The following is a 144179-nucleotide window of genomic DNA, read 5'->3' on the forward strand; positions in this document are numbered from 1 at the left end:
TTCTTTGTAATGCGGCAAATGTCCAAGTGAAATCCTTGTCCATTTTATAGATGAATTCTGGAGATTAGACCGTTTGAATTTGGTGTGTCCGTTGATTCCAAAACGGCTCTTTTAGTAGACAGCTTCTGGTCAGCTTCAGTTTTGCAGGCCAATCCTGTCATCTGTTTTCTTCAGGTGTCAGCCTTGTCTTCTTCCTACAGACTTGTCTTTTTGTGGCAGTTGTCTTTTACCAATAATCCATTGACCCATGTTTCTTGGAATTAGTCTTCTGTGTATTTTCGAGGCTTCAATTATTGGTGCAGAAGATTGGCAGACTTTGTCCTTTAGTGAACGGATCCTTCATGCTATCCTGACTGTCACTCAGCTTCATTCGTTATTTTCGAATGTTCAACTTCCATGATGAGTTCCTTCTTAGTCAGCTCCGTTTTGTTTATACAATTCTGAAGGAGTCTTCTGATTTAGTTAGCTTCATTCTGGCAACTCTGAAGGAGACTTCTGATACTGAGTTCTACTCAACTCAGCTTCTATTCTTTCATGCTGAGTTCCATTCCACTCAGCTTGGCTTATGCTGACTTTTGTCCTGTCTAACTTTATATATATATTTTTGCACTCAATATTGAACAAACACATTAGTACAATTAAATAAAGCATTTAAATTTAATTGCCTCTTAATCATGGATGATTTTGTCAAATCAAAATCTTGTGGAAAGGTGTTTCAACAACACATTCCAAGGCTCTGCAACTTCCAATGGATCCTCATTTCAAGCTTACACAGGACAAGGGTGAACCTTTACATGATCCAGCTGTCTATCAACACCTTATTGGTAAATTGATTTACCTTACTATTACAAAGCCTGACATAGCTTTCCCTGTCCAGTTGCTCACTCAATTTCTACACCAACCTACTTATGTACACTTGCAACCTGTTAAACGCATTCTCAGATACTTGGTTGGAACTTCATCTCAGGGAATTTTGCTTGCTTCTTCTTCTGCTGCAAAACTGACTGCCTATTGTGATAGTGATTGGGCCAGTTGCTCTCTCACACGCAGGTCTACTACTGGTTTTTGCATTTTTCTGGGTCATTCCCCAGAAGGCTAAAAAGCAATCTATAGTTGCTCGATCCTCTGCTGAAGCAGAGTACAGGGCAATGGCTCTTACCACATGTGAGGTTACCTGGCTGGCAGCTCTTCTACAAGATCTTGGTCTCACAGACTTGCCTCCTACAATTCTTTATTGTGACAATCAAACTGCTCTCTCCATTGCTGCGAATCCAGTGCTCCATGAACGCACAAAACATATTGAAATTGACTGTCACTATGTTCGTGATCAAGTCAAGGCTGGCACCATCATCCCTGCTCATGTTTCCTCTGCTGATCAAATTGCAGATGTCTTCACAAAGGTGCTTCCGGTCAAGAATCACCAACGCCATGTTCACAAGCTTGGAGCTTCTCCTTCCACTCGACCTCCAGCTTGAGGGGGAGTATTGAGGAGCTCTCTAGCTGATTATGCTTTTATGTGTAGTTAATAGCATTTTGTCCAAATAACCTCTCCTTTATATTTTGTACCGTTAGTTTCTTTTGGCTGGTTGTGAGGTTGTTATCTTTGTTTGTCTTTTTGCTCTTTATAAGCTGTAAGGATTCATTTACTCTTACAATGATGAAACAACCTTTTTCACAGGTTTTCTCTCTCTTATTTCTCTGCCATTTTCTCTGAAAGTATTCTTTGATATTCCTTAGTATTGTGATCTGATTTGGGAATTATTTGTCATCAATAAAGAGTACTAGTAACACAAACAAATTTTTTTTTTTTTTTGCTTGTAAAGCCATCTTCATAGATAATCTCCATATTAACTGATATATTTTGATACAAATCTACAACTAACAAAGACTTATGGTACCGAAACGAACTTTTCTCTAACTTTTATATTCCAAAACTATAAGTGCATCATTTACATTTCACAAGATAGAAACATCATGAAGAATTAATATAAGAACATTGAAGAAGGAATACATATCTCTTAATGAGATTATACAAACATATGATGAATTAGAATGGTTCTAGAATCCAGGGACAATGCCATATCCAGTTTCAGCGAACATATGATCCACTTCAACATCAACATCAGCATCAGTATCTGTTGATCTCTTAGCAAAGCGGCCTTTGATTCTAGGTCTAGTCTCTGCATAGGCCTTTCGTGAAGCATACCTAATTGTTTTCTCAAACTTCCTGGTCTTCTTCTTCTCTCTGTATCTTAGTACCCTTGCTTCCCTGTCCCTTGGACTCAGTAGGGTTGACATCTCAATTGAAGGGTTTGAGAAAAGATCAATTGTCCCTTTTGGAGGTCTTGAATATTGTGACATGTTTGATACCTCTTCCAATTCCATTGTTGAATCAGATACCATTCCCACATCCATTGATGATACCGGAACCTATTTAACAATGCCAAAATTAATAACTTATTATTCTATAAACCTCATGTCAAGTTTCATGAACTATTACAATATTAAGACTATACAATCAGGTAGAAATCCAATATCCTGACTACTGATGGCTTGAAGAAAAGGTAAAACAAAAAACTAAAGTGCTTGAAAGTTTGGCCATTAGATTCCCCAATTGAGAGGAGCAATCCGAGAATCAAAAGAGCACAGGAAAGGTATTTCTAGGGAATAAAATCTTTGCATTCCTAAAACTTTAACCTGTATGCATCTCAAAAAGTTCGTTTTTTTCCCACTTTAAACCCTAGAATAAAGGTATTAAAATTCGTTTGGAAGGAAAATCAGTTAATTGTACCCGTAAAAGTAAACAATATACATTAATTGAATAGCTACAATCAGTGGCGGAACCAGAATCCTAGATGAGTAGAGTAGGGATTCAACTTAATGCAACAACATTGTTTCATTAGCATTTCATATAATAAGAATAATAATAAAACTCCATCTTTAAACTCTAATTCTACCTATCAATATTTCACTATATTTTACTAATAGAAGCCTAAGGATCATAGATTTGCAGACAACCAATTACATGAAATTAACAAGTAATTATAGTGTTGAGGTTTAGCTTAGTTAGATGATGAGTTGTTTTTTAGTTAGACACACAATTGATCGACTGGATTAGAGTTAATTAATATATTAACTCGAAAATGACACAAATATTTAAAATTACTATAATATTCCCACATATGTTTATATGTCGTCTAAATTAATTACAAAAACGAACCAAACATTTCATATTTTTGCATGCGACTTTTAAACACATTACATGAAACAAACATGATATATTAGTACTTTTGGATGGCAATGGTTAACCTCCTAATCCAAAAGCGGTATAAAGTATTTAGAAGTATTACAATATCCTACTATAGTTTTAAATGTCACCGTTAATATGTGACCCGAAACACTATATAAAATCCCTAACCCGATATATAACCACAACACAATTTTTTTAAGTTATAGTTGACTCATTTGACACTAACTTCGTAATTGATACGACACGAACACGATCCTAACCCGTACAACAGCTCATCTTCCTCTCTTTCAATCTCTCACAAGTGGACTCAAAAATTATTTTGAACAAAATTCTAGAAACAAGTCGGGACTTCAGTCTCAGCAAGCACCTTGATTCCGCCCATGAGTAGCAGGGACAACAAAGATAACTAACATGAACATGAACAGTTGAATAAAAAATCCCCAAATTGTGAAAGCAGAAAATAAAATAGAATAAAGCATACCCCGTGATTGGTGGAGCTATAACAAGATTTTGAAGTTTCAAAGTCGAATCCCAGTTGGAAATTATAGTACTCATGATCTTTTCCACCTTCTTCTTCACATTGAACAGGAACCACACTCTCATCTCCGTAATTCTTATAACCAAAATCATACTCCTGATTATATTCATTCTCCCCACAAGAATTCGAATTATACTCCACTAGATCCAAATACTCATCCGTATCTCCACCAAACAACATTTCATTTATATTGTCCTTCTTCACTTGATTATTTAGCACTAACCAAGAAGCTGTTTCATCCTCTTCTCCATCCTCCATATTTACAAACAATTCTTCATTACTTCTCTCCCCGTAAAAATTGCCGGCAATTGGAAGAATCGGAACACGCTGGTGGCGGCGGGCGAGTGGATTCGCTGAATGGATGCTGGCGTCACAGGCGCTGCAGAGAGATGCTGCATCCGCCTTACATAGGAAGTTCGCCGGCGCACGTTCACACGCCTCGCACACCCATACACGCTCGTGCTGCGATGCCAGGCGGTTCGCGGCGTGTATCCGGGCGTCGCAGCTCGAGCATAGGTAGGCTGAGTCTGCCTTGCAATACACTGTGCAAGCCGCAGCACGACATGCGTCGCACACACGTGCCCAGTTGTTATTTCCGGTGCCGGTGTCGCCGTCTCCGGTGTTCTCCTTCTTCATCATAATTGAATTCGCTAATGGGATTTAATGTAATGTAACTGAAAGTGAAGAGTGAAGAGTGAGGAGGGCTAAAGAAAGATAGTGTGACTGACAAAAGAGGCAAAGGATAGAATCCGTGGATGTCCACGTGGCACAAATTGAATGGATGTGAAGAATTAGGGATTATCTTGTGGTTAGCTGCAGTTAGGGGTGGGTCCCTCTTTGAGTCTGAGTTGGCAGCTTCGGCTTTTAGGATTAGTTGATGTTAGCGACGTAAAGTTTCTCGTGTATGAAATGCCAATCGTACTCGCTTTCTAGGGAAGAGACTTTTCGCTGTCTAACTTATTGTGGGCCCATATGCTACAAAGGAAAATATTCTTGTAAACGTGTCATCACCACATGCGAGGATTCATTTTACATAATTTGTCTTTTATATTAAACCCAAAAAAATAATGTTATTATATATACTTACTTACTTTATTAGCTTTGGGTTAACTTTATAAGACATTCTATAATCTTCTTTTAAATATCTCAGTTCATTATGGATGTATCTCATGTAGATTTTATTTCATGCATTCAAAAGGTAACAGGTTAATTTCATGTTAACCTTAAAAAAATATATGATCTTAATTTCAAAATTTATAGTTTTAGCACTTTTTTTTAATCTACGAACTTTTATTTAAAAATATAAAAACTTGGACAATGGATCATTTCAGATGAAGCTACGAAAATTAAAAGTTGAAACTAACCATGAACGAGTATTCATTCAAATTCATTAGCGGACAAATTTATGAGCCTTGGCATCAACCAAAGAAAGTTGAAATGGTGGTTAATAGTTGAGTCAGGCGAGAGCGATGAACAAATGAAAAAAGTGTTTAACAAGTTTGCGAGTATGGATTTTGGCAAACTAGGGGCATATCCAACCAAATAGGTGCGTGTCACTAGGGAACCGAAGTTGGCGGCAACAAAGAGTCCCAATCAGAATATGTGAAGGCAAGGTCGGCGAAATAAAAGCCTTAACTAGTTCGGGCGAGGCAAATTTTCGGAAGAAGGGTAGGGGTCAACTTCAACTTCAAACTCACCTTGAACAAGAAGAAAGAAGCAACCCAACAAATAGAATCGAAGCAAAAGTCGGAGACAAATGAGGCAAGAAAGGAAGCAATGTGAACCTTCGATGGAAATAGACAAAGCTTATCGTGGAGTTCTTCCTCAACATTTGAGACAGAAAGTTGAAGAGATTCAGTACGATAGAGTGGACGAGGAAAATAAATTGTGTCGGGCAACAACAAAATGTTGATCAAATGGCTGGTGTAGCGGTTGTATTTAGCGAAATGTCACCAATCACGAAATTTCGGTAAACCAAAATATTTATTTGACCACCCTTGTAAGAGTTCTTACCGTTGTTTTATGTTATTGTCATCAAGGTTGTAAAAAAATAATAAGCGATAGTCGGACGGACAGGCTCTCGAGGATTAATCGGGAATTAGTCTCAGACTAATCGGGGATTAATAAGATTTGTATTTTTTTATTTTTTATTTATTAATCGACAAATTATTATATAAATTCAATTAAAATATGTATTATACTATCTAAAAATAATAATATAAAATTCTTTAATATAGAAAAACACGTATATTTTTAACATATATCTTTAAAATTTGGCAAATATCAACATTTCAACAACAATATCATTGAAACAATTTAAAAGTAAATTATAATAAAGCAAAAAAATAAATTCACAATTAAAAATGTTTTTGTTCATTGTCGCATAGGCAGTACCTAGACGGTCTAGGTTGTGTCGAGGCAGGCTAAGCGGAACCCAAGCGGTTGAAAATCGCCTAGGAGTCAAGAAAACACCTAGAGGGACTAATCATAAAAAAATCGGGGCAGATTCTCGATTTCGAGCGCCTAGGTGGGGCCTGGACGGTCCAGACGGCCTTCGTTTCGAACAGTGATGATCATTATATTATTTTATTGATGATTTGTATTTTATTGTGAATGTTGGTATAAGTATACTTAGGCCATGTTTGGTACGCCGTAATGAATGTTGTAATGGAATGTCCATTATAATGGAGGCTCATTACCATGCATGTTTGGATTATCATATTATTTTTGTTGTAATAGAATCACAAATACATCATTTAATTTTTCTTTACAAATTGATGTAATGACTATTACATGAAGAATATGCATGAATCCTCATTACTACCAATTCTTATATTTTTAATATTAATATTTATTATGTACAATTCTTATTATTAAATGATAAAACAAAAAACTAGAAAAAACATGAAAAATGAAAAAAAAATATGAAAATTTAAAAACACGAAAAAATAAAAATTTCGAAAAACGTAAAAACACGAATAACGAGAAAAAAAACAGAGCTTGCAATTCATATTTATCATGTTATTCTCATTTTTCATGTTTTTTTTTGTTGATTTTAATTGTATAAATAAAATTTTATGATTACATTTAACTAAACAAAAATATAAGTATTGTAATGGTAATTACATTTCATCAATTTTTTTTAATTTATCAACCAAACATGGTAATGGAATCATTATTCCATTTCATTCCATTACAACTTTGATTACATTACATTGCATTATGTCACACCAAACGCACCCTTAATATTCAGATACCAAAATTGAATGTAACTAAATGAAAACAATTTGAATCAGTTCTAAAACAATTTCAACCAATTTCACATCATTTTAGATCATTTCACCTAATTTCATCCGATTTCATCTCTCCAAAAACACATTGACATTAATAAAACACAACAAAAAAAACAAAATATATATCATAAAATACATTAAAAAAAACCAATTTCAATTAAGTTTAACAACAAAGTTAAAGATTGTATATATAACCTCCAAAATTCAACCAGATCCATAACTTTTGAAATTGATTGAAATTAGGTGAATCCAAACAAAAAAAATACTCTAACTTATGAGCATGCGGAATTCCTTCCTAACACGTTTAATAAAACACTTATTCATACATTTCTTCGATAATTTGTCCCGATGACTTCTTTACCAACTTTCTCTTTTAAACAATTCAAGTATACTTGCTTTGTTTGTTCGCAGAGCCCTCAACATTCTAATCAACAACATTTTTAATGACAACCTTCTTTTTCTGTTCTTTTTTATAGATCTGCCACTGTTAACAATTTTTTCCTCTTCCCTACGCGTGTAAGAGGTCTAGTAATATTAAGTTGGTCCATCATATCAAGAAACAAAAACAATTCAAAATTGTCCAAGCCAGAAGGCTTCGATGCTTCGTCTTTATTAATAGCGAGATTACAATCAACATTTTCCCTTCGATCAACCGTATAAGAAAAATTTCAGAAAGGAAAAAAAACAAACACAAAAACAAAAACACGAAAGAGAAGAAAATACCTAAAACTTGGATAAATTGAATACAATAGAAAAACAAAGAAATCTGTAAAAGCAATAACAAAAAAAAAAGAAGAAAAACATCGAACACCATATCAACCAAAGAACAGAGGCCAAAAAACATGCAAAAGAAGGAAATGAAAAAAAAACGATATAGAGAAAAACGGTAAAAATGAATAAAACTTTAAAATAACAATACAACATGTTACACGTCGAAATCCAATCTTTAAAAGTGGTACGTAAATTTTCTTTTATTATAATATGTGAAACATCTCTCATACATCTTTTTTATTATAATTTCTAACACATTCTTATACGTAAATTCTCCTTTTTATTAATATAAAAAGCTTTTTTATTTGCAATTACTTTGATAGTAGACAGTTTTCATTGTAAATCTAATGAAAATGATATTCTTGACAATTTTAATTCTTAAATTTTATTTGAAGTTTTTTAAATGTGGTTTGGTTACAACATAAAAAAAAACACTCTCAAAAATAAGAATTTCCGGAAAAGTAAGGAAAATAAAACTTAAGTTGAAAGAACATATGTATAATTTTTTCTAGAGGGGAATGTGATAAAACTTACAAAAATCAATGGTGATTTCTTCTACCATGAAAAATTGCATAAAAATAAATAAAGAAGTTATTATATGTATCATATTTTTTGTTGTGCTAAATCAAAAACTTAATTTAATATACTATAGCATAATATTAGTTACTACTCTTTAAAAAAAAAAATATGTATATATATATATATATATATATTAGAATCCGTTTATTTTACTTATTGTTTGTTGTTATTGTTGTTGTTTACTGTTTATAGTGTATTGTTTATCATTGGAAGAAATTGTTTTTCTAAAAAGTAGAAATGAACATGGTTTACTGATCGCGATTGGAAAAAGTGGGAAAAAAACAGCAGAAAGAAATATAAAAATGAGCTACTAATAGCATTGTTAATATTTTATTAGGTACAATATTTAATGACAATTGAATTATTAATGTATACGTGATAATAAAATTATAGAAGTCGTGGAGCCGATGAATACAGTTTGTATAAGATTAGGATGAAGTTCCACCACAAGTTTGTAGTATTGATATCATCCCCAAATGTAAAGTGATTTGGTGGCTTCTTGTCTTTTTGTTATGGCTAACCCTGTTGCCACCTCATCCTTTTCCCTGCCCACACTTTCTTTAATTTCAATTGGTTTAATAAATCCCCAATTTGTCACAAAAAAAAAAAAAAACTAGAAAAATATTAACTTCAAGAGAAAGATAATCTAACTATTACATTTAAACTCTAATGTAGGTTTGCTATTCAAGTAAATTTAATGAGCAAGGAAATAGAACAAGTGGCTTAATCATAACCATTCATCATGATCATTGTGATGAATAGTAAGGGAGAACTTGAGTGTGGTTGATCCTATGATAGAACAGGTGGTGCTCTTCTAGAATCCTCTATTGTTGTGTTAAGATTATATTGCATTTAGGTCATTGTGCAAAGACTAAAATAACCCTTGGGCAATTATTAAAACTTGGGAACTGTTGTACTTTGATTGATCTCTTACTTATCGAGAAACTCTCCCAAGGAAAGCCAAAAGTCTCCTCTTCTTCTTCTCCATTTGTCTTCCATCAACATGCAAATACTGAAACTTCATCTTCCCTTCTTCATTAAGAACTTTCTTTGTTTCTTGTTACTGTAATAAAAAAATAAGTTAAATATGGAAGATATATTACACGAGTCTTAAAAAAAGTAAAACAACCAAGATTGGATATGTGATTCTAATATTAGAGAAAACAAATTTTATAGTTAAGCAAGTAAAAACTTCAATTTTCATATATTCTGTAAATTATGTAATAACATTCTAAAACGCGTGCAATACATCTTTTACATTTAACTTATATTTTGTAATTGAATGATCAATTGATTGCATTTTAATGAGCTAATTGAATATTATATGTAAGTTGAAAGGATTTTTGGAATATTTTAAAGGTTAAGAGTTTTTTTTTTTGGTACAAGTTCTGGGCAAATACATGATTGTATTAAGCCATTTCAATTTCATTTCTCCTTTGTTTTGAACCAAGTATAAAGACATTCTAACGCATGTATAATTGATTTCTCACATTAGATAAAAAACGCATGGGATGTTTGCTGTTACTAAATATTTTCATGACCTATTTTACACTTTGGTGTACAACCTTCATTTTGTCTCAGTAATATGTACGACCTTATAGGTGACCTCCCACTATGGTGTATAGCCGGTAAAAATGACCGGTCAACGCCTGGTCAACACGCCACCTCATCTTTTCTCTATTTCTTTGTCTCTCTAACTCATCTTTCTATCTTCTCTCTTTAAATTTCTTTCTCTCTCTAACTCACTTCTCTCAAACCTTCTCTATTTCTAGCATTACAAAAAGAACTCTTCTAATGGTTGAAACAAAGTTTAGAGAGGTTTAAAAGGATTAACAAACTGTAAAGGAAATGGTGGCCCATTTTTTGTACTAAAATATTCAACACAAAATCAGAGTTATATTACAAAAATGAGCTGCTAATATACCCACTAAATTTATGAATTCATAAATTCCTAATTAATCAATAATATATTAATTAATGTGTATATATATTTTTTTTGTTGAACATTAATTAATGTATATATGCTTCAAACGAAAACACTCCTGTAGAAATCTAGTAATCACAATTGCATCCATACATCCACACAAAATAAATAAAACATAAAACATAAAAGATGGATCATCTTTAGATGGATCATCTTTTTTCTTCCTTCTTTTCTTTTCAACGGCGTGGTTCTGGATCCATTGTAGCAGACTTGGACTGAAATGTCTAACAACTCTCGAATTTAAAAGTTCCATGATCAGTGTAAAGCTAACACATCTCGGAAATTTGTACTGATTAATCAAAGCTCCTCTCGAAATTGCATAATCCATGAGTTCTTCAAATGTCTCGTTTTTTAACTACTCTGATCTCCAAAGGTCCAACTGAGTTATCAGTAACTCTAACCTTTAATAGAGAAGGTTAGAGAGGGATGGTGAATTAGAGAGAGAAGGAAATTTAAAGAGAGAGATTAGAGAGAAAGAAATTTGAAAAGAGAGAAAGTAACAGAGGGAAGAAGAGGAAGAGATGAAGGGATAAGGGTAAAATAGATAAAAGATAAAAAATTAATTTTTTATTTAATTTGTGTGGTCCCACTTTTTACTAATTATTTGAATGAAAAATGATGAGGTGGCGCGTTGACTATGCGTTGACCGGTCATTTTTATCTGCTGCACACCATAGTGGGAGGTCACCTATAAGGTTGTACATATTATTGAGACAAAATGAAGGTTGTACACCAAAGTGTGAAATAGGTCAAAGGTTGTACACCATTGATGAAATTTACCCCTAAATATCACGAGCCCAAGCCTTTCATACCATGTGGCGTTTCCTTTTTTCTCTTGGGTCGGTTTCAAATTTTAATTTTTTTATAAAATTTAAAATTAATTAAAATTATAATACAATAATTATTGAACTTTCAATTATTCGAAAAGAAATAAATAATTTTATATATATATACATATTTATAATTATATATCATATCTGAATTTAATAGTTATAATATATAGAAATACAAGAATACATTACACTAAATGTAATAAAAAATCGACAACAATGACATAATTTGTGTTCTTCTTTGGTAGCAATCGTCTTTTAATAACAACATGATGAGGATATCTCTATCAAAACGCGGCGAAAAGAGTTGAAACGATGATTAAGGCAGAACATGTGTAAAACGTCGTGTCACTTCCCACACGGCGTGTCACTACTGTTCGACGTGCGGCGCTCGTTCAAAGAAATGACGAAGTACCTGCGAGAGACCAGAATTGGACTCACACGCAGGGGCGGAGCTATGGGGGTAGGGGAGGGTCTCCCGACCCTCCGACCCTCCGGAACACCATTGACGAATAGTGGTTCAGTCCCGAGCAGCCCCCCAAAATAGTTAAAATTAGAACTTATAATGTAGAATGTGATTATATGACATAAAACTAAGTTTGCATAGTTGGTTGTAGTGATAATTAAAAGAATTTCTACATCCAATTGGTCATATGTTTGAATCTCTCTCTCTTCACTTTTTATCTCATTTTAATTTTTTCCCTTAAACCTCATTCTCCTTTAAAAATATCAATATTAAATATCATTTTTAATCATTATTAACCTCATTCTCTTTTATTATTTTTAATTGTATTTTTTTAATTACAAAATTCATGATCGAGAAGACAATTTGATGAATAATTTATCCAATTGACCAAACTTGTCAACGTTAGGGATAAAATTGCTCTTGGCTGCCAACGTTAAGGGTAAAATTGCACCATTTTAGACGTTAGGGGTAAAATTGATCTTAGGTGTAAACATTAGAGTATTTTTGCACCTTATCCTTACTTTATATTGAATCTCACTTGTTTTGTACCTTAATGTTTCCAATTATGATCAAATTTACCCTTATATTATCAAAAATTTAAAATTTTTGATTTGACTACTATGAATCAAAGCCTTAAGTCGTTATTAAGAAAAAAAATCTTCATGCAATGGAGCCCCTCTGGACTTTGAGCTCTGGCTCCGCCACTGCTCACACGCCATGTGGGTTATATGGCATGGCATGTGAGGTCCATTAAGATTACTTCTTCGTCAAGTTGAATTAAGGGGACAAGAGTTGAAACCTCCGTAATTATTGTTTTCCCACTAAACTAATTATTGTTCTGCCACCAGTCTTATTTTCCTTTCTATTCTTTTATTTACTTATCTATATTATATCCCTAAGATCCTTTAATTGTTTGTAGTCTAGTGGGGGCATCTTAGTATATTTACTTAACCTAGAAGAGAGTATATAAACTTTTTTATCCGTAATAGAACACAACTTGATGAATATGAATATTTCTAGCCTCCATTGTTGAGAGCTTTATCAAACATTTGGGATTAACTCCTTCAAGCATAGGTTTGAGAAGAAATTTTTTGTGGATTTAAGATTAAAATACTCACTTTGAGACCGATCCGTATCACAACAACACAACAAAGGAATTCAAATTTTATTTCACAACTTTTCTCTTAACAATAACAATGATGAGTTATAAATTTAGTCATATGATTTATTGAGGGAAAGCAAATTTAGCATCTAAATACAAAATAGTACAATTCTAAGTCTAAGATTCACCAAACGATAATGTTTCAACGTCGTTGACAGATGATGGGCTTTTTCCGTAATAGAAAAACCTTATTGAGTTGTGAGAATGCTAGAGATTGAAGGATAGCTAGAACATAAAATTGCACATGAAACAAAAACTCATCTTTCATTTATGAGACTTGAAATTTGATTTTTTTTTTTTTTTGTACATAAGGATTAAATCAATTTTCAATCAATAACCATAGGGATAAATTTGTACATATATTAATTTATTGTTTCGTTCTCTATAATTTTTCAAAAAGTTTGATCTTCAATTAGTTCTTCTTGTTGAATAAAAAATTAATTATATTTCATATATATTAAATTTAAATTTGTAAAAAAATGGAGTATTGGAACTTCTTAGGACCTCTAGAGTCGCCTCTGTTTCCTTCTAGAAGTAAGTCAGCCAAGGATTATAATTCAAAATATTTGCAATATATCAAACTAAATAAAAGGCAAATATTCACATTAATACCGTAAAAACAGTCCACAACAATCACACATAGCAATACAAAAGGACATAAGAATATGCACAGATGATCTTATTAATATATGGACACCATCAATGCTCCATCAGTAGTAGTAGTTGGGCCACTACTAGAGATGGGAAGAATCTAGATTATAGTGACAAGTTCCGAGTGACTAGTCACTCCTATGGTGTTTCTTACGTCATACGCGACGGAATATTTAAACATTTTAAACTATTTTCTTAACTTCGAGGAACGAATACGTTTGTTATTCGACAATAATCTTAAAATGGTTCAAAAAAAAGTATAAACAATTTACCTTTTGAAGCTATCTACTTTTGACGTAACGTACCATGAAATTTTGAATGAATTAGGTCAACTCGTTATCATCCAAAATAGAGTACTTCTAATTGTAATCCACACAGACTTGGAAGAAAAATAAACCTGAAATCAAACTAAGTTTTTCGGCTAGGTGTATTTGAGAGAGAAAATCAGGGCTAACACAAGAGTGTATTTTGGCTAGCTTGTTAATATTGTTGGCTGAAATTTACACATAGTAAGGATATACTGGGTACTTCATTTTTATAGCTTATTAATCTCCTAATCACATTAGGTAAAGATAAACCAAATAGAAATTAACAGAATAATAGATTTGATATCTTCTCTAAGTAAGAATAACTAGATCTATTTGATAGAAGGAGAAGGAAACTTGTCTTCCTTCTTTCTCCTACTATCTATTTTCTATCCTTCCATGTTTTTTCTTTATCAGTGGTTCCATTTTGATTGAAATTCATATATCTCGTCGGATTTCTTTTTCATATCTAGCAAGAACGGAAACATTGTATCTTATAGATCATTAGATATGCGTGGATGTAAAAAAAATGATTCAAATCTGATTGTTTAAATTGACTAAATGATAAGATCAGATTACAACCGTTAGAAGATTAAATTTTATCACATTAAAATTTTATTTCACTTTGACTAATTAAAATTAGTTTGAATGGTTAATGATTTAAAACGTTTAAATTAGATTGAGAGTTCGAATCCTAACGTATCCAACCATAGAAGCGAGAACCAAATTTATTATGAAAAAATTCAATTTCAATTTATAAAAGACCGACTCGAGCACAAGAATAGAAAAGGTGAAGGCGGAAACGACTAAGCGCAAAATATATTAATATTGGTGCGGGTGAGCCGCCGATGAATGAATTTGAACGCGTCTTTGTAATATATAGTAACTTAGTTCACGGGCCCCAAACTGCTCCGACATTCTTCTCAATGTCACCTTTCCTTTTTTTGCCTTTCATTTTACTCTTTAAAATGGTCTCCTCATTTTCTCTCCCTTGACTCTTTCCCTTCTTCCATGCTTCAACTTCAAGCCCACCACCAGTCTACAGGGATGCTGATCGCTTGTATTTGAGGTACTTCAATGTTTTATCTCATCAATTTCGATTACTTGTCTTTCTTTCTGTTTGACGTTCTGATCAGAATCCATTTTGTATTTTTTTGACTATGTCTATGGTGGTTTTCGGGATTCGCTTATGGGTAATTGACGGCCGAATTGAGTTCACACAATTTGACAGCCATATTGTAGATGAATAAAAATCCTTTTAGTCAGCAACCACATTCTAATGGCGCCTAGAAGTAACGGGTCAACTAGCTTGATTGTTTTGAGCTTTGAACACTGTGATTATTGATTAGGCACTTCTAGGACATTTCTATAACCAATAAAGCCTAGAGTTCATATTACGGGGCTGCATTTCTCGAGGTGGAACTTATGGCATATCTGAGCTCTAGATTTACTGTTTGAAATTGTTATACAGAAGCATCTTTTTTCATTACAAGTTTATAATGATTTCCTGTTTGATACCTTCTCTGTGAAAATTGAAAAATTAGAAGTATTGTTGTGAACTCTTCATTGGACTGTCTTTTTTCCCCATATTATTAAGTTTTCCTTAATTAAGGTGCCCTATAATCTATTATGTTGTGTTTCTGAGTTTCTTAATTAACGCATTTGGTAAAAGACTAGAATTTATATTACTAACAAACACATGATATCATATCACTATTTTATTCATCAGCCTAAATTGTCCAAGATGCTGCAAAATTTAAAAGGAATTTGTTGTCATATGCTTTAGAGTTACTTGTCAGGTGAGCATTCTTTGCAGTAACTATGCTGTTTGACATACTTTTGTTCATTCATGACAGTGACCCTGCAGAATTTTTCAACCACAAAATGCTTACATTGTCCAAGTTCTTAAAGAAACCAAAGAATGATTCATGAAACTGAATTGATCATTATTGGAGTCTCTGCGGGTTTGGCACTTGGTATCTTGATAGCTTCTCTGTTATTTTTTGGTATAAGGTGGTACAGGAATCGTGCTCATCTCCGACAGTGTGCAAATGAACGTAGTCTTACAACTCTCCCAATACGTGTGAATGGCTTAGAGACCAGCACTGACTTCAGTGCATCTCTTACAAATTCTGTAACTATCGAAGAAACAGATCAACCTCGGAAAAGTTCTCAGTTTTTCTTGTGGAATCATCATCGTAAAGATCATTTTACATCTCCATCGGGCGTACTTAGATATTCCTACAAGTATGTAAATCTAAATTGTTTTCTGCATTTTGTTCCTCGTACATGTCAGGTTCAGTTAATGCTATGAATTATGATGCACACAATTCTGTTTGCTAGATTCTTACATGCCAAAACCATTAGAGGCCAATTTTTGTGTAACAGTTCTTGTTGAAACACCAACCTTGAATGAGAAAGTTTAGTATATTTTACAAAGAAAAGGGCATGAACTGTTTTACTAGTCCCAGTATTCACTTTATCTCAAACGAGAATTTAAGGAAACAACATGTTTGAGTGTTAGAATGTGATGAGAATCAAGAGCTATGTGATTTATGTATATTGTTAACCATGGAGGAGAAGAAAATAGAGCGAACTGTTAAAGTGCTTTTGGCATATAAGTAATGCTTGGAGGATTTCTTTCATGATCAAGGAGTTTGCTTCCAGCGTTGAGTGAAGTCTATATTGAGACCTTCCAGTTGACTATAACAATCACTCTTGTCGTTGAAAAATGATCTTTGGTGTAAAAGGAAGTTCGGATACCTTGACGTTGGCATTATTTTGACTATATGGAAGCGTTGTATTTTAGCTTTTGCTCTCTCACCCTCAATTCTAAAATCATTTTACTTGAAATATTCCTGTATGTTTCTGTTTTCGTCTTTATTTAATAGTCGAGGTGATGCAAAGAAGGTAACCAACCTCTGAATTCTTGAATATTTACTGACCAAATTTTATTTAGTAAATATTTATATACGTGATTATATATACATAATATTTTGAAGTCCTTTATCCAATTTGTTAAGTGCTAAGTTGATGGTCTAAGGAGTTTTTGTTTTTACATTTTCAGGGATATTCAGAAAGCTACACAAAACTTCACCACTATACTGGGACAAGGTTCATTTGGTCCAGTTTATAGAGCTGTGATGCCTGGGGGAGTAGTTGCTGTAAAGGTGCTTGCTTCTAATTCAAAGCAGGGGGAGAGAGAGTTTCAAACAGAGGTGAGAGATAGACCAACAAAACTTGAATTGGAAACTAGACAAATATCAATGTAAATAGCACACACAATAAATAGACTATTTGATTAAGAAACTCTCTAATATTGAAAAAAAGAACAAGATAGCATCTTAGCTGAGCATAAACTCAACCTCCATAGGAAGATATTCTTCCATCTCTACTCAATGAGCAGAGCCTAACTCTCTAAAGAGCCAAACAAACATAATTTCCAATTCCCTTTCCTTCTCTCCGTACAGCTATATATATACCAACTAAAGCCCAAACCATGTGTCCCCTAATTCCAAATTATCCTTTCCCATTAGCATATTCTCTATCATATATGCTTTAGTTTGTAGAATATAGAATAAGAATTGAATGCGTATTGGAATACTCTACTCTTGATGACCTTTCTACTTAGGCATATTAGAGGGGATTGTGCATGAATTGTTTCCTGAGTAGCATAAGGACATTATTGGATAGACTGCAACTCTTTGATTAGATACTAATATACTATAGAGCACTGTGACATTCAGGATTGTTGAAAGTAACTCTAGGAGTAGAAATTCATGTTCAAATTTGGGACAATACAGTGTACAAATAAAGAATGGTTCAATGTGCCATTCATTACTACCCACATTTATTAATCCATTTTTTCCCAGTAGTGGATTGCTTTCCAAGTGCCCTAAATTATAGGAAGAGATGGTCAATTGATTTTTGTAAGACTATTTCAATAGTTATTTCTCATGACAATTGGATTAGTGCCACGGGGCCTTATAAAATATTTATGCAGTAGTAAAATGAGTAACTAATAACTATATATATATATTAGAAGTTAAACAAAGAATTGTTGCTGTCTGCGTTTCTTTTTTCCAAGTTACACAATTGTAGATGTGTTTCAAACAGATTCAACATTAGCTATATTTCCACTTATCCTGGAGCCATTTGAGTTGTAGTTTTCCAATTCATTATACAGGTATCTCTTCTTGGAAGGCTGCATCACCGGAATCTTGTAAATTTGTTAGGATATTGTGTTGACAAAGGACAACACATGTTAATCTATGAGTTCATGAGTAACGGGAGCCTTGCAAACCTTCTATATAGTAAGCTTTTATTCTCCTATTTATTGTAACACTTATAGCTTCTTTTTTTAACAATAGGTAGATATCCAACTTATATGGTAGGAAACTTTATTGATACAGTTGCATTGTACTTCCCTTTTCAGTTATTTGATTTCAAAGACAAAATTTCATGATGGTGATTCACATGTCATCTTTTGATACTGTGGAATTGTGAATTTAGTTTTTTTCCCTCTAATTATGGGTTTTGGTGGTTGGTTAATTGCACTGGATGAGCTCAATAATGAATGCTATAGTTTGTTGTGGGTGCTGAGATTTATATCTTTGTTTATTGTTTAATACTATGCATTTGTGGTTCTGGTATTTCCCGCATATTTTTAACCTCTACTAATGCTTACAGTTCTTTCTCCCTATACTTCCATCACTTAACTATTAACATCTTCTATACATGCATCCAGATGAGGAAGAAATTGTTTTGGGTTGGAAAGAAAGGGTTCAAATTGCTTTAGATATATCACATGGAATTGAGTATCTTCATGAAGGGGTAGGCAGAATTACTTAATATCACTATTCTTTTGCAGAATACATGCATAATGCATTACATTTATTCATTGATATGATATGACTTTTGTTTGGAACAGGCTGTCCCACCTGTCATACATCGTGACTTAAAGTCAGCGAATATTTTGTTGGATCAGTCAATGAGAGCCAAGGTGAGCTACCATGTGAAGTTGGTTTTCCAAATTGTTATCTAGAATGTTCAAATCTAGCGCGCTGTTTCAGGTGTTGGTTTCCAAGTATAAATGACTCACATTAGTAGTTAAAAAGACTAGATTGACTATGTGCTTTACGTCATTACGTGATAAATAAACATCTAATGCTACCCTAATATTAGGTTGCTGACTTTGGACTTTCAAAGGAAGAGGTGTTTGACGGTCACAACTCCGGTCTGAAAGGAACTTATGGCTACATAGACCCTGTGTACATATCTACTAGCAAGTTCACCACAAAGAGTGACATATACAGTTTCGGTATTATCATCTTCGAACTCATCACAGCCATTCACCCTCAACAAAATCTAATGGAATACATTAATCTTGTAAGTGGCAAATAGTTATTTTACCTCCGAATAAGTTTGTTGCATCAATCTGATCTGTTTCTAAATCTTTTCACGCTATAATTTCATCCTAGGCTGCAATGAGTCCAGATGGTATTGATGAAATACTTGATACGAAACTGGCAGGAGAGTGCAGCATAGAAGAAGTGAGGGAACTCGCTGCGATTGCTCACAGATGCTTGCTGAAATTGCAGAGGAAGCGACCTTCAATAGGAGAGGTGTCGCAGGCAATACTGAAGATAAAGCAAAAACACTTAGTTAGGGAAGAGACAATGTCTTTTGGGAGTCAGGATTTTTCAAGAGCTGTAAGCAGGATTGAAGGTCAACAAGTTGAGTTGAGTAAGATGGCCAGCATAAAAGAAATCAGTTGAATCACAGGATACTTGCTCTCTTATCATTTGGTTTTTGGTTTCTATTTCTCTGTTCATCTGCCCAACTCCAAATCTGCTATTAACTAATAGCAACTTTTCGAAAAGTGATCCACAAAATAGGAAAAAGAGTGAATGAGCTTTTTGTTATGGAAAAAGTAGTTTTGAGATTAAATGTTTATATTATAGCAGTTAGAGGTTCAGAAATACAAATACTTATACTTAATGTGATACATGATCATCTTGTAGCAGTTGAAGATCAAAATGCCCAAAGTTGGGATGTAGCTGGATTAACAATACAAACTCTCATTAAGATTTTGGATGTCTGCGAGAGAAGGATTAGCATTATACATATGCTGTTTATTTAGGCTTTTTTTTTTCAGGATTAAAAATCATCCTGAGACCATAGTTTTTGTTATTTTACATATTCTTTTGGGTACTCATTGAATTCCTAATCTTTTATTTTGATACGAGATCATTGAGTTATTGGTCTTATATTTACACTAAGCAAAAAAGACAGAATGAAATTTGATTCGCAAAGCATCATGAATGTGTCGTACACGAAGAATAGTGCAAATTGATAGGCATTTGGTCATGAACCTGTTCATGGGTTAGGGTTGGGTCGGGTCCAATAGGTTTACCAGGTTCATGGGTTAGGGTCAGGTCGGGTCCAACAGGTTTACCAACAAACACTTAGTTTAGGTTCAGTTTAGTCCGTTGTTATTTTAGGCGGGTAGGACTGGTTTCGGATTTGAATCAAATCCTAAGTAATAAATCCACTTTTAGTTGAAATAAATACTTAATATATAAATATATCAATTAAATAATTAATATTAATAGGTCGGATCGAGGTGGGGGTTTGGACCGGGCTGAGGGTTAAGTCATTTTTTTTGTCCGAGCTCAGACCGTTGGATGCGGGCTTGGATGTAACGGACAGATACAGGGACCTGTGAACAGTACAGTTCTAATCATGAATAATTAAACAATAAAATAGACAATATTCACGTAAATATATTTTTATTTGAAAATTACATAGTGAAAGGTAGCCGGATAATTTACTGAACTACCAAGATTAGGGTGGCAATGGGGAGGGGATTATCCGAAAACCGCGGGTATTCGAACCGACGGGGATGAGGAATAACCGAAAAAAGTGGGGATGGGGATAGGGATGGGGATGGGGAATTTTTTTTCCCCGAAACCTAAACGGGGATGGGGATGGGGATTGCTATATCCGTCCCGTGGGGATCCCCGCCCCGTTACCGTATAAATTCCCGTGGAGATATATAATACTATATTTGATTTAATATACCTAAAACCTAATATATGTTTATTAATGTTCAGCGAAAAATTTAGGCTTAATTTTAAAATAAAATAAATTGGGTGCAACAGTGTAGACTACATAAACATAATATTGAAATAGTGCTTATATGTTTTTCAATTATTATAAAATAAGTTGTTGAAATATTTACAAATTACATGCTGGAAGTTGTTGAAATAAAATAAAATTACATACTACGTAATATATATCCAGAAACTTATTATACTAAGTTGAATAGGTAAACTATATAATATATGTTCATAAACTTGTTATAAATCTTTTATAACCAGTAAAATTGATTACCGATTTCTAATATTGTACTACATAATAATTAATTGATACTTATATATAAATTAAGTGTAATTTTTTAATTAACATTGATATTTTTTTTTTTGGGTATGGGACTCCCCGTTACCCGTAGGGATTGAGATGGGGAGGGGATGGGGATGAAAAATCCCCGAAACATTAAATGGGGATTCCCCGAAACCGTCCCCGTAAATATTGGGGACGGAATGGTAAATGCAATCCCGTCCCCGTTCCGCACCGTTGCCACCGCCTAACCAAGATGACTAGTTTGCTTAACTCTGCTTACATGTGGCCAAACGTGCATACATCCCTATGAACATGCACATGTTTTGACACAGACGTTAAAAATGGAGGAAGGGACACGCCTTCTTCTAGGTATTTGAGGAATATGGAGAGTTTCCATCAAATGAAAATAATATAATAATAATAATGTATAATAAGTACAGGTCATATTTACAAAATACAAGCAAATACTAGCAAAGATGGACTCATGTCCTCTTACATACATAATAGCTTCAACCTTAACTTATAATACCTCAAAGCATCCGAAATTAGAATAATCCCAAAATTATGGCCCTAAAGTTTTATAATTTCCATTTTTCACATTAAGGATATGCATAACTAGCTCTCAGAATTGGCATGACGTTCCAAATCTCTGCCTATGACTAAGCTTACTTGATTTCCGATTACCAAAAGCCGGGGAAAGTAACTTGTGGAAATTCTCTATGTATCGTGCCCACTCCTTTTCAGTTAAATCTGCCAGAGTCACAAAACTTGTGCTTGCAGGAAGCTGCTCATTCACACACCTATTTCCAGATGATGTACCTGCCAAATACCCATTTTTCTGCAATGCACTCTCATGTCGCCAACTCTTCTCGCCGACGTTTATCCTTTTCAATAACATCGACACCTTTGAAACCTTCCGAACTGTCTCCTGTGTGAAATCAGTATATTCATCTGTGGTATAGTTAGTTACTTCATTCCCTTCACTATCTTCAACTCCTTCCTCCACCTTGAAAAGGTGAGTTTGGCCGCTTCCAACTCTGCATACAGGACTGACAACAGGGCTGACAGACTTCATTTCTGGCTGACCTTCTACATCTAAGGTCCAATCTAATTCCTCGCCATCGATGTCAAACTGGATGTCTTCATTGTCTCCTTTCACTACGAATTCTGTCTCCCCTATCAGACTCCTTGCGTGCATGCATATAAGCTCAAGCTCACTTGGCTCCTCATCGTGGCCTCGAAACTCCCTACTCATCATCTCCCCAATCTCAGCAAGACAGAGGCCAAAGCCAGCTGCTTCCTTGAGAAAAATAGTGCAAACAACTAAAACCCTGAGGCACGCCTCTCGAATCATTGGCAACTCCCTACGAAGCATATCAGCATCTTGAAAAGGGTCAAGATGATGAATGTACTCAAGCTCATCCTCAGAAAAAGGGATTGATGCTTGTGGCCAGTGGATCCACTCAAAATACGGATCCTCCAAGCTCTCTGGAAGACAAAGGCCATGATCAATTGGAACAAGCTCCACCTGATCAAACCTTTCAATCCTATCAAGCTTCCTTACCAAAAGGTTTCCAGCATGTCTGTCGGTGTTCAGTATTCGTATATCTAATATTCCTATCCTATGCACAGCATTAACAGGAAAACTTGAAGTCCCATGATCACTGGCATCAAAATCATGAGATACAAACTGCTGCAGTGATGCAATCTTGCTAACCTGCTTCGATGGTTGATGTTTATTTCCCTTCACCTCGTCATTAACATTGAAAATTGAGTGTGTGACTTTCACAAGAACAGTTGAGGGCACATTAGCAAAGTGATCATAGTCAAGAAGATATGCTGCTACTTCTCTAAAACCTGTCTCCCCTACCCTCACTGAGCGTTTCAGGCCTGGTTGTCCTAGAGCTTTGCCAACAAAACCTTTCGGATTATTAGGAGCATATGGCTCCTCATCTGTGGGCTTTACAATGGCAACATTTTCACCATGGCAATTTTTGAAATAGTATGCCCCTCCAAGGCCACCGTGAACAGGAATAGGCTCCACACCAATCCTTATGGCCTTAACAATTTCGTTTATTAAATCTTGTACTCTGGCAAAAGGGTCTGAAAATCCTAATACCTCAATTGGACGATCTACATCACTCTGCTGAAGATCTTTCACCGTAGGTGAAAGACATGGAGTAGATGAGCTTCTATGCATAAAATTCTTCGCAAGAAGAAGTGGAGAATCATTTCTAACTGCACTCAAATCATTTTTTAACACCATATCCCCAAACACCAATGACCTTTCCTCTGTTGGAACATGAAGGGCAACCTGTAGTTTCCTCTTAACAGTGCGAGCATTATCACTCCTATCTAATTCTATAGCCAAAACAAAGCCAGTTTCAGTCTGAACAAATACACGCCTCCTTCCAGAAGGATTTCTTTCCAATCTCTTATTCCCATAATACTCACCATTATGAGGCCATCTTTTTACAACTGTCATATCTCGATGTACTGAGAGGTCCAGACCAGGATGCATGGAAGGAGAAGCTGCACTTCAGGGGGACAATAGCAGAGAGCTTCTCTCTCAAGCAGGCCCCGATCTCAAATGCCAGCAACGAACATAGGATAAATGTTTTATGGAAGGAAACCATAATCGAGAAAAGTGAAATTGAATTGCCCTCCTACTTGTTACATTATATTGGTCACAGCAGAAGCAAAGACTGAATGCAACAGCAACATTGAAGAGGACTTCTGCCAATGACGGCTGATTACAAGAGAAATATTCATCAGAAAGCTTAAGAAATATAATAAAAAGTCGCAATAAAAGGTGCAAATGTTAATGATCTGAATAACTTGCATATCCTCTGTTCATAGGTGACCTAGAACGCAAAAAAAAATGTAGACATTTCAAAATTCAAGACGTGGAATATCTGATTAAAAATACAAAATCTGGTTCATGGTGGCATAAGTACTGCCATAATGATGACTACTAGACTAATGAAATGAACAAAACCGTCTCAATTTGAAATGAGAGTTACGAACTGAAAAAAAAATCTAAAAGCAAACATCAATGGCTGAAAGGATTCAGGGATTTCTCAAATGTCGATCCTCCTAAATCAATGACCATTTATGTGATGTTCTACGTTTTAATTTTCTGAAAATTATCTAGTGAAAATATAAAATTAAGAAAAAAAAAAGTAAAGCAAACGCAGAGAGAAAAGTCATTTCTATCAAAATGCCTCAATCTAAACTTAGAAACTTAACCTGATTTGAACAACACACTCGGAAAAGAACGTAGAAAAAAACAGGTATATCAGAAAAGTATGGCGCCATGCAAAATTAATACATGAAATGATGCCTTCATCAGAAATATTTAAACTAAACTCTCAACCTAATTTACACAAACTGCAATAGAAAACATTAGATCGTCGATAAGATTCCTTGATTAATCAAGGGTTTTGCACTTCCAGACAAACAGATAGGCAAATGCCACCAGTTTAGATGATATATATATATATATATATATATATATATATATATATAACACTGGATAAACCAAAATCTACTGATGATGTATTAAGAAATCCACTTCTGATTTCAGATACTCCAATTGAGTCTCTTCCACACAAACTAATAACCGGTAATAATCTTCAAAATTCTGGGATTTAGTTTGTCCAGAATGAAAACAGACACCGATTCTTTAAAAATAAAATAAAATTGTCAAAACAAATCCAACAAAGAAGCAAGCAATTGAGTAGTAATTTCCTCTTTAAGAAAAGAACCTCACCAGAGATCGGGAATAGGACGGTGGAGACACCATAAACCACCGCCTAGATGAGATGAGCGGCTGAGATGCGATGAAGAAAAAGGGCTGGGATTGGATGAGATGTACAAGTTTGGCGACGTTTGTGTGTATAAGTCCCGCTTTGTGAGAGATATTGTTAATTAACTGCCTTTCCATAGAAGCGGGAGGAAGTATAAATGTTAGTATATATATCACATATACATAACTAACTCGTCAAACTATGCTAAATAATTTACTTCTTTTTTTATTCAGGTCAAATTAGACAGTTATTTTTCTTTTAAAAAATAATTTAGACAGTTATTTTTAGAATTCTAAAGTAAATCTTGTTTTACTATAGTAAATATTAAAAATAACTTCCATATACACCAATTATTTATTAATACGTGTCTACACGAATATGATAGCCACTACAACTTATTACATAAATGTAACCAATAAACATATTTACCATATCTACGTTATTTCCATCATTTTTCTCAGTTTATCATATTGTTATTGTCACTTTTAAGGGTGAAAGGCGCGAAATATGTAAATATCTACTTTTTTCTCTGCGTTTTCCAGAAAATCACTTCGCGTAGTCGATGATTTCGCGAATATCTGCGATGAGAAAGAGCTTGAAACGTGACGATCTATTTAGCGAATCGATTATTTCGCGAAGTCTGCGAGTAGAAAAGTTCATAATTTCACTCTCAGACTTCGCGAAAACATCGATATGCAACGTAGATCGTCACGTTTCAGACCTCACAGACTTCGCGAAAGCATCGATTCGCTAAGTAAAATCATCATCTTCCCCGCACATTACATTCGCATGCTTCGCTAATCCTCATTTCGCGAAGCCAAATCGTCATTTTTTCTGACTAACACGATTAATTTTTTCTGAAGGTGGTTGGATACATAACATCTCTTTCTGGAAGGCGACGTATTGGGCTGCAGAGGAGGCGACTTTCCTTCCTGTATAGGGATTAACTTCCCTCAAGATTGACACATTCACTGTAAAATGATTTGTTAGGAGAGATTGTGCCAATTTTGGTGTGCACCATGGGAAACATTCATCCCAAAAAGTCTGAACTTCCATTTATCATCCCAAAAAGTCTAGACTTCCTGTAGAGAGAGAAATTTCCATCCAGATTCGTTACGTTCACTTTGAAGTAATTTGTTAGGAGTTTATTGTGGCAATCTTGTTGTAAATTTTGATAATGTTATGATTTTAATGTTGTTATTGTGGCAATCTTATTGTAAATTTTGATAATGTTATGATTTTAATGTTAGAATCCGTTGTTGTTTGGCATTTTTTTTTTTATATACCACTTAGTGAATTTTGTTAAAAACACATTCAGGCTTCGCATATGCTAGTTAAAATCATCAACTAAACCAAACATTAGCTTCGCATATGCTAGAATCTGCGAAGTCAGACGGGAGTGAGACAGTCGCGCTGTAAAATTACAAACATATTGAAAGTATTTTGAAAAAGTCACATAAAAACAGTCTAAATAGATAATAAATTGAGTAAATGAGCTAAATATGTAAATGAATCTCCTATTTTACCCAATTTTACAATTTTCCCTTTTTTAATTCTCGTCTCGTCTAGTTTACCACTAGGAAAAAAACAGTTTCAAATGCAACGGGTTGGACACTTTGAAAGCCATTTGAAATTGTTGAAGAAAAAACCTTATAATATATTTTTTTTATTAACTTTTTAATTATGTTGTAGAAATAGGATGGCATTTTATGTTTATCCAGAGTCTTTATGTTTTTTAAGAGTTGTTTTGTAATATTAAAGAGTCATTATTATAAGGAACTATGATATGATAATTGGTTCATGAGAATTAAATTGTTAATCTTTTAATTAGATATATTAAATTTTTAATTATTTATTTTTAGTTGTCCTAGAATCTTTAATAAACATAAGCAACAATAAGTGAATTATACCTTCTGTCAAAGCGTGTGACTCGTGAGGCTATTAAAATTTTAACATATAAAACCAATTAAAAAAAGTGACATGTCGTGATGAGAGGGACTATTAGATTATTTAATCCTTTTTTATCTTTCTTTTTAAGTAAAAGTTGGGTTACTGGCTAAGATCGAAATGCAAAGATCCCAACTAGGTTGGCAACTTCATAAAACCAATCAAAAACCCTGACCCGAATTTTATTAAAATGAGAAAAAAATACTAGAGAAAAATGTAGATTTAATTCTCTTACTGGAACATGGCTTGAACTCTATGATTATGGAAGTTATCATATATCCAACTTTACACCTTCAACATAGCATTTAAAATGGCACATGTTGTACTATTCTCGACAAGTGAAAAAACCTACTATTTTCGGTTATCATTTTTTTTAGATTCTCTAGCAAAAAAAAAAAAAAAAAATCAAATTCAGCAGGTTATACACTTTTGAAAAGCCATATCCATATTTTGGAATTGTTGAAAAAATAAACTTATAATATATTCTATAATTAATTGTTATAATTATATTATAGAAATCTAAGAGTATTTTATATTTACTATGAGTTGTTTAGTCATATTTGTATAATACCTAGGAATGAAAGATGTAGGCAAGAGTTTTCTAGCCAAAAATCACTCTTCCTCTGTCTACAAACTCCATTTTTTCTTCAACAATCTCATATTAGAGCTTCGAGTCCATAATTATGATGAATGGAGTAATCCCTCCAAATATCCACGACTCACTATAGAGAACTGTGATAATTGGTTCATAAGGATGAAAGCTTTGCTGGGTAAATTGCATCAATAGTTTACAATCTTTGTCTCATTTCACATTTTGATGTACAACTTTCAATTTGTTTCATTAATATATACGAATTTATAGATGACCTCCGACTTTGATGTATATCCAGTAAAAGTGACTGGTCAACGCGAAGTTTGACCGCTCAAAAAGTCAAAATTTTACCATCTAATATAAAATTATTTTTATATACTCTTCTTTCTTTTTCCTCCTTCCTCCTTTCCCTTTCTCTCTCTACCTCATTTCTCGTTATTTAATCTTTCCCTTTAAATCCACAATGATATTGTTAATAATTTAATTTTTCATTTAATTTTTTTCTTACATTAGTCCATAATCTTTCTCTTCATTTAATTTTCAACATGCAGCCAAGGAGTCGACCTTTCGGAAAGCCTGTTCTTGAAGCTCGATCTCTTCCCCGGACGAACCATATAGCCAAGAGAAAGCATGAACCAGAATAGAAGAGGTTGAGCATGATCACTTTCAGTTAGATGCACATCAATGATTCTGGTTGATGTCACGTCAGCTTTTTCTTTGAGAATTTTATTTTCGATCAAGGAGTGAACCTCCCCGCGGAGTGCCTCAAGCTCACCTTGGTTAGGAGCCGGCAGTCCAACCGAACTATCAGAACTTATCGAACTTAGCGCCAAGCTCGAGTATGGTAGGGGCAGAGGGAATTTCCGGTATAATAGGAAGCGAAAATATATAAGGGAGAATATATGATATATATAGAGAGAAGATAGGATTGGAAGATAATTATATGATTAATTTGAACAGGAATTTCGTAGTGACCATACCAGCTGCAGGAAGGAAAGTGAAAAATATTAGATGAAGAATTGAAAACACAGGAACAGAATACACCAAAATAGCTAATTAATATGTTACGGGTTTCTTAAGCCTTTTTTCTTAATTTAATTATTTTTATGTTTAAAGTAATCACAGAAAGCAAATTAGAGATCTTGTTGATCTTCAGAAAGAACAAAATGTAATATGCAGGTCTGCTCTTTTTAGTTGATTAACTAAAACAAAGAAAGGAAAGTACAGAGTAATTACTAAGAGCATAAAATTGACTCTTAGTGATTTAAGAGTTACTAATACATATCATCTCCAACAATACTCCTTATATTCACTCTCTATTTATTATTTTATTATTAAAGTTATTACCTTTTGTTATATTCACCAATAGTAAAAGGAAAGAGACAAATCAATAATTAATTATTGTTCTATCTACCAATAGTGAAAGGAGAGAGAATCCTCAATAATAAATTATTAATAAAAAATGAGTTAGTCACTAAGAGGTGGAGAGAGACTCTTTATTAATAGAGAGGATGAGGAGGCTCTTAGTTATTTGAGGAGCCACTAAGAGGCTGTTGGAGTTGATTTTTAACCCTCCCTCCTCAAATTTTAACTTAAGAGCCAATTTAAGAGGCTGTTAGAGATGCTCTAATGCTAATAAATCTAATTTTATACATAATAAAGGTTTTAGACAATGGTTATTAATAAATCTAATTTTATACATAATAAATGTTTTACACTGAATTGGTGAAGGGATTTTTCCTTAAAAAAATGTTTATTTTGATAATAATTTTATAAAGAAAACTCAGTTAAAATAAAATCCCACTGTAATGCTACTATTAACTACAGTAGTTAACTGACACCGGTATATTAATTACCGGTGTCATTGTTGTAAAGAACCCGGTGTTGGTTCATGATGCTATGGCTGCTACTACAGCAGCAAAAATATATTGTTTTATATAAGTCCTAACTTTAAAAAATAAATTATACATGTACACTATCTAATATAAAATAATAAATTATTCTTCACATTTACTGTTATATACATCCACTCAACCATAAAAAAAAATTATTCTTTCATATTTACTGTTAGGGTAAATTACACTCATGGCCACTAAACTCTACCCATTTAACATTATGGTCATTGAACTTCAATTCTTAACAGTATGGTCATTGAACTTTACATTTTTTAACACCGGTGGCCACTCAATGCCTCAAAACGACCGTTGACGGCCTAAAAATAAAAAATCTAAAGCGTTAATGATATTCTAAGGGACTTTAATTCTTGAAAATTTTCGTTTTGAGGTCATTTAGGTGTTGTTTTGTTAGGAGAGAAAATGAATTTTTAAAGAGAGAAAACTCCAAAAAAATGTGATTTTGGAAAATAAAAAATGTGGTTTCATGGTAAATGTCGTTCTGAATAATTTTAATTCTTGAATATTTTCATTTTGAGGTCATTAACGGTCACTTTGAGGAGTTAGTTAAAATTGAATGGCCACCAATATTAAAAAGTGTAAAATGCAGTGGTCATACCGTTAAGAATTGAAGTTCAGTAACTACAAGTTAGGTCAATCTGAATTCTGACGAAATATTTGAATTCTTAAATTCGGACGAATATTTGATTTTTTTTTTGTTCATCTTGTACAAAATACAGTATATTTATTTTAATTTTTTTTTCTCATTTTAATTATATGTTATCGTATGACTGAGAGGTCACGGGTTCGATTCGTGGGAGCGGCCTCTTGCTAAAAAAATTGGCAGGGGAAGGCTTGTCCCTTATACATCCTTGTGGTGGGACCCCTCCCCGGACTCTCGCTTAGCGGGGACGCGTAATGCATCAGCCGCCCTTCAATCATATGTTTGTGACTTGTTACTACTTAATGATAAAATGGTGCACATGTAAACTGTAGATGACAAAATTCATGACCGAGAAAGACAATTTGATGAATTATTTCCAAATTGGCCTAACTTGTCCACTTTAAGGGTAAAAATTGTTCTTAGATGTCAGCGTTAGTGGTAAAATTGCACTATTTTAGATATTAAAGATAAAATTACTTATCGCTATAAATATTAGAAATATTTTTACTCTTATCCCAAAAATCTATATAAACAATTAATAATTATTAATGGTTAGGGTAAAAAAATATTTATTTACAAAATATCTTTATAACAGTAAATATGAAAGAATAATTTTTTTTTATGATTGAGTGGATGTGTTTGACCGTAAATGTGAAGAATAATTTATTATTTTATATTAGATAGTGTATGTATATAATTTATTTTTTTAAGATAGAACTTATATAAACTGTTTTTATTGTTAATATATATAAAATAATACATTTTTGTTGCTGCAGCAGCCATATCATCATGAACCTGGTGTTTGAAACACCGGGTTTCTCACAACAATGACACCGGTAATTAATATACCGGTGTTAGTTAACTGTTATAGTTAATAGTAGCATTACAGTGGGATTTTATTTTAACTCAGCTTTCCTTTTAAAATTATTATCAAAATAAACATTTTTAAGGAAAAATCCATTGGTGAAGAAGTAGTGGTTTACTTAGTTCGAAGAAACTAGTGTTATGGAGGAATTAGTGTTTTTTGTTTTCTCATTCCTATCAACACATTGTTGGATCTAATGTAAGGAAAAAATTAAATGAAAGAGAAATAAGATAGAGAGTGAGGAGTTAGAGAGAGAAAATGAAATGGAGAAGAGAAAAAGAGGATATAAAGGTAATTTTTATATTAGGTGGTCAAATTTTGACTTTTTGACCGGTCAAACTGCTGACGTGGCACGTTGATTTCGCATTGACCGGTCACTTTTACCTGCTGTACACTAAAGTGAGAGGTCACCTATAAATTCGTATATATTAGTGAGACAAATTGAAGATTGTACAGCAAAATGTGAAATGAGACAAATATTGTATATCATTGATGAAATTTATCCAAGCTTTGCTGGAATCTCAAGATGTGTGAGATATGATAGAAAAGGGATATGTTTGCCTAGAGAAAACAATTGACGACTGCACAAAAGGATAATTTGAAGAAGGCAAAGGAGAAAATCCAACAAGCACTTTCTCTTATCTGTGATGTGTGTTTGGATGAGAATATGTTCATGAAAATATCTACAACAACCAGTGCGAAGGAAATATGGGAAAGTCTTGAAAATTCATTTAAGGGGAAAGATAAAGTGATCAAAGCGTGTATACAAACCTTAAAAGTGAGTATGAAAATCTCAAGATGAAGGATTCATAATCAATTGATGAATTCTTTAATAAGAACCTTGGCAATTGTTAAGAAGAAACGGTTGAGAGGATGTTCATGAGATAGAACAAAAAAAAACTTTTGTTCCTTGACTCTAAAATTTTACTATAGTGATTTCTATTGAAGAATCAAATTATTTGGAGGCTATTGCTATAAATCAACTTGTGGGTTTATTACAAGACCATGAGGAGAGATTAAAGGGAAGAAAAAAACACATCACTCAAGTGTTGTAGGTAAAACTGAATTTAAGTGATAAATAAGAAAAACATTAATTTGTAAGAGGATGCAAAAGAGGATGAGTAAGAGCAAATTCATACATAGTTGGGAACAGCTCTTAATAATGTTCTACACCAAATTCATAATATTTGTTACCTACATTTCAATATTGCAATCAAAGTTATTATCTCCAATACTTAGTTTGTATCCTTTAGAGGAAGCTTGGTCCTGAGAAATCATAAAGACTTGAACCAACTAATGGAGAGGGAAAATCAGTTCATAGAGCTGAATAGGGTAAAGAAATTGGGTGAAGGAGAAATACACGACCCATAACTAAAGGTAGAGAAACAAATAGACACACTGAGAAAGATAAAGAGCCTCGAACAAGCTTCACAACCTTTAATTCTCATAGAGAGAATATGCTTATGTGGATATAGAAAATCAGAAGAAGAAATAACCTTCAAATAATAAGGCCAAATAAGAGAAAAAAAAAGACAATGTCTAAAAATGTGCGCACTAAATATCTGTATTATTTGTAACATAAAGTTTCCAGATAGAGTTCAAAGGAATCACCTAAGATCCTCAATATTCATAATCCAGAGTTACCAGATAGAGTTCTTCGGAACCACCAAGGGTTCTTAAGTGAACAACTCTTAAGACTAGACCTCTAATTTTAGTCTGAAGCAAGTCTATTTCATAAGTACAAGTTTGCAAAAGGCGAAAACCAATATCAAACTTGTACTATGAAACCATCATTATCTTGTATGCTTAGATTTAGTTAACAATAGAAAGTTGTTTATAGTCAAAATTCTCAAATCTTAAACAATAAGACCTTAACTTTATATCGAAATTTAATTAAAAAGAGATCAAGAAAAATCTCATAAAAAAACCCAGATGACCTTCGAGCGCCTCTGTTATCACTTGTCCGGGAGAAGGAACCCTAACCTCAAGATGGGTAAATTCAGGAAAAACGAAAACTAGCATAGCCAGAGAAAACTCATCGAAAGTGGAGGGTTGTTCGAAGTTTTTTAAATGAAGGGCCTTAGGTTTTTAAGGTTCTTCAGGTTCTACAACCCTAACATTTGGAGGCTTACTTTTCTTATTTGATCCTTTACCCTTACCACAAAAAGACCCCGCTCTAACCATTGCTAAAAAGGAAAGATAGAAAATGAAAGTTGAAAAGGAAAATGAGCTTAATTAAAGAAAAACAGGCACAGAATCGAAATGACAAGAGCAAAAGGAATGTCAAGAAGAAATGGTGAGAGAATTCAGTGACCAAAGAGAAGAAGATAAATGGGAAGAAGGAAATTGAAAATAATTCAAGGCATCGAAATAGATGTTATCATTAAGGAGCCACAAACACAGGATTCTAGACCCATCCCTAAAAAGACATGTCGGCAAAGCAAAAGGTTGCCTCCTGATTGATCTCGAAAGGTAACAGTCTAAAAAAAGGGCTAATAACAAAATGGTCCTCTTTCAAAGTAGAATCCTGGAAGAATGTCTTAAAACTAAGAGGTAGGGGACATCTGATATCATGCTAAATAATGTAACGTGCATGACGTCCAAGTCATCCTCATACGGTCCAGGCCGAGCAATAACAACCCAAGAGCAATAGTGAAGGACCAATCGCGTCTATGATGGCTCACGACCCACAAAGGCAGCTCAAGCCCAGTAGCAAAAGGCTTAGCCGCATCCAGTCCCAGCCCGTAGCCAATACGCATGGCTTTGGGTCCAACACAATGAGAATCTTCTGGTATCTTATGAGACAAATGGTTCATCCCAGGATTTGAATCCTTAAGGGAGTAAAAATCCTAAACTCATAATGATTCTTAATAAGGTGACAATCTTAACCTAATCGAACATTATAAATAGACAGGTATAAGCATAAGGTTCGGTATGTTAACATTTATCCCTAAAACTTATTTTTACTCTCTAATTCGGTTCTAAATCACAAACTGACTTAAGTATCGGAGTGAGTTTGTCGGACTCTAATCATGTCTGACCTACATACTATTTTGCAGGTTCACTATGACGTCAGATCATAATCGCAGCTTTAACAGATAAGCCAGATCAGGTAACAAATTATCGTTATTAATTACAAATGAATTTCATATTTTAATTTATTTTTTATAGGTTTAATACATATCAATTTTTTATTGTTTATTTGATAGAGATCAATCATTTAACGGTTATTTTAGAAAACATACAATTGATTTGAGATTTGACAAGTCAACCACTTTACCTACCCGAAGTTTAACATGTGACACGCTGAATTAGCCTAACAAAAATCATGTCCAATTTTGATTTTTGAATTTAAAAAACATACAATTTTTTCAAGTACACTTGTCCAAAATACTATATAATATATTCTCGTTTGGCCACATTTTCGTGATTCCAAAGCTTGATAAGGAATATATAATATTTGATTTATCTTCACACTCCATCTTAAATAAATCATTCTCATTTTAAACTTTGCATATTTGCTAGGATTTCTTTAAAAAAAAAGAAAAAAAAAAAAGAGTAGAAGTGTAAGTATAGGATGTATAATCTCCATATTTATCACATCACATATCAGGTTTTAGACCCTATTGCACAGATATGGCAGCTAAATTACAGACAATTTATTATTATTATTTAGGCAAAGGAACTTTGATACTTGGGTTTTATATAAGAAGCACGTCTCTCTTTAGGCAAGCCTATTTATTTTTGGGTTAAAGTGTAAAAATACCCCTAACATTTTGTCATGAGTAATTTTACTTCTAACGTCTAAATGTGTGTAATTTTACTTTTTTAATGTCTAAAATTGCACAATTTTACGTCCAATGTTTGTAGTCAAAAGCAATTTTACTCCTAACTTTAATAATTTGAATTAATTTCAGACACTATTATAAAACATAGATATTTTTATTACTTATTTTGCACCAATTGCATATCAATTCGTTCTAAAAAAAGGTTTTCATATTTTCATAATTTAATAATAGAATTGGAGATTAATATTTATAAATTCGATGGATTTTTTTAATTTTTTAGTCTAATTCGTACCAAAGACAATATATTTTATTATTATTATTTTTTCACATCCCAACATATGTTTGTGATTTGTTACTGATAAAATGACGCACATGTGAAGTATGGACGACAAGATGACCGAGCAGACAGTTTGATAAATTATTTCTCAAATTGACATAAATTATCAACGTTAGAAGTACAATTGTCCTTGGCTATAAATTTGGAGCCCAATTTAAAGGAGCCCAATTTTTTTTTATTATACAAACCTAAATGAATTATTGTTATTAATTATTATGTGAAAAATTAAGTGAATATTAACTTATCCAGAATATTAATGCCCTGCGAGTCTTAAGGGCTCAATTATTATTATTATTATTATATAATATCTAATTTAGTTTTTTTATTATATTTACTATATTAGAAATCAAATCAAGTTAAAAGTATTTTGATGTTTCATTTTGTAGAAACATTATTATTATTATATGAAAATATTAATTGTTTTTAATAAATAGGGTTCAATTTTTCTTTTCATTTAACACAGAGCCTAAAAAATGTTTAAAACGACCCTATTGAAATATAATTGAGTCACGTAATTAGAATAGGATATGAATTATTTTCCTAATAACATTACTATCATTTAGTTGTGTTCTGTTGCTAATTATGCTAAAATATGTTAGCAGCAACACTTTTATTTATATAAAAGATAATGATGTAGAATGGAAAATAATAAATTATATTGTTGAGAAATGTGATGTTTTTTTTTTTTTTTTTTTGGTAAATAGAAATGTGATCCTTTGATCATGTGACTTGTTGGGATAAAAAGGGATATATAGTATGGCCTTTATGTATAACTTCATATTTCATTTGGGGAAAAAGAAAAAGCAATGATGATTCATTGATATTGATAGATGCATGGGTTGGGTTCCATTATGTAAAGTCATACATGTGTTTAAGGTATATACAATATAACAATATTGCAACTTAGTACCACAATCATGCACAATTTTCTGTTTGGAATCAATTCATATAACCTTTCAATAATAACAAATTATAATTATTTTGCAATATTAACAAAAAAAAAAATTGAAATTTTAGGACCCGTTTTATTATATATAAAAAAAAATTAGGACCCGTTTTGTTTACTGTTTGGAAAAAAATTAATTTTCATAAAATATAAACAGTAATTCTCTAACTAAACAACTAAAACTTTTTTTTTTAATATAAAAAGATAAACATAGAGTAAACAAACACCTCGATATCTAATGAGATTCTAATTTAATATAAATAAGTGGCCTGAGAGTAGTTGCATATTTGAAGTCTCATTCCAAGCAATGTATATATATATAATACTCCTACTTCTTTTAACCGTACGAGCGTCAACAAGGCTTAAATGGTATTTTGAAAGTGTAGCCAGGAATATTAAGTGAACTAATTGAGCTAGCTAATTTCATTAGATTTTTTTTTTTGTTAAAATGGCAATCTGTTTGATAATTCTACAATAAGTTGTTTTTCTAGATACATATTAACCATATTACATGTGGTGTAATGAGATACTCTCTCCTGAAAAATAATCGCCAACATTACGTGGACTAGTCAAAGAAGATACCAGGGGCCATGGATATATCTCTTATCTATCAGGAGTGACGAATGCTCAATCTAACATGAACTATCCTACAATTACTTTATGTGATACCAAACGCCTGGCTCACACACCCCAGAGTCCCCTCTGTAGTGGATCGTGCTTGAACAGAGTCTAAGCACAACATTCCATAATCCAGAATCACTAATTAATGTTTAATTGAGTCTGAAGATTACTCATACCTACTAATACCATTTGAGATGAACATGTGACATTTAGATAAATCCATCCATCCTGTTATCTCAGATCAGATCCCCAATCCTAATGAACCCCTTCACCGGATCCATGTAACTGTCTAAATATCTCCATATCTAAAACTTGTGAGATCAACTTTCTGTTCACAACAGAAGACACTGTTATGTGCAAGTCTTAACAGCAATACGTTAATCCCATAAACCTATTACTTGACTTAGGATTGTTTTAAGTTTATTAGTTTATTATAAAGTTTAGTCTCACTTCATGCTTCTATGAACACTTAAATAAACTTGAGATTTCTTTTATTTAACTTAATTAGTTCTGATAAAAGATTAATGTCTTCATAAAATTTAGTCTCACTTCATGCTTGTATGAAGCTCTTAGCCTGTTGGTTGAGAGTTTACCTATGATTGTAGAGGTCATGAGTTTGAATCACATGGGTGGGGGTGAGTTTGAGGGTTTTCCTTGTCTTTAATATAATTTACCTTTGTTTAATGTAAATGCATTATGCACAACTTTTAAATGAACAATTCATTTACTATATCTTATAAGACACTTTATTTTTTCATCTTTAAATGCAAATATTAATTCAGTTTAGTTTTCATGTTTATGAGTTTTTAATGTTTGTATACATCGGTTCAATATTTAAGTATGTTTAGGCCATATTGAATTTCTTGTGATCATAAATCGAATATTGTTGAATATTTATTTTATCGTACCTTTATCATTTTCACTTTTGGGAATTTATAAATAGCCTTGGATTACATTAGGAGTAGATTAACTTAAAAAACAAAACCCAATTTAATTTTCCATTGCCTAAATAACATTAGAAACCGAGTATTTTGGTAGTTGCGGTATAAATCCTGTGGATTCGATACCTGAACTTTCTAGATTTATTACTTGATGAGGAAATCTGAAGATTATTATAGGTTTGATGAGGAAAAGACATATTAAGCAACAATGAAACCTTTATACATCAAGGAATATAGTAAATATGGCTTACCATTTCCATGTTTCAATCTCAGAAACAAAGATTTTCATGTAGAAAGCTACCATGGAGATAGCCAAAGAGAGGGATGAGAGAGTTGAAGCCTGAATCATCGAGCTGAAGGAGAAACCTAATTTACTCTCTAGGTTTTGGTTTATATATAAGCTGAAATATTGGTCAAACGTTTTGAACGTCTTAAATTTGAGATGCGTTTTGGTTGACCCCGTAACTTAATTTCATTTGTTTTTTTTGTTTTTAGACAACCATGACAATCATATATAACAAGTGTTGTTATGATGGTTAAGTAACTTTTCAATTAAAAGCACGTTTTCTTTAGATGACAGACGTGTGTCATCGTAAGGTCATATGTGCTTTGAGGTTCTTTTCACATAAGCATTCAAGTGACATAACTTTAATATAGTGTTGCGAAAAACATTCAGACGACACAAAAACAAATGTCTATCATATATCTTGTGTCATGTGAAAACGAAAATGACGTCGTGGCTATTTATGAATAATATGATCCATGTTCATCATCCCCTAACATATGACTTATTATTAAATGTCGAGATATTCAAGATAGATTGTGAGATATTTGGTTTGTTTACACATACAAAGAAAGGAATTAGATGGCTGATTGGATAATAAACTTCGCAGATTTTCTCACTTTAAATCATCATGAGTGTTGTGTGCCTTTTATAAACCTTAGTAGTTAGCAGTGTTTCTTTATTTTCTTTTTCTGTTATCTATGGTTTACGACTTCTTTTATTACACACACACAAAAAAATTCGAAAACCAAATTTTGTTGGTTTGGTGAATTATTTCAATTTGGTTGGGTTATTTGGCCACCCTTTCTATAGATTGTGACACACATTAACACAGTCTATTTTAAGAAGAGAACAGGAAAAAAAAAAAAAAAAACAGGATAGCGCTGGAACCCATTAAGTCTTCAAATTTCAAAAAAGGAAAAAGAAATTGTAATTCTTCTCTCTTGTAATTGACATATACATAACATAAAAGCTGGAAAATGAGAGTGGACCGAGTGATTAGATTAGATTGGATCTAACACTAGTTTACTGTCCAATTTATCCAACTCAAAACACTTCTCCACTCTAGTACTCTCTCTGACTTTGTTGACTTCAACCACTCCACTACTCTTCTCTGCCTCCGCTTCTGTTTTTGCAGCCGCCCGTCCAGCTTCCATGGGTGGGGGGCGGAGGCTGTGGAGAGAGAAAGTTTAGTGCTTCTTTTAGTTTATATATAGATGTGCTATAGGGAGGAGAGAAAGGGGTGATTTGATTTCAATGAAGGGTGAAGGGAAGACGGTGATGAAGTCTAAGATTAAATGGGTTGGTTTAGTTGGCTTAGTTTTGTCTGCTTTTTCCCTTTTTGTACACTTGTTTCTAGCCAGATTTACTGAGGATGGCATTGCGGAATACCAGTCTTCCATTACGATCTTCTCTTGGAGACCTGTCTTCGAGAATGCTGAATTTCCTAGAACTGTACTTCTTTCTTTCATTCCCTTTTGTTTTCTTGTGATAAAGACTTCTTTTTTGGGGTTTTGCATGGATCTAATGACACCCAGATCATCATTTCTTTTTGTTATTCCCTTGGACTAATTAAAGTTTTGATTTTTCTGTCTTCTTTTTTCTTTTTTGCTTATTTGTCTGTATTGGGTCACTATAATCTCCATTGAAGTGTTTAGCTTTTGATTCTACGAGTAGAAACTAGTTCATCTTTTAGTAGTTAATAATTTTGCCATTAATCTGTGGTACAGAGTCCATTGTACAGAAGACTTTGGAGTCCAGTTAGGCGACTTGAATCTCTACATCCAGATGCAAATCCCAGAGTTCATTATGCTGGTAACTTCTTATGTAAATCTTGCTGTTATTAATCTATACTTTTTAGGTACTTGAGTTTCCAAGATTTAAATTTGCGGTGTTGTTTTTGCCCTTTGTTGAGTGTTTGTTTGCCTCGTTTTTACTAATTAACCATTGGTTAAACTTGACTGATAGGGTATGGTTTTGCTTTTTCTGCACATTCTCTTAAACTCTGCACTGCTCAAGATACTGGACAGTTTTCACTTTTTTGGGAACTCGAGATGCTCCAATCTCTAGGAAAATTAGTTTGAATTTTGGGGATTCTTTCATATGGATTCAATTCAGTGCCATATTTAACCTGAAAACTTCTGGCCTTAAAGTTTCTACATTTTATGTTTCTGCCTTTACCAAGAAAGTATAGAGATTTATTCTTGCAACCAAGAGAATGAACTTTTGCACTCATGGTTGACTAGTGTTTTCCGTTTGCTGCATTCAAAATCTTAACTCTGACATGATGCATTTGACAGATCCAAAACCACAATCGAATGGATTTGTTTTTGTCAGGATACAAGGGGGTTTCCATGAGATCAGGAATTCGGTGAGGACAGCAGTCACTGTTTGTTAATTTTGATTTGATTCTGAAATTTATGCATTATAGTTAGATGTTATTAACTTTGATCTGTTAGATAGGCGATGTGGTTGCGGTTGCTCGGCTTCTTAATGCTACTCTAGTTATTCCTGAGATCCAATCAACTACAAGCAGCAAAGGGATCAGGTGAATTTAGTTGTATTCCAAGGATGCAATATCAAGTTCTTTAGTACTTTGATCAGTGCAAAATTAAATTCTCGTTTGTCGTCAATGTTAGTGAATTCGTGATACTTCTATTGCAGCTCTCAGTTCAAAAGCTTTGCATATCTGTACAATGAGGATCAATTCATGGCAGCTTTAGCTAAAGATGTAAAAGTTGTGAAAACCCTTCCAAAAGATCTTAAAGGGGCAAGGAGAAAAAAGAAGATCCCGTCATTCAAGGTGTCTCGTTCAGCTTCACCGTACTTTTATTTGCATCAAGTTCTTCCAGTACTTAATAAGCATTCGGTGGTTGAACTGGTGGTTTCTGATGGAGGATGCTTGCAGGTACAGATAATCTATACTTGATCATGTGCCTTTTTCTTTTACCTTAGCATAGTTAAACTTGATCCGATGGTCAATCTCTGGTGGATACTGTGATTGGTTCTCTTCCGGTAATCATTGAAGAGATTTGTATTTTCTCGGTCTTAGTTCCTTGCTACCAATCCATATACAATATGGTTGCAATTTTTTACCATATCTTTTTTTTTTTTTGGCCTGCAGGCCATTCTTCCAGCCCACCTTGAAGAGTATCAAAGGCTAAGATGTAGAGTTGCCTTTCATGCCTTACAGTTTCGACAAGATGTCCGGGAACTTGCAACTAAAATTTTACACAGGTCAAATGACTATTCATAATAGTATGTTCCAGATTTGTATCATTATTCTTTTTTCCTGTTATAATTGGATATTGTTGTTATTTTAGGTTACGAGCTCCTGGCCGACCATTTATAGCATATGATCCTGGGATGACTAGAGATGCCTTAGCATATTATGGCTGTGCTGAACTCTTCCAGGTACCTATTCCGGACCCAGATGCCATGATTGTTGATTTACTTACTCAAAACATTTTAACATCATAGCTTACCCGGTGATTTATTGTGTATTGTAAATTGGAGCTCTTCCCAAGGATGTGCACACTGAACTCATTCAGCACAAACGAGCTCCGATGATAAAGCGTGGAATTGTCAAAGGAAAACTTTCTGTAGATTCTTTTGAACAACGCCTTAATGGTTCATGTCCATTAATGGCAGAGGAGGTAAGAGCATATTTCCGTACTAGCTTTTGTTCAGCTCAGCTACTGCTTTAGAAATTAGTGATACCTTTTAAAGAAATGATAAACTGGGATTTGATATATCATTTGATATTTTGCAGGTCGGTATTCTCCTTCGTGCATATGGATACTCGTGGGATACAATTATATATGTTTCTGGTGGAGAAGTATTTGGAGGTCAAAGGACATTAATTCCTCTACACGCAATGTTCGAAAATGTTGTCGATAGGACTTCCCTCAGCGCAGCATGGGAACTGGCTAGAATTTATGGTCGTGAGGTTAACCTTGTCGATAAATATCCAACGACTCCACCTTCCTTTGTGGAAGATAAGAAGCTCAAGGCATGGAAAGATGCAGGTCCACGCCCTCGTCCGCTTCCACCTCCTCCAGCTCGTCCTAAATATCCACATAATATCGAAGGTTGGTGGGGTTGGGTTGCCGAGAGCGATAATGAGCCCGAAAGTACAGTCATGGAGTTGAGAACCAATGCCCATAAGTTGCTGTGGGATGCAATTGACTACACGATTTGTGTTGAAGCTGATGTGTTTTTTCCTGGATTTGATCATGATGGTAAAGGAAAGCCGAGTTTCTCTAGCTTGGTTATGGGACATAGGCTCTATCAATCGGCTTCATCTAAAACATTCCGTCCAGACAGGTAATCATCAAACACATTGCTTACACACTTATGAAGTTGTAGATGTCAATCCTTGTCCACTGTTATAATTGTTAATTTGCGTGTTGTTTGCCGGGATTTTAGGAAGCAAGTTGTGAAGCTGCTGGAAGAAAACAGGGAACACATGTACCAAGCAAACCGTACCTGGCTGACGTCTGTAAGACGGCATCTAAGGAGAAGTTTAATTGATGGATTAAAAGAAGCATCTGCAAAATCAAAGCCATTATCTTTTCTCTCTCACCCGGTTCCTGAATGCTCTTGCATGAGATATGATAATCAAACAGAAACATCCTTACATGCTTCAAGCCCTTCAACTCAGACACAAATTGAGGGTGCTCTTGGAGTGAAGCACCGTTGCCCTAAATGGATGGATGGCGAACAAATGTCGGGTTCAAAGGACAGAGAAATAGAGGAGGATCCTGATGAAGATGTTTCGTCTTCTTTGGGATTGTTCTTCAAGCATAGTGGCGGAAATAGTGAAAATGCTGGTGGAGAAGTAAATAAAGAAGAAGCTCAGTTGGAGGATCAGGAAGAACTCGAGTCTGCCGAAAAATAAGGGCTGTGTATTAGCTGCAGGCAGTTATTCCCGACCAATCAGCGGGTTTTGAAAGCTGTTGTCATAAAGAAAGCAAGTTCCACAGGAAGAATCTGATGGAGAAATGGAAGTTGCCAAATTCATTACAATTAAACAACTCAGAAACACAAGCTCTCAATTTGCATACTGGTATGAAGCTCTCAATCCATTGCAATGGACAGGTAATTTAGATGAAGGTTTTGTTTTTATTTGGGAAAATGAATTTTATATATGATAGTCCCATTCAATTTTGATGTAGACTAGAATGATCCTAATGGAGACTCTTTTAAGTAGACAGTTTTTGTAGGAATATTAATTGATTTAACATAGTGAAGTATGATAACATAGCTATTGCTGTTAGATCCCTGATTGAAATATACATTATACTTATTTTTCTTGCTGTTGTATATGTGGCCCTTTTTACCTTATATTGGCAAAAAGCATCTCGAGATCTCTGATCATTCTGATTTTGGTACATTCAGCACTTGGTCATATTGAACTGTAAAAATATAATTTCAGACACAGATGAAATGAAATGAGTAATGCTCTGGTAACTGAATTAGATGTTCACAAAAGATCGGTTCAGTGCACAAAATTTCAGACACAGATGAAATGAAATGAGTAATGCTCTGGTAATTGAATGAGATGTTCACAAATAACTAATATGAAAGATCGGTTCAGTGCACAAAAATCGGAATGATGATGTGCTTAAGATGTCTTTTGTGCACAAAAATCGGAATGATGATGTGCTTAAGATGTCTTTTGATTTCAATGTTCATGCTTGATTATTTATTGTTCTTTATAATAAAAATTGCAAGTTGCTTTATGGAGTCCACATGATCTCCTTTGGTAAAGTCATAGATTTACATTAAAATAAGATAAAGTTATGCACATTTAAAAGGACTTAAGTTAATTGGGAGCTGAGCTACTTATCTTAAAAAAGTGTCTGAACCAATTAATTAAATTACTTATTACAAAAACAACTTAATGAAAGGTAGCTGTCAGCCCTAACCCAATAATCAGATTATAATTTATTACAAAGAAAATTTAATGAAAAGCAGCTTTCAGTCCTAGGAGGGTAGGGTTCATTCATGTATGCATGTATACTTTATTTTGAAAAGATGTTCCACTTTTAATTTTTATGAAAATATGGTTAAGATGGTTAATTTATAGATTATTGCGATCAGTTGAAGGAAGTTGATTGGTAGGATCTCCTTTGAGGCTTGCATTGTCAACCGACCTTAATCTTCTGAAAAGGGTTCGAGTGAGAGCATACCTGTCAGAACTCGATAGATAGTGAACTTTGGTGGAGGCCCACATCGATACTCACCTGTAAATTATTCGTCTTACTTTAGTATAGGGCAAAAGACTAATCAAGCCATCTAGTAGTTGATTTCCTCCTAAGTGTTCCTTAAGACAGCTGGAGCTTGGAATGAGATTTATTGGGTACACCAATGATGGCATCGAGGGCACAGTGCCTTCAACCTATACTCGCATTTTAAATATGTATGACGACATGACTGTTTTATTGAGCCACCGTGGAAGCAAGAGCTCTAATTAAGTGAGCATTGTTTGGTAAGCAAAACTGGTGACGCGAGCTGAAATTAGGTTACGTTGCTTAACTGTGACCATAAAGGATGTTGGTAAGACAACAAGATGGTACTCATGAAAGTCGAAATTCGTTAAGGAATGAGTAACGACTCATTTGCGACATCAACTAGCTCTGAAAATGGTTGGCGCTTAATTGCTCGACCTATACCCGATATTTGGGGCAACAGTCAAGATCCAATGAGTAGAAGGGAGCAACAGTCGCTACAAAACTCAAGGCGCGAGTGACCGTCAATGCGAATTTTGGTGATAGGAGCAGATATTTAAATGGGAATTTTGAAGGCCGAAGAGAAAATTGTGGTGGATACAGATCTTGGTGGTAAAATTGCACATGGAATATCTAAACGTGATTATAATGATTTTTTTATCCTTTAAACTTATTTAAAGTTGCCTATAATTGCTTTCCTGACGTGATTACAATGATTTGTTAGTTTTCTAAACTTACTTAAAGTGATGCATGTTTTAATTTGTCCAAATTTCATTGTTCTCTTACATGTACTTAAATGGCTAATGATATTTTAAATAAGTTTGAAAGATCAATAAGATATCTCGAAAATTCAGAATATCAATGGAATAATACGGACCACAATATATTAAGGCTTAAAAACATTATATTTTTAGATGGATGGAGAAATATTATATATGATTGTATGAGAGCGTGATAGTGTGGGTGCAGAAAGGATGTTTCCAAACAACATCATATGTAAGATCAGAAACAGTAACAGTGGGAGAACATAATGACTTGAATTGAAAGACGCCAACTTGTTCAACAAGAAATCAATAATGTTTTTTGGATTATTATGAACTTGACTGCCAAGATATCTTTTTTATATATAACTAGCTAATATTCTCTATTATATATATTGCACACACCACTTTCAACTTCCATTATTCAACAAATTCAAATGGCCACAAAAGATGAGAAGACCAATTGTCTTTCACCCTTTATAGGGTGGATTTTTTTGGTTCTTTTGTGAACCTTCAAGATCCATCTGGAGTAGCGGTTCGAGAAGCCCGGAAGCCTTGAGGCCGGATCCGGAGGAAGCTATGGTAGCGGCAGCTAAGCATTTCTCTGCTGTTCATAAGATCAAATCTGGTTAATTAGTAGTGATTAGAAGTTGGTAAAGTTGCTTTGCTAGCTTCTGCTAAAAGAAATATCATCCAATTACAATGATCATGTTAGAAACCGTCTTAATCAGTTGGTGATTAATTGGCAATGGATAGCCTTATCTTAATTATGATTAAGCAAAGGTTGCTTCAACTTTCAGGTTTACTGTAATCTAATCTGGTTTCTAATTAATTTGTTTTTCTGAAAGTATCCAAGTTCCATTATCCATGATATTATTAATTATGCATTACATAACTAGTTAAATTCTATTGTAATTAGGTTCGTTTGGTTTACGCGTTGTTTGGTGTTGCTGTTACGATTTGTTGTTTGCTATTGAAAAAGAAATTAATTTTAAAAAAACAATGATTCCAGCTAATTTTTTTTAACTCTCTCTCTCACAATTATATATATATATGATTTGTTGAATATTTTAATGTAAGAACCCAGGAACTCAATAGTTAAAATCCAATTCTAGCTTATATATGGACATTTAATAATATGTTGGAATAAAGATTGACCCGAATAGTACGGAGTCTCATATCTCTTCTTGCCAAATTTTCCACCCGTGTCAAAATTCAAATCTAATTAGCAGGCAATTATAAAGGGTAAATTACAAAAATGGGTGTAATGGGAGGCCCATTTACATTTTTAGACCTATTATCAATCAACTTACATATATAGACTGATTTAATTAGAAATACCCACAATACCCTTCATATATATAAGTTACTTAATCAGAATTTCACCCCCTCTCTCTTATTTCGAAAATTAGTCTCACAACTCTCTCTCTCTTATTTTTCCTTAAGATTCTTCATTGGAACACATCAATCCAAGCCCAAGCCTTGTCATGTAAGTATGATGTTAGTTTCATATGTTTAAATCGCTTTTAACTTGTTGATGTTGTTTTTGAGGTTAGAAATTTGTAAATCTGAACTTGATTCGCGGAAGATCGCGTGCTTCGCAGATTATGATTTCGATTCGCGAAATCTTAATATGCGAAGCCGATTGAATGTTGTGTATGCGTTTGTGATTCGCATACTTCACGGAATTCCCATATGGAATATACACGAAGTATGCGAAGATATAGTGTTCCATTATTGGATTCGCACACTTCGCATATTTTACGTATTTGTGTGTGATCATGTGGAATGGCCGGTGGAAAACAGTTGGTAAGAACATGACATACGAGGGGGGTGAGAAGAAATTGATGAAGATGTCTCCGGGAATGAGCTTGGAATGGCTTTAAGAGATAGTATACACTACTGCTCATGTTGATCCAATGTCATTTGATCTGCGTATGACTATCCAGTTAACTTACGGTCGAAAGCAACTACCTGGGGCAGTAGTTCCGATTGTTGATTCAAGTGATGTTGAGTGTTTTTTAGATTATTGTCGGATGAAAACTAACGATGTTACCCCACTATATGCTAATTTTGAGTCACGAACAATCCACCCGCGAGTCATGAAGGTAGAGAATGTTATTCATTCAAGTTGTCATGCCAATGCCACAATTGTATTTGAAACAACTCCTGAAGTAGATAACACAACTGTTGAACGCCCACCTCATAGGCCAGGAAAAGAACCAATCACTGAGTGCAATATTGCATCTCACACTCCTGGTTTAGATGATATTAGCTCGAATCCGGTTTATCATCCGGAGGACCAGATGTACGACGATGACATTTGGGGTCATGATGACACAGAGGAAACAGTAAATGATGGACAACCTACCCCTCCGAGACAATCACATTGCGAAGCTGTTCCCCAAAGCAGGGTATTGGCAGAGAATGTAGAAACAATAAGGAAGAGGAGTGATCCATTTCGATGGCTACCTGAGATCCATGATGCACCTAAGTTTACTATTGAAGATAGTTCATCGAAAGGGGTTGTCGGTTTAAAGGTACACGACATGTTCTCCAACAAACGAGAATTGCAGGATGCACTAGGTAAATACGCAGTGAATAACAGGTTCGAATGGAAAGTGTACAAGTCTAACAAGTTCATGTTTGAGGTTAGATGTAGACATTCAGATGTATGTAAATGGCGTGCTAGAGGAATTGCGATATCCAATTCAAGTTTGTTTAGGCTCCGAAGAATGGATACAATGGACATCCACACATGTTCTAGAGATCAAATGTTACCACATCACATGCAAACGGGGAAACGAGTGGCTGGCATACTACTTTCGGATAAGTTTGATATCCAGGGTAGAGTGTTTAGACCAAAGGACACTGTGAAAGATTTTGAGACCCACTATAAAATAAACTTGTCGTATATGCAGGCTTGGAGAGCAAGGAATTGGGCGATAGAAGATGTGATGGGTTCACCGGAAGAGTCATACATGTTGTTGTCGGACTACTGTGAGACGTTGAAAGCATGCAACCCAGGTATGGTAACACATATTCAAACTGACGATGCTGATCATTTTCAGTACTTCTTTATGGCGTTTGGTCCTTCACTTAGAGCTTTTAAAGAACACATTCGCCCTATCATTTGCGTTGATGGAGCCTTCCTAAAAGGTAAGTATCCAGGAAAATTGTACATTGCAGTTGGGAAAGATGGTAATAACCAGATTTATCCTATCGCTTTTGGGGTTGGGCCAAACGAGAGCAACGAGGCTTGGAGTTGGTTCATGACCAAGCTCAAAGAATGTATTGGGGACATAGAGAATTTTGTCGTCATCTCTGATAGGCACAAAGGAATTGACTATGCCACATTTGGTGTTTCCAAATGCAATACATGGATATTGTTGTCACCATTTGAAAATGAACCTGCAGGCCAAATTCAGGCCAGCTAGAAAGATAGGCGATGTATACTGGGGAGCTGTTAAAGCTTACAGGGTTTCAGATTTTATCAAAGCATTCGCTCGACTACGTGAGCTACATGGCCCAACAGCAGTATATCTAGAGCAAGCTGGTATCCAGAGATGGTCGCGTGAATATTTTCATACCCGTCGTTATAACATAATGACAACAAACATTGCTGAATCATGGAATGTGGTAATGGTTGAAGGAAGACGTTTGCCCATCACAATGTTGATAGAGTACATTAGAACTACTGTCCAACGATGGTTCTACGAAAGACAAACAACGGCTGGTAAATATTTTATACGTTGTCATTTCTAGTAATTTAGATGATACATAAATACATTACCTTCATGTTTCCATTTCCAGGAGCACGAGAACATTATCTGTCATTGTACGGTGAACGGAAGATGAAGAAACATGTTTCGAAAGCTATACCATGTACATTCAATGGAATAAACCAACACACATTTTAGATTGGGGACCGAGGGAAAGGGGGTATTTTTTACTTAAATGCAGGTGCTTGCACGTGTAGGCAATGCCAACTTTCTCAATTTCCTTGTAAACATGTATGTAAAGTTGCATGTGAGAATCGACTAAGTAACGCATACCAATGGGTTGATAAATACTACACCAACAACGCATTTAGATTAGCTTACGCAAAGTGTGTCTACCCACTCGGACCCCAGACGGATTGGACAAATTGTGACCCTCCAAGGAATGTGCTTCCCCCTGTAAGAGGTTCTGCCCCAGTTAGACGACCAAGAAGTCAGAACAGAAGACCGTCACAAGGTGAAAACCCATTGCCAATGGTGTGTAGCCGATGTGGGAATAACGGGCATAATAGCTTGAATTGTCACCGACCGTTGCCAAATACAATTCAAACTCCAAGTACAATAGCAAGTTCACGAAGTTCTAGGACTTCGAACAATTGATGCGGTTTGAGCAAAATTTATCCTTATGTTTTTGTAAGAACATGTATCCTTATGTCTTGTGAGATTAATTATTCTAATGAATTTGTACGATGAAGATTTATTATGTTTTGTAAGATTATGTTTACTAATTCAGTAGATAGCATATGAGATAGTGGGTTCTGTAATGATTCAGTAGATATCACATGGGATAGTGGGTTCTGTATAATGATTCAGTAGATAGCATATGGGATAGTGGGGTCTGTAATGATTCAATAGATAGCACATGGGATAGTGGGTTCTGTATAATGATTCAGTAGATAGCATATGGGATAGTGGATTCTGTAATGATTCAGTAGATAGCACATGGGATAGTTCATTTTATGCTTTCTATAAGACCCACACATCTCAGTCTCCATTATCACCCACTTGTGAAAATGGATCCATCCAACTTCCCCATGGAATATAGCATCATCACAACCCTCAACCAGTCTGAGTGACACCATCTACTGCATTTTATGAGCTTCATGATGCTTATCCAACTTCTTTATGTGAAAATTTGCAATCTTTTCTTGATGCATTTATTTCTCTCCAACGAGCAAGTGCGCAGAAAAACAATTGCAGTGAAGTCTAGAGACGTGCCGAAACACCATGGTCAAGTCTTCCATCTGATTATATCGACACAATCCATGAAGCTGTAGATATTTTTGAGATCGAGCAGTCTATTGGGATTGATATGAGGGATTAATGTATGTAAATGGCGTGTTGTTGTACTAGTCAAATAATGTGTGTTTTTAGATTGTTTGCTTGTATCGAAATAATGTGTGTTTTAGTTTGTGTAAAACAACTTCGCGAATAGATGGACAACTTCGCGAATTCAGTGATATGCGAATTTGCGAATATATGTGTTTGCGGATCAGGAGGTATGTTCGCGAATACACTAGTTTGCGGATCAGGAGGTATGTTCGCGAAGCTGATGTGCTTCGCATATGCATGGTTACCTTCGCGAATATGAATACTGCGAACTAATGGCTACGCGAATAAATGTTCAACTTCGCAAATATCTGTAAACACAAAAATGGGCACAATATATAACAAAATATATAACAAGTATAAAAAACACAAATAGTACAACTCAAAATTTATATAGTTTGCCATGGAAAATTTCAAGGACAACACGTAATCTAAGGAAATCTCCACCATCTGGGTCTAATTCATGCACCTGCCGACCAGCTGTTAAAAGTTGAGAAAAAATGCACACCAGCATCCCACAATCGTTCGATGCTGTTATCTGTTGTGGAGTGTCCGGTAGCCTAGTCCACCTTATTCGGTTGTCCTGATTTTGACCATTCCACCCTATGGTTTTGCCAATAGCGTATGCAAGTACGGTCATGGGCCTCTGGAGTACTTGACCAAGCTTCTCCTCACTGTCATTAGAAAGACAACTATCATATATGAACATGTGCATATTCGTTGTATTTAGCACTCCTAATATCCAGTGGTTTCCTTTTATGTTGAATGGTATGAATATTCGCTTCAAACCCTTCCATAGTCTCATAAACATGTCATCTCTACCATTGATCGTATTACACACGTGGCCCATATCCAGATTGTGTGAATACTGTATATATCCGGTGAATTGGCTATCACATGTAGTCCAGTCCGTATCTAAACCATTCTCGAACGACTGGCGCCGCAACAGATACAGGAATGCATCGATGTGCTAGTTAAAAAAGAAATATAGACATAAGTCAAACACATGCTTCACAAACATATGCATCACAAAAAAACAAACCATAATATTTAAAAGCAATACCTCCCCGTCCCAATATTTTCCCGGTGTCTCAACTTGTATAAACCACGGGATTTCCGGCTGTAGTGGTTCTGTCCCTTTAACGAGCCTTGACGACTTTTTGTTGCAAAAATTCCTCCATACCTCATACGTAGACACATCGTCCTTATCAATCCAGACTGACCATGACATAGGTACATGAGGTGCTCTAGGAAAGGCGGGACTCTGTGATACGACAATATCCATGCACTGATCTACCTTCTTAGTTCCCTTCTTGGCTACCTTCTTAGTTCCCTTCATATCCACCTGCTTACACCTTTTTCTTTTCTTTTCCTCGGTGTATGGTGTTGTCACGTGATGTGATCGCTTCCTTTGTCGCACCGCCCTTAACGGTTGAGGCTTATGCACATCATCTATCACGGCTTGTGTGTTCTCGCTTAAAGTGATAATTGCTTCCTGTCAAAACATAACGACCGAACACACTGTAAGGAACATATTTAAAAATAAATATAAAACTACATGTATATAAACTATCATATACCTTTTCAGGGAGCATCTCTTGTGGTTCCATGTCATCGCCGATTTCAATCAGCTCCCCACACTGCTCCTCCTTCCTCTCACCCTATTCTTTCTTATCCTCTCCACACCGCTCTTCCTTCCTCTCACCCTCTTCCTTCTTATCTACTCCACTCTGATCTTCTTTCCTATCCCGGTCTTCATTCTTCTTTTCTTCTTCACTATGTTCCGCACCATGCTCTTCTACAACGTTCGCCACCCCCACATCCCCACCTATTTCCCCCACAAAGTCGAAATTCGTATACATATCACATCCAAGACGCTCTCCCATCCGATCTGCCTTACTCACAGCCCGTAGCTCCGCCATCAACTCCTTCTTCAACTCCACCCTCAACTCGTCCTTCAACTCTGCCCTCAACTCCTCCTTCAACTCCACCTTCAACTCTGCCCTCAACTCCTCCTTCAACTCCACCCTCTCCTGCCTATTAGACTCACTGAACTCCGATCTCATCTTCTGAACCAATTCATCCACCAATGAATCTTTAAGTTCTACCTTCAACATTTCAAATCTCTCCCGCATCCTTGCATTCCTTTCTTCTTCCTCATTTGCCTGTACATTCACTTCATTCTTCTTCTTACACCTCTTCTCATTTCTAATTCTGTCCTCCTCATCTATATAAACATACTCTTCCTCCTCATTTTCCACATCCTCCTCGCCCTGATTACCTACAGCATTCTCTTCCTCACTCTCTACCTCATGCTCTTCCTCATTATGTACCTCATTGTTCTCCTCTTCTTGACTTAGCTCAGACCCCTTATCAGGTTCGAATAACACATCAAGGTCAAGGTCTACGGCTTTCCCATCAAAATAATCCTTCATTGGCTCATACCAATCGCACTTTGCCTCGTCTTCCTCGATAACAAGTTCAGATGTTTGCACATCAGCTGACTGAAAACATGAAAAATCAAACCCAACTCCATAAGCACATGTTACTTACATCCAAAGCACACATTAATTCTGTACACAAGACATATGTACTTACCTTAAATATTTCTTCAGCTTCTAAGAAAGTTATATTCTTTACACTTATCCACTGACATATGCGAGGGTACACGATCTTTGGTCTCCTCAAATAGTATTTAGGGGGTGCACGCAATATCTCCAGTATCCAAGCCTACAAAGTATTAAATAAAAATCATTACAGTTGAAATCTAACATGAAGTAAATCACATGAATATAGGAAACATACATGGAACACTTGTGCTAATCCATGAAGCTGATATGGGACGGCCTTCTTCTTTCCTTCTTCTGCGTTGTACGCGTCAAATGCCTTCTTCCTTCCTGGGATCCCACGTTCCATCGTCTTGTACAGCTCATCCCAAGCAGGCACACCCCATGGAAACGAGTTAAATACAGTGGGGAAATCAGTTAGGTTGATGATATTGTCATCAACCTTTTTCAATGCATCAGTTGTGAGTATGAACCTATGTATAACGAACAACATAGCCATTGCCACCGCATCATCGTTATTTTTTTCCCAATTAGTCTCTAAGAAGGTATCGAATATATTTTTGTGATTTATGCTCTCTCTACCTCCACAATAGAGATTCCTCAATCTATTTTCCCTTTTATAATTGCTCATCCGTTTAAAAATTGGTAACGGATCACCTAGTCTCAATCCGGTTATGAGTGCGAATTCACGCTGACTGAATTTCACTTCAACACCATTGATTTTGAAGCACATTTCTCCGGATTTACCCTCTTTCAGATTGATCTCCATTGTAAGAATCCCATGGCATAGAGGAGAGGACAACGAATACACTTCGAAGTCCACCAAATTCCCAAAACATGTTTTCCTGAACATGGCCAACTGCACTGTGGATAATCTTTCTTTCACTTTCTTCATCACCTCAGCATCAGAACGAACTGTGATAGTAGCTCTCGTATCATAGGCGTAGGGGTACCTAAAGGTGTCTTTGATACTCTTCTTAAGTGTCTTTGATGTCCGCTTCCTCTTTTTGGAATTAGACTTAGAATGATCACCCTTCCAAATCATAAAGTAGATCAAATTAGTCAAGTAATTACTCACTTCGCGAATATGACATTCGCGAACTGACAAGCGCATTCGCGACTTTGCATATGCGGAACAATAGCATATGCATCGACTGCTTCGTGGACATGAGTTTACTTCGCAAATTGCGATGTTCGCGAAGTAAACTCATATTCGCGAACTGGTCAATTCTGTAAAATTTGGTCGCCACAACTGATTTTAACTATTTCTAAGTATCATTCTAACAAAACGAAGCTATGAATCAACGAAAAAACACAATAAATTTGCAAACCCTACTTCTAAATCGCATGAGAAGTAAAATCACCATAGTATATGAATAGAGGATTTTGCCCCAAAATGTGGTTCAAAATGAAAATTTATCCCTATTGGGAGCCTGGTTAAACATTTTGCCCACTGTGGGGCTTGTTTAACCGGGCTCGAAACCGGATGACAAACTTCCGGTTTCAAATTGTAAAGAAACCGGAAATTTATCTTCCGGTTTCTAATTTTAATTTTATTTTTTTTAATAATAAAAATTAGAAACCGGAAGTTGTTCTTCCGGTTTCAGTTTAATATTATATATTTTAAAAACTTTGAATTCTCCAGCTCTGCTTTTCAAAAATATTTAATGGAAAATTTCAAAAAAATCCCTCTATCTTTTTTAAAATTTTAATTTAACTTCAATCTTTAATTATTTATTTTTAAATTCATTAATTAAACATTTTTTTACCAAATTAGTTAGTAGTAAATATCTAATTCGGTAAAAAATGTTTATTCTTTTAAATGTAAGTTTGAAATTATATTTTTTACAGTTTAAATTGCGGTTTTTACAGTTTTTTTATAATTTCAAACGTCACTGAAAAGTTACGGTTCAAAGTGACCGTTAAACCATTTCAAACTGTAATTTAAACTGTTCGAAGTGACATTTAAATTTGGCCAACACTTAACTGTCACTTCGAACAGTTTGAAATGGTTTAACTGTCACTTCGAACCGTAACTTTTCGGTGATGTTTGAAATTATAAACTTAACCGTAACGTTACGGTTCGAAGTGACAGTTTAAATTACAGTTTTTACAGTTTCTTGATAATTACAGTTTGAAATATGTTTTTTGCACTTCGAACATTTAACTGTCACTTCGAACAGTTTAAATTACAGTTTGAAATGGTTTAACTGTTATTTAACTGTCACTCCGAATCGTAACTTTTCGATGACGTTTGAAATTATAAAGAAACTGTAAAAACCGTAATTTAAACTGTCAAAAATATAATTTCAAACTCACATTTTAAAGAATAAACATTTTTTACCGAATTAGATATTTACTACTAACTAATTTGACAAGAAAATATTTAATTAATGAATTTAAAAATAAATAGTTAAAGATTGAAGTTAAATTAAAAGTTTAAAAAAGATAGAGGGACTTTTTTGAAATTTTCTATTAAATATTTTTGAAAAGCAGAGGTGGAGAATTCAAAGTTTTTAAAATATAAATATAAAAATTGAAACCCGAAGAACAACTTCCGGTTTCTATATTTTATTATTAAAAAAATAAAATAAAATTAGAAACCGGAAGACAAACTTTCGGTTTCTTTACAATTTGAAATAGGAAGTTTGTCTTCCGGTTTCGAGCCCGGTTAAACAAGCCCTACAGTGAGCAAAATGTTTAACCGGGCTCCCAATAGGGATAAATTTTCATTTTGAACCCCATTTTGGGGCAAAAAGCGTTAAAACCTAATCAAAAATCACAAAATAACATACCTTCTTGCCGGTTCTTGCCATTGGAATCGGTTGGAAGTCGCTGGAAGAAGAAATGTAAAGATTGGAGGTGTTGAAGATGTTCGTCGTTCTAGTTTTCGCGAATGGTTAGGGGTGAAATGCATAAGTTCTTATATATATATAAAGGGCATTTCGGGAAAGTATCAGGGCATAGTCTATATATGTAAGTTGGTTGATAATGGGTCTGAAAATGTAAATGGGCCTCCTATTTGACCTAGTTTTGTAATTTTCCCATTTATAAATTGTAATATAAATTTTCGTTATTGCTACCCTTATCTAAATTTCATGTAATAATAATAATAATAATTGTTCCAATTATATTGTGTATCTAGTTGTTGAATTACTTTTACTTGTGTATCTAGTTATTGAATTATATATTTTATATCCAATGTAATAGTATGCAAAGCGATTTTCAATGGTCGGACATATTACTCCCGAAATACATACTAGTTATTTGATAAAAATTTATAATTTTTTAATATACTCATCCAATAGAAGGCCAAATACAATTTAAGTTTATAAATGTATAAATTTTAAATGAATTTGCATAAACACCGAAAAACTAACATTTTTATTTCTAAAATATCAAATACGAATAGCAAAAAAAACTGAGAGAACGTTCTTAAAATACTATTTTTCCAACATCCATAAAATATCAAACACTATATAAATGCGTATTAACACAAATAATCTCAAAAAAATTCGATATCAAAATTCAACCTATGAACAAAATCTAGATAAAAGACGGACAACAACAACATTTTCAATTATGATATCTCCATAGAAGTTCAAATCTATCCAATTCGTATGTTTCGATTTGAAAAAATAGAGATTCAATATAAATTCAAAACGAATAAGGGATAGATAGCATGGCCGAAATTCTCAGCAGCAGGAGGTATATATAGCCTCTCGTATCTAGACCCTAGTTAGATAGAATTAGGTTATTGAATAAGAGTTATATTCGAAATAATACTCTTATTATTATTATTATCTATAATTATATCTAAATATAAAGATAATAATAACTTATTAATAGGATAATAATTAGAAGCAATTTAATCTCAATAAACCTTCTAACTTATTTATCCTATAATTAATTTAATTCATAATATAATTATAATTGTCCGAAATTAAATTAATTCCTTATCTGTCCCTACATATGAAAATCTCCCCCTCTATAATTGGACCTTAGTGGACTCAGTTGGGCTTCCGTCAATTAATTAACATCTGTTTCTCTTTTGGGCCAAGTCTTATATGTGACCGATTAAGTTCTTATTGCTTCTAGCCGTATACAACCATTAAATTAATTTCTCAAAATTACATTCAATCATTGTATAATGGAATGAGTACGCGAACTGTGATTGGCAGATCCGAAACATTCCCCCAGAGCTATTAGAAGACAGGTTGATTCCGTCGTTGACCTTTCCGTATTAGTTACAGTATAATTCGATCCTTTATCAACTACATCCTTGAACAAAATCTTATGACTATGGATTATGTCAAATCACATATAGCGAGACGTTCATTTTACTTGTACAGGCCGAGTTAACTCCAATTAGATAGGTTAAGTGAAATCTCCATTTCAAGTCTTAAGCTATCACCTTGCAAGGATTTAGAGTCAAGTCTTCCACAAGCGATCCTTGGACGTATCTCCCATGTATCAGGAGTGACAAATGCTCAATCCAATGTTAACTACCTTGCAATTACTTCCTGTGATACCCAACGTCTGCCGAACACACCCCAGAGTCATCCCTGTTATGGATCGTATTAGAACAGGATCAAAGCATCACATTCCATAATCCAGAATCACTAATTAACATTTCTTTGAGTCTGAGGATTACTTATACCTACTAATACCAATGAGATGAACATGTGACAAGGATAAATCTATCCATGCTGTTATCTCAAGTTGGGTCCCCAATCCTAATGAACTCTTTCACTGGATTCATGTAACTGTCCAGATATCTGCATATCTGAAGCTTGTGAGATCAGCTCTCTGTCTCGACAGAAAACATTGTTACATGCAAGTCTCAACAGTATTACGTCAATCCCTATTCAAAACATATTACATGACTTGGGGTGGTTTTAAGTTTATTAGTTTATTATAATGTTTTGTCTCACTTCATGCATGTATGAACACTTTATAATCACTTTAAATAAACTTAGAGATTTCCTTTTATTTAGGCTTATTTAGTTCTTAAAAGTAATTGTCTTTATACAGTTATGGAACCATATTTTATTAAAACAAATGATATAAAGAACAATTCATTTACAGCTGGTTTACATCCTAGAATAATTGTCTATAGAACACTAAACCCCACAATGATGCCTTCAAGTTAAAGGTGGACCTGTCGTCATTCGGGGGAGAACCGAATACAACAAATAAGAATGAATGCCATTTATTTAAATATAAATGCATGTTGATAATTATAAGTAATACAAAATGCAACATTTTTTTATGCAAATGCAACACATTTTATGCAACATTTTTAAAAAAAAGACATTTTTAATATAAACATTAGGTTTATATGCATTAAATTGAACTAACAAATTTTAGCAACCTGCAAATCACAACATCACGATTCCATCTTCCTGCGCAAATCAACATCATCTCCTTCCTGCGCAATCAACATCCTTCAACAATTCCTTCTCTCCTGGGTTCTTACATGCGCGATTCTTCTCGTGTTCTTCTCTGATTTTCCTTTTTCTTTAAACCTAAAACAGAAACCATTCCCTTCCGTTCCCTTTGGGGTTCGAATTTCATAGTTCCGATTCTTCTTATTATGGATGTTTTTTTTTATGGATTAGAGAATGATTTATTTGTGATTTAGCAAGGTTTTTTTATATATTTTTATATCTTATATATATATATATATATATAATTAATTATATAAAATTTTTCGTGTCCCCGCCGCACCCGTGTCTCATATTTTCTAAAAATACCGTTTGCCTTGTCCGCACCCGTGTCCGCACCCGAGTCCGCACCCGAGTCGGTGCTTCATAGTTATTTTCGAACAAACTAGAAAACATTACTCTAGTGGAAAGGTAGAGATTTTAGGAGCTACTGAGAAGGTATCAGAGGATAGGCATATCGCATCTCACTCCCCCCTTTAGTCTAACAACGGTGCCCTTTGTGGTCAATCCCTTTCCTGATGCCAGATGGGAGGAAGTGACATTGGGAGATTGCTTTTTCATTCACGGATGAGAAGCTAGTAAGGTAAGGAAGCCTAATTCTAAGCTCTGACATTAGAGCTGTTATTGACTCAGCTGCAGGCCAACTCAGAATCAAACTTAGCGATCCTATCTTGGGAATGGATCAGAAGCTAGTTAGTTATTCCTGCTTGCCAAGCTGCTTAGCTACAACATTTGCTTTTCCTCTATCAAACTTCGTGGAAACCAGAATTGGCATTTCCAACTCAAAGATGAACGAATACCATTGCTCAACAATTGCTTTCCTTTGTACAATCATTCCCCTGGGATTAACACCTTTAGATCATATTCTTGGGCTGACTCTTCTCCTTAAGCTTACTATTACCTAGTAACTTTGGCGTTTCTTCCAACGGTTACATGCTCCCCTCCTTTGGGTTTGGGATATGTAATGACCCGCTTATATTGATTCTTTTCTTTTATATTGTGGCAAGTTGGAAGCTTTAATCATTTTTTCCGCCTCGTACCCCATGATTCGCGCTGTGAATGGCGAATTCCTGTTAACTGGATGGCGTATCTTTCTGCATTGTTCTCTTGTCTATCCAGAGCGGCATGCACTCGCCTTTCAATCTCATCATTAGTGTGTTCAATGTTGAATCATGATGGTGAAGCCGGCTCTTGATCTTGATCTCGATCATATTGAGGTTATGCTTGGAGCTATGGTTTAACGCGGATGGATGTTGTCACAATCGTGGGAGCCATTTTATCTAGCTTCGAATATCTTGTCCCCGCATCCTTCAACATTTTGCTAACATAATAGATGGAGAACTGCTGGCCTTCTTCTTCTTGAATAACCACGGTGCACATAGCTTTATCCATGACAGATTGATACAAATGCAGGTCTCCCCTTCAGATTGGTCTGCTCATCAAGGGTGGTTCTGCTAGGAATTGTTTTATACCTTGATATATGCTTGTTGACAATCTTTCTAGTACGATGATCCGCCCGTTCAACCTCTGGATCTTTCTCACCCATAGTGGGGCTTTCATTTAGGCGCTCTTTTCACCTTTTTCCTCGCATGGCTTTTATTTAGGCGCTCTTTTCACCTTTTTCCTCGCAGGGCTTTTTACTTTATCTGGATTTGCTCTAACTCCTTTTTGGCTAATGATGTAGTCAAGGATTTTTTCTGAAGTGACTTTGAATATACACTTCTCTGGATTGAGCTTTATTTTTCATGCCAGTGTTTGGCACCGGTTGCAGTATTAGCAATTCCCTTGTACTTGTGGGTTAGTACTGAAAGAACTCCAGAAGTGGGGCATATCCTGTCCATTATTAAAAGATTGTGGTAAGGCATAAAAGCTATATTCACTTACCTTGAGGATTAATGGCTTGATCCATGGAACTGACTTCATAGTGAAAGACTATTTGCATTGACCTTTGTTGGCAAATATCATGTACGATGCAATGTCTCTTTATGGAATGCTTAGTTCATCTTGGAATCAATTTAATAATTCCTTTACGTTGGTCCCTGACTCTAGAATGAACTTAGTCAAAGGATAAAACCGAGTAAATATTATATGTCAAACAAATTCATAATAGAATTTTATTCATGATTGTGTTAATAATACCACATATAACGGTCATAACCATAAAGATTACTACTGCACATAAATATCATAATGAATTCTTAATAAATAACCATAATGAAAATGGTTTAAGAACAATGTCCTTTTGTATTTCAATGTACATTAATATCCAAGATAGCATATTTATTTTAAACATCATAAAAGTTATGACATTCTATATTGGGAAAGATATCTTACATAGTTGCTATTTACTTGCAATCAATATTGTGCATCTATGCATTAATGACATTCAGAGATCATTAATGCCTCGTTTGGATGAAATATAATTAAAGTAAGGTAAGTGATGGTTTAATAATGTAGTTATATATGAAATTACTCATATATCATTTCATTTGTATAAATAAAATAAATACAAAGGGTAATTTTGAAAGAAAAAATACATGTACCGTGATTCTCCTCCAATTCGGGGTGTATGGAAAATTACCCAAAATTCATCCTCACATACCTTCATATACCATCATCCAAACAATCTCTAAGGAATTATCATGTATATCCTAAGAATTTTACATAAATTAATGTTCTGATCCAAAACTGACACTTGCACTATTTTGTAGTTAGCTCAGGGTATGAAAGTTTCGTTTATCCAATTTGGTAATTCATCAGTCCATAATGGCCTTAATAATTAGAGACAATTACATGATAATCACAAATAGATCCAATATGTTCAAGTCTCTTACGTTGGTAAAATAAATTCTAACAATGTCAGATAAACAGTTTTTATTATGAATAAACACATCATTGTAAAAAAGGGAATGAAATAACTGTTTGACAAAACAATATTCAAAAATATGAATTTCTGATATTAAAAGTGCTATATATGAGAAAAGCCATACATAGATGGTGAATTGTACAAGAAAAACCAAATATGATTTTTTGTAATTTCTTCTAATAGTTGTATGCATATTCATCCAAAAGACTGGTCAGACCTAAATTATCTGTAATTACACGAGCCTTTTATGATATCTTAATATTAAGTGATAAAATCACCTTGAATGGATGAATTTTTTATAAAATTCCAAGATTACGGATCTTATACATGCATCTTGTACTAATTCAATGATCATGACATATTATACTCGTCATGCATAAAAATATAAGGCATATTGAGCATGCAAGATTTAATGAAAGATTTGTGTCTATTATTTTATCTTTCACAATTTATTAGATTTATCATAATAATTTGTAATGATATTCATAGCACTTTATAAGAGTGAGGGATCTCGATTTTCTTTAATTAAAAATGGAATAAGAAAGGGGAGGAAACTTATCTTTTTCATCATAAAGGTCCAGATTTAGTGTAGAAAACTCTTTCCCACCAATATATGGAGAACTGTATCTTTGGATAGATTTGTTGTACTGATTGAGCCAAGGTTTGAGATTGTGATTTCTATTCCGTTGACTCCATTGTTTTGTTCTTTGTGAAACTCTATACAATCAAGATTTTGCGATCTTCTGTTTGTTAGAGATCCACCTTCACCGCACCAATTAATAACTTGTCGAAAAATCCTTGATCGGAGCACTTCCCTGTGAGGCGCCGTTGGGATCGGCTGGGGACACTCCGATGCCAAAGTCAGTAATATTTCTGAGAATAAACTGTAAGCACAAAAGTAGAGAATCAGTAAGTGTCACGACCCATCCCACGGACCGTGACCGGCACTAGGGAACGGGTAAGCTTAAGCTACCGGAACCCGTAGCAAGCCTAAATTAACTTAGCTAATCAATTACATATATTCATTTTAAATAAAATATTTAAAAGTATTAAACATTAAGTCATTGCCCAATATAATTTAATAATTACTCGTATATCTGGTACCGCGGTCTAGAATTAGAATTATATATTAGCTAGAAGGATTAACCAAATAAAGATAAGTGTGCCGCCCGGAAGAAAGATCATGGGCTGCAACAGACTTCTAGTCACCTGAAAAATTAAAGGAGTCAAACCTCCTATAGTGAATTAATTATATGCAATGCATGAGTAATTTAACATTTATGTCACCCACAATAATAATAATAATATATAATATAAGTGATCACACAATATGCTTTTCATAAAATTGTCTTATAAATAAATAGATAGGTGGTTTAATACGTGTGTTGGACCCTAAACCTCAATACCCAATCTAATAATCCACCAATAATCACTATTTCACTCATATCCAATAACTGGGGGACCGAGAATAACTCAATCGACCACACACCCAGTTAGCTGGAGGACCGAGAATAACTCAACTGATTCCGTACCCAGCCTCACTTAAATCCAAAATCCACATATCATATAGCCCGAGAATATCTCAACCGAGCTTATCCATATATCACAACATTCACAATACTAGTATCATCAATATCCAATAACCCGATAGTACCTGTGCGCACAAGGTCCTGATGCCGCTCACTAGGAAGCATGTCCATAACACGTATTTATCCACAAATAATTACGTATAAATTATTATAAACAATAAGACACTTTTATAAGTAAAAATAATACTTTACTTGAAATATCATGAAATCATTTATTATGAATGCAAATGCTAAATTAAAAATGCAAAACATATAATTAACTCACAAATTGGTCCTATCTGACTGTCCTATTTTTCGGGTACTGCTCCTCCTTCTACTGGTTGAGTATCTAAGAGAAAGAGTATTTATTTTTAGAATTTATATAAGTTTAGAGAAATATCAAAGTTTGTTTCGTCACGTTTTACATAATTTCTACCGAAAATTCGGCAGAGTCTCCTCTGTAAAATGGACATCCTCCTAATAGTAACTAGGGTCAATACTGCATAAAAATACACTTCTATATTAAATAAAATCGACAGTCCAAGTCGGGACTCCACAAACTGCAATGTAATAACTAAACTCGACTTTATCAAAAAAAAAAAAACTAAACTCGACAACAATCCTTAAATCAATTCCATATTAGTAATTTAATTTCTTTCATCCAAATTCAATCATCTCCAATAACTATATGTAAAATATATATAAGTATCATTTATATTCGAACTTATACCGAGATCAAAATAAATACCTCAATCCTAAGAGTTCAATTAATTAATTAATTAAACTCATTCTTATTTCTCCTTGACCAAAATTTCTAACTTTATATATTCTGAAATTTTAATATCAAACCTCTAAAAATAAAAGTTACTCACTTAGCATAATTTCATTAATTTTTACTCGACTATTTGACTTCCTTAACTTTTATGAGGATTAAACCGTAAAGAATTTGGTCAAAACTCTAGAATTAAAATTTCCCCAAATAATGTTTATAATATTATAAATTTAGTAGGAGAAATTTCTGCATACTTCTATTTTTGTTACCTGTCAGAAAACTACGTCAATCACCGGAATTCTTCCATCGGAAAATCTGAAATTGATTGTATGGAAACAAAAATTATACCACCTTGCTCCTTACAATTTCAGTGGTCTAGAAACACCGTCAGACACTTAATTTAGATCGGAAAACTCCATGATTTGAGATGATTAACGATTTTCCGGCGAGACTCCGTTCACCGGTGGAAAACCCTTGCATGCTTCGATTATTAACCTACCCAAGGGTTTTCCGGCCTCCTGAGTCCATTTTCAGTGTCAGATTCGCGAAAAAGTGAGCGAAAGATAGAGAAACGAAAGGGACAGCCCAAATGATAAATCTTCTCTCTCCAAAAACTTAATAAAAACTTAAAATCACACTCTAAAACTTACATGTACTTGTAGATGGGTTCAAGAGCTTCGATTTGGTATAAAGAACGTGAAAAACGGTTGTCGAACGAGGGAGAACGGAAAGCCGTCGCGGTTGAATGTGGGAGTAGATTTAAACTGCTGGAAAATGGAAAAATGAAGAAGAAGGGAAGTAGTTGCCCTTCACTCATTCGGTTCACACATATATGTAAATAGGTAAAATTCCAATTTAACTCTTGTACTTTTTAATTTCATTTTAGTCTCCCTTTTCATTTGTTGGTTTGATTTATATTTTCTTAAAAACAATTCTATATACTAAATTGATATTTAACATTTAAATCTTTTATTATATATCATTATTATTATTATTATTATGGGTATTACAATTCTTCCCCCCTTAAAGAAATTCGTCCTCGAATTTAAAATTGAAGGACAACCTCATGTTTGAAATAGATAAGGATAATTTCTCTGGATCTCCAGTTCAGATTCCCAAGTACACTATTTCATGGAATGAGTACTCCATAACACCTTACCATTGGGATGACTTTTGATTAAAGTTGGCAAACTTGATGATCCACAATTGCCACTAGTTGATCCTCATAAGATAATTCTTCACTAACTTTTATCGCTTGAGGTTATAGAACATGAGAAGGATTAGGAACATATTTCCTTAGCATTGGTATATGGAACACATGATGAACTTGTGATAAGTTAGAAGGCAATGCTAGTTACCTATTCTCTTTAAAATCTCAAATGGTCCAATATATCTTGGTGTCAATTATCCTTTCTTTCCAAATCTCATGATTCCTTTCATTCATGACATTTTGATAAAAACATAGTCCCCTTCCGCGAATACCACATCCTTCCTCCTTGGATCCACGTAGCTTTTCTGCCTACTAAAAGCAATTTGTAACCTTTGATGATTGATGAGAACTTTTTCAAAAGTTATTTAAATTATCTCTGGACCAGTAAGCTTCCTTTCACCAACTTCTTCCCAACATATAGGAGATCTGCACTTCCTACCATTTAATGCTTCATAAGGAGCCATTTAAATGCTTGAGTGGTAGCTATTATTATATGCAAATTCAATAAGAGGTAAATATGTCTTCCAGCGTTTGGATTGCTCTTTCGGATTGACCATCGGTTTGTGGATGAAAAGCTGTACTAAAATTTAACCTAGTGCCCAAAGCACTTTAAAGTTTTTCCCAAAATTTTGAAGTAAACACCGATCCTCTGTCTGACACAATAGACACTGATACTCCATATAGGCAAACAATTTTATCCACGTACAATTGTGCCAATTTTGCCACTGAATATGTTGTCTTTACTGGAATAAAATGCGTTGACTTGGTTAATCTATCAATTATAACCCATATAGAATTATATCCGGTTAAAGCACGGGGCAATCCAACTACAAAATCCATGGTTACTCGCTCCCATTTCCATTCTGGAATAGGCAATTGTTGTAATAATCCTGAAGGCTTCTGATGTTCGAGTTTCACTTGTTGACAAGTCAAACATCGAGATACAAATTCTGCTACATCTCGCTTTATAACATTCCACCAATACAACTTCTTAAGATCTTGATACATCTTTGTAGAGCCTGGATGCACATTATAAGCTGCAAAATGCGTCTCTTCCATGATCTCTTTTCTCAAATTATCTACATTCGAAACACATAATCAGTCTCCATACCACAGACATCCATCAACATCAATTCTAAAATCTCGAGCCTCACCGTCATTCAATTCATATGCAATCTTACACAATTGAGGATCTCTTGTTTGAGCTGCCTTGATTCTATCAAGTAACACCGATCTAACCTTAAAGTGAGCTATGAATGTGCCATGATGATTTAACTCTAGTTGCACTCCAGAATCATATAGATCATGCATTTCTTTAATCAAATGCATTCTTTCTGAGCTAATATGAGCTAGACTTCCTGAAGATTTCCTGCTTAGAGCATCTGCCACGATATTAGCTTTAACAGGATGATATAAAATGGCACAATCATAGTCTTTCAAAAGTTTCATCCAACGTCTCTACCTTAAATTCAAATCCCTTTGTTGGAATATGTATTTTAAGACTCTTGTGATCAGTGTAAATTTCACAAGCTTCTCTATACAGATAGTGTCTCCAGACCTTTAGTGCAAGTACTATTGCTGCCATCTCTAAGTCGCGAGTTGGATAATTCTATTCATGTTTCTTTAATTGTCTCGAAGCATAGGCTACAACTCTGCCATTTTGCATCAAAACACAGCCTAAGCCAACTCTAGAAGCATCACAATACACAGTGAATCCTCTTGATCCAGATGGTAAAGTGAGTACCGGTGCTGAAGTCAAACATTCCTTTAGCTTTTGAAAACTATTCTCACATGCTTCTGACCATACAAAAGGAATATTTTCTGAGTTAGCCGAGTTAAAGGTGCAGCTATCTTGGAAAAATCTTGAACAAATCTCCTATAATAGCCGGCTAAACCCAGAAAACTATGAATTTCTGTCATTGTAGTAGGTCTCTTCAAATTAGTGATTGCTTCTACCTTTTTAGGATCTACCTGAGTTCCACTTTTGGACACTACATGTTCTAAAAAAACCACACTTTCCATCCAAAACTCACATTTAGAGAACTTAGCACAAGGTTGATGTTCTCTCAGAGCCTACAATACCATTCTCAAATGGTTGGCATGTCCCTCCTCGCTCCGTGAATATATCAAGATATCATCAATGAACACAATCACAAAACGGTCTAAGAATGGTTTGAACACCCTATTCATTAGATCCATAAAGGTCGTTGGTGCATTGGTTAAGCCAAACGACATTACCAAAAATTCATAATGGCCATATCGTGTTTTAGATGATGTCTTAGGTATAACTTTCCTCCGGATTCTCAACTGTTGATACCTAGACTGCAAATCAATTTTAGAGAAGTGACACACACCTTGCAACTGATCAAATAAATCATCAATTCGAGATATAGGGTATTTGTTACGGATTGTCACCTGATTCATCTGTCTATAATCAATGCAAAGCCGAAGCGATCCATCTTTCTTCTTAACGAACAACACCGGAGCACCCCAAGGAGACACGCTAGGTCTAATAAAGCCTTTATCAATTAAATCTTGAAATTGTTCCTTCAACTCTTTAAATTCTGCTGGCGCCATTTTGTAAGGTGATATGAATAATGGGGTAGTTCCAGGAACTAAGTTAATACAAAACTCAATTTCTCTTTCAGGAGGTAATGCTGGTGATTCATCGAGAAAACATCTGGAAATTCATTAACAATAGGACCATTCTCTACTTTACTCTTGTCTACCATTGTATCCTTGACTAAGGCCAAATATTTTTGACACCCTTTATGCAACAACTTTCTAGCTTCTATGGCTGATATCAAAATCGAAGATGAAGTACCCTTATTGCCTTTGAATTCGAATTCAACATCTCCCGGTATGTTAAATCTCACCACCTTCGCACGACAATCTAAAGTGGCAAAATATTGAGATAACCAATCCATTCCCAAAATGACATCAAAAACAATCACATCTAACAGAATCAAATCTGCTAGTAGATCTCTTCCTTCTACTGTAACAGGACAAGAAGAAAATACAAGATCTGTTTCCACCAGGTTGCTTAGTGGAGTAGCAATAGATAATGAGAACTCTAACCTTTCTAGAGTCATATTTATTATTATAGAAAAGCAAAGAGCAATAAAAGAATGAGTAGTACTAGGATCCAAAATATTATAGGATCCCATGAAACATTTCAAGTATCATTATCTTGTGGAGTAAGAGTGAATTACACTCTAGCTTGTCCCTGTTCAGACTACAAATTTCTACCAACTGTCTCGTCTCTATAAACAAAGCAACTCAGTTGATCCTGATGCATCCCACATACATTTTGGAATTGAGATGATGTAGAAAGATTCCCAATTTGAATAAAAAGATTGGCTTACTGCACTAGATGAAGACCGTTGAAAAGGAGGTTAAAATTCTTATTGCAAACATGATTTGGTATATTCTCGCATTGCTTACGGAATATCTACTAGTTGCAACATAATCATGACCATGACAATGTATGCCATAGATATTATTGTCTTTCATCGATGGTTGCCAATTTTTTTTTTACGATGACGACTTCATTAAATAATTTCTTAAATTTAGCTTATGTCATACTTTTCATTCAAGATTAAAGATAATCTTTGAACCATACTCATATATCACTCTTTAAATATTATTCTACCATATGGATAGTAAGGTAGTCGTTGCATTTTTTTTCCTAATTAATTTATTTAGTCCATGGGGTCCTCTGCGACACCGTCATACATAGTATGCATCATTATGTAAAACCTTTCAACTGACATAAACCGCTATAACTTCCACTAATCTGTTCATCTTATCAAAATTTGTACAAGTTGAGTTGAGGTGAACAGTTGTGTGGGGATACCAATGTTAGTAGATGTTTGATATGGTTAATAAGTTTTAGGTCCATTTGAGACATGTAAGAAAACAAACTGAATTATGGATATATATGTCGCACTTAGAAATTGAGGGCAAAATGAGATACACTTTGATGCAAATGACTATCACTGAATTCACAATTCATAAGAAAATATGATAGCAGTTTGGTAAGCCGAAGGTTGAGGAGAAATGTAAATACCAATGGAACGAATGAAGGACAATGGAAAGAATTGATTGAATTTTAAACCGCCTACATTTCTAGAGAAAATTATTTCTTCCTGTCGAACTCGTTGGTTCAAATGAGGGTCCACTTATTTAGTCTTCTAGTTCATTTACCTTCTAAACCCGCATCTTCATCTTTGAGGAGGTAGTTGGTGTAATAGATCATTCCCCTTTTTGCGAACAAAATCTCATCATCAAAATCACTGTAATTGCTTGATTTACTAATTCGGTTTAAACTATTTTAGATATTGATAATCTCATTATATGAATTTATAAAGAAGGTTTAGAAAATAACAGACTCTTACGGTACGCTAAACTCTAGTTATAAGAAGACTGACAAAGACGAATTTTAAACCTATTTCCGCAGTATCCAAATTTTCAATCATCCTAGATCAAATAATTTCTAACCTAGGCTCTGATACCAATTTTGTCACGACCCATCCCACGGACCGTGACCGGCGCTAGGGAACGGGTAAGCTTAAGCTACCGGAACCCGTAGCAAGCCTAAATTAACTTAGCTAATCAATTACATATATTCATTTTTAAATAAAATATTTAAAAGTATTAAACATTAAGTCATTGCCCAATTATAATTTAATAATTACTCGTATATCTGGTACCGCGGTCTAGAATTAGAATTATATATTAGCTAGAAGGATTAACCAAATAAAGATAAGTGTGCCGCCCGGAAGAAAGATCATGGGTTGCAACAGACTTCTAGTCACCTGAAAAATTAAAGGAGTCAAACCTCCTATAGTGAATTAATTATATGCAATGCATGAGTAATTTAACATTTATGTCACCCACAATAATAATAATAATATATAATATATAATATAAGTGATCACACAATATGCTTTTCATAAAATTTTCTTATAAATAAATAGATATGTGGTTTAATACGTGTGTTGGACCTTAAACTTCAATACCCAATCTAATAATCCACCAATAATCACTATTTCAGTCATATCCAATAACTGGGGGACCGAGAATAACTCAACCGACCACACACCCAGTTAGCTGGAGGACCGAGAATAACTCAACCGATTTCGTACCCAGCCTCACTTAAATCCAAAATCCACATATCATATAACCCGAGAATATCTCAACCGAGCTTATCCATATATCACAACATTCACAATTAGAGAATGATTTATTTGTGATTTAGCAAGTTTTTTTTATATCTAATATATATATATATATATATATATATAATTATATAAAATTTGCCGTGTCCCCGCCGCACCCGTGTCTCATATTTTCTAAAAATACCGTTTGCCGTGTCCGCACCCGAGTCGGTGCTTCATAGTTATCTTCGAACAAACTAGAAAACATTACTCTAGAGGAAAGGCAGAGATTTTAGGAGCTACTAAGAAGGTATCAGAGGATAGGCGTATCGCATCTCACTCCCCCCTTTAGTCTAACGACGGTGCCCTTTGTGGTCAATGTTGGTCCCTTATAACGTTACAAGTATAGTTCCAAGGGGGGTTAGGAACTATTTAAACATTTTTAATTTAGGGCAGACTTCTTTTCTTAAGAGAAAAGGTTTTAACAGCGGCGCTGAGTAAACAGCAAGATACTGGCTTAGTCAACTGGTGACTAGGTCAGTTTCTTAGCTTGAGTCAGGAGATAGCACTTAAAGTCTATTCCTGAGCTCAGATGTTCAACGCGCACAACTCAGCTTGATCTCTTTACTTGGTCAGTTTTTGGTTATTTAAGCAAGCAATAAATATAAGGAGTTAAAGGTAAGAAATACGTTACTCAGCAGATTTATCCAGGTTCGGCCTCTAAGCCTACGTCCTGTCCCCGGAACATGTTCCGAGCTTTCGAATCCTCTACTGAGCTCTTTAAAGGTAGAGCCTCAAACCTTTTACAATCTTAGCAACTGAGTATAATAAGAGTACCTTCCTCTATACCTCTACTCAATCCTAATCTCTCGCTGAGTACTATAACCGAGTACTCAGCCTCTCATTTCTAATCTCTAGAAATGATAAGTGTTTGTCCTGAACAATGATTGCTAAGACACCTTAGATGATTGAATAATCACTCTAGACTTTTACACAAAAGATATGAAATTTAGTGTAAGATTGCTTTACTTTTTGCTTGCAGAACTTGCGTAGAAATTTGGTCAGCGTAATGGCTTGATCAAGTTCTGTGTTGAATGAAGCTTCTGATGGCACTATTTATAGAGACGTCTTGAGGCATCGGTCATTTCGAATTTCGAAATAACCATTGGAGGGAAACGACTTCCTGTCGTTGTCATCCTGACTTGCTCAGAGCTCTCGGCCAATCAGATTTGAGTATCTTCTGTCCTCGGTCAGCTTTTGGTCAGCTCGACAGAATGTCTCTCCTTTTATGGTAAAGTCAACTGGACAGCATACTGTGTCGTCTGAACTTTACCCAAAGTGGAAACACTTTGTCTGGAAGTTTTCCTTAGCCAGCTGCTGTCTTGTACGCTTTGTCGAATCAACTCAGCAGCTTCGTTCCGAAGTTGTTCCCTGAAGGTCTTCTAGATCCTTCTTCCGCTGAGCTGCGTTTTGTCCATAACGACAACGTTTTGACAAACGCGGGCCGAGTTGTCTTGAACCGTTTGACTTGGACTTTGACTCTTGTATTGGGCTTGGGCCTTTTAATCCTTATGTCTTATAAGCAATTTAACTCAACATTGAACAAACACATTAGTAGAATAAATCAAAGCATTTAAACTTAGTGTGTTTAGAATATGTTTTTAATTATACTTAAACAATTTTGTCAAATCAAAATTATGTGGAAAGGTGTTTCAACAGTCAATCCCTTTCCTGATGCCAGATGGGAGGAAGTGACATCGGGAGATTGCTTTTTCATTCACGGATGAGAAGCTAGTAAGGTAAGGAAGCCTAATTCTAAGCTCTGACATTAGAGCTGTTATTGACTCAGCTGCAGGCCAACTCGGAATCGAACTTAGCGATCCTATCCTGGGAATGGATCAGAAGCTAGTTAGTTATTCCTGCTTGCCAAGCTGCTTAGCTACAACATTTGCTTTTCCTCTATCAAACTTCGTGGAAACCAGAATTGGCATTTCTAACTCAAAGATGAACGAATACCACTGCTCAACAATTGCTTTCCTTTGTACGGTCATTCCCCTGGGATTAACACCTTTAGATCATATTCTTGGGCTGACTCTTCTCCTTAAGCTTACCATTACCTAGTAACTACTATAAAAGGATGAAATTCTCTATGCTCCTTACTTTGATCTATAAAGAGGCTTATAGGCTGAAAACCCTAGTTTTCGTATATAAAAGAATATCTTGAAATTATGGACTATACTTGGTATCTATAGTTTCCAAAATCGAAAATTAGAATACCTTGTTCATTTAAGCATAGAAACGTCATGGGCCAGCGTTTCAACATTTCCACAAGATGTGAGAAACGGAAACGCCCGGAAACGTTCGTTTCTGTAATTATAGAAAAATTGAAAATTGAAACGCAATTCCAGAAATTTGAAACAATTCAGCGTCAAATTAAACCATTTGTACCTATTGCCTTTCTTAATTGACACTCTGGTTTCTTCTTCTTCAGCTCTAGCGATTTCTTCTTCTTCTTCTTCTTCTTCTTCTTCTTCTTCTTCTTCGAGTTTGGTCTGTTTACATGCAAACTTCTACTTTGAATCCAGCGATTTCTGCGATTTCTTCTTCTCCTTCAAATTTGTTGTTTTTGTTTTCTCGTTTACTGCGATTTCTTCGTCTCCTTCAAGTCTTGAGAAATCAGAAGACCAAGAAGGCTCAAATGGATGCTTCTAGAATGTTGTTGGGCTCTTATTTTGTTGACGAAAATCAGAAGACCAATTTTTTTGTTTCTTTTTCTTGTTGCGCTCTTTTTTGTTGTTGGACTCTATTTTTTTCATGAACCTAAAGTTTTGTACTCTTTATTTATTTTTATTCTTTTAATATAAATAATTTAATTTTAAAGACCATCATTATTTTATGTATTTATAATTTATTATAATTTTTATTATTATTTTATTTTTAAATATTTATAAATATGTCCCTATATTTTTAATATTTCCACGTTTTCCCCACATTTCCGTTTCCTATGTTTTTTAAAAATTTTGTTTCCCCGTAAGGGAGAAGAAGAAGAAAATGAGAGCAAAGATTGAGAAAAAGAAACTATATTGACTTTATTGATAAAAAAATAGAAAAGCAAGTTACAGGGAATATAAGTCTGTTGCACCAACAATGACGTGCTACAAGATTTAGGGAAAACAAGACAAGTGCAATTTCATCTAACAAACTAGTTTAACGTTTTATGAACTAGCAATTGCATCCAAAACGACACTGCAATTTTAATTCATATAACATTTGAGTGGTAGAGCAACGAAAACTAACCTAATTAAATAAGAAATACTGAACATAAATTAATAAATACTAAATAATAAAAGACTCTTAAATAATAAAAAAAACCTAAATAATATAACCTAAATAAGACAACCGTAACATGCCTTCCCTCTTCGACTAGAACTTGTCCGCAAGCTCGAATTTAGGAACGAATTCATATTTGTCATCCTCAATTTCGTCCATCAAAAGGCAGAAGAGTTTCTTACACTTATGTCTTGGTGAGTAAAGTTCATCACAATTAAAATATATACCTCGAGCCCTACAGTTTGCCATTTCAGTTTGGGACTGCCTTTTGATTGGAGGCGGAGTGTTGCTACTTATGTTTGATGCTTCTGAGGTGTTAGTCAGTGGTTTGAATTGAGGGTGATGACTTGAGCCCCTTTGGGACTATCCATGAAGAAATGGTTTGCCCCATGCTTAATCCTTGGTTGATTAACAACTTCCTCTCAGAACAAAGACGCAGCACAAGGAAAGGAGGAAACATTTAAAATTTAATTTTTTTTTTATGAAATTGTTTAAATCTATTTATATTTAATGTAATTAAAGTAACACAACGAAGTTACTACTTTTGCATTTCCTTACTTAAAATATTAAAATTTAAAATCTAATATATTTAATGTAATTAAAGTTACTAATTTTGCAATTCCTTACTTAAAATACTTGCGAATTTTTTATTTATTTTCGATCCGATTCATGATGATTCCAAATCGTATCTATAGTATGACCAAAAACCATCAAGAATCGTACATGAATCGGTCGAATCGGTGGTGACTGGGACGAATCGATCGATTCTATCGATTCATGACACCATTAAAAAAAATTGTTTTCAAATTTTAAAAATTAAAGAACTAAAATGTTTTTAATAAGCAGTTATGTTATGGATTAGAAACATATGACTCTTGACTTTCTAAATTCCAAACCTTCCTTCTACTCTTTTATTTATGTCCTAATTTGCCTTAATTTTGATAGTTTTCTCAATCTATCACCTTGAGAGGCTGCCTCAATTAAGTAAGATCAAGCTTGTCCTTGTCGAGTTTCAGAAACCAACCACAACTGTGCAGTGCATCGAAGTGAGCCGCTAATTGTTTTTTATTTTCTGTACTCTCCTCTATAATATTTTATTTTTTATAATATTTTGAATTTGATCCGAATCTTACGATTCGGTTCGATTCACGAGCCCCGATTCACAAAAATGAGATTTCGAGTCAGAGTCGAATCTCAATTAAACAACTATGCTAGCAAGAGAGCAAAATAACATAAACAAAAAGACCAGCAACTTCAATTTAACTCTTACCTGCCTTGAGGAGTTAATCAGTTCTGGAACTAATCGATTTTAACCATGGTTATAAAAACCAGACCGGTCAAAGAACTGGAAAGGATAAAGGGTCAAGGGTTAGAGGTTCAATCGGGGTTTAACCGAGGTTCAACCGGTATTAATAAAAAATATTTTATCCATATTTTAACTTATAAAAATTATATAAATAAAATTAAAAATATTGAATTTATAAATCCAATTATAAATTAAAAAATATAATAAAAATTTAATTTATAAAAAGACTAAAAAATATAAATTACATATTTTTTAAAACTAAATAATTAGTATTATTATTAACATAACATATAAGTATAATAAATTTTTTAGAGTTTTAAATTTTATTTTATGAAATATTTAAATATTAATAAAATATTATGAGTATTGATATGATGAAATAATGTTTGTACAATATTTATAGAAATATAAAAAATTTGATAAATAAAAAGAAATATAAAAAATAATAATAAATAAATAATATTTTAAATATTTACTTTTTATAATGATTATATATATCCATATTGTTAAGATTAAACACAAATTAATAAGTGGTCTAGTGGTTAAGCGGTCATTTCTTATTTAGATGTCCTATGTTCGAATTCTTGAAAAAGCAAATTTTTCTTATTGACTCAATAATATTGAGTATAAAATGTAACCCGACCAGCCCGGTTAACCGCGACCGGTTCAGATGGGTCACAGTTTAACCGACCGGGTTAGACGGTTCTGACCGATTTTCAAGCATTTAAAAACCGAACCACCTCCGGCCCAGAATGATGACCGGTTCCGATCGAACCGGGTTGAACCGGCCGGTCCGGTTCTCAAAACCATGATTTTAACTAATTTAAAAGATTCAGAAGGTGATATCAAGTCCCATAACTAAAAGAGATCAAGATATTCTGAAATCAAGCAGGAATGCACAGAGTGGAAAGGTGAAAAAACCCTAGATGTACACAAGCAGAAAGAAAACTATAAATTGCTATAGCACGATAAATAAAATCTTGGGAGGTAAAAATGCTTCTTCAATTTGTTAAAAATGCAGCAAAGTCCATACCTAAACCTTTAGGTCCTGGCAGAGGTGGTTCTCTACTTCTTTCCTCTTCCTCCTCCTGTATAAAATGAAAAAGTTACCCCCGCCGATGAGCACCATTAGCTCCCAATACAATTCCTACTATAAGTCCCGCCAGAGCTCCTGGAGGAAGTTTATTTGGCGGCTGAAGGCGGAGAAGCAGTCGAGTTAGTCACTGGTAGCGTCAAAGCAGTTGAGTTGGACTACAGCAGCGGAGGCGGGGAATCAGTCGAGATAGTCACAAACTGCACAGGCGGAGAAGCAGTTGACATAGTTAGCGGTAGGGCTGTAAATGAGCCGAGCCGATCCGAGCCGAGCCTTGGCCTGCTCGAGCTTGGCTCGGCAGTTTCTTACCGAGCTCGGTTCGAGCTCAAATTTCTGTTCGAGCTCGGCTCGTTTAGCAGCTCGCGAGCTCACGAGCCGCTCACGAGCCGAGCGCGTTTATCAAGCTCACGAGCTTGGTCACGAGCTTGCTCACGAACGAGCTGCTCGCGAACAGCTCGTTTGTTTTGCTCACGAACAAGCTCGTTTATGGTGTTCACGAACAAAATAATATCAAATTCAGTACAATAAATAGATAATTCAGTATAAAATAATATCAAATTTAGTACAAATTCAATAGAAAATAAATACTTAAAATAACTAAATTAGCAAACAATGTTTTAAAACAATAAATAGATGAAAAATTCTTTAGGCTTCATAAATCTTCTCTCTTTCCATCCCATTTTTCTTCTAGATCCCGTCAATTGCAACTTGCAAGATCAAAATAACCCACCTAAAATAGTTAAAGAAAAATTAATATCAGGAAAAGAGATGGATAAATCATCCAACAAACCCATTTTACCCATCACAAAATAAGCATCTATCCTAACGAAGCAGAAATCAAGCAACGAAGAAATGAAGCAAACCACAAACAATAGCAGAAATAACTCACCGAAAATAGTTAAAGAAAAATTAATATCAGGAAAAGAGATGGATAAATCATCCAACAAACAAACTAGAAAATTAATATCAGGAAAAGAGATGGATAAATCAAACAAACCAGAAAACAAAAGCAGAAATGAAGCAAACCACAAACAAGAGCAGAAATAACTCACCGAAAATGGAGGAGATGATGAAAGAGGAGGAAGACGGCGACGGCGTGGAGGAGATGATGAAAGAAGACGTAGGCGGCCGCGGAGGAGGAGAGGCGATAAGGAAGAGAAGAGGAAGAAAAGAGAAAGAAGACTCTGAGGCGGCGTCGAGGTGGAGAGGAGATGAAGAAAGAATAAAATTAAAACCCTACCTATCCCTTCTAATTATCATTTTTATTTAATTTAATTGTTCTTTTTATTTAAAGTTTAATTGTTTCTTTTCATTTGTGGACTCAGGGGCGGTACCGTATGATGTTTTTATTTAATTGTTTCTAATGAGATGATGATGGGCTTAACTCAACATTATCATTTTTATTAAATTTAAATTATTATTTTTATTTATATGTAAATTATATTTTATTTAAATATAATTTGTATTATTCACGAGCTTTTATCGAGCTTCATCACGAGCTTGTTCATGAACTTGTTCACGAACCTCTAATCGAGTTTGCTCGCGAGCTTTCGAGCCGAGCTTTGGTCTGCTCAAACTCTGCTCGTTTACAAACCGAGCTTGAAAATCGTGCTCACGAACGACTCATTTACAAATCGAGCCGAGCCGAACCGAACCGAGCTTTTATCGAGCCGAACACCGAACTGCTCATGAGCGGCTCTGTTCGCTTATAGCCCTAGTTAGCGGTGGGAAAAAATGGAACCAGCTTACCCCAATTATGATACACGATAATTTAGGCTTTTGAAAAACAATCTCTAATATATTTTACGGTAAAGTTCAAATAAAACCCCTATGGTTTCACTAATTTTTAGATAAAGGACTGTGGTTTACTTTTTGTCAAAACGAGGACCGAAGTTTTCAACTTTAGCAAAATAAGGACTTTTTCGATTGATACTATTAAAATCACCCTTAACAACTTCAAAAATGACATATTTTAAGAACTACTAATATTCTAAGCAACTTTAATTCTTCAACTTTTTTATTTCGAGATTATTTAGATGATGTTTGGTAAAGAGAGAGAAAGTTAATGTTTAGAGAGAGAAAGTTCCAAAAAAGATGATTTTCTAAAATCGAAAATGTAGTTCCATAGAAAATATGACATTGAACAACTTTAATTCTTGAAATTTTTCATTTTCAGGTCGTTAAAGATAGTTTTAATAGCATTATTAAAAGTGCGAAACCTCAGTCCTCATTTTGACAAAAAGTAAACCACAGTCCTTTATCTGAAAATTAGTGAAACCACATGGGTTTTATTTGAACTTTTCCCTATATTTTAAGAATTAGAGTTTTATTTTAAATATATTTTAAGAATTAGAATTTATAAAGTAGTGATTAAAAGATATATTGTTTAGATTTAGAATTTATGAATTGGAGTTTAAATTTTTTAAACTATGATGTAAAAGCGTATTTTATTTATTATATATAGAAAATAATGACATATTTAAAATTAAATTTGACAATCTCATTTAATTATAATTTTAATCTTAATTATGATATTCATGAAGGAAGCCCGATAAAATAGACATGTTCATAGGTTGGACTCTACCCAAGCCTATCGGGTTTTTAGATAAAAATGCTCAGTCCAAGCCAGCTCAGCTCGCTATTAATTTAAGTGGGCATGGGCCGGGCTTGACTCGGTCTTAAATATCAAATCTCAAACTCAAGCTCATATAAACCCACTTAATATATATATAAAAAAATTAATTATAAAAAATTAAAATTACACTTAAAAAATAAATATTTCATTAATAAATAATTATATTTATTAATTAATATTAATAGCGGAGCCGGACTGGGCCGCTCGTGCTATTTTTATTAATCTAAAGCTCGCCCAAAAAATAGGCAAGCTGCTTGGGTCGGCCTGAGTCAATGATCAATTTTCATTATCCAAGTCCCGCCCAAGAGACACAGGTTTGGATGGGTCGTCGGATATCCGAGCCCATGGATAAGTCTAATATAAAAGGACCAATTTGTAATTTATTAAAGTGCGAGAGTGATGGTCAATGCGAATTTTGGTGATAGTAGCAGATATTCAAATGAGATTTTTGAAGGCCGAAGAGAGGAAATTGTTGTGGATACAAATCTTGATACTAGTGGTAAATATTCAAATGAGAATTTTAAAGGCGGGAAAAATTGCACATGAGTTAATCGACCCTAAGAGATAAACATATCCTAAGAGATGCCACTTGCACATGGATATTGAAACGTGATTATAATGATTTTTTTGACCCTTTAAACTTATTTAAAGTTGCCTATAATTGCTTTCCTGACGTGATTATAATGATTCGTTAGTCTTCTGAACTTACTTAAAGTGATGCATGTTTTAAGTTGTCCAAATTTCATTGTTCTCTCACGCGTACTTAAATGGTTAATGATATTTTAAATAAGTTTGAAAGATGAATAAGATATGTCCAAAATTCAGAATATTAGTCGAATAATACGGACCACAATATATTAAGGCTTAAAAATATTATATTTTTAGATGGATGGAGAAATATTATAGTGTATAATGATTGTATGAGAGCGTGATAGTGGCTGCAGAAAGGATGTTTCCAAACAACATCATACGTTGATCAGAAACAGCATAATGACTTGAATTGAAACACACCAACTTGTTCAACAAGAAACCAATCATGTTTTTTTTTTTTTTTTTGGATTATGAACTTGACTGCCAAGATATCTTTTTTTATATATAAGTAATGCTCTCTATTCTATTGCACAACAAACATAAATAAGCAATCAATCCTACCACTTTACTTCTAAATTTCCATTCTTTAAGATTATTGAACAAATTCAAATGGGCACAATAGATGAGAAGACCAATTGTCTTTCACCCTTTATAGGGTGGATTTTTTCGTTCTTTCGTGAACCTTCAACATCCATCCCGAGTAGCGGTTCGAGAAACCCGGAAGAGGATGCTATGGTAGCGGCAACTAAGCATTTCTCTGCTGCTCATAAGATCAAATTTGGTTAATTAGTAGTGATTGGAAGTTGATATAGTTGCTATAGCTTGTGCTGAAAGAAATATCATCCAATTTCAATGATCATGTTACAAACAGTCTTAATCAGTTGGTTTCAATGATCATGTTACAAACAGTCTTAATCAGTTGGTGATTAATTGGTAATAGATAGCCTTATCTTAATTATCATTAACCAAAAGTTGCTTCAACTTTCAGGTTTACTGTAATCTATTTCTCCTAGTTATTTGATAAAATTTTTAATGTACTCATCCAATAGAAGGCCAAAATATAATTTAAGTTTATAGATTTAATCGTGAGAGTATCTACATAAATTCACATAAACACCGAAAACAATACTTTTATTTCTAAAATATCAAATACTCCGAATTATTTGAAGAATAGCAAAAAAACTCAAAATAATACCATTTTATTTCTAAAGTTCTATTTAGATGAATTCACATAAACACCGACAGATAATACTTTTATTTCTAAACTGAAAGAACATTCTTAAAATACCATTTTTCCAACATCCATAAAATATCAAACACTATATAAACGTGTACTAATACGAATAATCTCAAAAAATAAAACGATATCAAAATTTAACCTATGCACAAAATCTAGATAAAAAAAATGGACAACAACAACATTTTCAAATAATGATATCTCCATAAAAAGTTCAAATCTATCCAATTTGCATGTTTCGATTTGGAAAAAAAATGCAACATATATTCAAAGTGAACAATCTAGTTCAAAAAGGTCACAAACAGAAACACACAAACAATAGAACAACATTATCAAAATTTTCATACATGTAAAAAATAAAAAATCCTCTAAAACATTAAAAAAAACCTACAAATCATGAAATAAATAAAAAAACAACAAAAACATACAGTTTCATACATTTTAATTCAATTTCGACATTACATAAATTCAATGAAAGTCTACGGAAAATAATGAAAGTTAATTAAATGAGCTCAAACTCAATTTCAAACCATAAAACATAAAAGCGATGCCTAATACATTTTTTTTTCAAAACAGTTCCAAATGAACATAAAAAAAAACTCACAAAAATTTGTTAGATGTGATTAACCAAAAAACAAAATGAACATAGAAAAAAATATGAACAATAAAACTGAAAATTAAAAGAAAAAAGTTAACAGATGTGAAGCATGTATTAATAGTCTTCTTAAGACAGATTTCATCGCTTGACGATTGTCTCCCATGATACAACAAATTATACAAGCAAACTCTTACCGTGTGTAGATTTATGGTGCATTTGTCAAGATGACCAATATGTGGATCTCGTTACATTAATTGTATCAATTAGGAATTCAAATAGTTCTAATTTAACGTGTTATATTTATAAGCACCGTAACTTTTAGTATATGAAATTTTATTTTACGTGTTTATTTTTGGTTTTTAAAAAAAGTGTTACACTGCTAAGTATGGTACAGTAAAACCTCTATAAATGCATATCGTTGGGACCGGAAAAAAAATATTCATTAAGCGAGATTATTTATTTATCGATAAATGAATAAATTATTCATTTATCGATAAATTAATAAATTATTCATTTATCAATAAATATTCATTAGATATGTAATTATTTTGTTTAGAAAATATATTATTTGATTGATTTGTAATTATCACATTAGCATAATTACAAATCAATCAAATAATTATAGACATAATTATAGGCACAATTATAGGTCTTGTTTTTTTGTAAACTCTTGGGCATTTATATTGATCAATATATATATTTTGTATGTAATTTAATAATTATTACTTTACATTTTCATTGGGCCCTTAAGGATTTAAATATTTTTTATTACTTAATGCATTTAGCGAGGTTATTACTTTAGTCCATTGGCCCAAGTCGGGACCGGAAGAATTTATTATATAATCGAGGTTATTACTTTATCGCATATTCATTTATCGAGGTTTAACTGTACCAAGTAAACTATGCAAATATAGATGTATGGAAAAAAAAAAGCAAAAAAAAAAAAAATCCCTAATATTAATTAGTAGTTTTATATTTGGCTTAATACATTATTTGTCTCTTAACTTGTCCAAAAAGTTTGATTCTGAACTTTCAAAGTGTTTCGATAGCTCCATTAACTTATATAAAATATCCAAATAGTCCCTTCAACTTGCGTAAAATGTAATCAATATTTACTCGGTTGCAAAAAAAAGTAAGTTACATATAAACGGTGTGTTGCACGCATCTTCGAAAAGTAAAATGGTCAAGTTTGGGATATGCGATTCTAATATTAGAGAAGATAAGTTTTACCGTTGAGCAAGTAAGATTTTCCTTTTTAATATGTTTTAATCTATTATGTGAATATGTAATAACATTATAAGGTGCGTGTAACACACATTCCACATGCAGCTTACGTTTTTATAACCAACTGATTAATTAATTACATTTTAAGCAAATTGAGGGGTTATCTAGATATTTTATGCAAATTGATGGAGCTATCGATACACTTTGAAAGTTCAGAGAGCCAATCAAGCTCTTTGAATAAGTTGAGGGAGTAATGATTATGCCTGTACCTTTATATTTACAATTACTTAACCAGACACAAAAAGTTGTCGATAGTTACTTGAAAGAGAAGCTTATTAGGCAATCTCCAATCAATTTCATCATTTTTTATGCATCAAATCATATTTTTTCCATTTTCTCTCTCTGTTTTGATATTGCTACAATGTTTATTTCCTCTTTCCAAACACAAAATTTCTTTCAAATAATAATATTATATAACGAAATATATAATAAGAAAAACCACATTCATCAAAATGAGAATATAGTTTGATGCCATCATCATCAAATCTCCTTCTCAACATCAATTTGATGTTGAGTTGAAGATGGTCTTAGGTACTCCATATATCAAAGCTCTAAATTTATTTTAGATATGGTTAGGTTTCCTTAGGAGGACTGATGGCAAAGGGATGTAGTGGTGAGAGGTAGAGGTAGACCTAAGCAAACTTGGAGGAGGGTGATCGAGAGTGATATGAGTTTATTAGGGATTGAGGAGAATATGTTAGTGGATATGACAGAGTGGAGGAAGAGAATTTGTGTCTCTGACACGACTTGATTGCACGGTTTCATATGATGGTTCATGTTAGCCGACGCCAAATCATTTCGGGACTAAGACTTTGTTGTTGTATGATTATGTTTCCTTAATAGATAAGGTATTGACAATTAAAATATTTTTAGATTAAAATAATGTAATTTTATTCTTAACATACAAATATTTTTTTTTTACACAAATAGGTCCCCGATATTTATAAAATGGTGGAATTTTACCCCCAACAACACCCTACCATTTCATAAGATGATACAAAAAGTGGTGTAATTTGAACAAATTTCCGAGAGCATTTTATGAAATCATGAATGTTGTTATATTCACTCCATTTGTGCGTCATATCATCATTTATTAATAATAGATTAAAGACATATGTGCGTACGTGAATACAAATTTAAAATTCAAATTTTTTTTATCTCATGTTCCGCATCATATCAAAAACACGTGTACACAAGATATGCTTTTTTTGATATTTTTTTAACTTTTTTACGTGTGTATAGTGTATTTGAGAGTGACAACATAATACATAAATGGAGTAAAAATAACGGGATTCATGATTGAATAAAGTAGAATTATAGTTAGGGTAAAATTGATTCAACTTGCATATGCTAAGAATATAATTACACCATTTATGATATTAGAGGTATAATTGCTCTTAACCGCTAACATTTGATGATATTTTTACACCTTATCTATTTTTTCAAATAAGTGTCGCATCTTCTTTTATTATATATAATTTATCTGATAACTTGTTTCGAGACTCGTCAAGCATACTTTAAATGTAGGCATAAAGCCCATTTGGATCCCTAAACTAATGGTTCAAAATCAATTACCACCTCAAACTATACAAATTAGCAATTAGCTCCCCAAATTTTCCTAAACTCTCCAATGAGCACCTTTTAACACATGCTCTCTCAATCTATGAATTCCTAGCTCCCATGGATTGAAGCTCCAGGAATGCAAGAGTTTCATTGATATCAACCATTTAACCGATAAAAAAGAGACCCATAAAAAAATGTTTTTTTATCAATTAATAATTTCATATTTAAGCATAATAGACAACTAAGTTAATCACGAGACTGCAGGTCAATTTGTATATGTTGGCAAATGCAATAGAGGTAAATCATACAACTTAGTCAGAACATGGACTCATTTTTTTAATTTCAAAATCCAGATAGAGATTTTGCTTCCTCTACTCTTTTTGTTTTCTCGTATAGGATTTTGGGTAATGAAAATGAAATTATTACCATAGGTTTTTTTAACCTTTTTTTTCTTCTAGAGATCGTAATAAGAATAATAACAAAGAGGAATTAGTTTTAGTTTCATCTTCTTCCATTGTTTCATCTGTAATTGTGGTTGAGATAAAGTATTTTGCTTGGGCTATTAGTGAATCTAAATTTTGCTTATGATTTCCTCGTATACCTCTCTCTTTTATGATTTAATCACTCTCCATTTGGAAGAACCCCAATCGGATCGAATCACTCTCTCTGTTGGGTGCATTTTCGATTTTTGAGAGAGAGAGAGAGAGAGCCGGCTCTAGAAGGGATTTTATTGGAGAGTGTAGGAAAAGATAGAAACTTTATTGTTGATTTGTGTAGTTTAAGGTGTTAATTGATTTTGGATCATTAGTTTAGGGTGACCAATGACCTTTATGCCTTAAATGTATTTTCTTATAATTAAAGTTGGTAAAAAGCATCTTGAGGCCCCTGATCTTTCATTGTTTGGTGCATTAAGCCCTCAATCTTTCATTTAGACACATTGAGACCCTGATCTTTCATTGTTTGGTGCATTAAGCCCTCGATATTTCCTTTAGATAAATTGAGCCCTTGATCTTTCATATATGGGTGCATTAGGTCCTTTTGTAAATCAATTCATATATGGGTGTATTAAGGGCCTGTTTGGTTCAACAGTTAGCTAGTAAATGTTGTTGTTGATGTTAGCTGTTGTAGTAAGCAGTTGGTTGTTTGTTATTAATTGTTTAATTATTAGTGTTTGGTAAAAATACTGTTAGTTTATATTTATTTCTAATATGGACATGTTTTAAATTAATCTAATAATAAGTTATATTATAAATTATAAAATAAGTTATATTAGTTTATATTTATTTCTAATAAATTATAAAATAAAAAATATATTATACAAATTAATAAAAATAAGTTATATAAAAAATAAAAAATAAAAAAATTATTGAACGCAACAAAACTTTATTTTTTGATAATTTTGTTCTAGAAATAAAAATAATGTAAAAAAGGAAACACAATTTGTGGAAATAAGAAGGATAATTTTGTCAATAACAAGTAACTACAAACAACTATCCATGAAAAGCTCTAAAAAAGAGCTTCGTGAAAAGCTCCAAAATGCTGCAGTGTCCAGATAAAATACTAAACGTTGCGGTTATATAAACCTAACCAAACACTATGTTTCCTGCGGTTTGGAGTAAAACGCTAATAATTAAACAACTAATAACAAACTGCTACTAGGGTTTTCGCAGACCAGGAAGCAGAGCCTCTCAACCAAAACAACTAATAACAAATAGCTTACTACAGCCGCAAACAACTAACAGCAACAACAACATCTATTAGCTAACAGTTGAACCAAACATGTCCTTAATACACCCATATATGAATTGATTTACAAAAGTGATGTAGATTGAAGTCAGGTTGAGAGTTTTAATCGTAAACTCACAAAGATTCGCATATATTAACTTGAACTCAAACACAATCTTAATTGATATTTTTTTGGAAAAATTACAAAACTAGGTCAAATTGGAGACCCATTTACATATTTAACCCATTTACTCAACCTACTACATATCTAGACTAGTTTTGTGTGACTTTCCCATAATACCCTCAATATTTACGCGCGTCTCGCCCCCTCCCGTCTGACTTCGCAGATTCCATATTATGCGAAGCCTGCGAAGCTAAAGTATGGTTTACTTGATGAATTTAGTTCGCATATGCGAAGCCTGCGAAGCTAAAGTTTGGTTTACTTGATGAATTTAGTTCGCATATGCGAAGTCTGCGAAGCTAAAGTTTGGTTTACTTGATGAATTTAGTTCGCATATGCGAAGTCTGGATATGTTTTGAACCTAATTCGCGAAGTGGTATATAACAAAAAATGGCAAGCAACAACAGATTCTAACATTAAAATCATAACATTATCAAAATTTACAACAAGATTGCCACAATAACAACATTAAAATCATAACATTATCAAAATTTACAACAAGATTGCCACAATAAACTCCTAACAAATCACTTCAAAGTGAACCTGACTAATCCGGTACCAATTTTGAAGCGGATGAGTAATCTTGGTGTGCATCGTGGGACACATCCATCCCAAAAGGTCTGGACTTCCATTTCTAGAAATGGCAGTCCAGACCTTTTGGGATGGACGTGTCTCACGGTGCACACCAAGATTACTCATCCGATTCAAAATTGGTACCGGATTAGTTAGGTTCACTTTGAAGATTGGCATCATAGGATGGACGTGTCCCATGGTGTACCCAAGATTGGCACAATCTCTCCTAACGAACCATTTCAGGAGTGAATGTGTCAATCTTGAGAGAAGTTCATCCCTATACAGGAAGGAAAATCATCTCCCCTGAAGCCCAGTACGCCGCCTTCCAGAAAGGGATGTTACGTATTCAACCACCTTCAGAAAAAATTAATCGTGTTAGGCAGAAAAAAGACGATTTTGGCTTCGCGAAATGAAGATTAGCGAAGCATGCGAATGTAAATGTGCAGGAAAAGAGGGGATTTTACTTCGCTAATCGATTTTTTCGCGAGGTATGCGAGGTCTGAAACGTGACGATCTACTTCATGAATCGATGCTTTAAGTCTGCGAGGATTGAAACGTCAGGATCTATTCGCAGACTTCGCGAGGTAGATCCAAACATTTCAGACTCTTTCTCTTCGCAGATCTTCGCGAAATCATCGATTCACGAAGTAGATCGTCACTTTCCATACTATTTCTCTTCGCAAAGCTTCACAAAACCATCGATTGCGAAGTGAATTCATGAAAAAATGTAGAAAAAACAACAGATACTTACATTTTTCGCCCCTTTCACCCCCAAAAGCGACAATAACAATATGATAACATGGGGAAAACGAAGGAAATAACGTAGAATAATCATTTCTAACATGGTAACAAGAAGAAAGAAACCAAGTAACGAACAGGAAGATGAAGAACCATGACTTCGTTTTCTAGGGTTAGGAAGTTGCAGAATCAAGAGATGAAGAGAGGAAAAAGAGAAATTCATTGTGATTTTGGTGAAATGGTGCAGATTTCGTGCAATTTTAAGGAAGAAAAAAAGATCAAAAGTCTTCAAATCATTAATGCAGGAGCAACTTTTCGCGTAACCAATGAGATAGGGGGAGCGGCCGTTCGCGAGTGGTGGGAAGTGGAAAGGTTAGGGGTATTATGGAAAAGTCACATAAAATCAGTCTAGATATGTAGCATGTTGAGTAAATGGATTAAATATGTAGACGAGCCTCCAATTTGACCTAGTTTTATAATTTTCTCTATTTTTTTTGGAAATAATCTTAATTGATATTAGTATAAAAAATAAATAATCAATCTACTTTTTTTTTTCTTTTTTTGAAGTAAAGTAATCAATCTACTAAATCCAAAAATTATAAATCTCATTTGGCATCTTTCCCCATATTATATACTAGTAGATAATAGGAAGAATATTGACAATGGAAGCGGCAGAAGCGCCTAGTGCCTACTATTGCCTAACTAATTTCTGCATATGTCTGTTTAAATGTCACCAACTATGCGCATATTAGCATATATCCACTGCCCAAAAGACAATTTCTTTAAACAGAAAAGAAAACCCCCCAAATTTTGTACAATATTAACTTTAATCAATTATACCTTTCAAGTCAGTCAAAACAATATACCTTTTAGGGCTTCTTCACTGCAAAAGTGCATAAAAAATAATTCCTTTCTTCTCTCCTTCTGGTTTTGAAGACCCATCGGACCTCGTTGGATCCTCGCGGAGCTCCATTTCCCCCTATGCCTTGTACTCCTTCAAGTATGTCCTTTCACTTTTCCTATCTACAATTTTTTTGCTTCTGAATTTAGTTTCTTTTCCGTTGTAGTTATTGCAATTCTGCTTCTGGGTTCTTGTTCTTTTCATTTTTAATTTGAACAGGGAGAATTTTGGTGTTAATAACAGATTTCTGTTAAATTATGGTGAAATCTGTCAAGTCTCACCTCGAGGAAGAGGATGAGCCTGACGATTATGACTCTTCCTCCTACAGAGGTACAATTGAACATTGTTTAGTTTGTAAAATGGGGTTTCTCTCGAGTAATCGTCGTTTTTGCTTTGTTTGTTTCTAATTACAGGGGAAGTTACCAAGATGGATGGTAAAAGCAGTGAACAGAAGACGAATACGCACAGGTCCAAGCATTCTGAGACAGAGCAGCGTAGAAGGAGCAAGATCAATGAGAGGCAAGTAAAATTTTAGTTATTATTATTTTTTTTAATGTTGTACAGTAATGTTTAGAGTTTGTCACTTTGAATTATGTGTTGGTCCCTGGGTTCTAAATTTGGTGAGTTTACGGCAGTCACCTACAGAGATTCATTATAGCCAGGGGCGGCTCCAGGGGAGGCGGCCGCCTAGGGCCTCCCATTTAGGGGGCCTCGGATCCTTTTTTTTTTTAAATCCAAAACTAATTTCAATTATAATACAATGCTTATTGAGATCTCAATTTGTTACAAATTATCCCCATAAGTAATTATTATACCGTATCTAAATTTAATAGTAATCATATATAGACAACAAGAACACACTGTGCTAAATGCAATAGAAAATCGGCAAGAATAATACACATTGTCTCTTTTTTTGTTAATCACGGTCTCTTGACAACAATAGCACGACAAGGGGCTCCAAAATTTATTTCACAACTTCTCTCTTAACAATAATAGTGATAAATTGCAAATTTAGCCATATGGTTATTGGAGAGATCAGATTTAGCCTTTACCTACAAAACATTACAATTTTAAGCCTAGCATTTACCAAATGATACAATTTCAACCTTATTCACGGAAGATGAGTTTTCCTATTAACAGGTATTGCATTTTCAAAGCTTATTGAGTGGTCAGAATGCTAGAGGTTTGGAGGATAGCCAAACATAAAATTGCACATCGAAAAAAACTCATATTTCATTAATGAAGTTTGAAATGGCATTGTTTTGTACCTGAGTTTAAATATGTTTTTCCTCAATACTGCAAATTGTCAAAAAATTTGATCTTCAATTGGTTCTTCTTGGTTGAGTCAAGAATTAATTATATTATATATATAAAGTTTAAATTTGTAGAAAAATGGAGTATGAAAGTGCCTAGGGCCTCTAAAATACTGGAGCCGTCCCTGATTGTAGCAATTATGGTTGAGAAGGCAAGGGTAAGAAATGGGGGGAGAAGACAAAAGAAGATGTTGCTCTAAAGCATGTACTGGGTTTGGGGATGCATTATATATAATTTTTATGATGTTTTAGAGGGTCTGCAGTCCTCGTCTGATTTTTGGGTTGGATAGTATGCAATGAAAATTAGTAAATGCGAGAAATGAGTGGATTGGAATTGGAGTGAAGAAGATGAAAAGAAGTATATGAAACACTAATTGGGAGTAAATTGGCCAGGCACTCTTAGTAGTGGTGCAGTAAAGTTTGCACTAGATGGAATTTCGTATTAATTGGATCCATGCAGTCAACTTTTTATCGTTTTTTGTTTTTCTTAAGTGAAGGAACATGTTTTAATATAAATCATATATTGGCAATCCATCTTGTTTCAGAATATCATTTGGTTCTCGGTGGTATGAGAATTTCTTGTTTTACTATCATGGTGGTTCCTTGATGCTCTTTTTGTCAGTTATTTAGATTTCTCTGGAGAGTAAATACCATGGGATTAGTTTCTTGTTCATCAATAAACAACTGTGTCCGTGGAACAGGTTCCAGATTTTGAGAAATCTAATACCACAAAATGATCAGAAAAGGGATAAGGCTTCATTCTTATTAGAGGTGGGCACTATTATGCTCTTGAATTTTCTAATTCCTAGTTGCAGGTGACTCAAGACTTTTCCTTTTGATGAATAAAAAGAGTTCTCATGATCATATGCAGGTTATAGAGTACATTCAGTTTTTACAGGAAAAGTTACAGTTGTATGAGGGGCCATGCCAAGGTTGGAGCCAGGAACCAACAAAATTGGTACCATGGGTAAGATTTGATTTGTTATATGTGTTAGAATAACCGAATGGTTATTATTTAATGAATTTAAAATTTCGTGATCAAGTTAACACTATGGGGAAGTCTATGATATGAATATTTTTGCATTATTCCCATAAATAAAACTAATCTATTAGCATGTTTGGAAGTCCTGAACTGTTACATGTTTAAAGTAAAAATGTGAACTGTGAAAGCATACAGTAAATAGAACTAAAAAACTAATTAACTTATGCATCAATTAATCCATTGCATGAAATCTTCCTTATATAAGCTATATGCAGTTCTTTCAAACCAAAAGAACAAATCCATCTGCTACTCCATAATGTGCTGAGGAAAAGCAATCCAAAACACATGCATATTGTTAGAATAACCGAATGGTTATTATTCTGTTTTAGGAAATATTAAAACAGAATAATAACTATCTGCGAAAGTGAATAGTCACTGCTGTCGGCGGTGGATACACTTACGAACCAAAAAAAAAAAAAAACAGAATAATAACCATTCGGTTATTCTAACAATATGCATAATCTAGGAAACAAATCAACCTACTAATTACAAATAACTCTACAACAATATTTCCTAAAACAGAATAATAACCATTCGGTTATTCTAACAATATGCATGTGTTTTGGATTGCTTTTCCTCAGCACATTATGATTGCTTTTCCTAAAACAGAATAATAACCATTTGGTTATTCTAGCAGATGGATTTGTTCTTTTGGTTTGAAAGAACTGCATATAGCTTATATAAGGAAGATTTCATGCAATGGATTAATTGATGCATAAGTTAATTAGTTTTTGAGTTCTATTTACTGTATGCTTTCACAGTTCACATTTTTACCTTAAACATGTAACAGTTCAGGACTTCCAAACGTGCTAATAGATTAGTTTATTTATGGGAATAATGCAAAAATATTCATATCATAGACTTCCCCATAGTGTTAACTTGATCACGAAATTTTAAATTCATTAATTCAATACGAAAAACCTTTTTAAATTTGTATGGATCTACCACAGGACTATTATGCTTAATATACTAGAGAAAACTTCCAATATTTGTAACAATAATCAAATTGTTGAAATTTCTACACCCCTGAGTTGAAATAAGCCATAATGCTGGGAAACAATTAATTTTGAGGACTTAAAAATCTCTTTAAAGGGGGGACAAGGTACTAATGTATCCCTAAGGATTTTTGTGAAAAGAAATTTATCCACTATCATAGAAAGTGGTGCAATGTTGACCTGTGGTAGAAACCTTAACTCATTTTTACCATTTTCAAGTAAATACCGATGAAAACTATAGTTTTTGTGATGAAATATCTTGAAAAAGGATAAAAATTAAGCTAGTCCCTTTACCATGGGGTCAAAATTTGAATGCCATTTTGAATTATAGGTGTTAATTGCTCTGCCCCAAAACATTATGAGCAAATTTAGACCTTTTTCCATGAATATTAAAAAGGACATTTCAATAATAGAAGTGTACATTATCTTTGACTTTTCTTCTCATTTAAATGTCATCGAAGTATGACTTTTACTAGTTTCATGACTATTGATTTCCAATGACTTAATAAACATCTGGCAAAAGTTCGTTTCCAATAATAATATAAAATTACCACAGATATCTAAACTCTTGTACCAAATTGGTTGAATTAAAATTTCTTGATTTGTTTTGTTATTCCGATGGATGCAGTTTACTTGTCAATTTCTTGGTTTCCTGATAATTGATTTGATCAATTTATGGTTCTGAGTTTTCGAGGAGTTTAAAGGCTTCAACTATTGGCTTCATTTAGCTTTGCCATTTAACCTTGGCTTTATCTTTTGGAATCTGTTTTAGCATCTGATCTGAATGGAAGGAATTAAGGAACTTGGCTTGATATGGGGATTATTACCATCTTTGTTATTTACTATGAAGACGGGTGCGGACGCGGGTGCGGACACGGCAAACGGCATTTTTAGAAAATATGAGACATGGGTGCGGCGGGGACACGACAAATTTTATATAATTAATTATATATATATTAGATATAAAATATATAAAAAACATGCTAAATCACAAATCGGAATCGTGATATTAGGAGAAGAACCCAGGAGAAGAATCGCAGCGCATGAGAAGGAAGAACCCAGGAGAGAAGAAATTGTTTCTGATTATTCCCAAACAAAAACGAAATCGTGATGTTAGGAGAACTGCGATGTACGCAGCACAAGGGTTGAAATCGCGATTTGCGCAGGAAGGAGAGAAGACCTAATTCTAATTCGTGCGATAGAGATTATAATTTAGGATTTTTGACAAATTGCATAATTGATCCTTAAATTTTATAAAAAAATTTAAAAAAACCCCTAATTTTTAACTTTTTTTTTTTTACCCCAGCCGTGTCCCGCCGTGTCCCCATCCGTGTCCCATTTTCCAGCCGTGTCCCCGCCGTGTCACGGCCGTGTCCGGCCGTGTCCCCGAGTCCGACTCGGCCACGGCGACCCCGGGAAAGAGTCCGTGCTTCATAGGTTATTTACATACTTCTATGAATTCAGGTGGTTGCTTTTGTCATGATTATTAGAGTAATTAAGGGGACTAATTTAGGTATTATTTGGGTGGTTACTTAGCTTTTTAGTGTTTGATTGCTTAAATAGTTATTATTTTAGTAATATTTTACAGCTGTAATATTCACAGCTGTAGGAAATTGTAACTGCCGCCACATCAGCAGTACTTTCCTATTTAGAGTCTCTCTTTTGTAAGGTTACGGATCAGAAAAATATTATCAATGAAGTTTACCTTCTTCCTTCCTTTTTCCTCTCTTCTTCCCTACTTCTTTGTTTCTCTCTTCTGTCTCTTATTCTTCCCTTCCCCTTCTATTTCTGCCCTAATCTTCTACTGTCAGAATTCCTAATCCTGACAGCTTTTTCATAGCCTTGAAATATCATTATCATGTGAATGTGGCATGTTCTTATGAGCGGTGCTTCGTCACTAGTTTTTGAAAGGAACTTTTGATTTATTTTTAAAGAGGATTTGCATTTATGCCATAGATAATCTAATTTAGGCCGTGTTTGTTTGGGGGAAAATATTCCCAGTGTTTGTTTGGAAAGAAAAATAAGTCAAAGGAAAATAAGTGGCGGTCAATGGAAAAGGAAGGAATAAATAAGGGAAAAGGGTAAAACATTTTCCCCAAAACATACGCTTTTAGAAAAAAATTGGGAAAACGTTAAAAAATGTAAAACACGAAAAACGTGAATAACGTGAAAACATTACAAAACACGAGAATATGAAAAAAAAACCCGCAAAAAAACATGAAAAAGGTGAACAAACGCGAAAAACACAAAAACGCAAAAAAAGAAGAAGCAAACACTTAAAGCACAAAACATGAACAACGTGAAAAAGTGACAAAACACGAAATATACAAAAATGTGAAAAATACAAAAAAAACACGAAAACGTGAAAAAATACGAAAAATGCTAAAACACAAAAACGTGACAATACGTGAAAAACGTGATACATATGAAAAGACGAAAAATGCAAACAAAACACGAAAACGCGAAAAATGCTAAAACACAAAAACGTGACTATACGTGAAAAACGCGATACACATGAAAAGAGTAAAATGCAAACAAAACACGAAAACGTGAAAAATACGAAAAACATGAAAAAACGTGAATAACACAAAAAAGTAACAAAATGAGAAAAATAAAAAAAAAAGCGAAAAAAGGAAAAGCCGAAAAACTAAACGTGGAAACACGAAAAAATGCAAAAAAACACAATAACGTTAATAACACGAGAAAATGTACAATTTATAGTAATAGATTTGAGGGTAATGTTGTCTTTTGAATGAAAAATTATATATTCTATGATATTTTATTCCATCAACCAAACATATGAATAGTTATTCTTAAGGAATTTCTATTCCATTATTTGCTATTCTATTCCTTTGGGATAATTTTATTCCATTCCATTCCGCGAACCAAACGACACCTTACCGTTTATGTGTGTTTTTTGTGCTTAATTTGTACTTAATACATGTGAATCTCTTTTTTGTGTTTTATATATACGATTGAAAATAAAAAAAATACAGAAAATCTATATTTAGTGGTTGGAAAATATTTTTCAGTGTTCACCGGAAAATATTTTCCTGTGTTGTTGCCAAACATAGGAAAATAATTTATTTTCCTGCATAAAATTTTCCAGAACACAATATTTTCCCCCAAACAAACATGGCCTTAAGTTATAGATTCTGTAGAATTTCAACTGATTTATGAACATGAGAGACTATTCACTAGGTATATAAAACAATGTACTACTGCTATCTCAAAGTTAATTTGCAATATTTTGGGGTAAACTTCTTTGAGGTTTGTCTCTGATTGAAACAGAAAAATCAGCATTCGCCCATTGAAGGTCTGATGGATCATTCTCCTGTGCTGAAGAATGATTCTGCTGAAACTGCGGCCATGCTTAACAATGCACATAATTCTGTTGAACCTGATCTAGGAACAGCTACTGTTCCCTTTAACGTTCAAGTACAGTCGAATATATATGCAGCTGTTGGGAGGGGTGGTCTTACTTCCCATTCAGTGCAGGAATCTATTTCTGATGCTGAAAATGTGGCCTACCAACTTCAATCCCAGCTTTGGCAGGGTCAGCCATGTCCTAATGAGTGTGCTGCTCCAAACAATACGATGAATGGACAAGAGGAGCCATTGAATGAAAGTGGATCAGAAAGTCTCGCAAATACATATTCTCAAGGGTGAGCATCTGCATTATATATATGACAATCTAGTTGTGAACCCTAATAATTTCTGATGCAAAAATGTATTAACTTCGGTATGTTGATAGGCTAGTGCTTCTTCCAATTTAGCAGTATATAAAGAATGATAACTTCAATTTTACTCCTCTTGGCACCTGCTGTAGCGTCTTTAGATCCTCAATTTGATGCAAGTACTAATGATAAGATGGTTAGGCATATGTCGTGGTCTAGAATGTTGATGTTTACGGTATGCTATATGGTTCCCACTTTGTATCAGGTGTAAGACTGTTATAAATAGAATGTTGTATAAGTTGTGGTATGTCATGAATTTTGCTTATGCCTGCATGTTGATGTTGTCTATTACAAGAACTATTATTTTTCATTCCTTATGTTTGAAAACACTATCTCAGGGCCTTGTTTTGTTGTTCAAAGGATTCACTTTGAGTTGCATCTCTTTCAGAATCAAGTATGCATAAGTTGCAGGTGCAATAGGAATCAGTAATCACTGTTTTTTTAGTTACATGTTTCCTTGAACATGAAATCAATATATTAAACTTGCTGTTGGAAAAGGTTATTATATACTCAATTACACAGAATGGAAAGTTGTTGTTGAACAGGGTATTGGATACGCTGACCCAAGCATTGCGGTCGTCAGGTGTGGATTTGTCACAGACAAGCATCTCAGTGCAATTTGATGTTAGCAAACAAGAGAATAGTAGAGCAGATGTTGTGGCATTTAGTTCTAAGGTTCGACCTTGTGTTCAAATATTCCAGTAACTGATTAAATATTTGATTTTGATGCTTCTATTTTTTCACCCTTCCAATCTCCTTATTCGTGATGCGATGACTGTTGATCCAGGATGAAGAAAACCTGTATTTGAACAACCAAGTAATGGAGCAAAGTGATTTTGGGAATTGTAACGAGGAGTCTGATCACAGTCGAAAGAGACTGAGAACACAGAAGAGTTGAGTATACGAGTGGGTTCCGTTCCTATATTTGAATTGGTGTCGTGGGTGGGATTTGGTTCCTATATTTGAATTGTGATGTCCGTCCGGAGACGGCCAAGTACAGATCAATTGTGAATGTCTTTATGGTCTTGGGGTTTGCCTGGTTGGTTGAATACAACAATCTGTTTGGGGAAAATAGGAGTAGAAGAAAGGGGAGAAGAGAAATTGAAAGTTTTTCTATATTCTTTTGATGGCAGAGGATTCCATGTACATAACGAGAAGCTCTTTTTTCAATGGTTCTTATCTCCAACATTCTCATACCTTGCTGGATGTTCAAATATTTATTAGCTATTTAGTAATGGTTAGTTTTTCAATTTTTAACTATATGTAATTGCACTTCATCAAAATCGTTTTTTTTTTTTTTTTTTGAAAAAGAAAGGATTAAATATTAGATATTCAATCAGGGTGAACTCCGGGATTCGAAAAAATACTGCGAAACTGATTATTTTATTTTCATCTATCGTTCTAATGTAGTAAAATACTACTAATGAAATTATATTACTAGCAGTAATGTTGGCTAATACTAATTTATAATATTCCAAGATAACTTAACATAATAAATTAAAACGTTCATATAATAGTAAATTGGCATAATACTCATTTGATTTTTTAAACTAAGATTTTAAAATTAAACTATTAGAATCATTAATCAGATTTTTGGATTAACTAAAAATTATCAATTGAAGCTTATCGAAAATCATCGGTTGAATAGTTTCAGACCTCTTTCTCCAAACCTATTTAATGATCTAATTGTCTGGATGGATTATTCATATAATAGTAAATTCATAATATAAATATATTATCTAATTGTCCGGATGCATCTCATGCTTCTGTGAATCAATTTGTCTATCGAATCACCCGATTGATCAGGGATTCCATAACTTTAATGGTTTGTATAATGCATCAAATAATGGTTTTAATTAGAGAAAATTAATCTAATTATTATTATTCACATAAGCAGTTAATAAATTTAATGTTTTGTAATAATATTCATATAATCAGATTTGTTTCTAAGATACTCTATTTAATTCACTCTTGGTCCCATTTCTCCTAGAAATGAAATGAAGGAGGTAAAGATATTATTCATATCTGAATTATACTATCCTGAAAATTACTACAATCTGATTCCAAAGATTTAATTTTCAATAAATATGTTTATTCATTTATTTTCAATTCAATTATGAAGATTTGTGAATCTTTGCATGGGAACAGCGGTTATTCACATAAATAAATAGGTATTGTTTAATATAAATTAGATATTTTATAAGATTAAATATAAAGAGTTATAATTTTAAAATATTGTACTCAAAGATATCTAAATAGTGAAATAGAATCTCTTGTCTTGTATTTCAAGATATCAAAGTTGAATGGTTCATGTCATGTGCAAGATTTGAGCGGATTTGTGACAATTAGTTTTTATTCTTAATCTTCATTTGCTCTCTTAATTATTGAAATTCAAACTCTTAAATATCTCATTAAATCTCTTGCTTTCAAATTTGAAATAATTAAGGATAATATTTTCTTTCCACATCAAAAATAACTTGAATTAAAAACAACTAAATCAAAATAAATGTAAATTGAATCTAACAACAATCCTAATAAATCAAGCAAAGCAAGATAAAAAAATCTACTTTACCATAAGTAGTAGAACCGAAATTACTAAGGTAAAAGTAGTAAAAATACAATTAAAATCCTAATGATTAATAAAAATGATTTTAAAACGATATAATAAAGGGATAAGGTACCAAAATAGGCCTAAGGTTTTTAGGGAAGTACCGATTTAGGCTCAACGTTCAAAATAGCACCAATTTAGGCTTAACGTTTACAACATAATATCATATTAGGCTTAACGTTTACAATATAGCATCAATTTAGGTCTCACGTACAAAATAGCACCAATATAGGCTTAATATTACAAAATAATACGAATTTAAGCTTAACGTTTATAAAATATATCCAATTTAAGCTAAACGTCATAATTAAATTAATCATAATATATTCTTTCTCTATTAACTTTATATATGTTATCTTTTTATTTAGTTCTATTTTTTAATAATATAATTAATTAGTATTCTTGCTCATTAAAACCTTATATTTGTTTTTCATCAATCATTCCATGACTCCTAAATTTCATGGCTCATGTAATATATGCAAAAAAATAATAATTGAATATTCACAATATTTCGAACACTAGTTAAAATAATATTGATATATGCCAGTGTTCGAAATATTGTGAATATTCAATTATTTTTAGTTTGCATATATTATATGAGCAACGAAATTTAGTAGTCATGAAATCATAGATGAAAAACAAATATAAGATTTTAATGGGCAAAAATACTCGTTAATTGTATTATAATAAATAAGAATATATAACTAAATAAAAAGATAACATATAAAGTTAATAGAGAAAGAATATATTATGATTAATTTAATTGTGACGTTTAGCTTAAATTGTATATATTTTATAAACGTTAAGCTTAAATTCGTATTATTTTGTAATGTCAAGCCTATATTGGTGCTATTTTGTACGTGAAGCCTATATTGATGCTATATTGTAAACGTTAAGCCTAAATTGATACTCCCTCCGGTCCACAATTGAAGTCTTTCTAGAGAGTTTTTTTTGTTCCACAATACATGACATTTTGCTTAAATCTATGCACATTAATTTACTTTTACCAAATATACCCCTATTTAAGTTGATTTTTTGTCTTGGGAATAGATAAAGTTACTAGCGGATGCAATTATTACAAGGGTAACAAAGTCTTTTACTTAAAATTAATTGCATTTCTTAATTAGTGTGCATTAACCTTAAAAGACTTCTATTGTGGACCGGAGGGAGTATTATGTTGTAAACATTAAGCCTATATTGGTGCTATTTTGAACGTTGAGCCTAAATTGGTACTTCCCCAAAAACCTTAGACTTATTTTGGTACCTTATCCCTATAATAAAATTGAAAGTACTTGAAAATGACTAAAAACATTAAAAACATCAACACGAATTACCAATTCAACAAAACAGATGCAATTCATTAAAATACTAATAAAAATAGCTTAAAGTAAGCTAAAAACTAAAAACAAACCCGTATAAAACAGTAGAGATTTAACATCCCCATCAACCTTCTCGCATTTAACGTTTTACTTATCCTTAAGTAAACTAAACCAAACCTAACAGCTTCTCAGTCGCTCGCATCCCAGGTTCGAAGGGTAATGTTACTTCCGATGGTCAAATTTTCTTTCGAGGCACATGTTTCTTCCGAGAGACATTTGGAAGGATATAATCGTTATATCGCGTAGTTCGATATTAATAAACACCTTGAAATACTTAGTTTATAAAAGATACAATAGCCACCTGATTCTAGCCAAACCGGAAAAATTCGACAAAGCGGGTCATAGAGGACACTCTATCTTAATTCTTAGATTGTCACTTACTTGACTAATTATTAATTGATTTAAACTCTAACGAATGTTTTTTTTTTTTATGTATTCTATAGGCTAATACAATATGCAAATATGCTGGTGAGGCTTTGTCACATACAAATTATTCCTTTATCGAGATTTTCCTTTAAAACAATTCAAAATCGTTTATTGAAAACTTTATTCTTAAAGAATTCTTTTATTTAAGCAATTGGATCATGTCTCCAATATCTAATGTGGTTTTTGTAGTGGGAGTCCTCATGGACTGCTTCTGATCTGTGAAGATTCTAGTGGAGGATTTTCTCTCTCTAGATATTTTTCTTTCCCTCTCAATATTTTCTTTCTCTCTCTCAAATAAGCTCGCTTCAATCCAAAAGTCCCCCGATATCTTAGGTTATGTGTGCCCTTTCATAGGGACACGCCTCAAAACGGAGGGGCTAGCCCAACCTGTGCCGACTATGACACTACAACAAATCATCACTTGCGCCACGAATTATGCCACGTGAATTCAAAATTCGTGGCATATTTTCATTTAGCCACGGGAAAAAGAGACTCCAGCAAAAACTTTAGATTACTTGGTATATTTATGCCACGGGTAATTGTTTTTCGTGGCAAAAACACACTTATGCCACGAATCTTGCCACGGTAATTTTTTTTCATGGCTAAATCTATTTATGCCACAAAATATTTTTACCCGTGGCATAAAATTATTATGCTATGAGTAATTCATTTCGTGGCAAGAAAAATAATTAATTTCAACCTATTAATTTAGGATAAAAAATTTATTAGGCCATGTATTTTAAGCTATTATATTAGTTAGTCCACACATATATTTTAAGGTCTTTAACTTTTATAAATCGATTTCTCCATATATTTTAGATATGAAAAAGTATAATATTACTCTTAATTATATAAATTAAAACTTATTTTTTTAGTTTTAATTTTAATTAATATATTTGTAATGAAAATTTTGTGAAGTATATATATATATTTCTATACTTATAGATATTTTATTATTTAAATTTTCTATTATTTTAAAAAAATATATATTCAATTATTTATTGTCTTAAGTTTTTATTCTGGTCGTTATTATTATGCAATATAATATTATCAAACTAATTGTAAACATTGATTTGAATTTTTATAATTTTACAAGATTATATTTTTACCTCTAACGTTTTGGGTCAGGTGTAAAAATACCCATAATATTTTGGATCAGAAGCAATTTTACCCCTAACGTTGGTAGCCAAGAGCAACTTTGCCCTAACGTTGATAATTTGGATCAATTTCAGACACTATTATAAAACACAGATATTTTTGTTCCTTATTTTACACCAATTGCATAACAATTCGTTCTAAAGAAAAGATTTCATGTTTTTTATATTTTAATAATAGAATTAGAGATTAATATTTATAAATTCGTGCGAATTTTTTGAATTTTTTTTGTCCAAAAGGACAGTATATATATATATTTTTATTTTTTTCACATCCCAACATATGTATGTGATTTGTTATTGATAAAATGACGCACGTGTGAAGTGTAGATGACAAGATTAATGACCGGAAAGACAGTTTGATGATTATTTCTCAAATTGACCGAATTTATCAACGTTATGGGTAAATTACTCTTGGCTTCCAACGTTAAAGGTAAAATTGCTCTTGACTTCCAACGTTAGGGGTAAAATTATACTATTTTAAACGTTAGTATAATATAGTTTGAAATGAAGTATATAATTATTTTTAAAAATACAAAAAACTAATAGTATAATATATAGTACTAAAAAATAATACAGTAACTAAGTAAATTATTTGTCCTTAATTTTAATATATCAATTTTTTATATTTATTTTCCATCTAAACAACGCGGGCAGAACAAAATTTGCTTTGCGCCCAAAATTTAAGAACCCAGCAATTCCCAATTTTGTTAACCTAAGTTTCTCTCGTATCTCTGAAATTCCATTGCGCCAAAAGATTCTCTCACTCATTGTCGATCGACTCTGAAAATCTTTGACGCAGATTGATTATTCTCTTCCCCAACTTCTGGGCAACAACAACTTCATTGTTAACACCATCTGCGGTACTCTCTCTCTCTCTCTCCGTTTTCCGTTAGTTGTTTTGGGTTTTTCCTTGCTGAGAAATTTAGAACTAATTCGAATTGGTTGGTTCTTAGACATTTTGAAATTGGTATTTAATTGTTTAATAATACTTGGACATTGTTCAATTTTAGTTTAATAGAGAGCTCCATTTTAGTTTCGTATTGTTCTGCATCTTACTTCCTATAGGTCTGCATCTTCTTTCCATTTTCTTACATTAGGAACTTGAATGGATAATGCTTAAGAGCACCTGATATGAAACATGCTTTACATCACATTTCCAACTCTTAAATATATGTATGAACTGCATTTTGTGACCCATACTTATATGATTTGAATACAATTCATTGCAACTCATTTTCATGGTGATTTAAATTGACAAATGAATACTTGAGAATTGCTTATAATATTCTTTAATCCTTTTCAATTATTAGGTGTTAGGATAGGATCCTGTTTTTCGCAGAGAAGGCTCTAACATTCATGTTGCTGTTGTTCTTAGTGCCAATCAGGTAAAACTTCTGTAACTATTAATTCTTTGTATACCTCAATCATCATTGAATTCCTGATGCATTCTTGAGCTGATATTTATTGAAAATATCATGCTTTATTTGTTTGTGGTTTTTATTTGTAATTTATGTGAAATTTGATAACTTTTTTGTGTACAAATATTCATCATGGTGTGGTATATATAGAGAGATCCCTTCAACCAAATATTTTCTTTTATTATCTTGGATTAATGGCATAAAATTGTAGGCAAACATTCGATAATTTCAAAGAACTTGAAGAACTCGTCGACAACGATGGTCTAAATTTCAATTGGTGTTTCATCGACCTTATCATTGAACTTATCATTTAAGTCACTTCTCACCTGAAAATATTACAGTATAAATTGCCAACTTTTGACAATTAGTCATCCATATATAATTTTGTATATATGTGGAATAGTTTCTCATTTTGATAAGTTGTATTCATTCTAACAAAATTAAAAAAAACATTGTTCTTTCAACTTGAGGTCTATATCTGAACTCCATAAGATGATTATGTGCTATTGAAGAGAATATCCTAGGAATTCCAATTTCCATGTTTAGTGATATTAAGCAGTTAACACATGCACATAGTTGAATTGTGCAATAAAAATGAGTATTTGTGGTTAGAAATATTTTTGTATCGATTACTCATGTTGTTTGATGATGATAATCTACTATTTTTCGAGTGTGATTTAATTGCAGTAAAATTGCAGTAAAATTGTCACAACTAGTTATAGTTACTCATAAATTTCATGGATTATAATAATAAATTGGGTAAAATATTATTTAGTTCCTATGCTTTTACCTAATAGAATAGTCAATCCTTGTGCTATTCTAAATATTCCAAATAATCATACAGTCACTCAGTTTTGGTTCCATAAAACTATTTAGTCATGGCATTAGATTTATTTAGGAACATATATTTTCTTTCATTACTTAGTTTTAAGCTCAGGGCAGTTAGTTCTATCACACTTTCTTTGAGTCTGAACATGTACCGTTTATAAATCAATTTAGAAGATGCAATTGGATAAACTTATATTTTTCAATTGCCTTCATTTTCTGAAACTTTATAATCATTAAAATAGAAAACACTAAAAGCAAATCATGCTCATATTGCATTTAATTAGCTTGCACTAATGACGTGTGTATCTAGCGGGTTCCGGAAAAGTTTTGAGATGCTTCAGTCCTAAAAGAATCTATCACAATGAAGCTGAAGTTTGGAGATGCATTTTCATTGTTATCGTTTATTTGTAGTCGTAGCTAGAAACATCAAGAATTTGACTGACAAAGGTAATTTAAAATGCACCGTTTTAGCTTAGTATCATGTACTATATAACGTCTGAAGCTAGACTGTAGAGGAGTAATATGTTGTCGTGCTGCAACAAAGTTCATATTTGTTATTCTTGAAGCACTGTGTTCTCTCTCTCTTTTTTGCTGCTTTTGGCAATTGTTTGCAGAATATATCAAGTGGTAGGTCTGTATTGAGTAAATGAAATATAATATTTTGAGACACATTGTTCTTTTTTGTCTATAAATTTGTAATTTATTGGGTTTTTTTTTCAATTCATTCTATCATGTCCAAAGACTTTGGTGTTTTCATTTTGTGGGTTGTTAGTTCCATATATTACTGTTATACCAGTGATGATTTGTTGTAGTGTAATGAGGATCTAGAAAGTGATAATTCTTTGAAGTGTAATGAGGATTTGGTGTTTTACCGTGGCGCAAGTGATTATTTGTTGTAGTGTAATAAGGATCTAGAAAGTGATAATTCTTCATCTTAAAGTAAGTAACTTTTTTTAATGGTAAATGCATCTACATTTATCTCTAAATGAGGCGGATTCCATATTGTTTACTTGACTGAGTTATACTTTAATTCTACCTTGTTTGGAATTAAAATATACTCTAATCTAATGTAATATCTGTGGTTAAAGTGATTTGGTGGCATCTGCAAAAAGTTCTTGAATTGCGTTCGTAATATTAATGTATATAAATATTGTCTTAACTTTGATTGTTGATTTTGTAACAGTTGGTGAATTAAACCATTTGGTTTCTTCAACTACGAGTGGGGTAACTCCAATCTTTGGAAGCTTGCTGCGAATCTCATTTTTTCTTATGATTTCTTCTATTATTAGTTGTATGGTACTGATAGGGGAAAAAATTTCTATTGGATACTTTTGATAGATTTTCTTTTCCTGTTGGGATTTTCATTGGATGGATGATAGCTAGAAAGATTCATGTATAATTATTAAATATTATTTTTGAGAAGATTGGTTGAAATTTGAGTCTTTGTTCACTTTCATATTGATTTTAATGAGCTTCATCCATTCAAAAGATCATATAATAATAATAATAATAATAAATTAAAAATAAATTATCACTGATTATGTTTACCACGATGATGCTCGTGGCTAGGAAATCTTTACAGCTACAACGAATCTATTTTTGCCACAGTTATGCTTGTGGCTAAACAAAATTTCTAGCTACAGGTTCTATTTTGCCACGGTTATGCTCGTGGCTAAACAAGATTTCTAGCCATAATTATTTTACTTTTGCCACGATTTTGCTCGTGGCTATGTTGGGTAGATTGCCACGGGTTGCTATTACTTGCCACATGTATTTTATTCTTGCCACGAGTTTACCCTTGGCAAAATGATGTGATTAGCCACAGACATTCCCGTGGCATAAGAACTCATTTATGCTACGACCATTATTTTTCCGTGGCAACTACTTAGCCACGATCACTTGTGCCACAAAAGAATTTCTGTGGCTATGTAGTGTAGCCACGAAAATTATAAACTTGTGCCACGATTTTAACCGTGGCACAAGTGCCCATTTGTTGCAGTATGGCTAGCACGAGCTACCCCTCGTCCCTCGAATGTTGTTTTCGAGGGAGCGCACGCTAGACGAAGTTCCTAGTCCAAAATTCGAACCTTGTCTTGACACCAGATGGCTCGGTTAACTCAAAGGTTAATAGTTTTTGAGTTTCCTAAGAATTTGAGTCATTTCGAGGTTTCATTTTTCAAAAATCATAGAATTTATCGATCCTACACAATCCAAAGCTCGATTGGTATTTCTTCCTTATCAGGTAAATTGCTTACACCAAAGCTTAGTTTTAAAACCGATAGGAAGACATTTAAGCGTATACCAATCTTAGTGGAGGTGGAGAGAATGTATCCACAAGACGGTCTTACTCTTTCGAGCGAAAAGCACAAACCCGTTGTGTCTGGGGTGGCTATATCCATTTAGACTAATTCAGTCGAACTGTTTATCTTTCAATCGACTATTTTTCTTGAAAAAAATATATGTTTCCTCTTCGATTGAAAGATAAACATGAAGAGACTCTATTCATTATCTCATTGGGATACTGCCACGTTTTTTTTACCTGAGTTAGCTCATGTCGGCCCGTTAGGTTGAAACTCATCTTATCTTAGGGGTTGCCTCATGTCGGTCTGTCAGATTGAGACTTATCTCGTCTCGAGGGTTGTCTCGTGGCTAGCTACCCCATACCGTTGTGACTTATCTCATCTCATAAATAACTTAAGCTAAGAATTGGAAAAATAGATATTGACTCGTTGAGTTGAGTGTGGACTCCGCGAGTTGAAATGTTGAGGAGGTTGTTCTGGAGTCTTGACTCAGCAAGTTGTCTGGTGACTCATCGAGTTGAGATAAAAGCTTGGTGTCCGAGTCCTTCTTCCTTTTGACTCATCGAGTCGAGATCAAAGCTTGGTGCTTGAGTCCTTCTGCCTTTTGACTAATTGAGTTGAACAGACATCCTTTTTCTCTTGAATAGATTTAACCCGACGAGTTGAACTGTTTCTGCGTAAGGATTGAGGACAATCAGTTTTGATTCCTCAATCTAATGAGGCTCCTTTCACTAAAATTGAAACTCTTAAATAACTCATTAAATCTCATACTTTCAAATTTAAAACAATTAAGATAGTCTTTTCCTTTCTATATGAAAAGTAACTTGAATTAAAAACAACTAAATCAAAATAAATGCAAATTGAATCTAACAAAAATCTTAATAAACAAGATCAAAATCTAGTTTGCCCTAAGTAGGAGAAACAAAATTACTAAGATAAAAGTAGTAAAAAACACAACTAAAATCCTAGTAATTATTGTTGGTGGAGAATCATAATCTGCTTTTGTTGGTTTAATTTGGATATCAACCTAATTATCAAGTACTCCTCCCGTGTATAATAGATGTTTTTCTAAAGATTTTTTATTTATTTCATAATACATATCATTTTAATTCAATCCATATATATTAATTGATTTTTACCACATATATCCCATTTAAGTTGCCTTTTTTTATTTTGGGAATAGATAAATTTTTTTTTTTATAGTTTTCTGATTTCTCGGATCGAGACTCGTCAGACACCTTTTAGGTGGATCCTCTCCCAATTAAAACTTTTAATGCATGCTAGGACTTGAACTCGATATCTAGTTTAAGCGACTTCATGTAAATGAATTAAACAAATGAATAACATCGTCACTCTATCTCACTCTCAAGTTAAAGTAAATACTCTGAGTCATCATATAAAAAATGGATCTACATAATATTTTAACCGATAACAAATTGAATAGTTCAAAATTCACCAACTGTTTTGGCAAACTCAAAATTGTTTTGAAGTTTCGAAATGATTGGGTATGTATTAAGATACATTGATACTCATCGTCAAAATTGTTTTGAAGTTCGAAAAGATTGGGTATGTATTAAGATACGCCGATACCCAATGTCCTTGTTAATGATGCTCCTGTCAAGAAGATTGATGTTTACCAGAAGCACCAATCAGATGACGAACGTACATGATGTATCATACTTGTAGCTATAACACTTTGTGTCAAAACGATTGACTACATCACGAAAGCTTTCTAGTATTGGATTTATGATGGATAATGAATTAAGTGTCGGCTTAAGTTCTACAATCCCTCCCAGAGATTTATTCATAAGTTCATCTCAAACTGTCAGATGAATAAACTCAGAGACCTCTCGAGAAGAGCTCTTGAATATGCTCAAGTCAGTTGAGCCCAAATCTTAAGAAAGTGATGTCAGCACTTGTTATTGAGGGATCTCACAAGAGAAAAGGAAGTTTCCTAATTCTAAAGATTCCAAGAAGAACAAATGCAGAAATTAAGCGTGTTTAAAGTTTAAAGTAACGATTGCGTCCACCCATAGCATGATCGGTACCTCTTAAGCGAACACACAGCAATAAAAAGCATATAAAGTTTCCTTCACCACCCAAGTCAATCTTAATTGATAATAGATAAAAATTAATTAGTGGATGTAATTAATACAAGGATAACAAAGTTTTTTAAGTTAAAATTATTACATTTTTTAATTCTTAAAAGACATTAATTGTGGAACATAGGGAGTACTAATTATCGACTAGCTATCAACTATCAACAAGAATACTTAACTATTAAAATTAATGATCAGATGAATTTGGTCATTCACCCTTAAGAAACTATTGACCATTAATCTAAAATATTAGTCTTTCCTATCTCACATATTATTTGATCAAATTTTCTCACCTAACATAATTGTTGGTTTTTACACTACAATTTATTATTTGATATAATATTTGTCCATTAATCTTAAAAAAAAAAATATGAAGTTTCAACCAATATCAATTATAAGTTATTAGTTACGTTAAAACCTTAATCTACTTAATAAAAACTTTATCATAAAAAAAATAATGAAAGTATTAAAATTTAATAAAACTATTAACTTCCTTTTCAAAAAAATAAAAATAAAACTATTAACTTAACATCCACTTTGTTAAAATTTTAACAATTTTATTAGACCATGGAAAAAGTGTTGCTATATAATATAATAGGTAAATATTTTGGATAGTAGAAAAGCTAATATTACTCGGAATTATACTTGTGTCCTTTTCTCAAGTATTCCGTTTTTAAGACGTGCTCAATTTCTTTATCAAGTGTTAATTGATGGTGTTTGCTGTTGTTGTTCCTGTTTACTGTTTGAAAAAACTGTTTTTCTAAAAAAAACAGAGATTTTCTGTTTTTATAAAAAAAAAAACTACACAAACTGGATGTGTTTAGCTAAACACATAAATCTCTCATTTTAAAGTAAAACTGTAAACAAAAGAAGGGAAATGAACAACCAAACACCCCTATATTTTTTTTATGAAGTTAATCTCATTTTTATGAACTTTTTTTTATAATATCTTATTTTTATGATGTTCATCTATGTTTTCATGAGTTTTTATGACTTTGAGCAACTATATTTTAAATAAAGTTTCCATAACTAAAATAAAAAAATCATCCACCAAGTTGAAATTCTGTAAAATACATATCGCATCGACTGCTATAATAATAATAATAATAATAATAATAATAATAATAAGGTGAACAAATTAAAATTAAATAGTTGCAAGCACATTTTTATTTTGGAATCAGTATATTCACGACTTCCATTCATTTAAAAGATAAGATAGGTAGGCTAAAGGATTAAAATATTAATATATCTCCTTTTCAACTTTCATGACATTTACAGCCACAACTGATTTTAGCACCAATTACAATCATTAATATAAGAGCAAATAAACCACTCACAACCTTTTTTTCTATGAGTAAATAATTTATTAATTTTTATGTTTTTATCTATTATTTTTATCTATTTTTTAAAAGTTTTTAAGTACTTTTTTGATTAAATTTTAAGAAATTTAAATTATTTTTATATAGAAAAGTACAAAAATATCTTTATTTTAAAAACTTATTTTTTTATCTAGTAAAAAAAAAACTTATTTTTTTTTTAAATTTTTGTTTTGATTAGTATATTTGTAATGGAATTTATATTATATACTATATATATACAATAAATAGACACCAATAAATATATGTTAGGATTTATTCATGTTAATGGTCGATTATTTATATGCCCGAAATGGTACCGAGCCAATCCTATCCAAAAAGATAGAGGATTAAGATTAGAATTTTATAAGCTAAACAAAGGCTATAAATAGATAGCTACCTAATCTTAAGACAGTTAATCGCACAAAAGACAAGACACAATCCATGCGCCTTCTCCCTCCTCATGCGATCTCCCTCTCCCTCCGTCTCTAACATTTGTTTTAGTTCATGGATCTGTCGTTTTCACCTCATAAGTAATAACTACGTGGGTGATTCGTGACCGGTGATACGAGATCGTGATTGATCATTTTCTTCCACTATTTATCTTCCCAACGGGTTATGCTCTACAAGAGGTAACCCTTAAACTCATATATGTATTAGGATTATTTAGGATAATCCCTTCATTGGTATCAGAGCCACATATCTCGTGTTTTGTCTGTTTTGATCTGTGAATATGAAGAAAAATATAGTTTTTACATGCTAGGTTAATGTATGTGTTAAATGGGCATGTATATATACATGTTTTCGGACGTTTTTTTTTTGTTGTAAAACGCACCAAAATCGTAAAAAATTGTGTCATTTGCATATGGGGGTTTTCTTTTTCGGATTAATACGATTTTCAGTTTCAACTGAAAGTGTCTGAGTCTCAAACTCTATTTTCCGTTCATCGTATGGACAAACAGACTTCACCATTGTGAACAGGGACCTCAAAAACCCTAAATTGGACCAAATTTAGAGAGAAGAAGTAACGGGAAGGCGACATGTCGCCACAAGGCGCCTGCCTACAGGCACACACCACATGTTACGAGCATGCCAATCACGGCGCGATATGTGGTGGCCCACCCCCAGCCACAGTGAGCCACGTGACGCATGTGTAGGCGCATGGGGGACTATCTCGAACCTGTTTTCGACCCTTTTTTTCCAATACGTGTTCCTTGGACTCCTGCTCAATTCACTAAGCTACGAAGATTGCGAAAGGAGATGAGGAAATGCAAGATGACACGCTACGTCCGTTGGGACGATGTCGATGCAATTGTGTGTCATGTGGTCAAGATGACTGTCCATTCCAAAATGGCGTGAAGTCTCTTTGAGTGAAGGAGAACCTTCATCCTCCAAAGCTCTAGATATGTACCAACCAGAGCCAAGAGTTATTCGGAGGTTAAGATAGAGAGATGATCCAAGACTTTGGGGTTGGATTTCTTATAGAAGGTTGGTTTTTTTAGAGTCAACCATTATTACAGTATCAATGGAGGCTTGATTTTAAAAAAGGTTAGGGGTTTGTAAGAATTCTTTCTAGCCAAAGAAGTCATAAACAAGAGAAAAGTAAGAAAAGAAACTTAAAACCACTTACCATTCAAAAAGGAAACTGTAACACAAAAAGCTCGAAACTTTTGAAGGTCTGAACTATGGATAACAAAGAGTAGTAAAGTAGAATAAAATTGGTGATTGATCACTTCCCCCTTTATAGACTTCGCAGTCTGGGAAATCAAAACAACCACATACTAGACATTATTACAAGTGTGGTGCTTAAAGGAATCAATTTAATGGTGTCATTTAATGTGATTAAACCTCTTAACGCATGCCTTTCTAAAATGGCAGCACGCTTTCACAATACATAGCAACGACTCAAAGGAGAAGACATCAAATTCGAAAGAGACATGTAGCGATTCACGTGCTCTGATAGTTAACACCCACATATCCATGCTTCCTCTTCTCATTAGCTACCTAAATAAGGAAACTGGTAATCACACACTAAAGAGTCTATTCACTTTTGAAGAATAAAAGCAACGGTCTATATACTCATCTATCAATTGCACTGGACGCCTTGTGTGGAACAATTGGTGCATTTGACATTCTTCATCCCTATTTGACTCAAGAAACCTCCTCACCACACGCACCATATGCCTATTATCAAGTTCTCCATCATCATCGGTAATCACACACTAAAGAGTCTGTTCACTTTTGAAGAATAAAAGCAACGGTCTATATACTCATCTATCAATTGCACTAGACGCCTTGTGTGGAACAATTGGTGCATTTGACATTCTTCATCCCTATTTGACTCAAGAAACCTCCTCACCACATGCACCACATGCCTATTATCAATTTCTCCATCATCATCGGTAATCACACACTAAAGAGCTTGTTCACTTTTGAAGAATAACAGCAACGGTCTATATACTCATTTATCAATTGCACTAGACGCCTTGTGTGGAACAATTGGTGCATTTGACATTCTTCATCCCTATTTTACTCAAGAAACCTCCTCACCACATGCACCACATGCCTATTATCAAGTTCTCCATCATCATCGGTAATCACACACTAAAGAGTCTGTTCACTTTTGAAGAATAAAAGCAACGGTCTATATACTCATCTATCAATTGCACTAGACACCTTGTGAGGAACAATTGGTGCATTTGACATTCTTCATCCCTATTTGACTCAAGAAACCTCCTCACCACATGCACCACATGCCTATTATCAAGTTCTCCATCATCATCCTTAATCGGATCACAATACATCCATCATTTTCTCCATAATCATCCTCATATCTCTTTACCATTTGCATTCTTCCTCTTAGAGAACTCATTTGATCAATGACCTAACTTATTACACTGAAAATGTTTGAAAGGACTCGACCTAGCAAATGGTTGTTGTTTCTAGAAGGTGGTGGAGCTACTTTAGCTTGTTCCCCCCATCTCCTATGAGAGACTTTTTGGCATTATGACTCTTAATTGCACTAACACCTGCAACTTACTGTTGAAGCACCTTTCCACATGATTTTGATTTGACAAAATTATTTAAGATAATCCATGATTAAGGGGCAATTAAATTTAAGTGCTTTGATTTAATTGTACTAATATGTTTATTCAATGTTGAGTATAAATATAAATGAAAATAGAAATAAAAAGTAAGACAGGACGAAGTCAGCATGAGAACACAGCACAAGCTGAGTGAAGTGCAACTCAGCATAATAGAAGATAAGTCATCTTCTGGACAAAAGCTTAAAGATCAAGCTAATCAATGAAGCTGAGTGGAACGCAACTCAATATCAAAATTAGAGAAGTCTTCTTGAGAACTATATCTTGCAGAACGAAGCTGACCATGGAAGCTGAGTAAAAGGGAACTCAGTATCTGAGTTGACAACAATCAAAGACAACGGCTATCAAAGTCAAGCTGAGTAATCTTCAGGACAGCGCGAATGATCCGTTTGCTAAAAGACAAGATCCGACAACTGTCTGCACCAATTCAGAAGCTTTGGAATTATGCATGGATACAGTTTCGAGATGCATGGGTCAACTGTTTGTTAGCTAAAAGACGAAACTGGTGCAAGAAGACGAAACCTGCGAGAAAAAGACAAACCTGACGACTGTGGAATTCAGACGACAGGATTGGCCTGCAAATCTGAAGCTGACCAGAACATGTCGCCAAAAGGAGCCGTTTTGAATCCAATGGATAATTCCGGATTCAAATGATTGTGCCTACAGGTTTCAACTATAAAAGGACAAGTATACTTCTTGGATCCTTTGCCGATTGCCGAAATACAAGAGAACAAAAAGCATACATACAAAGCACAGTAAAACAAGAAAAAGATCTTACACCAAACTTCCATATCTGTGTAAATGCTAGAGTGATTTTTGTAATCATCTAAAGTGTTCTTTGTCCGAAAAAGAACAATTTTGTATCAATTGTAGAATTGAGAGAGTTGTGCTGAGTACTCGGTTATAAGTACTCAGTGGTAGAGAAATCTAGGTGTTTGGTTATAGCACTTAATAGGAGTTGAGTAGACGAATAGAGGACGGTACTCTTGCATATTCAACTGCCTTGTAAACGGTTTGTGCTCTACCTTTAAAGAGCTCAGTATTGGATTTAAAAAGCCCGGAGGGACTCTGGGGACTGGACGTAGGCGGAGAGGCCGAACCAGGATAAGTCGTGCTGAGTAATCTCTAACTCTATTTCAATATATATATGTATGTGTTGCTTGCTATATTTACTCAGTATATAAATTGTTTGAACTAACACTGAGTAAATCAGAGTGCTGAGTTGGAAGCTGACCACAAAAGTGTCATTTCCCAACTCACAAGTAAAACAGTTCTAGTCAGTACCTGACTAAAGCCGTCTTATGCCTCACTCGGCCGCGCTGACCAAAGCTGAGTTGTGAAACTCAAAGAATTAAATTAAGTCGACGTAATTGAAGTAAAAAGTTATATTAGTTCCTAACCCCCCCCCCTTGGAACTAATCACACGGGACCAACAAGTGGTATCAGAGCCTAATAGCTCACTACTCAAAGATATAACTATATTGAGCTGATCCCGATAAATGGCTGAGAACATCACTCGTTTCCTTCCAGGGAACCAAACAACACAGATACTCCCCGAGGGATTATCAATTAGTCGGCCTCCCTATTCTTTGGATCTAATTATACATTCTGGAGGAATAGGATGAAGAACTTTATTCAAGCCACAAACATGAGTGCATGGCTGACAATAGTTCAAGGCCCATATGTGCCCTATAAAACTGTTAATGATGAGAAAGTCGTTAAGAGTGAAACTGAGTGGTCAGAAGATGACCTTAAGAAATTACAAAATAATGCTTCGGCTATCAATATGCTTCACTGTGCTCTAGATGCTGCAGAGTACAATAAGATTTCAGGTTGCGAGTCAGCTCAGGAGATATGGAAAAAGCTGGAGGTGACCTATGAAGGCACAAGCAAGGTCAATGAGTCCAAAGTGAACCAACATATGAGACTATACGAGATGTTCGAGATGAATGAAAATGAAGACATCTCGGAGATGAACTCAAGGTTCACCAACATTATAAATGAGCTCAAGAGGCTCGGAAAGAACTTCACCGAAGAGGAACAGGTGAAGAAAATATTGAGAAGTCTTCCCAAAAGCTGGCAAGCTAAGAAGACAGCGGTGGAAGAAGCTCAGGATTTGACCACATATAAATATGACGAGCTGATCGGATCTCTGCTGACTCATGAGATCTCCATGAAAAATTTTGAAGCAAAAGAAAAGTCAGAAGACAAGAAGCAAAAATCTCTTGTCATGAAAGCTGACTCGACCGAAGCTGACTCATCAGACGATGAGGAAATGGCCATGTTTACAAGAAAAATGAAGAAGTTGTTTAGAAAGAATGACAGGAACAGCAAAAGGCCATACAAAAGAAGCAACTAGACCTGTTCATGGGTTGGGCCGGGCCGGGTTCGGGCCGGGCCTAAGCGGGTTTGACACTTTACTATATTGTCCAAGCCCAACCTAGCCCATATTATATTTACATCGGGCTCGGGCCGGGTTGGGCTAAGCTACAAAAACTAATTCCCAAGCCCAACCCGGTCCGTCCAACTAATATATTTATATTAAAAAATAAATTAAACTAAAATTAAAAAATATGATTATAAATAAGAACAATATAATAAAATAAAATTTAGTTAACTGATTCAATAAAATTCAATGAATGTATAAAATAATTAACAGCAAAAAAAATTAACGAAATAATAAAATTTAATCTATAAACAAATAAGTCATTAAATAGGAAAGAAAATGAGATTTAGACCAATTTATTTACAAAATAGAATGAGTTGTTATAGAGGTAAAAATGAGTTAACAGAGACTAAATAAGCCTTGATTTGTATAAAAAGAATAAATTAGACGCAAGAGCAGCATTAAATTTTAATTATTTATTATGATCAAATAGCATAAAATATTAGAATAAACAATAAAAAGAAAAATTGTTTAAGCACTACTAAATTCTAACTCAGTAGATTGAGTTATCAATTTACTACTAACCTGAACAATTTAAAATAAACAATTTAAAAAAAATATTAAAGTATAAATATAGCATTTTTTATAAGGATGGGCCGGGCCGGGTTGGGTCTGGGTTTTGAGACAAATCCCAAACCCAAACTATTTTACATTCGGGCTTTTATGGGTTCGGACCGGGTTGGGCCAAATGTTAAATATACATGTCCAAGCCCATTCCATGAATGGCGGGCTTGGACGAGCCAATGGGCTCATGAACAGGTCTAGAAGCAACAGGTACAAAGCTGAGTTCAGTGACAGCAGATACAAAAAGGACAGCTCTAAACCCGTCACATGCTTTGAGTGCCATCAAACTGGGCACATTAAGTCAAGCTGTCCTAATCTAAAGAAAGAAAAGAAGGGAAGCAAGAAGGCAATGGTGGCCACATGGAGTGACAGCGATGACTCAACATCATCAGAAGCTGAAGCCACTGTGTCGGCAAACATCTGTTTCATGGTTGATGACGCTGCTGACCACACTCGATCTGAGCAAGCTAACCTTTCAGAGGAATCAAAACAAGAGGAACACCCCAATGAGGTAACATCCTTACACTTGCTTAGAAATGAAATGATTAACGCCTTGAGTGATCTATATACACTGACTAAAAAGTGTAATAAGAAAATAAAAGCACTCAGCAGGCGCTGTGACGAGATTGAAGAGGTCAAACTTAGTGACCTTCGATATATTCTCCAAGACAATTCAACTTTGCATGACAACATAGAAATTATGCACAAGTTTGTCTCGGAAGTCCAATCAGATTCAAAGAAACTGAGAAAGGACGTCACAACCCTACAGAACCAAATAAAAGGTTCAACTAAAAAATCCCACGCTGAGTACTCAGGTACTGGTCAGCGTAGACAGTCCACTCAGTGTGACTGTTGTGGGAAAAAAGGTCACACAATAGATGTGTGCTGGTATAATCGGTGGATTGTCCAATATGACTTCTGCGGAAAGAAAGGGCATACCACTAAGGTATGTTGGCATGCTCAGCACAATGGTGCTGACCATAAACAAAGTCACCCCAAAAGGGTAACATTTTGTGACTTCTGTGGTAAAGCTGGCCACACAATAAATATATGTCGTCACAAACTAAAACATGATATAGCACCTGTTTATGCTAACCAACGAGGACCCAAAAAGAATTGGGTACCTAAAGATGAATAGTTTAAAATGCAGGTAAGCCTGAGATGCGTGGAGAAATCAAAACTATGGTATATTGATAGCGCATGCTCGAGGCACATGACTGGTGATGAAACTTAGTTCATCACACTTGAGCTTAAACGAGGTGGAAACGTAAGCTTTGGAGACAATAAAAAGGGAAAGATAGTAGGATCAGGTACTATCGGAGGTAATACCACTATTGAGTCAGTCTCCTTAGTTAAGGGTCTCAAATACAATCTATTGAGCGTAGCTCAGTTGTGTGACAGCGGTAGACAGGTTGTATTTGATGCTACTCAGTGTCGAATACTCGAGGGAAAAACAAACAATTTGATTTTAACTGCCCCTCGTGTTGACAACGTATATATGTTGAGTTTAGAAAAACAATTTTCAAAAAATATATGCTTAGTATCTAAAGAGGATAACTCCTGGCTATGGCATAGGAGACTTGGTCATGTAAGCATGGACCTCCTTGCCAAATTAGCTAGAAAGAAATTAGTTGAGGGATTGCCCAAATTGAAATTTGGAAAAGATCAATTATGTAATGCTTGTCAGCAAGGTAAACAAACGAAAAAGTCTTTTCAAAGTAAAAATATTGTCTCAACCAAGAGACCATTGGAATTACCACACTTGGATCTTTTCGGACCTATCCAGCCACTCAGCTTGGGAGGTAAGAAATTCTCCTTAGTCATTGTAGACGATTTCTCTCGGTACACTTGGATCATCTTGCTGAGTAGTAAGGATGAAACTTTTGAGATGCTCACAACATTTATTAAAAAGCTTGAAAATGACAAAGACCTAAGAGTAGCTCATATTAGAAGTGACAATGGCGGAGAATTCAAAAACCAACAGTTTGATGAATTCTGTGAAGTCAGTGGCATTGACCATAACTTTTCTGCTCCTAGGACACCTCAACAAAATGGGGTTGTTGAAAGGAAGAACAGAACAATAGTTGAAATTGCTAGGAAATGCTGAGCGAAAATGGGCTTCCAAAGTATTTCTGGGGTGAAGCTGTCCACACAGCATGCTATATACTCAATAGGGCTTTAGTTAGACCTATTCTTAAGGAAAACCCCATATGAACTTTGGAAAGGACGGAAGCCCAACATTGGCTACTTTCGTGCCTTTGGGTGTAAATGTTTTATACTCAACACAAAAGATAACCTTACTAAATTTGATGCTAAAGCTGACGAAGCGATCTTTTTAGGGTACTCAACTAACAGTAAAGCATATAGGGTGTATAATAAACGAACTCAAGCTGTAGAAGAGTCTGTCCATATAGAGTTTGATGAAACTGACCCTGCAGGAAAGACAACTCAGTCCGTCGAAGATGAACCGAGCTCAGCTTCCGCTGACCAAACAGGAGCCGCTGAGTCATCAGTACATGGGTTGACCAAAGGTAAAAATGAAACCAAAATTACCTTTGCTGACCAATCTACTCCTACAGACATTGTAGAAACACCTATTCCAGACAACTCAACATTACCTAAAGAAATAAAAATTCCAAGAGGACATTCGGAGAAGTCCATTCTTAATGCCGCCGACAACAAGCTGATGACAAGAGATCAGCTTAGAAAGTATCTCGGCAATGTTGCATTCGTCTCAGTGCAGGAGCCAAAGAACTTCTCAGAAGCTGAGCACGACGAACATTGGATCAATGTTATGCAAGAGGAGCTTGATCAATTCAAAAGAAATGAGGTATGGGATTTAGTACCAAAACCTAGGAATCAAAAGACCATAGGAACTAAGTGGGTCTTTAGAAATAAACTAGATGAGCAAGGCAATGTGGTCAGAAACAAAGCCCGACTTGTAGCTGATAGGGGTCAAAAACCCCTATCTTTGGGTACGGTTTTAGGACGGTTTTTAGCGTTATTTAGTTAATAAGCGAGCAATTCTCGCATTTAAATGCTTTTGTGTGAGTTAGTTAGAAATTGGAAATGTTTTATTTACTTTTCGTTGTTTAGGCTCGTTTTATGATCAATTTAGGCAAATACGGCCAAAATGGCATGCATATTATAATTCCGTTATCTTTTGAAGCTAATTGATCCGTCAAAAGTCGCACCAAACGAAGCGTTTGCTCAAAATAAGCGATTGGCGGGTCAATTTAGCCTTTGGACTAATGCTATCTGGAGTTTTTGTGCATGCGCAGGGATAAGTTCGGGCGAAAAACACACTTTTGGCATTCAGCGACCGCGCAGAGGTGTGCCGGGCAAGACTGCTCGACGAACTGGCCTATTTAGGCCAGCTCACCGAGCTGGCTATGCCAGCTCGCCAAGCAGGCCCTCAGGGGCCTGCTCGGGCGAGCTGGCCTTCGTAGGCCAGCTCGCCGAGAAGGCCCTCAGAGGCCTGCTCGGGCGAGCAGGCCACGCCTACTCGCCGAGCAGGCCCTTAGAGGCCTACTCGGGCAAGCAGGGAGCCTGCTCGCGACGAGCAGTGCCTGCTCGCCGAGCAGCTCGCCCTGCTCGGCGAGCAGACCTGCGGGAATTGGTCAAAAAGACCAATTCTGCCCCCACGACTCCACGACCGGCCCCACGACCTCCTACCTGCATAAGGACACAAAATAGGTCAAGAAAAGGGCCCGAGCCGCGCCTATAAATAGGATTTTTCCAATGTAAATTAGATATCTTTTATCTTTGTAATTTTCTTAGCTTTCACCTTGAGAAATCCTCTCCACCTCCTCCATATCCTTCAAACCTCCATTGAAGACACCTCCGAAGCTCCGCTCACCGAGGATCGCTCAAGCTCCATCCTTAAGTCCTAGGAAGACGCCTGCATTGGTAGACAGGTTCCCTGAAAGGGATTTTTCTTCTTTTATATTCTGTCTAGCCTCTGATCCATGTTATGAATCCTAGGCTCATTGTATCTTCGTGACAATACTTTCATCTTTGATATATATTATAGTTTTGTTTATTCAATTGTTTTATTGCTTTAATCTTTGTCTTACGCTTTGTCTGATTGGTTTAACTCATTCGATAATCCCAAAATTAAGTTGGCACATATTGCGAGCTGAATCTGACCTAGTCAGTGCCTATAGGATTGACGACCCTATAGAAGATTAAGCCCAAATTGCTGAGCCTTAGAGCTAGTTTCGGCCTTACAAGGGAATCACGAACTAAGGACCTCAGGAGGATAGGTAGGGTTAATCGCCTCGGACACAAGTGACTTAGATTAGGTTTTAATTCCATTGTCTAAACAATCTATTTTCATTATCATCGTATCCCTTCATGTTCCTTCAGATAATTACATTGGTAAAAGATCACCTAGGAGTAGTTTAACTTAATTAGGGGTAGAGTAACTTAATTAGGCGTAGAATAACTTAGTTAGAATTAGATAACTTAGCTAGGAGTAGTATAATTCAACCTAGGAGTAGATTAACTTAAGAAAAACCAAACTCAAAACCCCCAAAACCTAGATAACACCTGAGACCAAGTAGCTTGATACTTGCAGAAATAAATCCTGTGGACGATACCTGGACTTTCCAGAAATTTATTACTTGATAACGACGGGGTACACTTATCCCTAAGATCGGCCTCATCGCGACAACCGCTGAGGCCGCGTCAAGTTTTTGGCGCCGTTGCCGGGGACTTATTTCTTCTGCAATATCGAACCAAAGGTCGATTTGTTAGTTTAGGCATTCATTGTGAATACCCTTGTTTATATCGTTTATATCATTTATACTTGTTTATATTCATACTTGCATATACAAATACTTATTGATATATTACTTCATTTCTGTAACATTACTTGTACTTATAAAAATCGTTCTTCCAGCAATTATGGACAACAGAGCTCCAAAACCGTCCATGAACGATCTCAACACAAAAATGGATTTTCTTATGGATTTATACAGCCGTGATAGCCAAACAAGGACACCGTTTTGCGCAAGATGTGGCCAGAATCACCCCGGTGAGGTATGCCACGTCAACTACTACGTACCTAGAGGTGAGAATGTAAGTTACTTGGGTAATCGTCAAAGGTATAATTCTGAACCCCCAACTTACAACTTTTACGATCAAGAGCATACATGATATCCACCGGCGCCCTACGTAGCACCCATGGATACCCTTCCATGTCCCCTTTCTAATTCTGATTTTTATGATAGGCAAACCGAGTGTTCAGAAGGAATAATGACCCTCTTAAGAGAGATATCCGTCCGACTAGCAGCCAACGAGGAGGCATGTAGGACCCTGAGCAACCAACTCGCCGCAATCAGACAGGAAGAAAGGGAATACCAAGAGGCTTTCCTCTCACAAGAGGAAACGGTTCAAGCCATCGCCCTAAGGAGCGGCAAGGAAGTGGACACACTCGTGGCACCTCAATCGCAAACACAACCATCACCGCAGGTAAGTAGGGAATCGGAAGTGGTAAGCAACCCCGGTCCTGTATCTGAAACTCCAGCTCCTGAAGTAGCTGTAGAAAAAGTAGTTAGGCCTTATGTACCAAAACTGCCATTCCCTCAGAAACAGAAAAAGGCCAACTTAGATAAGAAATTTGCTCGGTTTTCGGAAATCCTTAGTAGATTAGAAATCAATATTCCATTAATGGAAGCACTAGAGGAAATGTCGAACTATGCAAAATTTCTTAAAGACATGTTGTCGAAAAAGAAAAAGTTTGGGGAAAATGAGATAGTGGCTTTAACAGAACAATGCTCGGCCATAATCACTCATAAATTTCCCCCCAAGCTTAAAGATCAAGGGAGCTTTACCATCCCGTGTAGGATAGGCAACATGCACATAGATAGAGCATTATATGATTTAGGAGCAAGTATTAATCTTATGTCTTTATCAATTTTCAGGAAATTGGGACTCGGAGAGCCTAAACCAACAAACATGACACTGTAGCTAGCGGACAGGTCAATCGCACGGCCTAGAGGCATAGTTGAAGATGTATTGGTGAAGGTGGACAAACTGATCTTCCCGGTCGATTTTGTGGTCCTCGACATGGAAGAAGATGACTCCGTCCCCATTCTTCTTGGGAGACCGTTCCTTGCAACCGGTAGGACATTGATAGACGTCCACGGAGGTAAATTGGTCCTAAGGGTGCAGGACGAAGAGCTAACATTTAACGTTTACGAGTCTATAAAATTTCCTCAAGAGCGTTCTAAGAGTTGTAATTTTGTGGATGCACTAATAGATGAATGTATTGAGGAAGTTGACCTTAACATAAGAAATACCTCTTTAGAACTCGGTCTAGGTGGTGAGGAATGTGAAAACTAGAATGAACCATTTGAAGACCTCCCACCTGAAAAATGTTATTGGGTCAAGGGTCGAAAAGAGGACCTTGATCGTGAGATCAAACCTAAACCCAAAACCTCGCTAAAGGAACCTCCAGAATTTGAGCTTAAGCCCTTGCCCAACAATCTGAAATATGTCTTTCTTCAACCTCCCACAGATTTACCCGTTATTATTTCTTCTTTGTTGACAGTTGAACAGGAAGAAAGATTGGTGGAAGTGCTGATACAACATAAAGGGGCCTTTGGATGGTCAATCCACGACATCAAAGGCATCGACCCCAAAATCTGCATGCATAGGATTTTCCTTGAGGAAGAGATCAAGCCATCTGCCCAACCTCAACGACGGCTCAACCCTAACATGAAAGAGGTGGTAAAAGCCGAGGTTATAAAACTCCTCGATGCAGGTATCATCTTTCCGATTTCTGATAGCCAATGGGTAAGCCCGGTTCAATGCGTGCCCAAAAAAAGGGGAACAACGGTAATGGAAAATGAAAAAGGGGAATTAATCCCAACTAGAAAGGTTACGGGTTGGCGTGTATGCATAGATTATAGGAAATTAAATGAGGTCACCCGTAAAGACCACTTTTCTTTACCATTTATTGATCAAATGTTGGAAAAGTTGGCAGGGCACGAATTTTTCTGTACTTTAGATGGGCTATCCGGTTGTATGCAAATTCCTGTGGACCCTTTGGACCAAGAGAAAACTACATTCACTTGTCCCTATGGAACTTTCGCATATAGGCGGATGCCTTTCGGATTATGTAATGCCCCTGCCACATTCCAACGTTGTATGATGGCTATGTTTTCTGACATGGTCAAAGAGTTCCTAGAAATTTTCATGGATGATTTTAATGTTGTGGGACCTACTTTCGATCAATGTCTTGAAAACTTGGACCAAGTCTTAGAACGTTGTGAAGACAAAAACTTGGCACTCAATTGGGAAAAGTGTCAGTTTATGGTCCAAAACTGCATAGTGTTAGGACACAAGGTGTCGGGAAAGGGGATCGGGGTCGATCCGGTAAAAATTGAGGTGATTGAAAAACTGCCACCTCCTACCAGTGTAAAATTGGTTAGGAGATTTTTAGGACATGCGGGGTTTTATAGACGGTTCATAAAAGACTTTTCAAAAATCACTAAGCCCCTAACTCAATTATTACTGAAAGATGCTGATTTTAATTTCAATGAAGAATGTATGTCTGCATTTAAATTACTGAAAAAGAAATTAATCGAAGCACCTATTATGGTAAGCCCGGATTGGTCCCTTCCCTTTGAGTTAATGTGCGATGCCAGTGATCTAGCTGTAGGAGCCTGTCTTGGGCAGAGGGTGGATAAACTTTTTCGCCCAATCTTCTATGCTAGCAAAACCTTAAATGGTGCACAGCAGAATTATTCAATAACTGAAAAGGAATTGCTAGCCGTAGTTTTTGCCTTTGACAAATTTAGATCTTATTTGGTGCTATCTAAGGTAATTGTTTTTACTGACCATGCAGCTTTAAGATATTTGATGAGCAAGCAAGATGCAAAACCTAGGCTGATCCGTTGGATCTTGCTACTCCAAGAATTTGACATCGAGATCAGAGACAAGAAAGGGGTGGAAAACGTGATAGCAGACCACTTATCCAGGTTAGAGTCAGATCAGCAATCCTTAGAGCATGAGGCGATCAAAGAGGTATTTTCGGACGAAACGTTATATTCGGTAAAAACTCTCCCCTGGTTTGCAGACATCGCGAACTACAAAGTCGGTAACATTCTTCCCCTTGATTTAGATGCAAACAAAAGACGTAAGTTTTTGTTTGAAAGCAAACAATACTTTTGGGAAGAACCTTATTTATTTCGATTCTGCACCGATGGCATGATTAGGAGATGTATACCTGAGGAAGAGGTAGAGTCAGTGATTAACATGTGCAACTCTAGTGAACCAAGCGGCCACTTTGGGCCAGATAGGACAGTGGCAAAAATCCTCCAAAGTGGGCTTTGGTGGCCACAAATGCATAGTGATGTCAATAGTTATATTAAATACTGTGATGCATGTCAGAGAGTAAGGAATATCTCTAGGAGGAATGAGATGCTTTAGCAAGGCATACTCGTTTGTGAGCTATTTGATGTTTGGGGCATAGACTTTATGGGACCCTTCCCTATGTCACACAACAACCAATACATTCTTGTCGCGGTTGATTATGTCTCTAAATGGGTAGAGGCCGAAGCCCTACCCACAAACGATGCTCGAGTAGTGATAAAATTCCTGAGAAAGAATATCTTTACTAGATTTGGAACCCCCCGGGCTATCATTAGTGATGGGGGATCCCATTTTTGCAATAAACAGTTTGACACGTTGCTCCAAAAGTATGGCGTAGCCCATAGGGTCGCAACACCTTACCATCCTCAGACGAGTGGTTAGGTAGAAGTGTCAAACAGAGAGCTAAAACGTATTCTTGAGAAAACAGTGGGGAATGCTAGAAAAGATTGGAGTCTTAAACTGGACGATGCTCTCTGGGCATACCGGACGGCATTCAAAACTCCCATAGGAATGTCCCCCTACCGTTTAGTTTTCGAGAAATCTTGTCATTTGCCTGTTGAATTAGAGCACAAAGCCTATTGGGCGCTGAAATTTCTAAACTTTGACCCTAAACTTTCAGGTGACCTACGGTTAACACAACTACATGAACTGGACGAGCTCCGGTATAACTCTTACGAGAATGCTAAGCTGTACAAAGAACGGACCAAGAGGGTGCATGATAAAAAAAGTACAGCGGAAAACCTTCCATAAAGGCGATCAAGTACTGCTTTATAACTCCCGATTAAGATTCTTCCATGGCAAACTCAAGAGTAGATGGTATGGACATTCTCAGTTCTTGACGCACATCCCTCCGGTATGGTTGAGATTGTGTTGAAAGATGGAGTCACCCAGAAAGTAAATGGACATCGACTCAAACTTTATCTCGGTAAAGACAATTCGGGTGTTCAAATTCTCCGTCTTTAGGACGATCAGTAAGTTATCTTCTCCACCCTAACTTTTTACACTTGTTCTTTATGGTTTGTGATGCAATGTTGGAACTTATTGCATATTTTTAGTGTGAGGAGGAGGGGTAGACAAACTTACAAAAATTTGTATAATTTTTAAATTTTTGTTGCGTCGTGTCTAGTTTAGTTTAGCGTTTTCGGGTTTTATTTATGTTTTTGCATGTTTAGGACCTAAAACCGTGAACCTCCTTCGAATCTAAACTTCGTTATTTGTCTTTAAGGGCTGAGAACCGAATCTAAGATTGCAGGACAACTAGTTTAGGTGTAGGACACAACCCTTGTATCTGTAAAAGCATGAGCTAAAGTTTGCATTTAGACCCTACTTTTGAAGAAATGCTAAAATCATTACTTAGGTAGATAACTTAAGAATTGAAGGAATGTGATATTAAACTTGAGTTTGGGGAGAACTAGTAAACACAAAATTGAAACCCAAAGAATTGTGAGTTGAATTTGAGCCCAAGAGCTTACATCAAAAAGCTATTTTTCTTGACATTTTTGTGTGAATGCTTTGACTTGTGGAAAGATTACAGATTTTGCACCTAATACTGTGTTGAACCTACATGCAATGATTTGAGATGGTAGACGATGAAATAAGCCTCATTAGAATTAACCCTTTTCTTTACCTTATTTTCTCTTTTTCATCCACTCTAGGAAGCCCCTTTGAGCCTATATTTTTGTAGTTTCTAGATTTTTCTTTCGTCCTAACCCAATTTTTGCAAACCATCACTTGGTTTGTTAGTTAACCCAAGTTTTTGCAAAGCTCACATTGAGCCTTTGTTTTCTTCTAGCGCTTTGTCTTTGTTTATGGCATTATAGTAGCAAGCCAAAAGGCTAAGAAGTGATTGAGCAATACTATCCAAAAAGAAAAAAAAAAGAGAAAAAGAAAAGAAAAGAGACGAACAAAAAGGGAGAACTTCATTCCCCAGTTCTTAAAATCAAAACGTCTCAAAGAAAAAAAAAATATAACGAATAAAAAGCTCAGTCACTTCATACTCGCTAAAGCCATTTTAACTTTGTTTTTCTAGCGCTAGAACTATTAACCCTTGTTGTACCTTTAACCCTCTAACCACATTACAACCCTAATTCGAGGCCGTTTTTGATATCATCGGAGTCATATAGCATAGTAGAGGAACTCGGATGAACGTGCAAAATCAACGTAATCCTAAGCAAGAACATAAGCCGAGAGTAAACACTTTAGCCACCATAATTGTGTGAAATGAGTGAACTACCTATGGTGAGGTGTTTTAATTAGCGATCCCCTCAAGCTCGTTTAATTGAACATGTGTCCTTTTTCTTAAAACATATGACTTATGATAATTGAAATGCGGCTTTTGGATATCGTGTCTCTACTTTGTATTTCCGAATGCATGTAATTACAGATGCTCGAAATTGTGTCAAGCACCTACTCAAACCGGGAGGTTTTCTAGCTTGCTCGTGATTGCGGGTTTAGTTTTTTTTAGTTTACTTGGGGACAAGTAAAGTTTTAAGTGCGAGGAGGTTTGATAGGGGTCAAAAACCCCTATCTTTGGGTACGGTTTTAGGACGGTTTTTAGCGTTATTTAGTTAATAAGCGAGCAATTCTCGCATTTAAATGCTTTTGTGTGAGTTAGTTAGAAATTGGAAATGTTTTATTTACTTTTCATTGTTTAGGCTCGTTTTATGATCAATTTAGGCAAATACGGCCAAAATGGCATGCATATTATAATTCCGTTATCTTTTGAAGCTAATTGATCCGTCAAAAGTCGCACCAAACGAAGCGTTTGCTCAAAATAAGCGATTGGCGGGTCAATTTAGCCTTTGGACTAATGCTATCTGGAGTTTTTGTGCATGCGCAGGGATAAGTTCGGGCGAAAAACACACTTTTGTCATTCAGCGACCGCGCAGAGGCGTGTCGGGCAAGACTACTCGACGAACTGGCCTATTTAGGCCAGCTCGCCGAGCAGGCCCTCAAAGGCCTGCTCGGGCGAGCAGGGAGCCTGCTCGCGACGAGCAGTGTCTGCTCGCCGAGCAGCTCACCCTGCTCGGCGAGCAGACCTGCGGGAATTGGTCAAAAAGACCAATTCCGCCCCCACGACTCCACGACCGGCCCCACGACTTCCTACCTGTATAAGGACACGAAATAGGTCAAGAAAAGGGCCTGAGCCGTGCCTATAAATAGGATTTTTCCAATGTAAATTAGATATCTTTTATCTTTGTAATTTTCTTAGCTTTCACCTTGAGAAATCCTCTCCACCTCCTCCATATCCTTCAAACCTCCATTGAAGACACCTCCGAAGCTCCTCTCACCGAGGATCGCTCAAGCTCCATCCTTAAGTCCTAGGAAGACGCCTGCATTGGTAGACAGGTTCCCTGAAAGGGATTTGTCTTCTTTTATATTTTGTCTAGCCTCTGATCCATGTTATGAATCCTAGGCTCATTGTATCTTCGTGACAATACTTTCATCTTTGATATATATTATAGTTTTGTTTATTCAATTGTTTTATTGCTTTAATCTTTGTCTTACGCTTTGTCTAATTGGTTTAACTTATTCGATAATCCCAAAATTAAGTTGGCACATATTGCGAGCTGAATCTGACCTAGTCAGTGCCTATAGGATTGACGACCCTATAGAAGATTAAGCCCAAATTGCTGAGCCTTAGAGCTAGTTTCGGCCTTACAAGGGAATCACGAACTAGGGACCTCAGGAGGATAGGTAGGGTTAATCGCCTCGGACACAAGTGACTTAGATTAGGTTTTAATTCCGTTGTGTAAACAATCTATTTTCATTATCATCGTATCCCTTCATGTTCCTTCGGATAATTACATTGGTAAAAGATCACCTAGGAGTAGTTTAACTTAATTAGGGGTAGAGTAACTTAATTAGGCGTAGAATAACTTAGTTAGAATTAGATAACTTAGCTAGGAGTAGTATAATTCAACCTAGGAGTAGATTAACTTAAGAAAAACCAAACTCAAAACCCCCAAAGCCTAGATAACACCTGAGACCAAGTAATTCGATACTTGCAGAAATAAATCATGTGGACGATACCTGGACTTTTCCAGAATTTTATTACTTGATAACGACGGGGTACACTTATCCCTAAGATCGGCCTCATCGCAACAACCGCTGAGGCCGCGTCAGTAACCCAAGGCTATAGTCAGTAAGAAGGCATTGACTACGGTGAAACCTTTGCTCCCGTTGCTAGGCTAGAGGCTATACGAATATTGTGTGCATATGCTAGCTATATGAACTTTAAACTATATCAAATGGATGTCAAAAGTGCTTTTCTTAATGGATTTATAAACGAAGACGTCTATGTTAGTCAGCCTCCAGGGTTTGAAGATCCAAAACTTCCAAACCACGTCTATAAACTCAAGAAGGCCATATACGGCCTGAAACAAGCACCACGTGCTTGGTATGAGAGGTTGACCAATTTCCTGCTGACCAGGAACTATGTCAGAGGCAAAGCTGACACAACCTTATTCATTAAGAAAAAGGGTAAAAATACCCTATTGGCACAAATTTACGTAGATGACATAATCTTTAGTGCTACTGATGAATCTATGTGTAAAGAATTTAGTAAATAGATGCAAACTGAGTTCGAGATGTCTATGATGGGGGAACTCAACTTCTTCCTTGGTTTACAAATCAAGCAAGGGAAGAACGGCATCTTCATTAATCAGTCCAAGTACGCCAAAGAAATGTTAAAGAAATTCAATATGGAAGAATGTAAGCCCATATCAACCCCAATGGGTACTGACACTGTCCTTTGTTCTGAAGAAAAAGGTAAGTCAGTAGATAGCAAGCTATATCGAGGTATGATAGGCTCTCTACTTTATCTTACTGCTAGTAGACCTGACATTCAGTACTCAGTATGTTATTGCGTAAGATATCAAGCTGACCCTAGAGAATCTCATCTTATAGCTGTAAAAAGAATTTTCAGATATTTACAGAGCTCGGTTAATGCAGGTTTATGGTATCCAAATACAAATGACTTCACACTCATTGGATATACTGACGCTGACTATGGACAAGATAAGCTAGAACGTAAGAGCACTTCAGGAGGATGTCACTTCCTAGGAAGCTGTCTAGTATCTTGGTTCAGTAAGAAGCAATCGACAGTAACCCTGTCTACAACTGAAGCTGAGTACATTGCTGCTGGAAGCTGTGTGGCCCAAATCCTATGGATTAAGCAACAGCTAGAGGATTTTGGAGTCAAAACAGAAACAATAGAGGTCAAATGTGACAACAAGAATGCCATTAACCTATCTAAAAATCCAATCCAACACAGCAGGATGAAGCATGTTAGCATAAGGCATCACTTCATCAGAGATCATGTACTCAAGGGTGAGATCAAGCTGACCTACGTACCAACAGATAAACAGCTTGCGGATATCTTCACTAAGCCTCTGGCTCGTGAGCAATTCAACATACTAAGGGAAGCAATCAGTATGTCTAATCCTCTTCAACAAAATTCTATGTTTAAATTGAATGTTGAGTGATTACCATGCTGAGTGATCTGTGCCAAGTTAGTAGCTATTGCATGCTGAGTCAAACATAATATAAAATCACTTCATACCGAGCAGACTTACACACTGAGTGATTATCTTAAGCTAAGTTACTAAGCACATGAATAATTCTCCTACGTAAAACTGACTACTCAAAATTTCAAACGTTTAAAATTCTTAACGCTGAGTAAAAGATCCGTTGCACAATTAATGTTGGCACTCGTATTAAATAGCCACCTAGGATGATGTAAACGCAATAATTAGAAAACACATGTGCTGATTGTGTCATAAATGCCAGAATCATTGTCGGTTGATTATCTCGAGGTCAAAACTGTTGGTGTGCCCTAGATCTTAGGCATTGGTTCATGTATATTGTATTATGCTTTTTGATTATTCTTGCATAGATACACTATTTGCGTTACATTAATAAAGGCATTCATCTAGTTCATTTATATCTTGTGCTATAATATGAATAGAGAACCCATTGATTGATAATCGTAAAACCATATCCCAAGTCCATTCTATCATGGGAATGATTAGGACCACGGACTTGTATATTCGACGACTGTATGGTAGTAATTGATACTAGCCATAGCACTTGATAAGTCAGTTGTGAATATGGGTACATGTTGTATACATGTGACTGGATCGATCCGCCCGAGAAAACTACATGGTGGTTGTGTCATTAGTTTTCTTAAGTAGGTCTCTAACTATCTTCAGACCAGATTTCATTATAATATCAATATGGGATCCGGTTCACTTTGACATACGCCTAACAGGTCTGTAACAGGATGCTAAATACAGGTATGATTGGGTGAACAGGTGAACACGTTGGTATTGATATTGAAGTGATGGAATTACCACTCATGTAATAATGAGATGATATCACAGGCCACTTGATAAGTGAGATTGATAAGTGTGTGGCCACACCCTGATAAGTAGTTTACTTATCTGTTTCATCAATCTACTTTAGATCAAGAAATATCATAAACATCAGAGAGGATGACAGCCGCCCTGCCTCTAGTTTATAATATTGATATCAAATGGTAAAAGAAGTTAAGAGATAACTACAGGGTCTCTGCATCTTTAGACTGCTGAAACTCTGTCTTGGTTAGGGGCAGTAACGGTTTGCTAGAACCCACTTACTGTCTGTGGGTCGTGAGCTCACTGCTAGCTAAGGACAGTCCCATAGGATCGTGCACATCGAACATCTGAGTTAGAACTTATAGAACGGTACATTGGAGAGATGAAATTAATTAATTGATTGATAGTAAAATATCAAGGTAATTAATTGGTGGTTAATTAATTGATTAATTGATACTTTGTATCAAGGTAATTGATTAATGGTCTTAAGTGTTAAGTATTTAATTGATTAATTAGTTTACGGGATGTAATTAATTAATTTGTAAATTAATGAAATTGCATTCAGTGAATAATTAATTAAACTAATACGTTAATTTATTAATTAGTGTTGTTTATTTAATTGGGGTAATTAAATTTAATCTAATCATAATTAATTGCATAGAATAAATATTATTGGTATTTATTTATGTAATTAGATTAGGATTGGATTAGTTTTGTAATTAACCAATTAACCCTAAACCAATTAGGTTTAGGAATACACTATATATATAAATTAAAACACTAAAAACCCTAAGCTAACCTAATCACATTCGGCCAACTCTTTTTGTGTGCAAACAAAAGAGTATTCGGCCACCACCACTCAAAATTAACATAGTGGAATTTGGGATAATTACACAATCTCTTCCGTTGTTCTTCCGTTCTTCGACTAGCACCGGTTTTAGCTCGATAGCTGTTCGTGCACTCGACTACGGAGATCTTACTACTTTGTGGATTCTTCAGCCGTCTCTAGAAGAGACAGTCCGGGTAAGTTTTTATCCCTAAATGGATCCAAAAGGTTTTATTCAATCAATGGTTAATGGACAAAGATCAAACTAAAAGGGATTAGAAATAAATTTTAAACCGCAATTCCGCTGCGCTACAGTTGATTAACTGGCTATAATCCCTAACAAAAACCTCCACCTCAACGATTCAGATCAATTCGACACCCCTATAAATAGTGGATGAATTCTCACTTCCACCTCTTTACACTTAGAATTTCTGGCAATCAATCTCTCTCTATCTAAAATTCCCAAACCTCTCAAAAATCTCTGAAAATCATGTCGGATTCTCAGAATATCTCCGGAGCCGATTACGACTACAATCACTCCGATGAAAACCCTCCATCTCCTGCTCAGCAGGAATATAGCGAGACTTCCACCAAGTCTCAAGAACATGGTCAACATGACCAAACTCCAAGAAAGAGCCCCCACGCTGACCTTGCCACTTCGTCGAAAAAGAAACAAAAAGGATAAGGGGAAGAAACCAATGGAACGTACCTACTCTCTAGTCTACAACAGTGTCAGAGGATACAAGGTTGATCATTCCCAATGGTTTTCTAAGGGGTTTGTAGATGCTGAGAAACCTTTCTGCGAATGGATCTCCAAAAATGGTTGGGTTGAGCTATTTTCCATTCGAGAAGCTACCTACCCAGAATTGGTAAAGGAATTCTACGCCAATTTGTTGGCCGCTGATGATGACAGGGACTACATGGTCACCAAGGTCCAAGGGAAAGAAATCTTTATCAATCCTCCCTATCTTGCCACCCTGCTCAAGCTGACCAACAAAGGAGCCAAACTCAGAACCACCAACGACCACACTAAAATTGAATATCCCACTGAGTTTTGCAAGCCCGCCGGTCATGTAGGGGAAATCGCTAGCACTTCCATGGGTCAGAATCAGAAGATGGCCCACTATATCCTGACAAACTTTCTCTTCCCCAAGGTCAACTCCACATCCTCAGCGTCAAATTTTGAGCAATGCTTTATCTGGCATATGCTGACCTACAAACCACTCAACATGCCGGTTTTTTTCTCATCGGTGCTTTCCAACGAAGCATGGGCACTCTTCGGTTAGGCTCACTGATCACCAAAATTCTTAAAGACTACCAAGTGAGTTTAGTTGAGGAAATCAACGTCTGGGGAACGGAGATTACAGCTGGCATATTGTTCGGTCTGGCCTACGACCAACCCATCGTACCCAAGAAAGGTAATGGGGCCACAACTAAGGAAACTCAGGGCATGCTGACCAGAGAAGGGAAGAAAGTAAAGCAAGCTCGCGCTGATAAGCAAGACAGAAAGAGGAAAGCTATTCAAACCTCTTCCAAAGACATTGATGCTGCGCCGAAAAAGATTCGGATTGTGTCCAAGAGAAAGAAAACCGAAGCTGAGCAAGGTCAGGATGAACCCAAGTCAGCAGAAAAACTGAAAAGGCAAATTGAGCCTGAGGAGGAAAAAGAGGACACTCCCGAGCAGCCTCTGAGAAAGAAGAAGAAGATCTCCTCGGAGTTGAACCCTATTGATGCACCCCCTCTAGCCTTTGTAATATCTGAAGACTCACACTTTGTGAGAAGCCAAGAGATTGATCTCAAGAAAACCCCTACTGACCAAGATAAAGAAGAGTTGGGTAATCTCGGAGGTCAGTTTGATGTTGAGGAGACAATGGCTGCTGAGCATGTACAGATAATTAACGCTGAGCAGGTTGAAGAACAAACTGAGCCAATAGCGAAGGATCACACTGACCTAGGGGTAAACTCATCTTCTGAATCTCTTGACTCTATTCCAGCTGACCCTTCTCCTCCAAAGGCTAAGAAATACAAACGGCTCAAGAAAACGCTCATAAATCTCCAGTCCTTGACCTTCTGGATGATTCTCCTCTACGGGATCCCATCACTGACCTCACTACAATGTAATTCAAATTCTTCTCCAATACCACTAAGCCTTCTCCAAGAAAACTCCAGAGAAAGCAAGCCTCTGTTTCTCAAGCTGAGGAACAAGCCGATCCCAAGACTCCAGAAAATCCAATCTTTACCAAGCAAGTGCTTGAAGTTCCTGCTGGTCAAACCACTGAGTCAGCACAGGAAAAGTATGCTCGCGTCAGCTTTGAAATTCCTCAATCTTCAACTCCAATTCCAGCTGACACTGAGCCGGTCAATAACTCTGCCGATCATCCTCCTCCAAATCCTTCAACGCAGAACGCTAACCAGTCAGTTCTTGCTGGTAATCTGAATAAAAGTCCAGCCGCTGACCTCGCTGGCACATCTGCTTCTGGACAACACCAAACACCTCCCCCATCCGGTGCTACTCATATTCCGGCATCTGGGCCATAAAATGGTGAATCCTACGCGTACTTGCATGCTACTGAGTTAGGATGCCGAATCATCGACTCAGCTCAAGCCCTACTTCAGGATATTCAGCAGTCCAATGCCGAAGCCGCTGGGTTTGTTCATGTTGAGCCAACTCAACTTTCCTCTGTCACTCAGCTCTTGACTGAAATCAAAGGTCTTAAGCATCTTCTGAGTGTCATGACATCACTTCAGTCTCAACAACCCAAGCAGGAATCTATAGTGAAGCTGGCTGAGCTCCAGCTGACAATGGTAAATCATATGAACTCTCTCCAGGGTCAACTCAACAACTTGTCAGCTGTGAACTCAATGTATGCAACCTCTGCTGAGGTTCATCAACTTTTCGCCCGGCTACATACTGAGCAGACAAGAAATCGTGAGTTAATCTCCTCTTCTTCCCAGTGTTTCATTGAGCAAATAAGTGAGGCAGTCCGCCTACTCAACTTGAGTAAGGAAGAAATGGAAACTGACCAAGTCAAGACGAATGAACTTTTGCAATACTCCCAAGCCACCTTCAAACATGTGCGCCACACGAATGCTCAACGTCAGTTCTACGATTCGGCTTTGCTCAAGATATATCATCAAGCTTATGCCATGCTGACTGACACTCTCACCTGGGTAGGCAAATCCCAAGAATATATTTTGAGTATGCTCAGTGCCTCTATCAGGATTCCCGGTTCTGTCTTGGACGATGGTGTTTCTGTTTTCGATGGTCTAAGTGAAAGCACGAAAAGGCTTAAGGCGTATTCCGTGAGACTAACTCATGTTGCTCTCAACAACACCTTTATTCCTCCTCCGCCCGATGCTGGCAAAACGGGGGAGAAAGAACAAGCTGAGAAAGAACAAGCTGATGGAACTCAGCACAAAACAGGAGAAGCATCTGGTAGTCAGCAACAACAAAGAAACGCGAAGGGAAAAGGCAAAGTTAATTCTGCCCAAGTCAACAAGAAGAAATAGTTTGGCTAGATTTGCTAAGTTTAGATCTTGACTTGTAATTTTTTTTTATCTGGCGAATTTTGTCTTGCTGACCATCTATGTATGTATGCATTCCTTATTTAACTTGACTAATCTTATGTGATGCTTACTTACGTATTGTGCTTATGCTGATCTGTCTTAATTAAACAAACAAACAAAAACAAAGGAAAATACTCAGTACACATTAGCTTTGATACATTTTTTTCTCTCTCCATAACTCTGATACCTAAACTGACCATGTATCAAACTGAGTAAAACATGTACTAAACTCTTCTGAAAGCTGACCTAGGCGCCTATAAATTAGATCTTGGAAGGTCTAAGAATTGAACTAAGTTAGTATAGGCATGTCTTAATTTTACTCGATTAAATCTTAGAAGGTTTAGAGTTAAGTTAAGTCAATATATGCAACCCTTACGGGGGAGTAATTTCAGAAACATAAAAAGAATTTCAATCATGGGGAATCTCAACACTGAGTTCCATCAATTAAATATTTTGCCAACATCAAAATGGGAGAGTTTGTTGAAACACCTTTCCACATGATTTTGATTTGACAAAATTATTTAAGATAATCCATGATTAAGGGGCAATTAAATTTAAGTGCTTTGATTTAATTGTACTAATATGTTTATTCAATGTTGAGTATAAATATAAATGAAAATAGAAATAAAAAGTAAGACAGGACGAAGTCAGCATGAGAACACAGCACAAGCTGAGTGAAGTGCAACTCAGCATAATAGAAGATAAGTCATCTTCTGGACAAAAGCTTAAAGATCAAGCTAATCAATGAAGCTGAGTGGAACGCAACTCAATATCAAAATTAGAGAAGTCTTCTTAAGAACTATATCTTGCAGAACAAAGCTGACCATGGAAGCTGAGTAAAAGGGAACTCAGTATCTGAGTTGACAACAATCAAAGACAACGGCTATCAAAGTCAAACTGAGTAATCTTCAGGACAGCGCGAATGATCTGTTTGCTAAAAGACAAGATCCGACAACTGTCTGCACCAATTTAGAAGCTTTGGAATTATGCATGGATATAGTTTCGAGATGCATGGGTCAACTGTTCGTTAGCTAAAAGATGAAACTGGCGCAAGAAGACGAAACCTGCGAGAAAAAGACAAACCTGACGACTGTGGAATTCAGACGACGGGATTGGCCTACAAATCTGAAGCTGACCAGAACATGTCGCCAAAAGGAGCCATTTTGAATCCAACGGATAATTCCGGATTCAAATGATTGTACCTACAGGTTTCAACTATAAAAGGACAAGTATACTTCTTGGATCCTTTGCCGATTGCCGAAATACAAGAGAACAAAAAGCATACATACAAAGCACAGCAAAACAAGAAAAGGATCTTACACCAAACTTCCATATCTGTGTAAATGCTAGAGTGATTTTTGTAATCATCTAAAGTGTTCTTTGTCTGAAAAAGAACAATTTTGTATCAATTGTAGAATTGAGAGAGTTGTGCTGAGTACTCGGTTATAAGTACTCAGTGGTAGAGAAATCTAGGTGTTCGGTTATAGCACTTAGTAAGAGTTGAGTAGACGAATAGAGGCCGGTACTCTTGCATATTCAACTGCCTTGTAAACGGTTTGTGCTCTACCTTTAAAGAGCTCAGTATTGGATTTAAAAAGCCCGGAGGGACTCTAGGGACTGGACGTAGGCGGAGAGGCCGAACCAAGATAAGTCGTGCTGAGTAATCTCTAACTCTCTTTCAATATATATCTGTATGTGTTGCTTGCTATATTTACTCAGTATATAAATTGTTTGAACTAACACTGAGTAAATCAGAGTGCTGAGTTGGAAGCTGACCACAAAAGTGTCATTTTCCAACTCACAAGTAAAACAGTTCTAGTCAGTACCTAACTAAAGCCATCTTATGCCTCACTCGGCCGCGCTGACCAAAGCTGAGTTGTGAAACTCAAAGAATTAAATTAAGTCAGCGTAATTGAAGTAAAAAGTTATATTAGTTTCTAACCCCCCCTTGGAACTAATCACACGGGACCAACACTTACTTCTCCTTATCTATTGGCTCCGGTTGATCTCTAACCAATAGATTTCTCCCCCTTCCCATTCAATTATAACCATCTATAGCTCCATTATTGTGTTGGGTTTTCGCCTTCAGAGTTAGATTTCTAGCATCTTGCACCCTTATCATCATTTAAGTCCTAATTTTATCTTAAATGGTATGTTGCGACCCCTTTAAGTAATAGTATGCTCTTTGAATCTCCATCTCCATCACTTGAGCTCTAGTAGACAATCTTAAGAATTTCACAATATACTCATGCACATTTCATTTCCCTTGCAGACACCTTTGGTGGCCATTAAAAATATACTGCTTATAATCTGGTGGTAAAAAACTCACCCTTAATATAACCCTCATCCAAGGCCAATATTGAATCAACTCCATTCCCTCTCTTCCTCGTTCCTCACATATTTGGTCCCACCAATCCGATGATCCTCATTTCAATGATAAGCGGCCAACTTCACCTTTCTATGGTTGGGTACATCAGCATATTTGAAAATCACTCTACCTCCGGTAAATAATCAATGAAGCCCCCAATGTCTGAATTCCTCCATATATGAGTAAACCAATCTTGAGTTTATAGGCTTCATCTCTTTCATACATTAATCTACATCCATTTTTATGCATATTATTGCATTTATAGTTTTCTTCTAACATTCCCAAACTCACTTTTAAAGTTTCTCTAACTTTATTAGGCAAATCCTCCTTAGTATAATGAAAATCATCACCACTATCAAACTCATTTTAAGAGAAGGTTGAGCTCTCCTTACCTCATGGAGCCTTGGCATCTAGCATTTTCATTTAGACCCTTTAATGGTGGTTGTAATGGACTTCAAGGTGGGATAACCTCTTTTTATGGTGGTGGTGATGAAAGTGGTTGAGGATTTTCTCCCCCTCTTGGATTCTCCTTTGATTTTTTCCCCATTAGGCTTGTTAAAGGGTACATTGAAACTCTATTCTCATTTTTTTTATGAAGGTTCTTATCTAGTGTTTCACACTTTAAAAGACATAAAAGATTAAAAAAAAAGTAAGGATAAAAAAGTAAAATTACAACAATTGAAAAGAGGGACGCCAAATATCTTTATCCAAAGGGTAGTTGCACCTCGGGAAAGAGCTGGACATGTGCGACCAACCTACGTGCCCCTATGATGCATGTGGTAGAGAATAAATTTGTTGCATCAGTGCAAAAGTTGTTGTGCGCTAGTGACTTAGCGTTGCAGTTCCTTTTTTATGTCATGATTCTTTATCGATTCGATCTCATATTCTCTAATGAATTTTGAATTGGCACGCGATCATCTTTAAATAAATTAATATCCTCATAATTTGAACCGTAAAAAATATATAAAAAAAGTCACCTATTATTTTTAGAGTTTGATGTTCCTCTTGCTAATCAAAATCATAATAATTAATTAAAAGATCAAAGACATCATTTTTTTTTTTTTTTTTCAACATAAGTATATATTAGTAAAGTGATATAGAGTTGAATTCCTTATATGGTAGATATAGGGTTGAATTTGATGAGCAATATATTAGTAATGAATAGCAAAAGGCACTTGTGTGGTCCGAAAGCTAAGTTAGGACAAGTGCCACTCTCTATTCTCTATTTAATTTAGGGTCAACTTTCCATCTATATATTGACCAACATACAGTAAATTTTATTTGAATGAATGAATATCTTGGATCACCCTCAAATTGCCTTGGATCAACCTCAATTTGGCCTTGGATCACTCACTCATTAATTACCTTATCCCCCAGTTAAATTCTATATATATCCTTCTTGGAAAAAGTACATTTATCTTCTTCTTCAGTGCATATTAGGTTACTAATCATTTTTTTCTTTAAAGTTGAGAATTGAATTAAATACTTGCTTGGAAATAGTAATGATTGTCTTCTAGTTTTCTTCAAGATGCAACTACCACTTACATTTATTAATATTTTCATTTGCATTATCTCTTCTTTATGCTTATAACTACTCCCAAATCATATTATAATCTTATTAATTGCACTACTAATTCTGAATGCCATTTCTAATACACCATTTATCACATGGTTGTGCCCAAATCTAAGAAAATTAAATTATGTACCAACCTCACTACCTTTCTTTTCTATTTGACCTTTAATCATTATTTAAATTCGAGTTTTGTGTGTGACCAAAAGTAAATTACATACAGATAATATTTGTTCACTTTTACATTTTAATTTTAATGTACAACCTTCAATTTCAACATAAATTTATACAATCTTTTGGTAACCTTACACTAAAGTGTAAGGCCGATAATTGTGACCAGTCAATTCATCTAACAGAGAGGAGTTGCATAGAAAGGAAGGAAAAAAATGTCATTTTAGTAATTGTAGAACGGATAAGAGTATTTTAGTAATTGTAAAGAGTGGGTCCCATTTTTTAAAATGGGTCGGATAAAAAAAATGTCGATGTGGCGCGTTGACTTCAGATTGACCGGTCACAATTACCGGCTGTATACTTTAATGTGAAGTCACCAAAAGGTAGTACCGTTTTATGTGCAAAATTAGGAGCTTTTTCAATTAGCATTTTACAATATTAAAATTAATGGACTTCTTTAACCCTAATTATTTTAAATATATTTTTATGCATTAAAAAAAGAAATGCCCTTATTCGTCTTTTTGCACAAACCGCTATTATCAATCAGCTAATTTTTACCAAACAGGTTTACACAAACAGCTAGTCAAATCAGCTAATTCCCAAACAGGGTCATCATGTCTTTAATTTACCCATCAAAACAGTTTTTAAAAAAAATTCTACCTTTTTCCGTGTCAATTATTTATTAGTGAAGCCTATTTTTCTTTTTTGAAGAGTAATCAATTTAAAGTTTTTGGAGTTTAACTAAATATATTAATAGGTTCTCGTATTTTTTTTTAATAGTTTGTCTAATTTCTCTGTTCAAAACTCGTCACACACTCTTTCGGTGGATCAATAGGTTTTCGTACTTTTAATAATAAGAGTAACAATATGTACTATTTAACCAAATAAAAAACATACATATTTTCAACAAAGCATATATGTAAAACTAAAAGAAGGGGGCTATAGTAAAACCATGACCAAATTATTTCATTTAGCATCTACTGATTGATTTTAAGAAAATACATCCCCGCGTACTAGATGTCACGTTGATATTACTAGTGTCACATGGTCTATATATAGCGAGAACTGTGTCCGGAACATAAATTATGGAAGAGAATGACAGAATTCTAAATGTCCACTAAACAATTGAATGCTGAAAATTTCATAAATGAAGAGAAATGCAAAGAAGGATTTGATTGCACATCTCAACAAAATCTCCTCATCCCAAAAAAATTCCATTTATCCTTCTTTACAAACTAGCTAACTCTTCCACAATCTATACATAATCTGGTTATTTCTAAAAGAACAAAGAAAAGTTAAATATTCTAGTGATCATGCTGAAGAACAGAACAGAACAGAAGAGCCAAGCTTATTTCTTTTGATAAATGGAGTTGAAATCTCAGTAGCAAGCCTTCTCCATGTGATTAAATTAGGCCTTTTTCCTGTATTAAATAGGTATAAAGATGGATGATGATCATCTGATTAGTGTGATTAATTTCATATGCTACTCAAGGATTCATCTAATAACTGCAAACATTCATGTGGATTAGCATAGAAATAATCTTCTTCCTTTGGCTTATCTGCTATCACTTCTCGTATCGTTGGACTCCCCATACGATCTGCATGAACTTCCTTCACTGTTGCAGAGAACTCATCCCAGCTTAATGATCCCTTGCTATATTCATCTATTAAACCAACTACTACCTTTCTGTCCAATGATATTGTCTTCTTGAATCCCAAGAATCTGGATTTCATTCAACCACAACAATGTAATCTCAGCTTCATCTTTTCAATTTTCTTAACAAAATCAATGCTAAAATTAAACATTTTTTAACTGTTTAGCATGTTAGAGCAAGAAATCCCTCAATTTGCAGATGATTCCTAATCAAACTGCAGCAGAATTGATACTTCCCCACACACAAAAAATATAGGTTTAGCACTTTAGGACATTGGTTCCGAAAATTGGTTCAAGGTTGATCATGAGTCTATTGCATTGGATCGAATTTGAAACCTAACTTAGTAGTTTAGGACATGTATTAATACTTATTATAAAAGTTGAAAAAGGCAAATGCATTACCTACGATGGCCTTCAACAACTTTAGCCATATTTCCATCGTATGTAGGAATGAATATGTCACCCTCTAAGGCGACAAGGTAATCGAGGGCCGCCATTTGGGAAGAATGGTTTTGGAAAAATTTCAAGTCTGATGGTCCCAGCAAAGTCTCTTTCCTAACCTGTTTCATGGTACATAAAATTACTTTCTCATTCATTGCTACAAGCAAAAGTAAAAGAGTGGCTGCTGTTCTATTACCAAATTAGGGAAGGTTGTTGCCAAAGTCTTCATTCTATGTTCTCCGCCATATATTTCTCCAGAAGCAATATATATTTGCACATTATGGTCAATACCTAAAGCACTTAGTACAAGAGCAATTTCTTCAGGTGTCAATGGACACAATCCTTCTTTCCTTTTCATGTTAGAATTTATAACTTTTTCCTTCCACCAGGGATAAGCATACCTAGTAACATTATGATCTATGCTAAGTCAATTATGTTCATATCAATATACTAGTACTAATCAAAGTAATAACGAGAAAATTACCGCATTCTTGTCAGCTCCTCGACCTCCTGAATGTTGCAACCTTGGGTGCAGCCAGAGAAAGCCAACATATCCATTTCATATCTGAGGTGAAGAACCAGAAAAGGGCCTTTCTCTCTTAAAATCCTGACAACCCTTCTACCCAATTCCTCTATCTGTGATGTAAACCTCAGAGCATTAAAATTTACACGGCAGCGCAACTTTTGAATTTGAAGTGGTAATCCATTATTGGCAAGGCGAGAATCAGTTTTATTCAAATGGACTACTTTGTATTTTTGCACCAGAGGAAGAATCTGTTGGCAAACACTTTACAAAATTAGTTGCATTAGTCCAAAGATACATCTCTCGAAGGTAGCATGAAAAGGATAGCAGTAGTGATACAATTACAGTGAACTAACCTGATGAAGATAGTAAGATATGTTTGACCAACTAATTGGTGCTAGTGAGGGGAACATTCCCAATTCCACTCGTCTTTTGATCCTAGGCGGTAACTCTTTCAAAACTCGGACCTCGTTTCTCAAGGATGTGATAAAATGATCAACATCAAATATGTCTTGGAACTCACTGCATAATCAAGAACGGAGCAGACAAATTGAGGACACTTCTGAAATTAAATTGGGGGCATTAGATGAAGTTTGATGAGAGTCTTGATTAAGATTAAGTAAGCATACCTGGGATCATTCCAAAATGAGGTTTTGTCCAACTCTGGAACAATAAGAGTTACATTTAGATATCTTGCAATAGAAACCATGTCACATATCTGCATCATTAGAAGTAACAATTAATCACAGATATTAACAGAAAACAATAAAAGAACACAGAATCAAAGCAACTTCAGTATAACTCACTGCTGCTCGCATTTGATTGAGTCCTCCATTGCAAGATACCATAAGATACCCATTATTCTTATAAACCCCTGCAAGCAGCAATACCAAATTAAAAATAGAACAAAACCAAACCAAAATTCATGACCCTTTCATCAGAAAAAGGGAATCAGAATATACTAATTCAACAAAGAGGTGATAAGAAGATAAAATGACACTAAACAATAATAAAGAGAGGCAGGGGGAAATTCTGGTAGCAGAAATCTTGAGTATGGAAATAATAAATAAACCTAAAATGAATTTCAAATTGTCAATAACTTTGTTCAATTCCAGCAAAAAATGAAAAAGCAAAATTGAGAACTCACTCTTTGGGGGAAGAACAAGTTTGGCAGGAAGAGACGATATCTCAACATCAGGATGATTAAAACAAGAAGGCCAACCCTTCAATAATCTAGGTCCCCAAAATTCACCTAATGCCATCAATTGAATCACACAAGTCCAGAGTAAAGCTGTGGTAAATGCCCTTAAAACCCAAAGCTTCATTGGAGACCTTGAAACCATTGAACTTTTCAAATTCTCAACCTTTCCATCACCCAAAAGCTTGACTTTCACCTCCCACTCTTTAACAGACTTCTCTGGCTTACACATTTTTAACATTTTTTTTCCCTCCCAAAATTAACAAATCCACTTCAACAAACACAGATTTAAGGAACACAACACCTCCCACTTGATTTGTTGTACCAAAAATTTAGTGCAGCTCTGAAAGGATTGATTAATTTAATAATGCTATCTCTACAAGAGACAAGTAGATTCTTTAAAACTTGAATAAGATAATCGAGAACACCTAGGGATTCTAAAAACCTTAATTGATTCAATAAATTTTGCAATTAAAATAATTCATATTCTCCATTAATTTAGTCCCCAAAAACACCTAATCCTGTAACCTTACACAGCTCCAAAACAATTACTTAAAGAATATCTAAGCGAAAATCAGGACTAATAAGCAAATCTTGACAAAAAGAACTCCCAGTTTGAGACTCGATTAATCTTGAAAAAGCTCAGAGTAAATATGAAACATATACAATCACTAGAATGCAATGGGTAAAACTTAAAGAAAACAATAGTAAGTTTGAAAAATTAAAGAAAGTAGTCCTATTTTTTCTTCCCGACGAGATTCCGGCGAGTTTCACCGGAAAAAAAACAGGGAGAGAGAGAGAAATGGGAGAGAGCCAACGTTTAAAGAAGTGAAGTTTAAGAAAGAGAGAGAGAGAGAGAGGTCCTGTAATTAAGGCGTGAGTGTTGTGTTGATTGTTAAATTATTTTACTTGACAAGTGAAAAGGTAGAAACTTTACCCTAATAAAAACGGTCCTTTTTATTTGATTTTAAATTTTTGTTATGATATTATCCTTTATTCTACAAAACTACAAATAATGAAATAACTTATTTATGCAATAATTTCATTCATATTTTAACCATTTCTTTTGTTTTTGTTTTTATTGTTTTTCTGTATACAGGTACACCGTACACACGCCCTGTTTGTTTTTTCAAATAAGTTTTCTAAACAATTTTTTTTTTGAATCATAAACAATTTTATTTTTAATTATGATAGAATAAGAGAATTAAAATTAGTTTAATTTCTCATTTTTTCAAAATATTTTTCCTATTTAAAATGAAAAGCTTCAGTAGGAATTGTAGTAGTACTTTGAGGGCACATCTGAGTTCTTTATTTGGGATTTCTCTGGAAGCAAGCGCTGGCAACTATCTTGGTCTACCGTCCCTGGTTGGGAGATGTAAATCAAAGGTCTTCCAATTCGTCACTGATAAAGTTCGTGCCATAATTACAAGCTAGAAATCAAACTGTTGTCTCACGCTGGTAAGGAGATACTACTTAAATCTATCATTCAGGGTCTTCCCTCCTATGCTATGAGTCTGTTTCTGCTTCCTAAAATGTTTTGTGCGGATTTAAAACGTATGATGAACTCGTTCTAGTGGGGCTCATCAAGCTCAGGTGGCAGAGACGTTCATTGAAAATCATAGGATAAGTTGTGCACACCGAAATGCGATGCGGGTCTCGGTTTCAAGAAATTAAGCCTATTCAATTTAGCCTTATTGTCAAAGCAAGGTTGGCGGCTCATCTCACATCCAGATTCTCTGGTCGCTCGAGCCTACAGGGCTCAATACTACCCCTCTTCATCCTTCCTTGCTGTTGATATCGAAAATAAGCCGAGTTCTATATGGCAGAGTTTGTTAGTTGCTCAGCCTGTACTGTCGGCGGGTTGCAGGAAAGTAGTAGGAACAGAAGCTTCGATAAACATATGGGAGGACCTTGGCTGGCTGGCCCGGTTAACCCGTATGTTGAAAGTGACCTTTTCACCGGCTTGGGCAGTTCAACAGTGGATAGTCTTCGATTGGACTCAGGGGAGTGGAATATAGATCTGATCAACGATATTTTTATCGACAGGGACGCTGCTCTAATCATAAATATGCCGTTTAGCTTAAGCACCATCCCGAATGCCTGGGAATGGTTCAGGGACCCTAAGGGGAAATTCTCTATCAAAAGCGTCTACAAATAGCTGTGGAAGGATCAAGTTAATGCTAGCAGCGACATACTTGTGTCTGATAGGTTCTGGACGAATATCTGGAGTTTGAAGGTTCCACCGAAGGTAAAAAATCTGGCTTGGAGGGCTTTGTCGAACTGTTTACCGATGTTGACTAAGTTGGCTAGGCGCAAGGTACAGGTCAGTCTTGAATGTCCAATGTGTTGTCAGGAAGAGGAGAGTGTTTTCCATGCACTGGTTTCGTGTCACAAAACGAATGCGGTGTGGAGCTTCTCCCCGTTCTCGTTGCTAAGTAGCCGTTGCTCTTCATTTCGCGATTTCTAGGAGGTAATATTTAGAGATTTTTCGAACCATGCGGAATCACCGCTATATGCTGTTGGTTTATATGGATAAACAAGAATAATCAAGTCTGACCTCGAAACAGTCCCTTTCGGCCATTGTATACGGGATGGCGTCGTCGTATCTAGCGAGATGGAAGGAAGCACAGGTTCGGGTCGGAACGCCTGTGACTGCTGTTCCGTCTGCTAGGCCAAAGTGGCAGCGCCCCCTGCACGGGTTTGTAAAACTTAACGTTGAGGGAACTATTTTTCAGGGAGATGGTTTTGCTGGTTTCAGCTTTGTGTTAAGGGACTCCGATGGCTTATTTCTGGCAGTGGGAAATGGAGCAATTCAATGCCGTCTTGATTTGTTTCTAGTGGAGGTTATCTCGTGCAGAGAAGCATTGAGCTGGCTCAAGGACTCGGGGTGGCAAAATGTTATGATCGAAACGGACTCTCGATTGCTAGTGTATGCTCTACAGCGAGAAACTGGCTGCAGTTCGGCTCTTGGTTTAATTATTGAAGATTG

At 34.9% G+C, this 144179-nt stretch overlaps 7 protein-coding genes and 1 long non-coding RNA gene across 16 annotated transcripts; 3 read left to right on the forward strand and 5 right to left on the reverse strand.

The window, feature by feature from the left end:
* Positions 1–1895: 1895 nt before the first annotated feature.
* LOC136207895 (zinc finger protein CONSTANS-LIKE 2-like) lies at positions 1896–4496 on the reverse strand. Its single transcript, XM_065998779.1, has 2 exons — positions 3732–4496; positions 1896–2430 (listed from the first exon to the last, which is right to left on the reverse strand). Exons 1-2 carry the CDS (start codon positions 4425–4427, stop codon positions 2059–2061), a joined length of 1068 nt encoding a protein of 355 aa, XP_065854851.1. The 5' UTR covers positions 4428–4496; the 3' UTR covers positions 1896–2058.
* Positions 4497–14658: 10162 nt separating this feature from the next.
* On the forward strand, positions 14659–19975 carry LOC136207911 (calcium/calmodulin-regulated receptor-like kinase 2). Of its 2 annotated transcripts, none has more exons than XM_065998780.1 (8): positions 14659–14897; positions 15685–16075; positions 16896–17046; positions 18015–18141; positions 18576–18661; positions 18759–18830; positions 19013–19216; positions 19309–19975. In XM_065998780.1, the coding sequence occupies exons 2-8, from the start codon at positions 15750–15752 to the stop codon at positions 19603–19605; spliced, it is 1263 nt and encodes a 420-aa protein (XP_065854852.1). In that variant the 5' UTR covers positions 14659–14897; positions 15685–15749; the 3' UTR covers positions 19606–19975. The 2 variants fall into 2 exon arrangements, with proteins under 2 accessions (XP_065854852.1, XP_065854853.1); XM_065998781.1 differs by lacking the exon at positions 14659–14897 and adding an exon at positions 15060–15244.
* Positions 19976–21632: 1657 nt separating this feature from the next.
* On the reverse strand, positions 21633–25158 carry LOC136207935 (phosphatidylinositol 4-kinase gamma 7-like). Its single transcript, XM_065998790.1, has 2 exons — positions 25005–25158; positions 21633–23981 (listed from the first exon to the last, which is right to left on the reverse strand). The coding sequence occupies exon 2, from the start codon at positions 23751–23753 to the stop codon at positions 21855–21857; it is 1899 nt and encodes a 632-aa protein (XP_065854862.1). The 5' UTR covers positions 23754–23981; positions 25005–25158; the 3' UTR covers positions 21633–21854.
* A 13737-nt stretch (positions 25159–38895) lies between these two features.
* Positions 38896–43242, forward strand: LOC136207944 (O-fucosyltransferase 27). The gene is made up of 10 exons (XM_065998802.1): positions 38896–39372; positions 39648–39732; positions 40218–40288; positions 40377–40465; positions 40582–40825; positions 41042–41154; positions 41241–41331; positions 41445–41573; positions 41690–42243; positions 42346–43242. Exons 1-10 carry the CDS (start codon positions 39175–39177, stop codon positions 42815–42817), a joined length of 2046 nt encoding a protein of 681 aa, XP_065854874.1. The 5' UTR covers positions 38896–39174; the 3' UTR covers positions 42818–43242.
* Positions 43243–50401: 7159 nt separating this feature from the next.
* LOC136218744 (uncharacterized) lies at positions 50402–51698 on the reverse strand. Its single transcript, XM_066005828.1, has 3 exons — positions 51600–51698; positions 51083–51514; positions 50402–50989 (listed from the first exon to the last, which is right to left on the reverse strand). The coding sequence occupies exons 1-3, from the start codon at positions 51627–51629 to the stop codon at positions 50402–50404; spliced, it is 1050 nt and encodes a 349-aa protein (XP_065861900.1). The 5' UTR covers positions 51630–51698.
* A 6016-nt stretch (positions 51699–57714) lies between these two features.
* On the reverse strand, positions 57715–76650 carry LOC136207950 (uncharacterized). 6 transcript variants are annotated; one of them, XR_010676976.1, is made up of 5 exons: positions 76390–76650; positions 75278–76067; positions 62754–62816; positions 61989–62108; positions 57715–61783 (listed from the first exon to the last, which is right to left on the reverse strand). It is a non-coding gene; the product is annotated as an uncharacterized lncRNA (long non-coding RNA). The 6 variants fall into 6 exon arrangements; XR_010676979.1 differs by having other exon boundaries at positions 62047–62108; positions 76390–76649; XR_010676983.1 differs by lacking the exon at positions 61989–62108 and having other exon boundaries at positions 76390–76648.
* A 10494-nt stretch (positions 76651–87144) lies between these two features.
* Positions 87145–95710, forward strand: LOC136207970 (transcription factor BIM2). Of its 3 annotated transcripts, none has more exons than XM_065998843.1 (8): positions 87145–87462; positions 87607–87693; positions 87777–87882; positions 89378–89447; positions 89548–89643; positions 94212–94378; positions 94996–95125; positions 95238–95710. In XM_065998843.1, exons 2-8 carry the CDS (start codon positions 87621–87623, stop codon positions 95346–95348), a joined length of 753 nt encoding a protein of 250 aa, XP_065854915.1. In that variant the 5' UTR covers positions 87145–87462; positions 87607–87620; the 3' UTR covers positions 95349–95710. The 3 variants fall into 3 exon arrangements, with proteins under 3 accessions (XP_065854915.1, XP_065854908.1, XP_065854900.1); XM_065998836.1 differs by having other exon boundaries at positions 87146–87462; positions 87583–87693; positions 94005–94378; XM_065998828.1 differs by having other exon boundaries at positions 87147–87462; positions 94005–94378.
* A 42765-nt stretch (positions 95711–138475) lies between these two features.
* LOC136207991 (rhamnogalacturonan I rhamnosyltransferase 1-like) lies at positions 138476–142061 on the reverse strand. Its single transcript, XM_065998851.1, has 8 exons — positions 141140–142061; positions 140799–140866; positions 140622–140710; positions 140349–140514; positions 139954–140243; positions 139666–139870; positions 139431–139588; positions 138476–139097 (listed from the first exon to the last, which is right to left on the reverse strand). The coding sequence occupies exons 1-8, from the start codon at positions 141429–141431 to the stop codon at positions 138851–138853; spliced, it is 1515 nt and encodes a 504-aa protein (XP_065854923.1). The 5' UTR covers positions 141432–142061; the 3' UTR covers positions 138476–138850.
* Positions 142062–144179: the final 2118 nt, after the last annotated feature.

This window comes from Euphorbia lathyris, chromosome 1 (assembly GCF_963576675.1).
Source record: "Euphorbia lathyris chromosome 1, ddEupLath1.1, whole genome shotgun sequence".
Classification (NCBI taxonomy): Eukaryota; Viridiplantae; Streptophyta; class Magnoliopsida; order Malpighiales; family Euphorbiaceae; genus Euphorbia; species Euphorbia lathyris.

Bases quoted from the DNA above. Each gene is read 5' to 3' on its own strand.
- LOC136207895 (XM_065998779.1), bottom strand. From the start codon at position 4,427: ATGATGAAGAAGGAGAACACCGGAGACGGCGACACCGGCACCGGAAAT. The intron at 2,431-3,731 runs GTATGCTTTATT...ATTGTTAAATAG, and splicing joins ATAGCTCCACCAATCACGGG to GTTCCGGTATCATCAATGGA.
- LOC136207911 (XM_065998780.1), top strand. From the start codon at position 15,750: ATGATTCATGAAACTGAATTGATCATTATTGGAGTCTCTGCGGGTTTG. The intron at 17,047-18,014 runs GTGAGAGATAGA...TTCATTATACAG, and splicing joins AGAGAGAGTTTCAAACAGAG to GTATCTCTTCTTGGAAGGCT. The intron at 18,662-18,758 runs GTAGGCAGAATT...TGTTTGGAACAG, and splicing joins TTGAGTATCTTCATGAAGGG to GCTGTCCCACCTGTCATACA.
- LOC136207935 (XM_065998790.1), bottom strand. From the start codon at position 23,753: ATGCATCCTGGTCTGGACCTCTCAGTACATCGAGATATGACAGTTGTA.
- LOC136207944 (XM_065998802.1), top strand. From the start codon at position 39,175: ATGAAGGGTGAAGGGAAGACGGTGATGAAGTCTAAGATTAAATGGGTT. The intron at 41,155-41,240 runs GTCAAATGACTA...TTGTTATTTTAG, and splicing joins GCAACTAAAATTTTACACAG to GTTACGAGCTCCTGGCCGAC. The intron at 42,244-42,345 runs GTAATCATCAAA...CCGGGATTTTAG, and splicing joins AAAACATTCCGTCCAGACAG to GAAGCAAGTTGTGAAGCTGC.
- LOC136218744 (XM_066005828.1), bottom strand. From the start codon at position 51,629: ATGGAACCACAAGAGATGCTCCCTGAAAAG. The intron at 51,515-51,599 runs GTATATGATAGT...ATGTTTTGACAG, and splicing joins AAGAGATGCTCCCTGAAAAG to GAAGCAATTATCACTTTAAG. The intron at 50,990-51,082 runs GTATTGCTTTTA...TTTTTTAACTAG, and splicing joins GAAAATATTGGGACGGGGAG to CACATCGATGCATTCCTGTA.
- LOC136207970 (XM_065998836.1), top strand. From the start codon at position 87,621: ATGGTGAAATCTGTCAAGTCTCACCTCGAGGAAGAGGATGAGCCTGAC. The intron at 87,694-87,776 runs GTACAATTGAAC...TTCTAATTACAG, and splicing joins TGACTCTTCCTCCTACAGAG to GGGAAGTTACCAAGATGGAT. The intron at 87,883-89,377 runs GCAAGTAAAATT...TCCGTGGAACAG, and splicing joins AGGAGCAAGATCAATGAGAG to GTTCCAGATTTTGAGAAATC.
- LOC136207991 (XM_065998851.1), bottom strand. From the start codon at position 141,431: ATGTTAAAAATGTGTAAGCCAGAGAAGTCTGTTAAAGAGTGGGAGGTG. The intron at 140,711-140,798 runs GTGAGTTATACT...CTAATGATGCAG, and splicing joins TCAATCAAATGCGAGCAGCA to ATATGTGACATGGTTTCTAT. The intron at 139,098-139,430 runs GTAATGCATTTG...AATGAAATCCAG, and splicing joins GTTGTTGAAGGCCATCGTAG to ATTCTTGGGATTCAAGAAGA.